Source organism: Lynx rufus, unplaced genomic scaffold (assembly GCF_022079265.1).
Source record: "Lynx rufus isolate CCGP_SWC_20201006 ecotype Redwood Valley unplaced genomic scaffold, mLynRuf1.p SCAF_1, whole genome shotgun sequence".
In the NCBI taxonomy this organism is placed as follows: domain Eukaryota; kingdom Metazoa; phylum Chordata; class Mammalia; order Carnivora; family Felidae; genus Lynx; species Lynx rufus.
Genome location: NW_025814823.1, coordinates 150853307 through 150997485, shown reverse-complemented (window position 1 = coordinate 150997485; position 144179 = coordinate 150853307). Strand labels below are relative to the sequence as shown.

At 35.6% G+C, this 144179-nt stretch overlaps 1 protein-coding gene and 1 non-coding gene across 3 annotated transcripts; one reads left to right on the top strand and one right to left on the bottom strand.

The window, feature by feature from the left end:
- Window positions 1-60315: 60315 nt before the first annotated feature.
- On the top strand, window positions 60316-131171 carry TMEM161B (transmembrane protein 161B). Of its 2 annotated transcripts, XM_047088798.1 has the most exons (12): window positions 60316-60408; window positions 82822-82925; window positions 94286-94369; window positions 96457-96554; window positions 100567-100723; window positions 119834-119985; window positions 120503-120563; window positions 121052-121192; window positions 123887-124000; window positions 126060-126234; window positions 127305-127401; window positions 128597-131171. In XM_047088798.1, exons 1-12 carry the CDS (start codon window positions 60406-60408, stop codon window positions 128872-128874), a joined length of 1464 nt encoding a protein of 487 aa, XP_046944754.1. In that variant the 5' UTR covers window positions 60316-60405; the 3' UTR covers window positions 128875-131171. The 2 variants fall into 2 exon arrangements, with proteins under 2 accessions (XP_046944754.1, XP_046944755.1); XM_047088799.1 differs by lacking the exons at window positions 60316-60408; window positions 82822-82925 and adding an exon at window positions 91594-91601.
- Window positions 131172-137951: 6780 nt separating this feature from the next.
- On the bottom strand, window positions 137952-138024 carry TRNAK-CUU (transfer RNA lysine (anticodon CUU)). Its single transcript has one exon. It is a non-coding gene; the product is annotated as a tRNA-Lys (tRNA).
- Window positions 138025-144179: the final 6155 nt, after the last annotated feature.

The following is a 144179-nucleotide window of genomic DNA, read 5'->3' as shown; positions in this document are numbered from 1 at the left end:
CAATCAGTGGAATGGGAAAAGATATTTGCAAATGGCAAATCAGATAAAGGGTTAGTATCCAAAATCTATAAAGAACTTACCAAACTCAACACCCAAAAAGAAATAATCTAGTGAAGAAATGGGCAGAAGACATGAATAGACACTTTTCCAAAGACATCCAGATGGCCAACAGACACATGAAAAGATGCTCAACATCATCAGCATCATGAAAAGATGCTCATCATCAGGAAATACAAATCAAAACCACCATGAGATACCACCTCACACTGGTCAGAGTGGCTAACATTAACAACTCAGGCAACAACAGATGCTGGCGAGGATGTGGAGAAACAGGAAAACTCTTGCACTGTTGGTGGGAATGCAAACTGGTGCAGCTGCTCTGGAAAACAGTATGGAGATTCCTCAAAAAATTAAAAATAGAACTACCCTATGACCCAGCAATAACACTACTAGGAATTTATCCAGAAGACACAGGAGTGTTGATTCATAGGGACACTTGTACCCCAATGTTTATAGCAGCACTTCAACAATAGCCAAATTATGGAAAAAGCCTGAATGTCTATCAACTGATGAATGGATAAAGAAGATATGGTTTATATATACAATGGAATACTACTTCGCAATGAGAAAGAATGAAATCCTGCCATTTGCAGCAACATGGATGGAATTGGAGGTATTATGCTAAGTGAAATAAGTCTTAAGTGAAACATATCATAAGTGATATCATATGTTTTCACTCATATGTGGAACTTGAGAAACTTAACAGAAGTCCATGGGGGAAGAGAAGGGGAAAAAATAGTTACAAACAGAGAGGGAGGGAGGCAAACTTTAAGGGTGTCTTAACAACTGAGAACAAACTGAGGGTTGTTGGCGGGGGGGAGGGCAGGGGAAAATGGGTGATGGGCATTGAGGAGGGCACTTGTTGGGATGAGCACTGGGTGTTGTATGGAAGCAATGAATCACAGGAGTCTACCCCCAAAGCCAAGAGCACAGTGTATAGACTGTATGCTAGCCAACTTGACAATAAATTATATTTTTAAAAATAATAAAATAAAATTAAAATTAATAAACATAAAACAAATAGTGGAAAAAAATGTCAGCTTTTCCTAAGTACACTTTTCTCTTTTTCCAATCTGTGAAGATTGATAAAAGGCATTTAATAAAGGTTTTTTTTTAAAATTTTCAAAAAATTATTATTGAGATAGAATTAACAAACAAGTTTCTTTCTTTTCTATTTTGGGAGAGGAACTTGGTAGACACACATATAGTTAACTATCCTATTCTCAAGTTACTTTAATTGTTAGGATAAAAAATGTTAATTCCTAGAAGCAGTAGTACTTTAACAGCTTATTGAACTTAACTAGAGGGAAAACACTTCTAAGGATATGGTTCATTGGGTCTGTGTTCTCAACCATTGAATTTAGACATTTATTTAGAAATTAGATAAATAGCACAGAGCAAAAAAACTTTAAAGTGGGAAATTTAACATGTCCATGATTAATTTTCATTTTATTGGTGTTATTAGTAAAAGCCTAATAAATCCTGAATGAGCCTTGTAAACTAAATTTTTAAAGTCATATAGTCTTTGAAAACTGATTTTTGGTTACAAGATTTAAGATGGCCATATCTCTCAATTCTCAAAAGATATTCTTGAACTCTCTTACTACCACTTAAAAATGTTAATTATATAATGAAGTCGTTTGGTTGACATAAGAAGGAAAAGAAAAGCAAGGTGAAAAAAGGAAATGAAGTGGTAACTGCTAAAGAAATTTGAATAAAAGGGGGCGCCTGGGTGGCACAGTCAGTTAAGTGTCTCACTCTTGATCTCGGCTCAGGTCATGGTCTCATGGTTAATGAGTTCGAGACCCACATCAGGCTTCTGCACCGATAGCATGGAGACTGCTTGGCCTTCTGTCTCTCCTTCTCTCTGCTCCTCCCCTGCTTGTGCTCTCTGTCTGTCTCTGTCTCTGTGTCTCAAAATAAATAAATAAACTTAAAAATAAATTTGAGAAGAAGGCAAAAGTTATAAAATATTTGGGAGCTGGATTTTAACACTGACCAACTCAAGGAACAGATATGAGACTGGAAGCCCTCCTGAAAAATATTTATTTACCTAAATCACTAGTGGTAACAATGTGCCATTTTGAATTGAGAGAGCGCTCTTAAAATTCTGCTGTAGTTTTATCATTTATTCTCACATCTAAAAATAAAAAAGTCAAGTTGTTCTGATCTTTTGAATATAACATTTAAATCCTGAATTCCCACCAAAGGATACATGTTCTTCCAAGTAGTATAGTCCTAAAGGTTTACAATTTAATTTCTATCTAAAAGAGCTCCAGCATTTTTCTTCCTGCTTAATCCCTCTCCTCCATGACAGGGTAGTCTGCAATGATGTGCTGAGTGACAAATCATATACAACCTTAATTAACTGCATGAGCCTTTTTAATGTTGACTTTTAACTCACACTCTCATACAAGAGGATTATACCACCAGACTTCAAATAACCACATGAATAACTCACTGTATCAAAGTATATAAGTGGTTCGAATGGCCACATACTCTCGAGGTTTGTATACCTTGTGAGCATAAATTAGTTAAAAATAAATCTCCAAGGTTCTAACAGGAGAGATCTTCCAAACTATTTCAAAACACACAATTTCTCCAGGTAGTATCCACCATGAAAGTAGTTCTCATCATGACAAATGCCAAGGTTTACATATTCTAAGCAAAGAGAGCAGAATGAGAGAGTACTCAAACTTAGGTCATTCTCACAATGTAAGTAGTTTTCTAAACTTTATTATGAAAATCTTCAAGCCATAGAAAAACTTAAAGAACAGCATATTTATATGTATGTTTATATTATATGTAGTTATATATATATAATATATATAATATACATATATGTATTTTTAAGTGTTTTATAATTATATTTTTATATTCTTTTAATCCAGTAATCATAGCATTTTATATATTCAAGTATTTGAGTATTTGTTTAAACTTGTTATTAATTTTACACTTTATTGCTTTATAATAAAAGAATAAGGTCTATTTAATTTTCACTTTTTAAAAAATTATCAGTGTTTTCTCTGTGGTCTAATATATGATCATTTTTTACACAGTTCTGGGATTTAGCTTCTATTCATGGGGTACTAAGTTAAAGAGATATATAGTAAAACCTTGGTTTGCGAGCTTGCAGAAACATGCATGTAATCCAAAGCATTTGTATATAAAAACAAATTTCAAGAAACATTTGGCTTAGTTGTGAGCATGTGACATTTGGCGTCATGTACTATTTGTATTGCAAGACATTACTCATTTATGAAGCTAAAATTAGAAATGTTTGCTTGTCGTGCAGAACACTCGCAGAATAAATTACTCGCAATGCAAGGTTGATTTATCTAACAATTAGGCCTTAAAAATTATGCTGTTCAGATACCATGTAAACTTTTTGATGTTTTGCCAACTTAATATTTCAAATACTAGTATAATTGTTACTGTTACTTTTATACTTTTGTTCTATACATTTTTGGTGAGACATGACATACGTAATCATTTATGTTATAAAATTATCTTTACAAAATTAAAAAAAAAATCATCATCTTTGTCCTGTTTAGTACTCTTTCCTTGCCTTGGGTTCTACTCTGACCAGCATTAGCATTAATAATATAATATGTGCTTTTTCCCTTTTGTCCTCTTTTTTTTTCTTTGCTTGAAATAGTTTATTTTAATTTAAAATATTCTTATTTTGTTTGGCAGTGTGTCTCTTTGTAAAGAAAACATAATTGACTTCGTATTTTGACTTAGTCTGAGAGTATTTATGTATTTTAATTGAAAATTTTAACCTATTGATAGTTATTGTCGTAGCTGACAACTTAGCACATATTAACATGTGTCATTTTTATTTTTATGCTTCCTGGATAATTCTATAGATTTCTAGTTTTGTTGTAAGAAAACTGAAATTTAACTACTTATTCTAGTGATGTGGTAATACCTGTTTTTATCATTCTATTAAAGATTACCATCATATTACATAAATAAATCCATGTTTCTTTAATGATTAATGTATCAAATAAAATAAAACAAAATATGTAATACAAAGAAATTAGCACCCTCTGCACCCAACATCCAGATTATTATTAAATGTTAAATGTTTTTCTATTGTCTTTTTAAAGTGATCTTTGCCTCATTTTGAAATCATTCAAAAAATATTTTTCTTAATTTAATTATACATTTCATTGTCTCCAGTGTTTACAACTAATCCTTTAATGAGTTTTCTATTTGCTTTGTTTCTCATTTACATAAAATAGGTGTTTACATTGTATTTAAGAATACATAAGTGGTATGTGTTCTAAAACCTTCTATACCTGAGACTTATTTCTGCTGCCTTTACACATAAATGACACATTTGTTTTTGGTTGAAATTCTTGAGTCTCAATCTTTTTTCCCCTCAAAACTGTAGATGTTGCTCTATTTTCTTCTGTTTATTATGAGATACTTTTGTTTGTTATAAGTTGTCTAAGACAAGCTCAATTCTTATTCTAAGATAGAAACTCTGTTTTTTTTTTTCTAATGCTTTAAGGATCTTTTCTTTCACTTGTAATTCCCTAAAGTCATGGGGGTGTATTTAAATAGGAGCCTCTCTTCATAGTGATGTCTTTTCATTAATTTGCCACCTACAAGATGAGCCTCTTCCATCACTATAGACCCATCTTTCTTCAGACCAGAAACTTTGTTCTGTTCAGTCTAAAGTATCACTTAACTTTTATTTGTTGGCTCTCTGTTCTCTGCATTCTATTTCTATGATCTTCTTTTTCAAAATTTCCTTCTGTTCCTTATTTAGATTATAATAGAGTTACCTAAGTGTAGTATCCTCATTGCCAAAATATTTTTCTGTATCTTCAATTTATTACATATGGTAGTGTTTTCAGTTCTGCAGATGCATTTTTTTTGTTTTTTTTTTCTTTCTGATCTTTCTTTGTATAATTGAGTGTATCTGGTTTTTAGCCAACCCTCTTTTATCCAAGTCTTTTACCTCATCTTATACTTCCTGATTCATAGAATCTAAATTTTCCTGGATTTGGGGGAATATACAGAAAAACTTTCTGAAGTTTCTTATGGTAAATGTTCTTTGAAACTGTGGTATTCATTCTCATAAAAAATAAATAGTTCAATTTGACACTGAAGAATATTTTCACAGGTTTCATAGTCGTGTGTTTTTTTTCTATACAGTTAGGCTTTAAGAAAAATCTATCTAGTTCAGTCTTCCCTGCATTGCCTATTTGGTTGTTGTTGGATCCATTGTCTTAGATATTAGGTTGGAGGGCTGGTTGAGATGTATTGTTTGTATCCAATTTTCTTGATTTTTAAAACTGGAAGCAACCCAGGTGTCCTTCAGCAGGTTTATGATGAAACAAACTGGATACCCATATCATGGACTACTACTCAGCAATAAAAAAGGAACAAACTAGGGGCACCTGGGTGGCTCAGTTGGTTGAGCGTCTGACTTCAGCTCGGGTCATAGTCTCACAGTTCATGAGTTCAAACCCCGTATCAGGCTCTGTGCTGACAGCTCAGAGCCTGGACCCTGCTTGGATTCTGTGTCTCCCTCCCACTTATGCTCTGTCTTTCTCTCTCTCTCTCTCTCTCTCTCAAAAATAAATAAACATTAAATAACATTTTTTAAAGGAACAAACTATATGATAGACACAATATCCTGGGGAGATATCACCAGAGAATTATGCTGAGTGAGAAAAGGCCAATGACAAAAGCTTACATATTATATGATCTTATTTACATAACATTCTTGAAATGAAAAAATTCTAAAAATAGAAAACAGATTAGTCATTACCAGGACTCTAGGAGCAGGGGAATGAGTGTGGATAAAGGCACTTGTAAAAGGGCAAAAGAGGGATCTTTGTGGTGATGGAAATGTTCTGTATCTTGACTGTATCAATGTCAAAATTCTGGTGGTGATGCTGTAATATACTGTACTATATATTAAAAACATTTTTTTTACATTTATTTATTTTTGAGAGACAGAGAGGGACAGAGTGTGAGCAGGGGAGGAGCAGAGAGAGAGGGAGACACAGAATCAGAGGCAGGCTCCAGACTCCAAGCTGTCAGCACAGAGCCCGGCACGGGGCTCGAACCCACGAACCGTGAGATCGTGACCTGAGCCGAAGTTGGACGTTTAACCAACTGAGCCACCCAGGCACCCCAATATCATACTAAATTTTAACAGTACCATGTTACTATTGGGGGATATCCTGGGTAAAGTGTACTCTATATTATTACTTATAACTACATGCCAATCTACAATTATGTCAAAGCAAAAAGTTTAATTTTAAAAGGATTTTTTATAAAAAGGATATTTGGGCATTTACTAAGAAACCACAAAAGTGATAAAATGGAAAGATGATTTGACTGGAGTGGGGACAGAGGAACAAAAGATGGAGAAGTGAACCTTCCAAAGTAAATACCCTTGGGCAATCTTCATGCTTACACTGTATATAAATAAAGTACAGTTGCTGAGGTGAAATAAACTCACTCAGGTCCTCTGACTATAACCTACTAAAGGATTTTGTCCAGAGAGAAGGAAGGATGGAAAGTGAATCTCAAATTGATAAGTATTCTTTCTCAATATGAGACCTTTGGAGTAAGACCCCATGTGAATCTTCTAGGATTTTACTTGACTATAATGCCATCTGATTTGCACAGAGGTCATTTATTTTGTAGTTCTAAACATATAAGCTGAAAATTGCTGTGATTTGGGAATCCTGCCCTTTTCACCTCTTATTTGGTTGGTGCTAAATAACTGTAACAAAGCGGAATTTTCTGCAATTATTCGTATAGCTTAATGGACAAATCGATGGCGTTTTCCCCTCTGGCCTCTGCTGCTGCCTGTCTATATTTCACGTTATTTAATGCCCACACTGTCACTAAATTGCTACAGTCCTAATATGATTGTTCTAATATGATAATAATGGATAATCCTCACTGAGTACTTACTACATGCCAGGCACATGCCAGGCACTATTTAAACAGTTTACCTTTAAACTCATTTAATCTAAGTAACAATCCTATGGGTTGGCTTTTGTTATTATCACCATTTTCCAGCAGAGGTACAGAGAGTTGAATTAATTCAGCCTGTGCTTCAAATAGCGAAGCCAAGAAACAAATCCAAGTGATATTAACTCTAGAGCTCATACTTTTAACCACTGTACTTTATTGTCTTGCATGAGACTGCACTATATAGTGAAGTACAAGAAAGCCCTCTAAAACTGTGTGATACAAACATAAGGAATGACAGATTCTGACTAGTTGTACTTTACATTTTGATGCAGCTGGATGACTGAATTTTGGCTACTGATATGCGGGCAGTAGTCACACATCACTTCTGGCACTGACCCATAAAACCTCCTTGCCATGATTTTCCATCTGCTTTCTCCATCCTTTCATTGAACAGGATAGAATTTAAGAACTTGGAGGAATCTGAATCCTGCACTGCTGCTGATAGAAGAGCTGGCTAATAGGAATCCACGTTTTGCTCTTGCAGGAGTGAGAAATAAACTTTTATTGTTTTAAACAACTTAAATTTGGTGTTGGTTATTGTTAGCCAATCTTGGGTGAATACAAGATGTTATCAATAGTATTGCTATGCACGTTCTCTTCTTTCACTGTTTTTCTTTCCTTTTTTTTTTAATTTTATTTTTTTAATTTACATCCAAATTAGTTAGCATGTAGTGCAACAATGATTTCAGGAGTAGATGCCTTAATGGCCCTTACCCATTTAGCCCATCCACCCTCCCACAACCCCTCCAGTAACCCTCTGTTTGTTCTCCATATTTAAGAGTCTCTTATGTTTTGTCCCTGTCCCTATTTTTATATTATGTTTGCTTCCCTTCCCTTATGTTCATCTCTTCTGTGTCTTAAAGTCCTCATATGAGTGAAGTCATAGGATATTTGTCTTTCTCTGACTAATTTCGCTTAGCATAATACCCTCTAGTTCTATCTATGTAGTTGCAAATGGCAAGATTTCATCTTTTTGATTGCTAATACTCCATTTGTGTGTGTGTGTGTGTGTGTGTGTGTGTGTGTGTGTGTGTATGACATCTTCTTTATCCATTCATCTGTTGATGGACATTTGAGCTCTTTCCATACTTTGGCTATTGTTGATAGTGCTACTACGAATATGGGGGTGCATGTGCCTCTTTGAAACAGCATACCTGTATCCCTTGGAAAAATATGTAGTAATACAATTGCTGGGTCATGGGGTAGTTCTATTTTTAATTTTTTGAGGAACCTCCACACTGTTTTCCAGAGTGGCTGCACCAGCCTGCATTCCCACCAGCAGTGCCAAAGAGATCCTCTTTCTCCACATCCTTGCCAACATCTGTTGTCGCCTGAGTTGTTAATGTTAGCTACTCTGACCAGTGTGAGGTGATAGCTTGTTGTGGTTTTGATTTGTATTTCCCAGATGATGAGTGATAGTGAGCATTTTTTCATGTGTCGGTTGGCCATCTGGAAGTCTTCTTTGGAATGGAAGTGTCAATTCATGTCTTTTGCCCGTTTCTTCACTGGATGATTTGTTTTTTGGGTGTTGAGTTTGGTAAGTTCTTTATAGATTTTGGATACTAACCCTTTATCTGATACGTCATTTGCAAATATCTTCTCCCATTCCATCGGTTGCCTTTTAGTTTTGGTGATTGTTTCTTTCACCATGCAGAAGTTTTTATTTTGATGAGGTCCCAATAGTTCATTTTTGCTTTTGTTTCCCTTGCCTCCAGAGACGTGTTGAGTAAGAAGTTGCTATGGCCAAGGTCAAAGAGGTTTTTGCCTGCTTTCTCCTTGAGGATTTGGATGGCTTCCTGTCTTACGTTTAAGTCTTTCATCCATTTTGAGTTTATTTTTGTGTATGGTGTAAGAAAGTGATCCACGTTCATTCTTCTGCATGTCACCATCCAGTTTTCCTAGCGCCACTTGCTGACGAGACTGTCCATTGGATAGTCTTTGGATATCCCATTGGATATTCTTTCCTGCTTTGTCAAAAATTCGTGGACCATACATTTGTGGGTCCATTTCTGTGTTCTCTATTCTGTTCCATTGATCTGAGTGTCTGTTTTTGTGCCAGTACCATACTGTCTTGATGATTACAGTTCTGTAATACCGCTTGAAGTCCAGGATTGTGATGCCTCCTGCTTTGGTTTTCTTTTTCAAGGTAGCTTTTGCTATTCGGGGTCTTTTCTGGTTCCATACAAATTTTATGATTGCTCTAGCTCTGTAAGGAATTCTGGTGTTGGGGCGCCTGGGTGGCTCAGTTCATTGAGCGTCCGACTTTGGCTCAGGTCATGATCTTGTGGTTCATGGGTTCGAGCCCCACGTCAGGCTCTATGCTTACAGCCTGCTTCAAATTCTGTGTCTCCCTCTCTCTCTGCTCCTCCCCCCGCTCATGCTCTCTCTTTCCTTCAAAAATAAACAAAAAAAAACATTAAAAAAAGAATGCTGGTGTTATTTTGATAGGTATTGCATTGAATATGTAGATTGCTTTGGGTAGTATTGACATGTTAACAATATCTGTTCTTCCTATCCAGGAGCATGGAATATTTTTCCATTTTTTTTTGTGTCTTCTTCAATTTCTTTCATAAGCTTTCTACAGTTTTCAGTGTATAAGTTTTTCACCTCTTTGGTTAGATTTATTCCTAAGTATTTTATGGTTTTGGTGCAGTTGTAAATGGGATAGATTCCTTGATTTCTCTTTCTGTTGCTTCATTATTGGTGTATAGGAATGCAACCGATTTCTGTGCATTGATTTATATCCTGTGACTTTGCTGACTTCAGGGATCAGTTCTAGCCATTTTTTGGTGGAATCTTTCGGGTTTTCCATATAGAGTATCATGTCATCTGCAAAGAGTGAAAGTGTGACCTTCTGGCTCATTTGGATGCCTTTTATTTCTTTGTGTTGTATGATTGCTGAGGCTAAGACTTCCAATTCTATGTTGAATAACAGTGGCAAGTGTGAACATCCCTGCTTTGTTCCTGACCTTAGGGGAAAAGCTCTCACTTTTTCCCAATGAAAATGATGTTAACGTTGGGTCTTTCATATATGGCTTTTATGATCTCGAGGTATGATCCTTCTATCCCTACTTTCTTGAGGGTTTTTATCAAGAAAAAATGCTCCATTTTATCAAATGCTTTTTCTGTATCTATTGAGAGGATCATGTGGTTCTTGTCCTTTCTTTTATTGATGTGATGAATCACATTGATTGTTTTGCAGATTTTGAACCACCCTGCATCCCAGGTATAAAATCCACTTGGTTGTGGTGAATGATATTTTTAATATAGTGTTGGATCCGGTTGGCTGATATCTTGTTGAGGATTTTTGTATCCGTGTTCATCAGGGAAATTGGTCTATAGTTCTCCTTTTTAACGGGGTCTTTTTCTGGTTTTGGAATGAAGGTAATGCTGGCTTCATAGAAAGAGTTTGGAAGTTTTCCTTCCATTTCTATTTTTTGGAAGAGCATCAAGAAATAGGTGTTAGAAATAGGTGTTAACTCTTCCTTAAATGTTTTGTAGAATTCCCCTGAAAGCCATCTGGCCCTGGACTCTTATTTTTTGGAAGATTTTTGATTACTAATTAGATTTCTTTACTGCTTATGGGTCTGTTCACATCTTCTGTTTCTTCCTGTTTCAGTTATGGTAGTTTATATGTTTCTAGGAATTTGTCTGTTTCTTCCAGATTGCCCATTTTATTGGCATATAATTGCTCATAATATTCTCTTGTTATTGGCTTTATTTCTGCTTTGTTGGTTGTGATCTCTCCTCTTTCATTCTTGATTTTATTTATTTGGGTCCTTTCCTTTTTTCTTTTTGATCAAACTGGCTAGTGCTTCATCAATTTGTTAATTCTTTCAAAGAACCAGCTTCTGGTTTCATTGATCTGTTCTACTGTTTTTTTGGTTTCGATAGCATTGATTTCTGCTCTTATGTTTATTATTTCCTATCTTCTGCTGGTTTGGGATTTTACTTGCGATTCTTTTTCCAGCTCTTTAAGGTGTAAGGTTCAGTTGTGTATCTGAGACCCTTCTTCCTTCTTTTTTTTTTTTTTTTTTTAAACACAAAACTAATTTATTGGTGTTATTTTATTTTATTTTATTTTATTTTTATATATATGAAATTTATTGACAAATTGGTTTCCATACAACACCCAGTGCTCATCCCAAAAGGTGCCCTCCTCAATACCCATCACCCACCTCCCCCTCCCTCCCACCCCCCATCAACCCTCAGTTTGTTCTCAGTTTTTAACAGTCTCTTATGCTTTGGCTCTCTCCCACTCTAACCTCTCTTTTTTTTTTTTTTTTCTTCCCCTCCTCCATGGGTTCCTGTTAAGTTTCTCAGGATCCACATAAGAGTGAAACCATATGGTATCTGTCTTTCTCTGTATGGCTTATTTCACTTAGCATCACACTCTCCAGTTCCATCCACGTTGCTACAAAAGGCCATATTTCATTTTTTCTCATTGCCACGTAGTATCCCATTGTGTATATAAACCACAATTTCTTTATCCATTCATCAGTTGATGGACATTTAGGCTCTTTCCATAATTTGGCTATTGTTGAGAGTGCTGCTATGAACATTGGGGTACAAGTGCCCCTATGCATCAGTACTCCTGTATCCCTTGGATAAATTCCTAGCAGTGCTATTGCTGGGTCATAGGGTAGGTCTATTTTTAATTTTCTGAGGAACCTCCACACTGCTTTCCAGAGCGGCTGCACCAATTTGCATTCCCACCAACAGTGCAAGAGGGTTCCCGTTTCTCCACATCCTCGCCAGCATCTATAGTCTCCTGATTTGTTCATTTTGGCCACTCTGACTGGCGTGAGGTGATACCTGAGTGTGGTTTTGATTTGTATTTCCCTGATAAGGAGTGACGCTGAACATCTTTTCATGTGCCTGTTGGCCATCTGAATGTCTTCTTTAGAGAAGTGTCTATTCATGTTTTCTGCCCATTTCTTCACTGGGTTATTTGTTTTTCGGGTGTGGAGTTTGGTGAGTTCTTTATAGATTTTGGATACTAGCCCTTTGTCTGATATGTCATTTGCAAATATCTTTTCCCATTCCGTTGGTTGCCTTTTAGTTTTGTTGGTTGTTTCCTTTGCTGTGCAGAAGCTTTTTATCTTCATAAAGTCCCAGTAATTCACTTTTGCTTTTAATTCCCTTGCCTTTGGGGATGTGTCGAGTAAGAGATTGCTACGGCTGAGGTCAGAGAGGTCTTTTCCTGCTTTCTCCTTAAGGTTTTGATGGTTTCCTGTCTCACATTTAGGTCCTTTATCCATTTTGAGTTTATTTTTGTGAATGGTGTGAGAAAGTGGTCTAGTTTCAACCTTCTGCATGTTGCTGTCCAGTTCTCCCAGCACCATTTGTTAAAAAGGCTGTCTTTTTTCCATTGGATGTTCTTTCCTGCTTTGTCAAAGATGAGTTGGCCATATGTTTGTGGGTCTAGTTCTGGGGTTTCTATTCTATTCCATTGGTCTATGTGTCTGTTTTTGTGCCAATACCATGCTGTCTTGATGATTACAGCTTTGTAGTAGAGGCTAAAGTCTGGGATTGTGATGCCTCCTGCTTTGGTCTTCTTCTTCAAAATTCCTTTGGCTATTCGGGGCCTTTTGTGGTTCCATATGAATTTTAGGAGTGCTTGTTCTAGTTTCGAGAAGAATGCTGGTGCAATTTTGATTGGGATTGCAGTGAATGTGTAGATAGCTTTGGGTAGTATTGACATTTTGACAATATTTATTTTTCCAATCCATGAGCAGGGAATGTCTTTCCATTTCTTTAAATCTTCTTCAATTACCTTCATAAGCTTTCTATAGTTTTCAGCATACAGATCCTTTACATCTTTGGTTAGATTTACTCCTAGGTATTTTATGCTTCTTGGTGCAATTGTGAATGGGATCAGTTTATTTGTCTTTCTGTTGCTTCATTGTTAGTGTATAAGAATGCAACTGATTTCTGTACATTGATTTTGTATCCTGCAACTTTGCTGAATTCCTGTATCAGTTCTAGCAGACTTTTGGTGGAGTCTATCGGATTTTCCATGTATAATATCATGTCATCGGCAAAAAGTGAAAGCTTGACTTCATCTTTGCCAATTTTGATGCCTTTGATTTCCTTTTGTTGTCTGATTGCTGATGCTAGAACTTCCAGGACTATGTTAAACAACAGCGGTGAGAGTGGGCATCCCTGTCGTGTTCCTGATCTCAGGGAAAAAGCTCTCAGTTTTTCCCCGTTGAGGATGATGTTAACTGTGGGCTTTTCATAAATGGCTTTTATGATCTTTAAGTATGTTCCTTCTATCCCGACTTTCTCAAGGGTTTTTATTAAGAAAGGGTGCTGGATTTTGTCAAAGGCCTTTTCTGCATCGATTGACAGGATCATATGGTTCTTCTCTTTTTTGTTGTTAATGTGATGTATCACGTTGATTGATTTGCGAATGTTGAACCAGCCCTGCATCCCAGGAATGAATCCCACTTGATCATGGTGAATCATTCTTTTTATATGCTGTTGAATTCGATTTGCTAGTATCTTATTGAGAATTTTTGCATCCATATTCATCAGGGATATTGGCCTGTAGTTCTCTTTTTTTACTGGGTCTCTGTCTGGTTTAGGAATCAAAGTCATACTGGCTTCATAGAATGAGTCTGGAAGTTTTCCTTCCCTTTCTATTTCTTGGAATAGCTTGAGAAGGATAGGTATTATCTCTGCTTTAAACGTCTGGTAGAACTCCCCTGGGAAGCCATCTGGTCCTGGACTCTTATTTGTTGGAAGATTTTTGATAACCGATTCAATTTCTTCGCTGGTTATGGGTCTGTTCAAGCTTTCTATTTCCTCCTGATTGAGTTTTGGAAGAGTGTGGGTGTTCAGGAATTTGTCCATTTCTTCCAGGTTGTCCAATTTGTTGGCATATAATTTTTCATAGTATTCCCTGATAATTGTTTGTATCTCTGAGGGATTGGTTGTAATAATTCCATTTTCATTCATGATTTTATCTATTTGGGTCATCTCCCTTTTCTTTTTGAGAAGCCTGGCTAGAGGTTTGTCAATTTTGTTTATTTTTTCAAAAAACCAACTCTTGGTTTCGTTGATCTGTTCTACAGTTTTTTTAGATTCTATATTGTTTATTTCTGCTCTGATCTTTATTATTTCTCTTCTTCTGCTGGGTTTAGGCTGCCTTTGCTGTTCTGCTTCTATTTCCTTTAGGTGTGCTGTTAGATTTTGTATTTGGGATTTTTCTGGTTTCTTGAGATAGGCCTGGATTGCAATGTATTTTCCTCTCAGGACTGCCTTCGCTGCGTCCCAAAGCGTTTGGATTGTTGTATTTTCATTTTCGTTTGTTTCCATATATTTTTTGATTTCTTCTCTAATTGCCTGGTTGACCCACTCATTCGTTAGTAGGGTGTTCTTTAACCTCCATGCTTTTGGAGGTTTTCCAGACTTTTTCCTGTGGTTGATTTCAAGCTTCATAGCATTGTGGTCTGAAAGTATGCATGGTATGATTTCAATTCTTGTAAACTTATGAAGGGCTGTTTTGTGACCCAGTATGTGATCTGTCTTGGAGAATGTTCCATGTGCACCCGAGAAGAAAGTATATTCTGTTGCTTTGGGATGCAGAGTTCTAAATATATCTGTCAAGTCCATCTGATCTAATGTCTCATTCAGGGCCCTTGTTTCTTTATTGACCGTGTGTCTAGATGATCTATCCATTTCTGTAAGTGGGGTGTTAAAGTCCCCTGCAATTACCACATTCTTATCGATAAGTTTGCTTATGTTTATGAGTAATTGTTTTATATATTTGGGGGCTCCAATATTCAGCGCATAGACATTTATAATTGTTAGCTCTTCCTGATGGATAGACCCTGTAACTATTATATAATGTCCTTCTTCATCTCTTGTTACAGCCTTTAATTTAAAGTCTAGTTTGTCTGATATAAGTATGGCTACTCCAGCTTTCTTTTGGCTTCCAGTAGCATGATAAATAGTTCTCCATCCCCTCACTCTCAATCTAAAGGTGTCCTCAGGTCTAAAATGAGTCTCTTGTAGACAGCAAATAGATGGGTCTTGTTTTTTTATCCATTCTGATACCTTATGTCTTTTGGTTGGCGCATTTAATCCATTTACATTCAGTGTTATTATAGAAAGATACGGGTTTAGAGTCATTGTGATGTCTGTATGTTTTATGCTTGTAGTGATGTCTCTGGTACTTTGTCTCACAGGGTCCCCCTTAGGATCTCTTGTAGGGCTGGTTTAGTGGTGACAAATTCCTTCAGTTTTTGTTTGGGAAGACCTTTATCTCTCCTTGTATTCTAAATGACAGACTTGCTGGATAAAGGATTCTCGGCTGCATATTTTTTCTGTCTAGCACCCTGAAAATCTCGTGCCAATTCTTTCTGGCCTGCCAAGTTTCAAAAGAGAGATCAGTCACGAGTCTTATAGGTCTCCCTTTATATGTGAGGGCACGTTTACCCCTTGCTGCTTTCAGAATTTTCTCTTTATCCTTGTATTTTGCCAGTTTCACTATGATATGTCGTGCAGCAGATCGATTCAAGTTACGTCTGAAGGGAGTTCTCTGTGCCTCTTGGATTTCAATGCCTTCTTCCTTCCCCAGTTCAGGGAAGTTCTCAGCTATTATTTCTTCAAGTACCCCTTCAGCACCTTTCCCTCTCTCTTCCTCCTCTGGGATACCAATTATGCGTATATTATTTCTTTTTAGTGTATCACTTAGTTCTCTAATTTTCCCCTCATACTCCTGGATTTTTTTATCTCTCTTTTTCTCAGCTTCCTCTTTTTTCCATAACTTTATCTTCTAGTTCACCTATTCTCTCCTCTGCCTCTTCCATCCGAGCCGTGGTGGTTTCCATTTTGTTTTGCATTTCCTTTAAAGCGTTTTTCAGCTCCTCGTGACTGTTCCTTAGTCCCTTGATCTCTGTAGCAAGAGATTCTCTGCTGTCCTGTATACTGTTTTCAAGCCCAGCGATTAATTTTATGACTATTATTCTAAATTCACTTTCTGTTATATTATTTAAATCCTTTTTGATCAGCTCATTAGCTGTTGTTATTTCCTGGAGATTCTTCTGAGGGGAATTCTTCCGCTTGGTCATTTTGGGTAGTCCCTGGTGTGGTGAGGACCTGCAGGGCACTTCCCCTGTGCTGTGGTGTATAACTGGAGTTGGTGGGCGGGGCCGCAGTCCGACCTGATGTCTGCCCCCAGCCCACCTCTGGGGCCACAGTCAGACTGGTGTGTGCCTTCTCTTCCCCTCTCCTAGGGGCGGGATTCACTGTGGGGTGGTGTGGCCCGTCTGGGCTACTTGCACACTGCCAGGCTTGTGGTGCTGGGGATCTGGCGTATTAGCTGGAGTGGGTAGGCAAGGTGCATGGCGGCAGGGGGGGCAGGCTTAGCTCGCTTCTCCTTAGGTGATCCACTTCAGGAGGGGCCCTGTGGCCGTGGGAGGGAGTCAGATCCGCTGCCGGAGGTTTGGCTCTGCAGAAGCACAGAGTTGGGTGTTTGCTCGGAGCGAGCAAGTTCCCTGGCAGGAACCGGTTCCCTTTGGGATTTTGGCTGGGGGATGGGCGGGGGAGATGGCGCTGGCGAGCGCCTTTGTTCCCACCAAACTGAGCTCTGTCGCCCGGGGCGGCTCAGCAGCTCTCCCTCCCTTTGTCCTACAGCCTTCCCGCTTTCCGAGCAGAGCTGTTAACTTATGACCTCCCAGACGCTAAGTCGCGCTTGCTGTCGGAACACAGTCCGTCAGGCCCCTCCGCTTTTGCAAGCCAGACTCAGGGACTCTGCTTTGCCGGTGAGCCGCCCCTTTGCCCCGGCTCCCTCCCGCCAGTCCGTGGAGCGCGCACCGCCTCGCCGTCCTTCCTACCCTCTTCCGTGAGCCTCTCGTCTGCGCTTGGCTCCGGCGACTCCGTTCTGCTAATCCTCTGGCGGTTTTCTCCCTTCTTCCTTCTTTAGGAAGGCCTGAATTGCTATATACTTCCCTCTTATGACCACCTTTGCTGTGTCCCAGAGGTTTTGAGCTGTTTTGTTATCATTTTCATTGGCTTCCGTGTACTTTTTAATTTCCTCTTTAACTTCTTGGTTAGCCCATTCATTCTTTAATAGGATGAATCTTTAGTCTCAAAGTATTTGTTATCTTTCCACATTTGTTCTTGTGGTTGATTTCAAGTTTCATAGTGTTGTGGTCTGAAAATATGCACAGTATCGTCTCAATCTTTTTGTACTTGTTGAGAGCTGATTTGTGTCCTAGTATGTGATCTATTCTGGAGAATGTTCCATGTGCACTAGAAAAGAATGTATATTCTGCTGTGTTAGGATGAAATGTTCTGAATGTATCTGTTAAGTCCATCTGGTCCAGTGTGTCATTCAAAGCCATTGTTTCCTTGTTAATTTTCTGATTAGATGATCTGTCCATTGTTGTAAGTGGGGTGTTGAAGTCCCCTACTATTATGGTATTATCATCACTGAATTTCTTTTTGTTTGTGATTAATTGATTTATATATTTGGGTTTACCCATATTTGAAGCATAAATGTTTACAATTGTTAGGTCTTCATGGATAGAGCCCTTAATTATGATATAATGCCCTTCTTCATTTCTTGATACGGTCGTTATTTTGAAGTCTAGATTGTCTGATATAAGTATGGCTACTCCGGCTTTCTTTTGTTGACCATTAGCATGATAGATGGTTCTCTGTCCCTACTTTCAAACTGATGGTGTCTTTAGGTCTAAAGTGAGTCTCTTGTAAACAGCATATAGATGGATTTTGTTTTCTTATCCATTCTGTTATTCTCTGTCTTTTGATTGGAGTATTCAGTCCATTGACGTTTAGAGTGAGAACTAAAAGGTATGAATTTAGGGGTGCCTGGGTGGCTCAGTTGGTTAAGCATCTGACTTCGGCTCAGGTCATGATCTCATGGTCCATGAGTTCGAGCCCTGCGTCGGGCTCTGTGCTAACAGCTCAGAGCCTGGAGCCTGCTTCAGATTCTGTGTCTCCCTCTCTCTCTGCCCCTCCCCTGCTCATTCTCTGTCTCTCTCTGTCTCAAAAATAAATAAACATTAAAACAATAAAATAAAATAAAAGGTATGAATTTATTGCCATTATGTTTCTTGCAGAGTTGGAATGTCTGGTGGTATTCTCTGGTCCTTTCTAGTCTTTGTTACTTTTGTATTTATTTATTTTTTCTTTCTTTCTTTCTTTCTTTCTTTCTTTCTTTCTTTCTTTCTTTCCTCTTTTCTCCTCCTCAGAGACTCCCCCTTAATATTTCTTGCACAGCTGGTTTAGTGGTCATGAACTCCTTTAATTTTTGTTTGCCTGGGAAACATTTAAAAAAATTTTTTTTAATGTTTTTATTTATTTTTGAGACAGAGAGAGACAGAGCATGAGCAGGGGAGGGGCAGAGAGAGAGGGAGACACAGAATCTGAAGCAGGCTCCAGGCTCTGAGCTGTCACCACAGAGCCCAATGTGGGGCTCAAACTCACAGACTATGTGATCATGACCTGAGCTGAAGTCAGACGTCCAACTGACTGAGCTACCCAGGCGCCCCTGTCTGGGAAACTTTTAAACTCTCCTTCTGTTTTGAATGACAGCCTTCTTGGACAAAGAATTCTTGGCTGCATATTTTTCTGATTCAGTACATTGAATATATCTTGCCACTCATTTCTAGCCTGCCAAGTTTTTGTGGATAGGTCTGCTGCAAACCTCATCTGTCTTGCCTTCTAGGTTAAGAACTTTTTTTTTCCCTTGCTGCTTTTCATGATTCTCTCCTTGCCTGAGTATTTTGTGAATTTGACTATGATATGCCTTGTTGATGGTTGGTTTCTGTTGAATCTTAGGGGAGTTCTCTTTGCTTCTTGGATTTTGCTGTCTGTGTCTTTCCCCAGGTTAGGAAAATTTTCCGCTATGATTTGCTCACATAACCCTTATCCTTTTTCTCTCTCTTCATCTTCTGGGTCCCCCTATGATTCTGATGTTCCTTTTTATTGAGTCACTGATTTCTCTAATTCTTAAATCATGATCTTTTGCCTTAGTCTCCCTCTTTCTTTCTGCTTCATTATTCTCCATAAGTTTGTTCTCTGTATTGCTGATTCGCTGCCCTGCCTCATTCATTCTTGCCACCATGGCATCCACTCAAGATTGCAGCTCAGTTATAGCATTTTTTATTTCATCCTGACTAGCTTTTACTTCTTTTATCTCTGCAGAAAAGGATTCTAATCTATTTTAGACCCCAGCTAGTATTCTTATTATTGTGGTTCTAAATTCTGGTTCACACATCTTGCTTGTATCTGTGTTGATTAAGTCCCTGGATGTTGTTTCTTCCTGCTCTTTCTTTTGGGGTGAATGCCTTCGTTTCATCATTTTGAAGGAAGAAAAGGAATTAGTAAAGTTAAAAAAATTAAAATTAAAAAATTAGAAACAACACACACAAACACACACAAATCAAATAAATGATGCTAGATCCTAGGTGTATTTTGGTCTGGTTGTTGAAAGGAGCTTAATAGATTAGGGAAAAAAAGAAAAAAAAAAAAAGAAAACATTTGAAAATTTGAAAAAATGAATGCAATGAAATAGAATAAAATGAAATGATGGAAGTAAAATAGAATTTGGAAAATTTACACAAAAGTAAAGAACATAGTACAAAAATATTAAAGAAAAATATTTTTAATAAAAATTGAAAATAAAAATAAATATTTTCTCTTTTGGATTCAAGAAAAAGAAAAGAAACAAAAAAGAAAAAAGAAAAGAAAATTGAATAGATGGACCAGCAAAACGTTTGAAATGATTGAAATGATTGAAATTACATCATTTTCCCCCAGAAGTCAAACTCTGAAGCACTTTATAGTCCACAAATTAAGCAGGTGGAGAGATTTGTGGTGTTCCTGAAGAATGAGATTGGCCCTTTTGGGAAGGGCTTAGTGTAACAGCTCCATTCTCCCCTAGATGGCACTGCTTAGCTTACTGGGGTGGATTGTTGTGGCACTTGTAGGTGTGTATGCACAATAATGGCAGGAGTTAAAATGGCATCACCCAGCTACCCAGTCTCTAGTATTGGAACTCTGTTCTCCTCAGTCAGCAGTCACACACCTGTACTTTGTCTCCAGCTTCCGTCCACTCCCGGCTTTTATACTGTCTGTGACCAAGCTGTCAGGTTGCCAGGCAGCACCTCCCTCCTGAGTTTTATCTCAGGTAAATCTGTCTTTCCCAACCCCTCACTTCTGAGGGACTATGGCTTTGGCTTGCTTAGACCCTCTGGGGAGGGTCTCACTGAGCAATGGCCAGGTGCCAACTGCATCTAGGAATGTTCATGGGACCATGCTGCTGCCGATGCGTAGAGACTGACTGGGTGCCAGCCTGCCCCAGAAAAAGTTCACGTGGTCGTATAGCAGTAGTGTTTCAGGGATTATGGAAAATCACAACACACATCTGGCACCAGGCATCACCCTTAATGACCTTGTTCTAGCACCAGTGAATATGGTTGTTCTCTGGGGTCTGCTGGGACCAGGTTGCCACACAGCCTCTACCAAATGTCCTTCCAGCAGGGGAACCGCCTCTCCGCAGGTGGCCTGAGCATACCCGGACCTCACTCTGCTCCTGCGGATTCGTCCTTCCCACCAGAGCACCACCAGGTATTGGTGTTTCAGACTCCACACTCCCCCTGTTTATAGAGTCTTAATGTAATTTAAACCCTCTCCTTTCTCCTTTCTCCCTTTTTAGTTCAGTCCCTGCAACTCTTCCCACTTTTCCACTTTCTCTCCAGCTGCTTTTCCGGGGGGTGCTTTTCCTGTACTCTCCCCCAGTCTCCATCCTCTCTCCACAAGCAAAAACAGTTCTCTGCTCTCCGCAGTTTCTCTCTCCCCTGGTTCACCCCTCTCTGCCATGTACCTGCTGAGTTCTGTGGTTCAGATCGTGCAGATTGTTGTGTTAATCCTCAAATCCATTTTCTAGATGTGCAGGACGGTTTAGTGTTAATGTGGCTGTATATCATGGATGCAAGTCGCAGAAAAATACTTCCATGCTGTTCTGCCATCTTGGCTCCTCCCCTGCCACCCCTGCTTCTGTGCACCCAAACTGGAAACAAAATCTTTGACCTTCTCTGTCCTCTCTCTTTCTCTTCATAGTTCAAGCAGTTGTCCTAGTATTCTCCCTGTTCCCTGGTCTTTCTGTTCCATATCTACTATTGCTGCTCTTTTCTGGATTGCCTCTTTTGAACTTTGTAATGTCTTTCTAACTGGAATTTGGACTCAGATCTGCTTCATTCCAGTCTTTCTCTTTCTCTCATAATCAAAGATTTAATAAGATCATGCTAAAGTTGGGCACCTGGTCATTAAGCATCTAGCTTCAGATCAGGTCATGATCTTACAGTTTACTAGTTTGAATCCCGCATCAGGCGAACTTGAGCCTCACTTCAGGTGAGCCATGCTTCTCAATCTCCCTCTCTTCCTTTCTCTGCCCCTCTTGGGATCCTCTCTCTCTTCTCTCTCTCTGCCCCTCACTCACTTGCACACCTCTCTCTCAAAAAAAAATCATGCTAAAGTCACCAATGGCTATTAACAGCTGTAATAATTTTAATTGTCACAATTTAATATTCATAGTCATTAACACAATAATAATAAAAACAGTTTTTAGTTTTATCACATTTCCCTACTTTATGTTCTAACTAAGTAGTATAGTTGTGAATCTAAATAGTCCCAGGCTTTCCAACTACATGTCTGGATCTTGCTGTTTCTACCGTCAATTCTTGGTTTGTCAAAATAGTGCTCTTTGGTCAAGGTCTGTCTTAAATGCCACTTTATTCATGAAGCCCTTTTTAAGAAGCCCTTTTTATTATGAAAAAATTAAATGGACAAAAAAAAAGGACAAAATAATGTAATGAACCTTCATGTATCCCTGATGAAGCTTCAATAGTTACCAATTTATGCCCAGGCTAGTTTTATCTGTACCCCAATGTACTACCCTCCCTTTTATCAAGTTTCAAGCTACATGTAATCACTTCCTCCTTTTTGCACCTGTCTGGTAACACTAACAGTGCTGTGAGCATTTTATAACTTTTGTGACACATTTTATACTCTTTCCTAGATTTAAAGTCCCTTGAAGGTAAAATGTGTGTGTTGCTGCTCTTCAACACCTATCCAGCACAACCTAGTGCCCTAAATCTAATTGGAAAAACAATAAAAATTTTTAATTTGAATTGAAATACCTAATGTTATTTGAAAAGAAGTTATCTTCTCCAGAGTTAATAATTGTTCCTTTTTAAAAAATAATTGTATCTCTTGACAAAATTATTTCTGTACAAAGCCAACATGAGTACCAATCCTATTTTTATATTTTCTGAGAAGAGATCCATGTGCTTCTTTAGTAATCCAATGTCCTGTTTAGATTGTCTTAATAATCACTCACTTCTATGCTGAACCTTAGCTCAGGGTGACATTGGATAAATCATTTGGAATTAGCATAGTGAATATATTCTCTTTGCCTGTTTCCTTATTAGCAAATTGCATCTTCCAATTCTAGCTCACAAGAGAATTACAAGATTAAATAGGGTAGCCACCTATTTATTATACAAGTTATGAACCATTCAGAATTTCTTTTTTTGTGCTTTCTAGATCTGTTGTCCAATTTTGTGTTTTTATTATTCATTAGCTCTCCCTTAAAGGATGATGCAGAGGGAGAAAGAGGATTTTAGGCTTAAATTATTTAGCAGTGGGGTCAGTAAAAAATTTGGCAGGGTGGAAAATTAAAGCCATTAACTAAAATGAAGATCATCTGCCTTTCATTAACATGAATGATAAAGAATCATTTGTGAAGCATTTTGAATTCCTTAGAGAAAGTCTTTATGTTTGTTTATCTGATTGTGTGTGTTTTTATCATGGACAGCCTTAATTTCTTCAATTCTGATACTTCATCAATTCAAGAATGTCATCATGACTTAAGAGTATATAATAGAATTGAAACAGAAACCACACAAAATAATTCACTACGTTTCTATAATAATTTCTAATGTTGAGAATGAGATTGTGGGTTGTATTTAGTTTCTGTTATGCTTATGCACACTTAGAGTGAAATACTAAATTCAACAGTAAACCAAAAAAATGGGATTATTTAAAAGGCTATGTAAAAAGTTCTACCTGAAGTTACATCATTATGCAAGGTTGATATACGGAAACAAGTCATGTAGGTAACAAGTGAGCCTGAGAATTACCCAGCCTATCATTTTAGGACTTTCTGTAGTTTCCTATGTATTGTATGTGTGGTTACTCTGATAAAATTATGCCCTATTGGGGAAGGAGGGGATAATTATATACTTTAGTGGTATTAATTTGGAGATTGGCAAAAATCTAAGGATGCATCTTTATAAAGGCCAGGCTGTTGTATCATTGATAAAGGAATGTAGAGGACCTGGGGAAGTAATCAGGTCCTCTTTACTTATTGGGTAGTGCCTTAAAATTGTGCAGAGAAGTGTCCGGACCATGCTGAGATGTACTGAGTGTCATTATCTCCATGCCCGTCCCGTCAACCACCTTTGTTTTCATTGGTCTTAATGAAATGTTGTGTATTGTTGCTTCATTTTTATTTTCAAATTTAAGTGCTCACTATTAAAAATGTTTGAAAACCACTCATCAGATTTACCACCATCCCAACTCACCTCTACATAAGATTTTACTTGCACTTAGAGAATCTGACATATCCGTTAAGATCCCATTTTTGAAGTCCACTTAAACATTATATGATTAATCAGTCTTTGCCTGAGTTAGACACTATCTTTTGAAATCTTCATTTCAAATTATTTTAGTTATCAGATCTCTACATTAGGTAAATTAGTGAGTTCTTTCCTTAAGAATTTATGTTCCTTTTTTTAAGTTTATTTATTTATTTTGAGAGAGAGAAAGCATGAGTGGGGGAGGTGCAGAGAGAAAGAAGAGAGTCAAAATCCTAAGCAGGCTCCACACTGCCAGTGCTGAGCCCAACACGGGGCTTGAACCCACAAATGGTGAGATCATGACCTAAGCTGAACTCAGATGCTTAACTGACTGAGCTACCCAGGTGCCCGAAGTATTTATGTTTTTAAATCTAACCTTCCTCTCCCCCTTACCTCTTAATCTCCAGCTGTTCTTTACTGCTTACCAAATTACGGGCAATCTCAGTATGCTGGCATTTGTAGTCCTCAATCACAGGGCATCGGAACTCTCTCCCACTGCACACCTCCATGTGCCTTGAAATACAGTAGAGCTGAGGGGCCAGAGCGAGGTCCCACACATGCTGGGTTGAATTCAGTCTCATAGCAACAATATCAAGCAACCAAATTTCTGCTGTTTTCTGTTCTGCTTCTCATTGTTAGCCCAAAGTAACTAATTTTTTAAAAACTCTAAGGAAGAAAAATATTTTATTTTTCTTCTCTCTCTATGGAGACTGCTGCTTAAACTTTATGGCAAGTGAACATGCATTTTTCTTAATTCTGTGTTTCCTCTGTCTTTCAAGAGCCTATTTCCTCCTCGTTTCGAAAAATATTTTTTAGTACACACAAGCAATATATTTAATAGTCTGAGTCATGGTTATAAGGTTAACAAATGCTTAATAAAACCACCAGTTTGCTTACTTTCTGAAATGACATAAGAAAAGAAAAATATGATAACTTTTTGTGTGTGTGTGTGTGTGTAAATTCAGTACTTCTGAAAGATGCCAAATGAAAGATTGAAATCCTTCATTTATGGCACAAATAAAGTAATAAAACACAAAGCTCTATCACAGTTATTTATTAAGTATTCTGTTTTATTTTAGGAATACTTTAGAGGAGGAATTCTTCATATTTAAAACCAAGAAATTTGAAATCAATAGTTTAAAAACTACGTGGTACATTTTAATTTAACATGGACTACTTCTATTCCTGGAAGATTCCTAATATAGTCTTAGTGACCAATTTTCTACACATTGTTTGCAGCTTGTCAGTTTGCTTCCATTCATTAATCATTAGGGCATTTGGATGCATTAAATAGAAATATGATATATGACAGATTTGAATAATGCATATAACTTACCTTAAATACTTTGTGTGATTGCCTAGTAACTATATTTATGTATATTACATCTATATTTGTATATGTTGTATATAAATACATATACAGACATTAGAAACTACATTATAGATAGAGTGTTACATGTCTTCAGATGCAGTATATGCTTTTCTTTTTTCTTAAATGGCTCTTTTCAGTTCATTCTATGAATTAGCTATACTAATCACAGGTAAAAACTGCCATCGCTTTTACATTGCTTATAAAGATTGGATTGGAGTAAGTGGCAGAAGGGAGGAAGGTGCAGAGGTTTGGGGAGCACTGAGGATGGTGAGGAAGTTCAGTGGCTGGGTCCAGTAGTTTCTTTACAAATTGTAATCCAATGCAGTTGTTAGCTTTGTATTTGCGATTAATTTCAGGTTATGAAAATATTTTCATTTGTTTAACATAGTAACTTGCCTTTCCCATGCTCACGTTTTTATATGAAGATGTTGAGATTTTATATATATATATATACACACATACATATGTGTGTGTGTGTGTGTGTGTGTGTATGTATAGAATTGATGGATATAGATACATACATATACATACAGCTAAAATTTGCTGTTGCTGCTTTCCCTGGGGTATATACCTAGAGTTGCCTATGTGATTGTAAATCAGCTGCCACTTGGAGTCCCTGCCCCTTAGAATCCATTGTCTATTTACTGCCTCTGTTGCATCTTGTTGCCTGTGGCATGCCTCTCCCAGATGAGTAGTCACATGGGCTCCTTATTGTGCCTTAGTTTCAGCTGCCCTGGGGGATTATTGAGTTTTCAAATCTTTAGTTTCTGTCATAGTATCCCAAACATAACCTCAAATTTAGTGAATATCAGTCCTGAACTTTTCACATAATGTGATAACAGACAAATAGAATACATTCTAACAGCATGTCTTCCAAAACAGTCCTAAAGGTATATGATAGAAGAAGACAGTAGACATGTTTTATTTCAACATTAGCACACTTAGCTGCTGTGTTATTTGTCACAAAATGGAAATATTTTATTTATGTTATTTCATTCACTTTATTTATTCCTTAATACAACTCCATGAGGAAGGTTTCTTATTATTCCCATTTTACATGCGAATAAACTGAAGCTTAGGGAGGTTAATAATTTGCTCAAGGACACACAGATAAGAAAGAATAGGAATCTCACCAGCTCTATCAACCTCCAGAGTTTAAGCTTTTAAGCAGTGAGTGATATTTATCCAACCCTTGAGTTACTGAAAATCTAATTAAGAGATAAACAAAAAATGAGAGAACATAGAACAGTTAGTGAGCAATTATACCCCATTGCATAAAACTGTTGCATGGTAATAACTAGCTTTCTAGTTTATAATCCAGACTATTATTTTTTAAAATTATATATATCAGAGAAGTAGAGCCCATCTAACTACACTTCTAAGAGAAGAAAAGTAATTGCAGCCTCAAAATGTGGGTGTGCTCTATAACTGGAAGGCTGAATGTTACCTAAAGATCATTTTTAAACGTTATTGATGAGTTTACTCCCCTTTGTCCATTGTTTCTTATTCTCTCTGTCCTGCAGGAGATTGTCTTTCTCCTCCTAGCCTCAACACTCTGAGGACCCTCACCCCCACCCCTCACACCTCAGCACCTGGTATCTTTCAGTTCTGCAGGTAGCTTATCCATTCAGCACTCCTGCTGTGCAGATGATCTTACTGTTAGACTCAGTGTGACTGTCTGTCTTCAAGAGGGAACAAGAGTTCTTTCTTAAATCAGATATTGAAATTATTTTCAATAATTTCCTGTATTTCAGAGTTTTTCTTCTCTTTCTGTTTCATCTTAAACTAACCCTTGATAAATACTGTCTCACTGAACTTTGATATCCTATACTTTAGAGAAGGCTTATCTAGAGAGAATCTGAGCCCAATGCAAGACTCCATAACCTACACTTTTAGATCTGACATAGTCCACTTTCCCTGATTCCATTCAGCCAGTTCCTGAACTTGACTTGGAATGCTGTTCCTTGACCATTCAGATTATCCCACCAGACTGCTGCTAGGAGGCCATTAAGTTCTGTGCCATCTATCTTTCTTCAGTTTATCAGTATAGTCTTCCTGTGTACATCTGTATTATTTGCCTAGTTACCTTTTAAGTCAAATAAAGAGCCATGTCCCATTTCACTTATGTTCAGAACTTTGCGCTGTGTTGCAGATAGTTGTATCGACTTCTAGCTAATGAGACTCTTCCTGGGAAATTACAGTCTCCCAACAGAAATTCTTCTCAATTGTGGCATCAGTTTCATAGCTTTGTGTAGGTTTAACCACTGAAGAGAAAAGGATAGAGGTATTTTGAAGCAGTGATCCCATATTTTACAAGACAATTTATTTTAGAATTTCCTGCATGGGCAAAGTTACTTAAATAAAGTTAAGAATTGAAGACTAGATACCAAGTATTCTGCTTTTCTCTTGCTTTCAGGAAAATACCCCTAACACCGGATTCATTGTGATATCACATCTGTGGAATAAGTATTTATTGTACATACTGAACATGAAGTAGTGTCTATGATTAAAACAGGCTTTTTTTTTTTACCTTAAACTGTACAATTTGCAGCAAAAGTAATGGGAAAGAAAACATTTATAGGTATTAGAGTCCAGCTGTGCTGCTCTATATGTATAGATATATATACATACATATAGATATATATATGTATCTATATATATACATATAGATATAGATACGCTCAAAATTGCTATTCTAAGAAAGACCAATTAAAGTAAGATACAATCAAAAGTGAAAAGATAGTAGGACCTCCCTTTTAAGTGAAAAAAAAGTCCCTGGTCCAAGTAGGGAGTGCTGACTTGGAAAAATTGGTAGTTTGACACTGTGAAAGAAATAAAATTGTCATGAACAAAGGTGAAAAGGGATTATATTTGTCAAGAAGGAACTCCTACTGGATGAACTGTCTGAGGGCTGTGGCATGTCACATCTTGTCTTGGAGAGTTAATGACTGGTAATGTTGAAGGAATAGGTCTTTTGTCAGATCATTACGGCAGTCCCAGTTACATCTGCCTCAAGAGGAATGACTGGTTCAGATAAGGGGCCCAAATACTTCACGTGAAACATGACTCAATCCAATCACCTCATCCCTGATTAGGAGAGGGAAGCCAAGGCAGTTTTATCTAGAAAGCACTAGGGTAAGCCCTAGGGTGAGAACACAAAAGCTGCTTATGGTCCTTAGGAACTGAGGGCTGAAGAGTTTGCATGGCCTCCAATTCTGTGCATGTAGTAGATTATACTTTGCTCAGCCTTTCTCTACTATAGAATATATTCTTCGTAAGCATTCTGAAAAAGTGAAAATTGAAAATTAAAACTGGTGAATTAAGCGGGGCTAGATAAAAGATGGCATTGCTCCTTAGAAGAAAGGATAAGACCCTACACAGTTTAGGTACCTCAAGAATATCAGGAAAACAATGAGGGAAATTGTCTCTTTCTAAGAGTGCCAGAGGTCAAATTTAATGCGTGGGTATAATGAAGGAACATTGATATTTCTCAACTCTTACTACATCCCAGATATTGATCTGTTTCTAGAATTCATCTACTAATCTTAACATGAGGAGGACACAGAAAGACTCCTAATGAGAAAAACACCAAAGCATATCATTAGCATGGAAAATAAATATTCCTCTAAACTGCACCTTAACAGTTAATTTAAAAGATATTTTCGTATGGTTTTAAAAAAATGATAAAAGTTTAAAATGGAACAGTGCCTAGTTCACTACACAACTCATGGTAGGTGATCAGCAGATGTTAGTGTCATCTTACTCCCTTAATCAAAAAGAATTAATAACCTTCATCCCAATTATAAAGTAGGTCAATTATAGAAATTTGGAAAGTTCTAAAAAGCATGAAAGAGAAAAAAATCACCTTATAATTCCACTATTCAAAGGTAAACACTTGAGATAGTGCTTATTCATTTTCTTACCAACATTCTAAATACTTCACACACACACACAAATCATTGAGCAAACTTCTTTTTGTGATTCCTCCAATAGTTAGATTTCAGGGCTAACAGTGATCCTTTAAAGAAACATAGTGAGATTCATCACACTGTATAAGTGAAGGGGATTGTAACAGAGGTGATAAGAGCTTTAAAAATTAGGCTCCACAAGACAGGGATGTCCGCTCTCGCCACTGTTATTCAACATAGAATTGGAAGTCTTAGCCTCAGCAATCATACAACACAAAGAAATAAAAGGCATCCAAATCGGCAAGGAGAAGATCACACTTTCACTCTTTGCAGATGACATGATACTCTATATGGAAAACCCGAAAGATTCCACCAAAAAATGGCTAGAACTGATCCCTGAAGTCAGCAAAGTCACAGGATATAAATCAATGCACAGAAATCGGTTGCATTCCTATACACCAATAATGAAGCAACAGAAAGAGAAATCAAGGAATCTATCCCATTTACAACTGCACCAGAACCATAAAATACTTAGGAATAAATCTAACCAAAGAGGTGAAAAACTTGTACACTGAAAACTCTAGAAAGCTTACGAAAGAAATTGAAGAAGACACAAAAAAATGGAAAAATATTCCATGCTCCTGGATAGGAAGAACAAATATTGTTAACATGTCAATACTACCCAAAGCAATCTACATATTCAATGCAATACCTATCAAAATAATACCAGCATTCTTCACAGAGTTAGAACAAACAATCCTAAAATTTGTATGGAACCAGAAAAGACCCCAAATAGCCAAAGCAACCTTGAAAAAGAAAACCAAAGGAGGAAGCATCACAATCCTGGACTTCAAGTGGTATTACAGAACTGTAATCATCAAGACAGTATGGTACTGGCACAAAAACAGACACTCAGATCAATGGAACAGAATAGAGAACACAGAAATGGACCCACAAATGTATGGCCCACGAATTTTTGACAAAGCAGGAAAGAATATCCAAAGACTATCCAATGGGATAGTCCAAAAGACTAGGATATCCAAAAGACGGGATATCCAAAGACTATCCAATGGACAGTCTCGTCAGCAAGTGGTGCTGGGAAAACTGGATGGTGACATGCAGAAGAATGAACATGGATCACTTTCTTACACCATACACAAAAATAAACTCAAAATGGATGAAAGACTTAAACGTAAGACAGGAAGCCATCCAAATCCTCAAGGAGAAAGCAGGCAAAAACCTCTTTGACCTTGGCCATAGCAACTTCTTACTCAACACGTCTCTGGAGGCAAGGGAAACAAAAGCAAAAATGAACTATTGGGACCTCATCAAAATAAAAACTTCTGCACGGTGAAGGAAACAATCAGCAAAACTAAAAGGCAGCCGATGGAATGGGAGAAGATATTTGCAAACGACATATCAGATAAAGGGTTAGTATCCAAAATCTATAAAGAACTTACCAAACTCAACACCCAAAAAAAACAAATCATCCAGTGAAGAAACAGGCAAAAGACATGAATTGACACTTCCATTCCAAAGAAGACATCCAGATGGCCAACCGACACATGAAAAAATGCTCACTATCACTCATCATCCGGGAAATACAAATCAAAACCACAACGAGCTATCACCTCACACTGGTCAGAGTAGCTAACATTAACAACTCAGGCGACAACAGATGTTGGCAAGGATGTGGAGAAAGAGGATCTCTTTGGCACTGCTGGTGGGAATGCAGGCTGGTGCAGCCACTCTGGAAAACAGTGTGGAGGTTCCTCAAAAAATTAAAAATAGAACTACCCCATGACCCAGCAATTGTATTACTACATATTTTTCCAAGGGATACAGGTATGCTGTTTCAAAGAGGCACATGCACCCCCATATTCGTAGTAGCACTATCAACAATAGCCAAAGTATGGAAAGAGCTCAAATGTCCATCAACAGATGAATGGATAAAGAAGATGTTGTGTATACACACACACACACACACACACACACACACACACAATGGAGTATTACTCAGCAATCAAAAAGAATGAAATCTTGTCATTTGCAACTATGTGGATGGAACTAGAGGGTATTATGCTAAGCAAAATTAGTCAGAGAAAGACAAATATCCTATGACTTCACTCATATGAGGACTTTAAGACACAGAAGAGATGAACATAAGGGAAGGGAAGCAAAAATAATATAAAAACAGGGACAAGGACAAAACATAAGAGACTCTTAAATATGGAGAACAAACAGAGGGTTACTGGAGGGGTTGTGGGAGGGTGGATGGGCTAAATGGGTAAGGGCCATTAAGGCATCTACTCCTGAAATCATTGTTGCATTACATGCTAACTAATTTGCATGCAAATTAAAAAATAAATAAATTATTTTTAAAAATTAGTTTCCATCCTTGGCAAAGGGAGAAGAGCTCCTATTTAAGCCAACTGTTCCACAAATAACAAAAATACATATGGAGAAAATATGAAAAACAATTATCTGAAGACATGGGAATATGACCAAAAGCAATAAAAACTGGAAGGGAGTGGAAAAAATTAATTGATAGAGTTAATGACACTAAGCTTCCTGTTTTTGTGGTATTTTTGGCCAGCTGGTGTCATACTTGGTAACTAAAAACTAGATAGAAACCTGCTGTCTTACTGCCTTAAATAACTAATATTCAATTAGGCTAAAAATTTTGAGTAAGTAGACACAGAGGAACAAAAAAAAAACTGATGGAAAAAAAACAAATAGAAAATAAGTAATAAAGTCATAAAATTAAATACCACCAGATAATAGTTATATTAAGTATAAATTGGTTAAAAACTCCAGCTAAAAAGCAGGAAACAAAAAACCAAAAAAAACTCTTTGAAAGGATTAACAAAAGTGATAAACAGCTAGCTGAATGATCAACAGAAAATAAAAAGAAAACACAAGTTTTCAGTGTCAAGAATAAAGGGTGTATCACTACAGATTTTAAAGACAGTAAATGGATACTAAAGAAATATGTAAATATCTTTATGCCAATAAACATAACAGTTTAAATGACATAGACAAATTTTTTAAAATATTACTTTCTTTAAAGGGATGCCTGGGTGGCTCAGTCAGCTAAGCATCCTACTTTGGCTCAGGTCATGATCTCAAGGTTCATGGGTCGAGCCCCATGTCGGGCTCTGAGCTCACAGCTCAAGAGCCTGGAGCCTGCTTTGGATTCTGTGTCTGCATCTGTCTCTGCCCTTCCCCTGCTTGCTCTTTCTCTCTCTCAAAAATAAACATTAAAAATTTTTTAATAATAAAATATAACTTACTCTAAAGACAAAAAGATGAAAAAGAAAATCTGAATAGCCCTTCAACTGAAGAAACTGAATTTTTTTGTGAAAAACCTTCCCATAAAGAAAGCTCTAGGCTTAGATAATTTCATTGGTGAATCCTATTAAACATTTAAAGAAGAAATAACACCTGCCATATATAAACTCTTTTAGGAAAGGTAGCAGGAGGGAGCACTTCTCAAATAAGTAAAATGTAGGTATTTTAAAAGCAGTGCAATATAATTTTAACAGAGAAAACATTAGACATTTGAGCCTTTAACAAAGTAAGAAAGTTAACTGTCTTAGTTCATTTGGGCTGCTATAACAAGGTACCACAGAATGAGTAACATAAACAACAGAAATTCCTTACAGTTCTAGGGGCTTGGGGAGTCCAAGATCAAGGCACCAGGATGGTTGCATTCTGATGAAGGTACCTTCCTGATTCAGAGCCCGTGCCTTCTCGCTGTGCCCTCACAAGGTAGAAGGGGCAAGGGATTGCTGTGGGATTTTTTATAAGAACACTAATTTCATTCATAAGGACTCCATGTGACCTAAGCACCTCCCCAAAACCCCATCTCCTAATGCCATTACCTTTGGAGGTTAGGGTTTGAACGTATGAATTTGGAGAGGAAACAAAAAATTCGGATCATAGCACTATCGTTTCTAGTATATAAACAACAGCAAAAGGGATAAGAAGAGTTCTCTACATGGCTTAATAGTTTACATTTTCCTTTTGTATTTTAAAAGGTAGCTTTAGGGGCACCTGGGTGGCTTGGTCGGTTAAGTGTCTGACTTCGGCTCAGGTCATGATCTCACGGTCCGTGAGTTCGAGCCCCGCGTCGGGCTCTGTGCTGACAGCTCAGAGCCTGGAGCCTGTTTCAGATTCTGTGTCTCCCACTCTCTCTCTCTGACCCTCCCCCGTTCATGCTCTGTCTCTCTCTGTCTCAAAAATAAATAAACGTTAAAAAAATTAAAATAAAATAAAAAAATAAAAGGTAGCTTTATTATTGTTTCTTTGCTCATAAGTTGAATAAGTTATAAATATAAAGAGTAAAGAAAACAAACAAAATAATAATACAAGCTTTAACAGTTACAAGAATGTAGGCAATGAAAGGGAAAATCTTCTCCTTCACTTGCCATCCTCTAGTCTCCATTTCCTTTCCCCAGAGGCAACCAGTTTTTAATTTCTTTTTAGTTTTTATGTTGATATCCTCTGCATGCATAAGTATATATGTATGTATTAATATATATATATATATAATTTTTAAGAGACTTCCTTAAAATATAAAATAGTGGAGGGGCGTCTGGGTGGCTCATTCGGCTAAGCGTCCGACTTCAGCTCAGGTCACGATCTTGCAGTTCGTGGGTTTGAGCCCCCGCATCGGGCGCTGTGCTGACACCTCAGAACCTGGAGCCTGTTTCAGATTCTGTGTCTCCCTCTCTCTCTGACCTTTCCCCGTTCATGCTCTATCTCTCTCTGTCTCAAAAATAAATAAACGTTAAAAAATTAAATAAAAAAATATAAAATAGTGGAACATTTTAAAATAATTTTATTTAAGTAATCATTTGACCACTTTATTTTCTGTCTGTATTCTCTGTTATACTTCTCAAGACAGGGGGAATTGGATAGTCATGGGTACTTTTGGGAACTTGTGAGGGGGCAATTGAATTAAGGAAATCATTTAATTTGTATTTAGGGGAATACATTTGGATGGTTCATAGTCAATTTGTGAAGTTAACTTTTCTTACCAACACTCCCTCATGTAGGAAAAGCCTTAGGAATTTTTTGACTGTGCTGACTCATCCAGGAAAACTGTGGAGCCTGGAGTTGTGATGTGAGTGTCTCATCTACCTAGCGCTAGAGGTTATATAGATGGCGTGAGGTGGTGGAAGATGAATAAGGTTGATATATACACAGCTAGAAGACAGTTTGTAGATTAGTCTTCCAATAATCAGAAATGCAAAATTATAGGGATGCTTGGGTGGCTCGGTTGGTTAAGCATCCAACTCTTGATTTCGGCTCAGGTCATGGTCTCAAGGTTCATGGGTTAGATAGAGCTTTGCATGGGGCTCTGCACTTACAGTTTGAAGCCTGTTTGGGATTCTGTCTCCCTCTCGGCCCTTCCCCCGCTTGCTTGCTCTCTTATCTCTCGCTCAAAATCAAAATAATAATAATAAAAAAAGAAATGCAAAATTTTAAGGAAAGTAAATGAAGAGTAAAAAGTACTATAGAAATTCCAGGCACCTGGGTGGTTCAGTTGGTTAAGCATCCAGCTTCCACTCACGTCATGATCTCAGGGTTCATGGGTTCAGCCTGACTCGGTGTCAGGAGCCTGCTTTGGCTTCTGTGCCTCCCTCTCTCTCTGCCCCTCCTCCACTTGTGCACGCTCTCTCTTTCTCTCTCTGTCTCAAAAGTAAATAAATAAACATTAAAAAAAAAGAGAAATTCCAAACAATTATTATTTATTTTTTCTGAATTATTTTACATTTGTAAACCTATCTTTATTTAAGATTTATAAACTTGTGGGGTGCCTGGCTGTCTAAGTATGTAGAGCAGGTGACTTTTGATCTCAGGGTTGTGAGTTTGAGCCCCACATTGAGTATAGAGATCTCCTTAAAAAAAAAGTTTAAAGATGTATAAATTTGTAAAATGTTACAGTTTGTTCTGATTTCTTTTTCTCATTCTAAATATTCACTTTTTATCCAACTTTTAATTTTTGAATTTCAAATTGTTTTAACGAGAAACCCCAAAGTTGTATAAGCTTCAGACTGTACAAAAATTAGATCTTCCCTGTTTAAGTTGTAGGAGAAACTAGGGAAGAAAGACGTGAAATTGATCAAGGGCAGGATACAGATGCCCCTTAATTCTATACTTTAAGCGAAAAAGAAGAAATATACATACATATTTATAATGGAAGTTAAAATTTAAATGTCTAAAAGCAGAATACAGTAAGATACATAATTTCTAAGCCACTAAAACAAGAATGCAAGCTTGACTAATTCCACGGAAAGAAAAAAAAAGTAAATAATATAAAATAAAATGGCAGGAAGAAATATAATCACAATAAATATAAATAAGTTAAATCCTCCTTATTAAATAAAACCCATGTCTCTTGGGCTTTCAAAAATCTAGCTATATACTTTTGAAAAGAGTAAAGGAAAATGGGCTTTTGAATTACATTGGAATACACTTCTATCAGAATCACTTAGGAACTTAATACTAGAATCACATAGGAAAGTCATTACATTAGAATCAGGGGGTAGACTTTGGGATAAAAGGATTTCCTTTTTCAGGACTGTAGAAATTAAGTAGTATGTTTGGTATATCTGGCACTGACACTATGACTGCTTCTGGAGAACGAAATGGGGTACTGATGAACAGGGTAGAAGGTCCATTTACTTCCACTCTTCACCATATGCTTTTTGGGGCCCTTTTGAACTTAGTCTCATCTTTTCTTTAATTTGTTTTTTTTTTTACCAGTTGAAAAATTGTTCACCAATTGAATAATTGTAATGTTTACTCAAATAATTAATAGGTTTAATAGAATATTTGGGAGAGGTCATCACCCATATGCAATTATGTGATTTATGACAAAGGTTCAAGTCACGGGAGGAGAGGGTGATTTTTTAATTAAATGATTCTGGATCAAATGGAGTTCTATATGAAAAAAAGAACTCTGACCCCTTCCTCACACTATATATAAAATTAACTTAAAATGGATAAAGATCTAATGTGAAGAGTAAAACAAAGGAACTTCTAAAAGAAAACGTAAGAGTATAGCTTCATACCTTTAAGGTAGCCAATGTTTTCTTAAATGCAAAAAGCACTAACTATGAAGGAAGAGACTAATAAAACAGACTTCATTAAAATTAAGATCTTTTGGTAAATAAACCTATCTTAATAAAAGGGTAGGGAGATTGTTGCTCTGGAAGGTCCGTAGTTCTGGCATTTGCAGAGGCCCTACCTATAAGAACTACTAAGTGTAATTTGTGGTCCTTTTGGAAAGGACGTGGCTTTGGGGAAAAAATCTCTTTAAAAGACAATTGGGACAATTATGGGTGTTTGAGTATAGATGAGCTATTAAAGAATGTACTTGGTTTTAGAGACACATGCTGAAGTTTTAAGGAGTGAACTATATCTAATTAATTTTAAAATGTTTCAGCAAACATAAGATAAAGCAAATATGGCAAAATGTGAAATTTGTCCAATATAGACAATGGCATGTGGGTGCTCACTTTTCTTTATTATTCTGTGATTGGAAATAGGAACTTTAATAAAAGAAGGGAGGGTCGCCTGGGTGGCGCAGTCGGTTAAGCGTCCGACTTCAGCCAGGTCACGATCTCGCGGTCCGGGAGTTCGAGCCCCGCGTCGGGCTCTGGGCTGATGGCTCAGAGCCTGGAGCCTGTTTCCGATTCTGTGTCTCCCTCTCTCTCTGCCCCTCGCCCGTTCATGCTCTGTCTCTCTCTGTCCCAAAAATAAATAAACGTTGAAAAAAAAAATTAAAAAAAAAAAATAAAAGAAGGGAAAAAATTAAGACCTTTTGTTTATCAAAAGACACCTTTAATAGCATCAGAAAACAATCCACTGAGTGGAAGAAAAACCTAAAACAACTATTGACAAAGGACTTACATCCAAAATGTATAAATCACTATTATAAATTAAAAAAAAAAGAGACAACTCAATGTTTTAAAAAATGGGTAAGACTTGAATAGCCACTTCAAAAATGTAGATATCTAAATGGTCAACAAGTAGATGAAGAAGGATTCAATATCATTCTTTATGAGGGAAATACAAATTAAAACCATAATCAGTTACCAGTATATGAAAGCTTTTAAAATCAGATTTCAAAAATCAGATACCACAACTCTTGTACATTGCTGGTAAGGTGTAAATCCATGCGACTCCTCTGCTCCTATCATTTTTATTTCCCCTACTCTCACTAGCAAGTTCTTATCATGCCACAGAATCCCTTTACTCATCGTAAGGTGATAACTTTTCCTTTGTAGTTCAACTACCGACATCGAGCACATAATAATAGTTAAGTGTATAAATCTGTATTCCCTCCTTTCTTATTTATTCGTCCTACCTTTACTTTCTGTATGCTCCTTAGTTCCTTATTATAAATCAAAGGGGCCTGTGTTTCCTCACTTATTAATGAAGGGATTCTCAACCTATCATATTCAGCTTAACAGGTAAATGGTTTTGCATTGATGTTACTAGCAGAGACATCATTTGGATAGCTCCTTAAAGACAGAAAACTTAACATTTTGTATTACCCTTCAGGGGCTCTGTATGTACTAATCACTCTATAAGGAAGTAATAAATTTAACATGATTATGGTCAGAAAAAAATGACCAAGATATTATGGAAGTGAAGTTGCTCTCATAGTCTTGGCATGACAGGGGAATGACCGTCCTATTTTGTCTTGGTGTCACTTTCATTCTTTTTTTTTTTTTTAATTGTTTTTAACATTTATTTATTTTTGAGAGAGAGAGAGAGAGAGAGAGAGAGAGCGCGAGCGAGCAGGGGAGGGCAGAGAGAGAGGGAGACACAGAATCCGAAGCGGTCACTAATGAGGCTCCTCATACGGGATACACTAACTTATGGTGGGAATTACTAAATGCTCATTAGCAAAGCATTTCTGCAGTGGGGTATATAGTAAAAAGCACTTATGTTGATTTTTATTTTCGAAGATTAATCATTTAAATCTATATTATAGAGTCATTTTGAGAATTATGTGAGTTAATAATTTCAAACACTTAGGACAAGTGCCTGGCACATGGTAAAGCTGTCAGTAAATGTCATGGTGATGATGATGATGATGAATATCATCATCATCTAAAAATTTCAGATAGATTCATTCTTCTATGATTATCATTTGTCCTGGACACTGAGGCAGATTCCACTGATACCAGATTCCTCTTCAGAGCTAAAGGTCTTGTTTCTCCAACTGCTGGGAATGCTGTTGGCTCACAGCTCTCAAGATGTGAGCTTTATGCAGGAACTGCCTATCCAAGGTCACATGCACTCGCTGGGGGCAGTCTTTATCTAATGACTGGTTATTGATGAGTATAAATACGTCCGGCTCCCTACCTCAACTTGGAATACCTCTGAAGGGCCACCCTGGCTTCAGAGCCATCCAGAAGGTTGGCTTAGGCTTTGTTATAACTCTATCACAGCCCAAATTCTCTCTCTACCCAATCCGGCATTTTACCTGCATTAAAATTCCCTAATAAGTTTTCCTGAAATGCAAATCTCTGTCTCAGGTTCTGCTTTCCAGGGCACATAACTAGAAACATCAATTGTTACTTAGTGGATTAAAAGACTCCATTAACAAATGTATCCTTTTTTATTCACTGGTAATTATTAACACAAGGTTCAACTTTGATATATATATATATATTTAAAAGATTAGACATTTGATATCTTAAGTTGGTGGCAGAGACTAACAGAATAAATTATTAAATGAAATGTTTATCCTATTAAATATGTCTATTTTTAAGTTTAATTATTTTGAGAGAGAGAGCATGAGAGAGCATGATCAGGGGAGAGGCAGAGAAAGAGGGAGAGAGAGAATCCCAAGTTGGTGGGGGAGAGGTGCTCGATCCCACCAACCCTGAGATCATGACCTGAACTGAAACCAAAAGTTGGATGCTTAACCAGGTGCTGCCTAAATATATTCTTATTGGAAAAGCTGGCAACATATTCAGCTATTTATCTGATGTATAGAAAGCATGAAAGGCCATGTAAAGTTTTGTTTTGCTTTTTGAAAACTTTTATTTAAAAATTTTTTTTTCAATACTTTTTAAAAAGTTTCTATATGTATTTTGAGAGAGAGAGAGCATGCACCGGAGGGTCAGAGAGAGGGAGAGAGAGAATCCCAAGCAGCTCTGAGCTGTCAGCACAGAGCCTGGTGCGGAACTCGATCCCACCAACTGTGCTTAACCAACTGAGCCAGCCAAGCGCCCCTGTTTTTTGAAAACCTTGAACACAGGCAAAGTTAGTATACATATTCTATTTGTCATGACAGGTTAGGTGATGCTGCAGTAATAAGCTGTAACAAAATCTTAGAGTCTTACACATAAAAGTTCTTATTCAGGCAAATCTACTAAAAGTCCAGGAACTTCTCCAGGGCAGCCCTTCATGTGGTGGCTCAACACTCAAGACCCACTTTGTTTTTTTGGTATCTCCATCTCATTGTGCTGCTTCAGGATTCTTTGTTCCAGGAAGGACAGCATGGTGAATAGTGCACTAGAAGTGACACAATGCCTCTGGCCATTGTCTATCTTTAGACCTAGTAACAGGACCCCATCTAATTTGGAGAACTAAGAAATGCATATAACCATTTACATATCCAGGAAAAGGAAGAGAATTGAAAATATTGGTAAACATTGGTAATGTCAGTCACAAGGACAGTCTTAGACACTAAGAGAGGCTAATATTTTAGTGTCCATAAGGGTCATCTTATAAGACATTTCACTCTTGAAACAAACTCTCAGTATAGATCTTATGCTAGCACTGGAATTAATTTTAAGCTCTTGTGTTTATCATGAAATTTGAACAATAGTAAGTTTAGTTAACTCTAAACAAAGACAACAGCTAAAGTAGAACCTGACAAGACATGGATAGTCTCTTCAGTCATAAGATAAATAGTAAAAAACAGATCACAATTGAGTGAGCTGTGAAAATTTATGTAAAAATCTCTTCCAGAGGCTTCCTTGAAAATGTGATGTAAAATTTAAAAACAAGAACAAAATATAAATAAAAATGCGATGTGCCTGAATTTATTTCACATTTGACCATTTACACCTCTAAAGAAAAGGAGTAAAATTACCATCAAGTAAGTATACCTTACACCCTTCTTTCTATGCCATTCTTCAACAAGAAAAAATGTTTCATATGAGAAACATTTCACATTATTGATTACAAGACAGTTCAGAGCTAAACATAAAAAAGTCAATGAAAACAAAAATTGAATATAGATACAAATTTCCTTGCTTTCCAGAAACTCGAAGAAAAACATAAATTTCTGTGTGTTTGTCTAGTTCTATAAAATTTACCGCATATCAGAGATTAATGTAGTGTTAATCACAATTAGGATATAAAACTATTCCATTACTCCAAAGTAACTCCCTCCTGCTACCCCTTTATAGTCATACCTTCCCTCTAACTCTAACCACTGGCCCAACTGATGTGTTCTCCATCACTCTAATTTTGCTATTTTGAGGCTGTTGTAGAAATGGAATTGTATCATATGTAACCTTTTGATGCTGGCTTTTTTTCAATCAGTATAATGGCCTTGAGACCCATATAAGTTTTTGTGTATATGGTAATAGTTTGTTCCTTTTTTTATTGCTGAGTAGTATTCCATGATATGGATGTACCACAGTTTACTCATTCACCCGTTGGGTGGTCTCCAGTTGGCTGTCATAAAGATTTAATGAAAATCTATACACAGTGGCACCTAGGTGGCTCATTCAGACCTCCAACTCTTGATCTCAGCTCAGTTCATGGTCTCACAGTTCATGATATCGAGCCCCAGGTGGGGCTCTATGCTAACAGCATGGGGCCTGCTTAGGATTCTCTCCCTCTCTCTCTGCCCCTCTCCAGCTTGCATTCTCTTCCTCTCTCTCAAAATAAATAAATAAACTGTAAAAAAATCTGGACACAGATTTTTGTACGAATTTAAATGTTCATTTCTCTAGAGGAAATATCCAGTAGTTGGATTGCTGGGTATTATGGTAAGTTTATGTTTAACTTCAGAAGAAACTGTCAAAGTGTTTTCTAGAGTAGCTATATCATTTAACATTCCCACCAACAAAGAATGAGAGATACAGTTGCTCCATATCTTGGCAGTACTTGGTATCATAAATATTTTTAATGTTAGTTAGCCATTCTAACAAGTGTGTAGTGGTATGTCATTGTGGAGTTAATTTGCATTTTCCTAACGGCCAATGATGTTGGACTGTAATGCTTTACACTTACATAGTGTTTTGCATTTTTGCAAATATTCAATTAATTCTCACAAGTATAGCTATGTATTTCAAGTGATAAAAGGCTGATATTATGTAAATCTGGAAAAGACAGACAAATGTAATTATACCAATGCAGAATCAAAACAATTTAAAACTCAAAAGGAACTGGAGGTAATTTAGTCAAACTTCTCCATTTTACAGAGAATAGAGTCTCAGAGAGGTTAAATGATTTCTCACACGGCAGGAGTCATACAAAAACCACACTTCTGTTGCTCGAATCTCTTCTATAATGTCCAGTCAAGTAGGTGACAATTTATGCTTGAATCCTTCAAGTGACTGGGAATTCACTCTTTTTTTTTTTTTTTTACCCAGTTCTGTTACGAAGTGTTTCTTGACATTGGGCTGAAATGGCCTATAAACAAGTGAACAAGTCTGTAAGTGTTTTGACATTGAGCTAAAATGGCTTACTACAGCTCCTGCCAATGGATCTGGTTTCATCCTCTGAGACTTTCCTGAGGAAATGTGGTCCCTTTCCACATGACAGTACTTCACATATTTGAAGACAGCCATCATGCTCTCTAGGCTAAACATTTACATTTTCCTCTAACCACGTCTTAGATGAGCTCCTTTATCATTCTTCTTGCTTGTATTAAAACCGGTTCTAGATTTCTTACAGGGCAAAATACTGTACAAAATATTTCTAGTAACACAGCCAGAGTGTATGCATTTTCCAATTATACATATTCACTGTAAGAGATAATGAAATTTCCTTGCCTTTCAGTTAGTGTGACTATTTTAAAAATTTAAGCTGAATACTTTATTTTTAAAATTGCATTTTTTGGGGATGTGTTATACGCACATGGCACAAATTCAAAACATCCAAGATGGTTTACAGTGAGAAGTCATGATCGTTAGCCTTCTAGTTATATTAGCCTTCTAATATAATAAAAAATAATATAATATAATAAATATATTGCACACATCCTATTTTTAAGACACATAATACTGATTATGATTATGACATCCCATCATATAGGCTGTACATATCTTTTAAATCATTTAATTCTTAAATTTTTTGCTGATATAAATAATCTGTCATGGACTTCCTTATGTGTACTTTATGGATATATTTTAGATTATTTCTTAAAGCAGGTTCCTAGAAAAAAAAAGCTACATAGTATAGTGTGACTTATATATAATAACTTTCCAGGGGTACCTGGGTGGCTCAGTCGGTTGGGCATCCAACTTCAGCTCAGGTCATGATCTCACAGTTCATAGGTTGGAGCCCTGTATTGGGTTCTGTGCTGACAGCTCAGAGCCTGGAGCCTGCTTCGGATTCTGTGTCTCATTCTCTCTCTGCCCCTCCCCCACTTGTGCTCTGTCTTTCTCTGTCTCTCAAAAATAAATAAATGTAAAAAAAAATTAATTAAAAAAATAACTTTCAAAAAATTACCATTTCATGTTTATTCCAAAGGTATTCCATTTCACCACATCTCTGCATACATGGAATACTATTATTTATTGATTTTCTTTAAATTTGTTGTCTTGATTTGCTTGTAATTGAGAATGAATGCATTTTTAAAATATGTTTTTATATCTTTATTGGCGATTTGTATTCCCCCCTTAGGGTGTTTAAGACCTTGTTAAGTTTTAGAAAATCAATTTGTGTGAGCTAGAATATCAGCCCATGATCATATTCTTGAAAACTATTTTCTTTCCAGTTTATTAAACTCCTAAAGGTGTTTTACACACACACTAGGGTCTGTCCATCCCGCTACTATATGTAGTTAATTTTTAAAGAATTTTTACCAAATATGAGGCTTTACAATGAACACTTATGTTGTAATACAATTTATCTCTTTATAAGTCTGTTTCAGTCAACAGATTTTAAACTGCTGCAATCCAAGGGCAATACTTTAATCATCTTTCGAAAGCCTAATATAGAGTTTTGTACAAAGTAAATGTTCCATAAATTTGTGACATCTAAATGAGGGAATAAACTTAAAAATCCCTACTAGTTTGTTAGATTCTGCATGCATGGTTACAGACTTCCCCAATTTTATAAATTCTAATCATGACTATCTAGAATTTAGCCCAGAGTCAACATTAAGCTGTTCAAAGGCTTGCAAAATATTCTACCCTTTCCAACTTTAAACTGGGTAAAAACCTGATAAATATGTGTTCTGTATCCTCTCTCAAGTCAATGAAATGCAGTGTTGACCCAGATAGGGTTTGCGATTCTATACTAAAAAACCTCTGGAGATGCTGACTGCCATCTAGAATTCAGTACCCTTCGGGTGTTAAGTCATTCCCTGAAGGTACTATCATGTAGCTCCTCCCATCCCCCTACCCCTGGCCCCAGTTACTCATAAGTATAGACAAAAAATGTCAGTAATGCCTGTTGGGCACAGATAAATATTGTCTACTGTATATTTTATTGGTGTACTAGTCTAGTAACCCTCGGAAAAAAACATACAATTAGACAAATGAATTCTGATTTGTAAACCCACACTATATTTGGTTGATTACTGCTTTCTTTTATAGATATTTACAGAGCATTTTTGTAGCAAAACCTTTTAGATTCTTCCCTAGGTCAGTGTGGTCCTGGCAGATAATTAGAGATGTGAGGAACTCTAAGTTGAATGAATAAAGTCCGGGTCAAGACAAGATTGAAGGTAATGTTTCCAAGTGATTGGATCTCCATTATTTATCACTGGAACCTCTTTACTTGTCCATAATCCTTTCTATTTATGAAAGTTTGTGACTTCCAGGTAATATCAAAAAAAAAAAAAAAACTTTTTCCTAGGGAAGTTTAGACAGGATTGAGTAAAATATTGGCATAAGGACAGCTATTACTACAGCGATTACTACTGCAAGAGGTGGGGTAGTAAAAAAAACATTTGTCAATCAAACAGAAGCTCTCTCAGATGACATGAAATACTCTTTGGGGAAACGCTGAATATTGGCTTGGCTTCCTGGTTCTGTCAATGCATGGGGTAACCCTGTCAGGTCTCTGAATTTGTGACAATCTCTGTCCAAGCAGAGACTGTATGGTCAGTATTTTGCTAACTCCAGTGTGGTTCACATATTACCTCCACAGTGTCCCTCAGACTTTCTCCACCCTCCACTATCCATTTCACAACCACCTCCCCAGCCCCACCCATTCCTTCCACCCCAGCAAAACCTAATCTACTAGGGACATTACTAGATTCTCTTTAAACTCTGTGCAGTAGCTTTGTAGGGCTGCCATAACAAACTGCCACAGACTGGTGACTTAAAACAACCGAAATTTATTATTTTATAGTTCCAAGGCCAGAAGTCTGAAGTCAAGATGTTAGCAGGGCTGTACTTCTACTGAAGGTCTAGGATAAAACCTGGTTTTTGCTTCTTCTAGCTTCTGCTGGCTGTCACCATTCCTTCACTTGTGGCCACACTACTCCAACCTTAGCCTCCGTGGTCACATGGCCACCTCTTCTCTGTGTCTTCTCCTCTGTCTGTCACATAAGGATACTTGTCATTGAACTTATGGCCGGGCAGATAATCCAGGGTGATTTACCTCCTCATCTCAAGATCTTTAACTTTGTTATGTCTGCAAAAGTCCCTTTTCCCAAAGAAGGTAACATTCACAGCTTCCACAGATGTACGACGTGGACATCTTTTTGGGTGCCACCATTCAACCTACTATATCTTGCTTAAGGATACATTTTTTTCCCCTTTGTCTTTCAAGCTGTACCTCTTGAAGCTTTGAAGAAATTCAAGAGGCCTGTTCTTTTTTTTTTTTTTTTTTTTTATCACCTTAGCTTTTAAGACTTATGTCTTCACTTTAAGCACTTCTTTGGAAAATTCAATCTATTCCTTTGTTTCAGTGGCTTTCTTTTGGGATTCCCCCTTCCCTGGGCACTAATGGGAGGGAGTATCACCAAGTCAAAAAGCAAATCATTCCAGGTTTTAAATTTCTACTTCTTACCCTGAAGGCAGATATTTGTCCATGTTTCGAATAGGAATAATATTAATAAGTTGCTATTTATTGTCACTGCTCTAAGCCTAGCTTAGTTGTGTTTTGAATGTGTTACTTCCATTATTCAGAATAATGCTATGAAAAAGATATGGTTTTCTTCATTTTATAGAAAATGGAGGGGAAAAGGGGGAAAAGGAGACCCAGGTTCACATAACTACAAAGTGTTGAAACAGAGAATTAAACTCAGATTTGTCTGACCCCACAAACACACATAATTCTTTCTACTGTGTCCACCTACTTCTCATGTTTCCTTTGTAGAGAATGAAGCAAAATATTATTAGGGAGTTATGCTTTCTGTCAGCTGTAACCTTACACCAGAAGCTGCAAGTGGGCTTTTCCCTTCCTTGATCATCTTTTGGCTCTGAATAGAATTTTAAAAAGCCCATTCTTTGTCCTTTCTTAGCATTTTTTTGCAAGTCTCACCTCATTTGGGGGCTTCAGTTTCCTTGACACTATTCTTTTGGGCCCATGTTACCTTCTTATAATTATCCTTGGTATGTGGTTGCTTTCTCCCAAGGTTTCTGTCACTTCCAATTAGCCAGGCAATTCCTCCTTGTTGGTCAGAATTAGGTTCCCCAGTTGCTCTGCTGGGACATCAAATCATGAGAAAGGCAAATCAAAAACTTGTCAGATGTTTTGCTTTTAGCTCAATGAAACTTTTAAAAGGTATCCAGTTATTTAAACTTTCTTTTTTGATTGGTGCACTGCTACAGGTATTGACAAATAGTATACTGTAGGGCACTGAGGTATCAATAATGAATTCTTTTATAAATAATTACATGTGGCAGTACATATTTGGAACCAGTTTTAAACCTCTGAAATAAAACATTCTAAAGCAGTTCCAAGCTCCCCATATACACCTGATTATACTAACACATTCCTGTTTCTAATCCCCCGCTCAGGTTCACCACATGGAGAAATGTATACATATATATTTTTATTTCTAATAAACTAATGCTTTGTGTATCTTATTTTTCATGTAATCCCAAACCAGAAAGTGGGAGGTGGGGTGAAGAATATGAACTTTCTGCAGTAAAATATATGTCAGGAAGTCTATGAACTAAAGTGATAACACAGAGGGCTGTGAATTTCAATGAAAAAATAGTATACCTTAAGTTTTGCTAACCTTTAAGTGAAATTTAGAATTTCTTCCAATTGTAACATAGGCAATAAACCATAGTGTTATTAGAAGCAATGGTGGCTTTTTCACCAATAAAATCACAGATATTTTCCTATCATGTTACTATAGTCAGATAGGATAGTTATAGTTGCATACTGTAGTAGAAATCTCAAGATACTATTGGTGTTTCCTATTTTTATTATTACTATTATTATTATTATTATTTTTGGTGTTCACTTATTTTAAATTACAGACATTATTAGACCCTCTGCTAGGATTTGTTCTTAGGTGCATTAATAAAGAAGTACAGGTACAGTACACTTCTGTTGAATATCTTGATTAGTGTATTTTTGTATAATTTATTTCATTAATGATTGTATGCATATATTTTTAAAAATTTTTTTTTAACATTTATTTATTTTTGAGACAGAGACAGAGCATGAACAGGGGAGGGGCAGAGAGAGAGGGAGACACAGAATCTGAAACAGGATCCAGGCTCCAAGCTGTCAGCACAGAGCCTGACACGGGGCTCAAACTCACAGACCGTGAGATCATGACCTGAGCCGAAGTCAGACGCTTAACCGACCAATCCACCCAGGCACCCCATATATGATATGTTTAAAAACATGATTCTAAAAAGGGCTTTATAGGCTTCACCAGACTGCCAAAGGGATCCATGGCACAAAAAAAGTTAAGAATATCTGTTATGGACTCTGGCATTGTGGTTAAGAGCGTGTAGTTTGGTATCAAATTGCTTGGGTTCAAATTTTGCTGTGACTTACAGTATAAATTTGGCTAAGTTAGATATACTTTTTTTTTGCCTCAGACTCTTCATGTGTAAGATAGAGGTAATACTTACCTAAAAGTCTTGTTATAAAAATGAAGTAATATCTACAAAGCCCTTAACATGATGCCAGGCACACAGTATGTTCTTTATCTCCATATCCATCCAGATAATAAGGTTTCATTCAAATCCTATTTATATTTATCCTGTATACAGGTATTGTTTTTTTTTTTTTTTTACTGTGTTGTCACTGGCTAAAATTTAAAATTATATTATTAAATATTGACAAGTTTCAAATGAATAGTTATAAAATACATGTATGACATTAGGAAGAAGGATATAATGAGGATCCATATGCCCTCCATCCAGATTAAAGGGGAAAAAGTTGCTTTAGAAAGGATGAATATATAATTTATGATCTAAACCAGAACATGATCTAAACCAGAACTCTCAAATATGAGAGTAAGAGTGCTATTAATTATAACACCAAGAAAATAGGTAAACCAGGTCTGTTCTGGCTAAACTGAAATGTAAAATCAAACTATTCTTGTATGCCCCTTTCTTATCCCAATCCCTCCTTCTGCAGCTAGAAAAAAAAATCACTATTTTGATTTTGTGGTTATCATTCACTTTATTTATAGATTTATGTCATGTGTTTGTACTCTTAAACAATATATTGTTTACTTTTATTGGTTCTTTAATTTATAGAAATGGAATCCTACTTTAATATTGTTTTGTGAATTGCTTTTTTGCTCAACATTGTTAGAGATTCTTCCATGTCTATGGATTTGTAATGCATTTTTTCCCACTGTTATATTCTACTGAATGAATCTACACAATGTATTTAACCATTCTATTGTTGATGGACAGGTGGACTGTTTCCAGTTTTTACTTTATAAATAATACTGTTAAGAATTTTCTTGCTCATATATCCTAGAACACCTCTCCTGGACCACAAAAGATACACATCTTCAAGTTTACTAGTTAATGCCAAATTGTTTTCCAAATTGATTATATCAACTTATACTCCAGCCAGCAATGTGTAAGTGTTCTGGGATATTGTCAGACTTTAAAATTTTTGCTTATGTGGCAGGTGTGAAATTGTATTTCCTTGTGTCTGAGCATCTCTTCAGGTTTCCTGTTCTATGAATTGCCTATTTGGGGCGGTGGGGTGTGGTGTACAGTATTATTTTTTAACTAAGTTGTGTTGGTTCTTTATACAATCTGAATAGTAATCCTTTTGTTAGTAATATGGGTTGTACAGATTTTCTCCCAGTTTATGGCTTGTCTTCTGCTCTCCTTCTGATGTCTGTTTTTTTGTTTTTTGTTTTTTGGCTTATTATAGAAAATGTTAAAACATATAGGAGTATGCAGAATAGAATAATAAGCTTCCTTTTACCTATTATCCAGCTTCAACTACTATCAACTCATAACCAATCTTGTTTCATTCATACCACTGTCCACTTTCCCCGTTTCTCATTATTTTGAAGCATATCCCACACATTATATCATTATATCTCTAAATATTGTATATCTAAATATGTATCTCTAAAAGATAAAATGTCTTTAAAAATACTACTAGAACATACCAAATTCTTTTTAATTCCATAATATCATAAAATATTTAGTAAGCATTCAAATTTCTAATTACCACAAAAATTTTTTTAAGTTTGTTTGAATCATGATCCAGGCAAAGTTCTGTGGTAGGTAGACTCCAAAATAACATGCAATGACTCCCATTCCCTGGTCTGCACACCCTTGCATAATTCCCTCTCACACTGTATCTTGGTTTTATGTGGGAACAACCTGTTGGTCACATATATGTATGATGGTATGTCACTTTTGAGGCTGGCTCAAAAGAGACATAAAAGCCATGGTAGTCTCTGCCTCTCTGTCTTGAATTACTTGCTTTAGGGGAAACCAGACAGCTCTTTGGTGTGGTGAGGCACAAGCAATAAGCAAAAGAACTGAGGCAATTTGTCAAAAGCCACAAGAGTAAGCCATCTTGGAAGTGAATTCTCTAGCACCAGGTAAACCATCAGATGATTGTAGCCCCTGCTGACAGCTTGATTGCTGCTTTACAAGACACCCTGAGCTAAAACCATTCTGCTAAGTTGCTTCTGGATTTCTGACCCTCAGATGCTGCATGAGATAAGAAATATTTGTTGCTTTAATTATTATGTTTTGAGGTAGTTTTTTTTTTATGAAGCAATGAAAATTAATAAAGATTTTTGTGAAATGAGGTACTGACATAACAAATACCTAAAACAGGAGAGTGACGTTGGAAGCGGTGGTGGGCAGGACGTGGAAGAACTTGGAGGAGAGTGTTAGTGAAAGTTTGAAAAGTCTCGAAGAAATTTATTTACGGATAATTGGTAACTTTGAGGAGGTGGCAGATGAGGTCTTAACAGATTAGAAAAGTCTTATTAAAATTGGAGTAAAGTGGCAGAAAGTTTAGCAAGTTTGCCAGCTACAGTTATATGCAAAGTAAAAAAATATGCCTAATGAACTGGAGATTTCCAGCCAGAATGTTAAAGATGTCACCTAGTTTCCTTTTGTTTACTGTAAAATGAGAGACAGGGGAGGTAAGTTAGAGGAAGGACAGAACTTGCAGATTTGAGGATTCTCAGCCTCTCCAGGTGATGAGTGATGTTAAAAGTAGAAAATGGCTGTGAACAAAGAACAATTCCAGGGACTAACAGGAAAATATGAAGTTGAGGGTGTAGAGGGTAGAGCCCTTTAGATGTCAGAAAGATATTAATGTGGTACCTCAGAGTAATTTCATACAGACCCAAAGGATGTGCCTCACAGAACTTCTCAATCAAATTACAGGGCTTCTAAGTTTAAGGGTATGGTATATCAAAAATAGAGAAGGGTTTATATAGAGTTATGGGTGTCACTTTGTCTAATGGCATGAACTCAACTAAAATTCACAGGATGCCCACAGAGTTTATAGGAGAATTATTAGCAAAATATACTTTTATAAAGAGACTTAAAAAAATATCTATTTATTTTGAGGGAGGAGGGGCAGAGAGAGAGAGACAGAGACAGAGACAGAGACAGAGACAGAGTCCTAAGCAGGCTCCATGCTGTCAGCCAGGGACCTGAATGCAGGGCTTGAACTCATAAGCCGAAAGATCATGACCTGAACCTAAATCAAGAGTCAGAGGCTTAACCAACTGAGCTCCCCAGGCATCCCTACAAGAAACTTTTCAGGGGGAATTATATTACCAGGCTATTTGCCAGCCTGGACTGAAAGGAAGAGAATACCAAATGAAAAGAGGTTTTTGGACATCCAACTTTTTACAGGCAGAAAGCAAGCAGACAACTACTATAGAGCTAGAAACATGGGAAAGGAAGGATAACTTAGCAAGTGGATCCAAGAGATCAGAAGGCAGAGTGAAGATCCACAGAAAAATTACTCTCAGGCTGTGAATCTTAATCAAGAAACTGCCAACCTGTTCCCAGGTGGAGGATTTTAGGATTTCTGTCAACCTGTATGCTCATTTCCCCCCTTTTAAATACACACATCTATAATGGTTATCCTATCTATTTTACATTAGGTTGTGGAGGCAGACACTGTATGTGTCTCTAGTTTACAGGTCCTCAGATCAAGAGGAACTCCATTTAAGGAGTTGTGCTTGAGGAAGTATACCTGAAAAGCCTCATCCACACCTGAACTTGATTTATATTTCTAAGATTTGAGCAACTGCTGTAAAAGGATGAAAGTTTTCAGGAGTTTTGGGAGAGGATGAGTGTATTTTGAATATTGGAAGAATGAATCTTTGGAGCCCAAATTATGTTAGTTCCCTCCAACACTGCAGCAGGGATCATCACCTATAGAATATAGGAGAAATAATGATATATCATTTGGATTTGGATCACATGCTCTGGGAAAAGCCAGGTGCCATGTTGTGAGGACACTCAGGCAGCCCTGTGGGTGAGGACACTCTTGGAAGTGAGTCTTCTATCACCAGTCAAGGCTTCAGAAGATGACAGTTCGTGGGTGTCTGGGGGGCTCAGTCAGTTAACCATCCAACTTCAGCTCAGGTCATGCAAGTCCCACAATGAGCTCCACACTGACAGTTTGGAGCCTGTTTGGGATTCTCGGTCTCTCCCTCTCTCTCTGCCCCTCCCTTTCTTGTGCTCTCTCTCCCTCTCTCTCTCTTACACAATGAATAAATAAGAACTTTAAATAAAAGGAACCTCAAAATGGCAATTTTCTAATTCTATCATTCTTCATTCATTAATATATGTATATAGAGAAACTTCACCTCACTTACTATTTGGTTACCTGTGGTACAATCCACATAGAAAAGGCAGGACAGATCCTTGATTAATTTTATACACACGCTTTTTCTTTTTTTTAATTGGTTTTCAGAACAATGAATTGATTTGAGAGCATCCTCCAATGTTGACGAAGTGGATGTTTTTTGTTAGTTTAGCTATCATCATGAACTTGTGAATTTAAAGACATTTGATAATTTGCTGTTCCAATCGATTGCATTTGATATGTTCCAACCTGTGCTCAGGGGCATTTCAGAATTTCTGTAATCCTGTGTGTCCTTATTGACAGTCAAATTGTCCATTTTTGGCCAGTGGGATGCTTTTTAGTATCTCCTGAATCCATTTGACATGATTCAAGGAGAGCTTACTTGCTATCTTGCAAAACAAAATATTCCAGGCTCATCTTCTACATTTCCTGTGCCTAACTAAAATCACCTGCTACTCCAAGAGCTTATAGTGTCTTTTAAACAGAGGTGTTTTTTTTTTAATGCTTTTGAATATAACTTTTTTCTTTATTGAGTATGCATTTCCCTACCATAAGATCATAAAGATAATCTTGCTATCTTATCTTCTGAAGGTTTAATGGTTTTCCTTTCACATTTAAATTTTAATTCACCTTGAACTGATTTTTCTGTTTGGTGTTAAATAAGGAGTTCCAATTTCATTTTCCTCCATATAGATATCCAGCACCATTCACTGAATTGATCTTGCTTTTCCTGCTGGCCCACAATGCCATCTGTCTTAAATCCAGATTCCTTATAAGAGTGCATGTATTTCTAGACTTGTGTTCCAATATAAATCATTATTTCCATCCCTAAGGATCACACTGTCCTAATTACTATAACTTTAACAGATTTATTGAGATATAATTCACATACCATACAATTCACCCATTTAAAGTAGAAGATGGGATGCTTTTTAGGATATTCACAGATGTGTGCAACTATCGCCATAGTCAATTTTAGAACATTTTCATTACCTCAAAAAGAAACCCCATTTCCTTTAGCTCTTACTACCTTGTGCTCCCATCTCCCTAAACCTCACCATGCCTAAGCAACTACTAATCTACTGTCTCTATAGATTTCCTATTGCAGAATGTAATATGAATAGAATCATATAATGTGGTCTCTTGTGACTGGCTTCTTTCACTTAACATATTTGCAATGTTCATCCTTGTTATAGCAGGTATCACTACTTCATTTCTTTTTCATAGTCAAATAATATTCCACTGTATGGATATACCACATTTTGTTTATCCTTTGGTTAGCTGATAGACATTTGTGTTGTTTCTACCTTTTGGCTTTTATGAACACTTAATTGGTATAATCTTACAATTCTTCCTGTCCGACAAGTTAACTCTCTCCATCTTAAATCTTTCGCTCCTGGAGTATCTTGAAATTCATGATCCCTTGCTCTTTCACAAAAACTTCAGAATTAGCTTGTCAAGTTTCTGGAAAAACTAAGCTGGGATTTTTATTGCAATTGCTTTCTTTGCAGGGGAGATTTGCCATCTTAACTCTAGGCTCTAAATACTTGAATGTAATTTTTTTCTTATCAGACATTCTTTAATGTCTTTCAGTAATCTTTTGTGATTTTTTTTCTCTTAAAGGAAAAATAATCTTAATTTACTCCTATATAACTTGTATTTTCAAAATGATATGGTAAATGGTATTTTTAAAAATAATTTCTAACAGTTTATGTCTGCTAGATAGGAATGCAGTTCACTTTTGTATATTAATATTATATACAGAATCATTGTAAAACTCTTAAAATTTTTCTGTAAATTGTTTCTTCAATCTTTTATTTTTTATTTGTTTTAACTGTCATACAATGCTAGCTGGGATCTCTAATATGGTACTTATTCCTGACTCTAAGGGACTGTTTAAAAATTTTCATTGTTAAATATATATGTTGTAGGTTTTATTGACTTAAGGAAGTTCTGGGGTGCCTGAGTGGCTCAGTTGGTTAAGTGTCTGACTTCATCTCAGGTCATGATCTCATGGCTCATGAGTTCGAGCCCCACATTGGGCTCTAGGCTCTGTGCTGACAGCTCGGAGCCTGAAGTCTTCTTTGGATTCTAAAAAATTAAAAAATTCTGCAAAACTCCAATTTGGCAAAAGGTTTTATCCATGTCTGTGTTAATTTTTTCAAAGGCTTTTTCTGGGCAACATGTTTTCTTTTTTGAAAAATTTCTACTGATTCAATCTCTTACATAGTAATCAGAGCATTCATATTTTCTATTTCTTCTTGAATAACTTTTGAGAAGTTACATTTTTCTAGAAAATATCTACTTATATTTTCCCACTTGTTATAATAAAATTGTTCATGATATCTCCTCAATCTCTATAGCATAATGTCCTCATTTTTGTTTCTAATATTCTTTGTGTCTGCTTTCTTTCTTAGGTAATCTTGTCAAAGATTTGTCAATATTATTATTAAAAGGTGAAACTTCTGACTTTGTTGCCTCTCTATATTATTTGCTTTTTGTTTAATTCATTAATTTTATTTCCATTATTCTTTCCCTAATCTCTCAGGTTTAGGACAGATTATTAGATCTCTAATTTTCAGTTTTACTTTAATATTTAAAATTACCAATTTCCTTGTAAGTACTGTTTTAGCTGCATTCTGTAAGTGTTGATATGCAGTATTCCTGTCATTGTTCAGTTCTGAATATGTATTTTCTATTTTACATTTCATTTTCTATCGTTTGTTCTTTATTTGAATGATTCATCTTACATGGAAATGAATTTATTTTCCAAATATGTTTCCTAAATTTCTATTAATTTCTATAAAATTAATTATACTGATTAGAAACTGTTATCTAATAATACCAATTCTTTGAAAATTTAAAAGACTTTTTATGATTACATTTTGTAAATTGTTCATGTGTACTTAAAGTATTTTTTATTTCTCTTTTTCTGCAATGATGGACTTGGTAATTTAGAATAGCCCTTCTTGTGAAAATAACTAGAAAAACTGGACAAAATAGAAAACAAACACCTGAAGTCATTAGAGAACTAATGGAAAAATCCAGTGGAAATTTCAGAAGAAAAAAAGAGTTGTTGAATCAAGCATTAATGACAGCTTTTCCCCTGGGATATCTGCTGATCCTAGAGAAGATGGCTAAGAAGCTCGAACAGAACTTCTGACTAAATTATGGAGTTAAGAAGACAAAAATTGGAGTTCATGGCCTGCTCTGGTAAACTCTACAGGCTTCAAGTTGAGACCTCAAAGGTCTATACCCTGGGGAAAAGTATGAACTAGAAGGAGATATGCTCAGAGTCCAATCATCTCAATCACTCACTCAAGTGATTTTAGCTAACTAGTGCTCAAAACCCCTGCCAGGAGACATAAATCCTTTCTGCAAAAAATATCATTTCAGGGCTAAAAGTATAATTTCTTCACACAGTAGTTCTGGTATTCAATCAAAAAATAACAACATAACTTAACAAAATATTATAAATAAAAATAAGCACAAATAAAAAAAATAGTATAAGTAATATAAAATAAAAAAATGTAAGAGATGGGCGCCTGGCTGGCTCAATTGGAAGAGCATGAGACTCTTGCTCTTGGGTTATGAGTTCAAGCCCCAGGTTAGGTGTACAGATTACTTAAGTAAATAAATACTTAAACTTAAAAAAAAAATGTAAGAAACCTATAGGTAAATAAGATAAATTTGGTAAAAAACCACAAGAAAAAACAAAGGAGCTTCAGATAATAGCAGACCCCAAAATTACTAGACACAGGTTTTAAAATGATTTATGCTTCATGTGTTTGAGAAAATAAAAGATCCAATTGAGGTAGATAACTAGACAGATAACTAGAAACCATAAAACCATAAAACAGAAACAAACAGAAATGACCAAGATGACAACCAAAAAAGTAACAATAAATGCTTCAACAGGTATGTCTGACAGGAGATTAGAGACTTCAAAAGAAAACCATGAACTCAAAGAAAGGTAAGAATTATCTAGAATGAACCATCAGAGACAAATGAATGGATACATAAAGGATAATATAAAATGATCTATTATACATTTGAGTGCCAGAAGGAGAGAAGGGGGACAGGATGGAGGAGAAGCAGTATCTGATAAAAGCTGAGAATTTTCCGAAAGAGAATAAGAACATCATATCCCAGATTCGAGAAGCATTACAAACTTCAAAAAGAAAACCAACAAAACCCAAAACATTTAGTTACATCGTAATCAAACTGCTTCAAATTTAAGACAAACATCTTAAAAGCAGCCAGAGAAAAAAGATTACTTTTAAAGGGACAAAAATAAAACTGACATTATTTCTCAAAAAAAATTATGGGAGCCAAAAGCAATGGAATATATCTTCAAAATGATAAAATAGCTGTTAATTCAGTGAAAATATTCTTTGAAAATGAAGGTGAAGTAAATGGTTTAAGGATACAAAAATTGAATTTATCACCAGCAGACATTTACAAAAGGAAATACCAAAGCATGTTCTTCAGGAATAAGAAATATGATCCCAGACAGAAGCTCAGAAATTCAAGGAGTCATAAAGCACATAGACAAAGTAAATGTTTGAGTAAATATAAAAGCACAGTAACTGTATAAAAATGTTGTCTTGAGGAATTTAGGACATTAAGTATACACAATGTATATAACATGAAGTGGGGTGGTAAGTAAAGCTGATGTGTTCTCAGGTCCTTGTATCATCCAGGAAGAGGTATAATACAACCTAATAAAAGAATATATAGCTCTCAAGTTCATGGGGCAGGAGAAACAGAATAATTAAAAAATAATCAGAAAGAATGCAAAAAAAGGCAAAACCAACATAGGACAAATAAAGAACAAATAATATCATAATAGATTCAAATCAAGCATATTAGTAACTATGTTACACATAAATGGATTAAACACTTCAATTAACAAAATATTATCAAAATAGATTTAAAAAATCTATTCTTTCATACCACTCCTCAGAGTAAAATGCCTTTCCCATCATACTCAGAATAAAATCCAAACCCTTTCCTGGCTTTCAATGCTAATACAATTTAACCCTTTTATACCCCCCAAACTTATTCTTTTCTTAGTCACTATACTCCAAAAAGGTAGGCTTCTTTGATTCCTGGAACATTCCAAATTAGTTCCTGCCTTAAGGTTTGGCGTTATTGCCCTAGCTGCAAGCATGGTTTCCTCAATTTTTGCAAAAGTGGATATTCCCGTCAAATAGGAGCTTAAGTGGCATTTTCTTAGAAGCTTTCCTTCCTTCCTCACGTGATCTAAAATAGTCATCTATTTTAATTTCCTGACTACCACTGTTAACTATCTTATATTCTTATTTAAGGTCAATTATCACTAAAATGTAAATTCTTTCATAGTAGGAACTATGAGAGAGAGAAAGAGAGTGTGAGTGGGGCAAGGGCAGAGAGAGAGGGAGACACAAAATCTGAAGCAGACTCCAGGCTCTGAACTGTCAGCACACAGCCCAGCTCGGGGCTCGAACTCATGAAACACGAGATCACGACCTAAGCCGAAGTCAGATGCTTAACTGACTGAGCCACCCAGGTGCCCTGCAGTATGCTTCTGAAGAGCATGTTGTTTTGTTTTTCCCAAATGAGGAAGATGAGAATTATATGGAGGTTACAAAGCATACTTTTGAGAAAGAAATAAGCCCCTTTCATCCATTCTTAAATAAAGGAAAATAAAATTTTAAAAATTACCTCCTTACAGAAAGGTTTTAAGGGTAATTCCAGGAATGGTGATTGATATACTTTGGTTACTTTTTTACTCTTTGTTCTATGTTTAGGATTTTCTTTTTCACATCAAAGCAATCTTACTGGTCATAATTTTGCAGCCTGCTTTTAACTTGGAAAAGAAACACTTCCCATTAGAAAGACTAGTCTAGGGGACCCTGGGTGGCTCAGTTGGTTAAGCCTCCGACTTTGGCTCACATCATGATCTCCCAGTTTGTGAGGTAGAGCCCTGCGTTGGGCTCTACGCTGACAGCTCAGTGCCTGGCGCCTGCTTCAGATTCTGTGTCTGGCTCTGCCCCTCCCCCGCTCACACTTGCTCTCTCTCTTTCTCTAAAAAAAAAAAAAAAAAAAAAAAAAAGATTAAATAAACATTAGAAAGACTAATCTACTTTTAAAAAATAGCTATATTTCACTAAGTATACATGATAGCATTTGACTCATCTCTAATTGCTAACTACTGTTTCTAATTTTTTATCATTATAAGTATTGCTACCACGAATACTTTTGTTCATAAAGCATTTTAAGAGTAATGTAACTAAAGTGATTTTTGTCCACAACATTCATTTAAATGGTATTTCTTAAGGAGAAGGAGGTGGTCAACACAAAAAGGTCTCAGCTTTCTAGGTATTTATGTGTAATTAGGAAAACAATATACTATAGTAATTTGGGGGGAAATTACAAAGGCACCTTGTAAGAAAGGACATAATAATCCTATTTATTAAAGCAAAGAAAAAGCAATTTTAATTTCTCAGAAGAGGAGCTAATCAGGAAAACATTTTGTGAACAATATGGAGCTGGTCTTTGAAACAGTGATAGGTCTTTAATGGTTGAAAATGTTCCAGGTCATTGTGGGTGTTGAAGGAGGAAGTAACTTTTCTGCTGTTCTTAAGTTATTTGAGAACAGTTCTCACTCAGGACATTGCAACTTTTAATAAAACAAACAAACAAATAAGCCTTAACAATAAGCAACCAAGACTTGGATCAAAGATTAGACTAATTCCCTTGCCAAGAGTACTGAATTTCTTCCTAATCTCCCTTATCCACGTCTTTTATTTCCTTTCATAATTTTCCCTTCTTTTTATCTGTCAAAGACTCTCATCTATTTTAAAGAATGGAAATAGGTAAATCCCTCTACTTCAACACATGTAACCAATACAAAACACTGTAATTATTTGTGGGATAAAAAAGACAGGGAGATGCTGCCTTTAAACATATATGGTATGCATTTTAATCTTTAGAAAACATTACGTATGACAGATTTTTCACACTGTAAAAGAAATTAGAATATTAAAGGATATTAATCAAGGGTTATTTACCAAATTGTCAAATACCAAATAAGGAACATAGAACTCCATGATCTATTAAAAATGATAAGCAGATAACGAATACTGACTGTGATTTCCTCTCGTGGTTTTACTCTGGCAGGAATAGATTCCATCCTGATAATAATTCCAGTCTTACTGTCACATAGGAGGAGATGCTCTGTGAACCTCAATGAGGCTGCCAGGTTTAGGACGGATGTAAGAACCAAAGTGTCAGAAATGAAAGAGTAAGACTTCACAGGATGTGTTGTTACTGACAGACTGATAGCCAGTTTCCTTCTCCACCTTTTCTTCCTCAAGGATAGCAGCTGCTTCCCACAGATACACAAGCAGAACGACTCCAATCCTTCTCTACCACACTTATCATCTGCAGATGCCCTGGGGCTTGTCTATTTACAACCTTGTCCCTATAGAGCAGAGGTGGAACCCTCAGGGAAGTTCTGGATCCGTTAGCAGCCGGTCTGTTTCACAAACTATTTCTCAGCCCCACCCCACCTCCAGCTACTTCCAACGTTGGTACTTACAATTCCTGTATCTTTATCACATTATTCATCCCCCTTCCACCCCCACCAAAAAAAGAAAATTTAAAGTGAAAACAACTCATACACTCTGTCTCTAGGCCCCTTTTTCATATAAAGCATGCTTCTTTTGGGTGGCTCAGAAGTGGTTCCCATGGTCTTTCGACCATTTATAGCTTGGGTATCATGCTCTCCAGGTACATGTATAGCCACTCCTGCCTGCCCAACCTTCTTAAATTTCTTGTTAAGCTTCCTAGTTTACCTCCCAAGACCAGCTTTGTAACAAAACTAGATACTGGCAAAAAGAGATCCTGTAAGTGAAATTGTAGATACAGTCACGTCTTAAACAAGGATCCCAAGTTGTGAGATTAATTTCTGGGTTAAAGGTGCTCTGTATATCCACTTCAAGCCTGCCTCCAGTACCGTGGCTTACAGCCAAATAAAAAAGGCACAGAGTTGCTGGGTAAAGATTTTGGAAAAAAGCACAAATTAAGAGGTACACGGGAGTTTCACTTTTTCCCCAGCTGATGATATATATTTTTTAAAATAAAAGGAAACCGTCCACATTGGAATGTATTAAATAGGCAGAATTCTCCTCCTGGTTTCTCTGCTCTTGGTAGATGTTCTTCTGGCTTCAACTGGTATATATGAATAGTGAAGAAACATCTGAGGATCAAATTCCACTGCCCCGAGGAAGAGGAGCGCTGCAGGACGCACTAAAGCAGGTAGAAGAGATGACGGAGGGACAAACAGGTCTGTGGAGATCCGGAAAGTCTCCAGGAAGGGGCAGCCTGGAAAAGGAGAAGGTAAAAGAAAGCGCGTGGCTGAGTTCAGGCAATTACTGTTGTCTCAGCACGACCACGGCCTGTGATTTTTCTCCCTCACTAAATCCTCTGGGGTCAGTCCCCACCCCGTTCATCAACCTGCGCCTCCATCGCCTCCCCGGGCGAGGATGCGCTCCGGCCCAAACCACCCAACGTACCTCCGAGGCTCACGGTCGCAGCAACACCCCCCGCCCGCCCACCTACCTGTGCTGCGCCTGCGCCTCCCCCCCGCGCACTCTCAAGGTCAGCACCGCCCCCAGCCTCTAACCTAGCACCCACGGAAGTGGCATTAGAGGACGTCCTGCGTATGCTCACCTCTGCGTGGCGTGGGGTCGCAGGCGTTCAAGGAAGGGAGGGACTTCCTGTCCCGCGCGGGCAGAACTTCCGCCAGAGCCGGAAAACTCTCTCCCTCGCGTTGTTTAAGAGGCTCCCGTCTGCAGGGTGGGGAGGGAAGGTCCAGGACGGTCCCGGGGATTCCAGGGCGTCCGGTCTACGACCTGTCCTTGGCGCCATGGTGAGTCCTCGTTTGAAGACTGGAGTAACAACAGGGGGAAGGAAGGGGCCATGAGGTCAGTCCTGTGAAGGTAGCCAGTCGGATTCCCGGCTGAGGATGCAGCAGGCGAGAGCAGTGGGATGATTCGTGGGGGCAGGACCCCGCACCTGTCCCGGAGTGCTGAAGCTCCGGGGCCCCTGAGGAAGCGGCATCCAACCTGCCCAAAGGCGAGGTTTGTCCGGGAGTACCTAGTAGGTAGCCAGAATGTTCGTGGTCCATTCACTGTGTATGGCGTGTGGCGCCAGGTGGTCCCTAGAGCTGACCTTGCCGGGTTGATCATTTCCGCCCCTCCCTCCTCCTCTGCTGCTTGGCAGTGGCCAAGAACTTAAGATCTTAGAAATTCCTTTAGCTTTTCCAAGTTGACACAAAGAAACCCTTTCTTGTAGAGGATCAATACTTGTCACCTAAGATAAAGGGCAAAGTCAGCTTATCTTTCAGACTCAGCCCATTTGAGATTGGGAAGGGTGTCATAAAAAATTCAGACTCGGTAAAGAGGGATTTTATTCGAAAGGAATATTGCAAAGGTCTGGGGAATGGGACTATTGCATAGGAGAATGCTCTAACCATAAGATCGGCAAGAGTCTCAAAGGTTAAGCAAAAAGGTTTTTCTTTTATAGGGAGGAGTAAAATAATGGTAGGAAGAACCATATGTGGGGAGGTGAGGTGAAAGCATAGTACATTGAACAGTTAATCAGATTGTTTTACTCTCAGGCCAGTCTGTTCTGAGGAAGAGCTGTCAAAAAGGAGTTGTATGCTGCTTCAGACTGAACCGGGGGAAAGAGGATCTTAACCAGAATTTCAGTAACAAATGTTTTGTTTCAGTTGATCTGTGGGCACATGCAGTTCAGCCAATCACTTGTGAAACAACGAATGGGAATTTGTGGGCTCTGTCTCTGAGCTTGTCATAGGTAAACACGTGGGGCATCTGTGAGTCTTACCTAAGTCATGTGGGTACCAGTGGTTCATTGCAGTAAGCCCTTGACAAAACACAAAAGGGTGTAGGGGGTATTTCTGAACCTTTGCTCATTTTTTTTTTTAATTTTTTTTTTCAATGTTTATTTATTTTTGGGACAGAGAGAGACAGAGCATGAACGGGGGAGGGGCAGAGAGAGAGGGAGACACAGAATTGGAAACAGGCTCCAGGCTCTGAGCCATCAGCCCCAGAGCCTGACGCGGGGCTCGAACTCACAGACCGCGAGATCGTGACCTGGCTGAAGTCGGAAGCTTAACCGACTATGCCACCCAGGCGCTCCCCTTTGCTCTTTTCCAAGATCACAGGGATCTGGTAAAGTTCAACATTGTCAATTATTTGACTATATAAAAGATTTCAAGTTCTCATCTGGAAGGGAGTGTGTCTTGGCATTTAGTTTCAGTGTACCATGTTTATCCAGGACCAAATGTCGACCTTGTTCAGCTGTTGTGTACAATGTTGGACTTTCGAATGACTTAGAAACTTCAATGAATGTGAAAGAAAAGAACTTCAAAGTAATGTGGTTTCTGGTGTACTCTACCAGCTAATGTAACATATGATTCTTTTTGGCACTCTGTGTGTTTTTAACTTCAGTGAATAATACAGTTTTTGTTCATTAAGAGTTTTTTTTTTCTTTTCTTCTCTTTTATATCAGTGAAATTAAGACAAAGATAGGGTATAGTAGAATGAGAAGGAGCCAAAGACAATAATTAGCCTAACCACCTCCACTCCACTCTCTCCCTAATTTGACATAAGGAAGAGTCTGAGGTCTGGAAATAAGCACTGGTTTCCCTAAGATAACACTAGTTTGGCATAGTCAGACTACTACTGACTTAAAAACTCAGTAAAAAATCTCCACTTCTAAATTTAAGCTCAGTTTTTGCTTATTGGTCTGAAAAGCAGAGGATGAAAATACAATAAAAATCCTTAAATGTACAATAGTCACAAAGAAGCTGAATGTGAACTTACGCCCAGTATTCTGTAATACTAGAAGGAGAACTCCTCCTCCTGCCATCTCAAAAAATATAGTTTTATTTTAGGTTGAGGTAAACTCATGCTGTTTCTCAAAATGTCACGTAAGAGAATGTCACCTGGAGAAGGTCACCAGGGGCCAACTAATTGACTCTCCATTCTGGTATTGCTATTATTTTTGTGTTAACTTAACTTAACTCCACTTAAGTGTTCCCAGTCATGAAGTTGATAACGTCTGTATATGAAAGTTTAGGCAATGTATGGAATCCTTCAAAAGAAAAGGTTTAGACATTAAATGAAGTGAGGGGTTGAATTTATTTTGAATACAGCTTGGTTAAATTGAGAACTTTTTCACAGCTTGGGCCTAATGCTATGCAAAACAGGCTGTACTTGAACTCAGAAGACCCAGATTCTGCCCATTATTAGTTCCATGAATTTGGAAAAAGGAGTCAACTTAGGTAAGGGTTCCAGTTTCCTCTTAGATAAGAGAAGTGGGGCTTGATGGAGATTAAAACATCTTTTTTTTTTTAAGTTTACTTATTTTGAGAGAGAGAGAGAGAGAACGAGCAAGCTAAGGAGGGGTGGAGAGAGAGAGAATCCCAAGAATCTGCACCGTTGCAGAGCCTGATGTGTGGCTTGAACTCACGAACTGTGATATCTTGACCTCAGCCTAAACCAAGAGTTCTTAACTGACTGAGCCACCCAGGCACCCCAAGATTAAAATACTTTCTAATTCTCACATTTCTGATTCTTTAACTTTCAGGACTTTTTTCAGAAGAGGTACATGTTTCTCATTCAAAAAATTTTAGTCTTGGGGCACCTGAGTGGCTCAGTCGGTTGAGCGTCCCACTTCAGCTCAGGTCATTATCTCATGGTTCGTGAGTTCGAGTGGGTTCGAGCCCTGCGTTGGGCTCTGTGCTGACAGCTCAGAGCCTGGAGCCTGCTTCAGATTCTGTGTCTCCCTCTCTCTCATCCCCTCCTCTGCTCATGCTGTCTCTGTCTCTCAAAAATAAATAAATGCAAAAAAAAAAAAATTTAGTCTGACTTCCACTTTTTTCCTTACCCACTTTTTTCCTTACCCTTTTGATTTTTCAAATTTGATTTTTTTTCATTCTCCTTGTGTTTTTTTTTTTATACATCATGTAGGTAATACTTGGAATCTTTGTACATATGTTTGGCCAGGTATTTCACTATTGTCCTAAGTACTATTACAGAATGGAAAGCAAAGCGTTGGGACACCTTGATTTTACTTGTTTTAATTGATAAAAATTCACTCTGTTCTTTTATTCCCTGGTACATTAAGTAGACCCAAACTCAGTAAATGCCTGTGCATGTAATAAGGTTCTTCTGTTGTGAGCAGATGAGAGTAGGATTATGGTCCAGACTAAAAATACTTAGTATTCACTCTTAAGTTTTTCTTTCATGTTGTAAAAATTGTTAGTCTATAGACAGTTTACTAAAGGAATGATGAAACTATTTCTTCTCTTATACTTTTCTTTTTGAAAATTACAAATCAGCTGTAATCAAATAGATCTTTTTACCATTTAAGCTTATTTGCAGGACAAAGTATGTAGAATAGAGCTAGTTCCTGGAATTGGAGGTATCTCATGGCTTGTTTTATTTATGTAGCATTCTGTGGTAATTTTTATTGCTGGGATTGAGCTATGTTGTCTGCTGGCAAAAAAAAAGGGCTGTCAACTTCTGCCTTACTCATTTAGAGTTAATGAGAAAGATTAGGGGGCCGAAAGGGGTATTGAGAAGAGAATGGTAAATGTTATAAGAGGTATGTATAACGTGCTCAAAGAATAGAAGAAAGAAATTCTAACAGTAGGTGTCACGTAGTAGGTGAGTTAACTGAGGACACTAGTTCTTAAATTTGAGTTTGTGTAGAATTCACCTGTGATGTTTGATAAAAATGCTTATCTGGGCCCCATTAATGGGAGGTAGAGTTTCAGAATCTTACTTTTAATGAAGAGTTTTACAGTTAAATCTGAAATTGGCAGTCCTTAAACCATACTTTGAGAGAACTCTAATGCAGACCTTACAGACTTTAGTGGAGATATTGGAGAGATTTGTGCTGGGTGATGATCAAACTCTGCAGTTTATTGATATGGTGGATTCTTTTAATTTGAATATTGCACTAGCCTTGCATCCCTGGAATAAATTCCGTTTGGCTGGGATATATAATTCTTTTCATATGTTGCTGGGTTTGATTTGCTAAAAGTTTAGGATTTTTGCATTTATGTTTATAAGAGATAAAGATGATCTGTAGTTTTCTGGGCTGAGTGCTTTCTGTTAAGGAAGGTTATTAATTGTTGATTCAGTTTCTTTAATAGATACAGGCCTGTTCAGATTGTCCATTTCTTATGTCAGTTTTGGCAAATTGTATCTTTCAAGGAATCAGTCCATTTCATCTAGGTTATAAAATCTGTGGGCATGGAGTTGTTCGTAGTGCTTCTTTATTATTTTAATGTCCGTGGAGTCTGTAGTGATGTCACCTGTTTTGTTTCTGGTATTAGTAATTTGTGTCCTCCTTTTTCTTAGCCTGACTAGGCTTATTGATTTTATTGATCTTTTCAGAGAACCAGTTTTTGGTTTCATTGATTTTTCTCTATTGATTTCTTCTTTCCAGTTTTACTGATTTCTGCTCTAATTATTATTATTTATTTTCCTTCTGCTTAGTTTGGATTCAATCTGCTCTTTTTGTAGTTTCCTAAGGTGGAATTTTAGGTGTTTGATTTTAGATCTTTTCTAGTATTTACATTCAATGGTATAGATTTCTGTTTAAGCACTGCTTTTGCTACATACCATAAATTTTGATAAGTTATGTTTTAATTTAATTAAAAATATCTTGAATTTGTCTTGGTTTTTCCTTTTTGACCCATGTGTTATTTAAAAATGTATTGTTTAGTCTTGACATATTTTGGGATTTTCCACTTTTCTTTCTGTTTACTGATTTCTAGTTTAATTCCATTGCAGTCTGAGGGCAGACATTGTATGATTTCTGTTTTTTTTAAGTTTAAGGTGTGTTTTATGACCCAGAATGTGGTCTTTCTTGGTGAATGGACATGTGTAGCTTCACGGATGAATTCTCAGGTTTTATCAATTAGCCATATAGTGGCAGAGATTTGGGTTTCTTCCCACATCTCTGATTTTTCCTGTGACTTCTCTCCTTCACTACTTTCCTAAAGAGGCTTAGTTCAAATAATAGTAGAGACTGTTCTCATGGGTAGAATTTGGTTTATTTAAGATCGATTCTTAAGACTAGCTTATACTCTGGTTTTGTTCCACTTTTTAAATTTAGTTTTTTTGTTTGCTCTGGAGTAAAAGCGTAAAGCAAATTTGGTTGATTTTAGAAAATCAGAAGATAATTGAAAGTGTTCGTTTCTAAGAGAGAACTTATTTTCTTAATGTTGTACTGTGGTTTTGCCCTTGTTACTAAGTCGAGCAAACACAACTTGCCCCAAAGAAACTTTGAAGAATTTTGTCTGTAAAGTGTCTCTTTACTCTTTATCTACCACCTACAAAAAAAAATCTTTGAAGGTCTGGTAGAATGAACATTCGCTTGGTTTTGATTGAAATGATTATACCTTTTCCTTCCCCAAACATTTAAAAATCATGGTCTCTTCTCACAAGTACTGTTTAATCGATTATTCACTATTTATTAAGCACCATCTGTATGTCAGGTATATCTGTATTCTTGGCCATAGGGATATAACTATATTAAACAGGGATAATACTGCCTTTGTGGAGCTTATGTTTTACTGGGAGATTCTGATGATAATGAAATGAGACATAATATGTGTTGGTTGTGATAAACGCAACTAAGAAAGATAAAAGCAGGGTGAGGGATAGAAAATGGTTAGGGTGGTTGTTTTATTAGTTAAGTTATTCAGAGAAAACCTAAATGAGGTGACAGTGGAACAAGTATGATTTAATATACATATGTATATATCTTCAACATATATGCGTGTTATCTGTGAGTACATATTTGGGAGCTATACCCTAAACAATTACTATAATGTCAGGCACAAAGCTCATATTGTCTGTAGCTATATAATTCTTTCAATAAAGTTAAACATTATCATTTTTCCAAACAGTGAACAGGTAAATAATTTAAGTATTTTTTTTTTTTAGTTTTTTATTTTTTTCAAGTTTATTTATTTATTTTGAAAGAGAAAAAGAATGAGGGAAGGGGCAGAGAGAGAGGGAGAAAGAAGGAGAGAAATTCCTAAGCAGGGCTCCACACCAGCAGCATGGAGCCCAACGTGGGGCGTGAACTCACAAACCAGGAGATCATGACCAGAGTCAAAACCAAGGTTCAGACATCCAAACTACTGAACCACCCAGGCGCCCCTTAAGTATATTTTGTGTTTTTTTCCTTAAAGAAACCTCTATAATAGTAAGTGATGTTTTATTTAATAGATTGGTTTGTGCCACATATTTTTAGTCTTTTAGTATATTTTTTGTGAGAATACAACTCATTAACTCACAATATACTGATTTTACATTCATATCTTTCACTTACATAAAACAGACTTAGTTATTCCATTGTTAAAGTAGACTAAAATATCTTTGTGATTTGCCCATAATCAAAAGATTTAGAAAAACCAGGTATCATTTCAGCTTTTGATTCTTTGATGTTGAGACTCAGGGTCTTAAGTTGTATTTATTTTTAAAAAATCTTTAGGTAGTATGAAAAGCCAATCTGCTCATACATGCTCATAAGGATGATTTTGGGGAAAGTACAATAAATATATGGCATGGAAAGTATGCTTGAACTAGAACTAGATGACCTCTGGGGTTTGACTCAAGTTTTTGTGATTCTGAATATGTGAAACTGAATATCACTGATATTCACTGATGCACATTTAGTTGAATGTATATTGAAGTGACTGACAGTGGAGGGAATATTCAATTTGTCTTTCAAGAAGAGTTTCACAGAGGATTGATTGGACTAGGTCTTTTAAGGGTAAGTAGAAGTATGTTAGGTGGGTAAGAAATTTAATTTTACTTTTCCTCATTTTATTTAAGTAAAAGTATTTATGTATCCTACTTACATTAACTCATTTAAATCTTCATGAAGTATTTAATCTTGGATTTTTTTTTTCCGCCTCCACTTTTTTACCTGCTTTTTTTTTTTTTTTTTAACCTCTATTCCACAGAGGTAGAAATGGAGACACAGCAAGATTAGAGTAACTCTTCCAAAATTAAACAGTTATTGGTGGTGGAATTTGACTTGAACGCAGGCAGTTTGGCCATTGTATTGTTGTGCCAGTCTTACTGTTTACATTTGATAGGTTTCAACTTATGAGAGGAGTCATTTCCAGAACAGTTTCCTATAGAAACAACATTAGGGTGTTATATTTCTAGAAAGTCTTTCCCAATCTAGTTAATAACTTCTATTACATCTCATATACTATTAAAGAAATCAATCATTACTGTCATGCATAGCACTAATGATTAGCCTAATTCAAGTGCCAAACAGGTCTGACATTGCTGCATTCACTCAAAATAAGAATTCAGTCCTTCATATTCTCTCCACCTTAATTGCATCCAGTTAAGGCACTCCTTCTGTACAGTATTAATTTCCATTGTGCCTCTAGTATAGACTTGTAGTAACATTGATGAGGTGAAGAGCAATTAGAGAACTGGAGATGAATTGGAATTTCTTGTCATTGTTAAGTATCTAGTGTGCTAAAAGCCTGTCTCAGCCCATTTCTTTTCCTGAGGGCTTCTAAGGATTGGCTTGCTCATATCCTTTCACTTGGACTACCTGTTGCTTATAGCTAGAACTTAGTTTCCTCCCTGAGTTGCAAATAACATAGTATCATAGGGTACCTTGCATTCCCTACCATATGGTCAACGCACATGATAAAGGTTATTACTACCAGTAGATTTTTTTAAAAGTCACCTTGCCATGTTACTTACTTCCAGCTGATCATAACTGTTTACTTATCATAAAGGTCTTTTAGGGAAAAAAGTTGAAGCTCTGGATGATATTGATGAGTCTTTGCAATACATTCTTGGAAATAGAGAGGTTTGGATTGTGAAGAAGAGATGAGATGGAAAATAATAAGGGACACTAGAGAGAGAAAGGGAGACCTTTCTCCTCCAGAAATTATGAAGAAAGAACTTCAACAAGCTGTTCTTCTCTGTATTATAAATATATGAGTATAGATTGCCATCATATGATGTCACAAATAAGGCACTATAAGGCTATGGTAGGCTATGGCTTTTTTTTTTTAAATAAACATGATACTTTTATCTTTTTGATAAGTAGTAGACGCCTTTTGAAATACTAATCTGATTGCTTATTTTTTTTATGTAGTTATCTGTGTCTGCCCTTTACACAGTGCTTAGCTGATTTTTGTTATCTTTCACCATTTGATTGCCACTGTTTGCCCAAATACAATGATTTACCTAGCAAAGCAATGCCACACTTTCCTGCTTTTTTTTTCCTAAAAGAAAAAGTCAGATTGGAGGATTCTGCTCCATCATGACTTCATTAAGTTCATTATGTTTGTTAAGTATTTTTATCATTTCAGAAGATTTTAGTCATTTTTATGATCAGTATAAATGATTGATTAAAAATGTTTCCAATTCTTTGTGATTTATGGGCATATGTATTCAAATATGAATGTTTATGTCTTTTGTTTCTGAATATAGTCTTGCTCAGAAGAGAAGCCATGACTTTTTTTCCTGAAAAGTTTTACATTATTAATAGTTACATTTATTAGTAGAATTTTCTTAAGTTTAAATTCTTGCTTATTGTCTTCTCCCTTCCTTGTATTAGGTTAATTAATATTAGGACAGTGAAGCTTCACTTTATCATTTATTACCAGACAGCTTTGTTGGTTGGGTGGGTCAGATGCTAACTAGAATTAGAATTAATTGTAAACTAAGTCTGTTTTCTAATCAGGAGGGACAGATAAGAAAGCTTTGGTAACATTCATTATAATGTTAAATCATAACTAACTGAAACATTAGTTGGTTAAGACTAACACTATTTTTGGGGCACCTCAGTGGCTCAGTTGGTTAAGTATCTGACTCTTGATTTCAGCTCAGGTCGTGATCTAATGGCTTGTGAGATCGAGTCCTTCATTGGGCCCTGAACTGGCAGCATGGAGCCTGCTTGGGATTCATTCTCTCCCTCTCTCTCTCTCTCTCTCTCTCTCTCTCTCTCTCTCTCTCTCTCTCCCCCTCCCCTGGTCGGTCTCTCTCTCTCTCTCTCTCTCTCTCTGTAAATAAATTAAGTAAATAAGTAAACTTTAAACAACTGTTTTCTAACTTGATTCTGTTATTTATTGAGTACTTTTGATTTTGATAGAGAGCTTCTCAATCATATTAGAAGTATTGAAGGTCATCATAGTTCTTTCTCTTCATAGTCACTGAAAAAGAACATTTCAGATCATCAAGAAAAGGAATCCTTTAATAGGTAGAATTGGCCAAGTATCTGAGATAAACTTAAAAAACAAAACAAAATAATATTGTAAAACTCTTGGTATTCACAAGTCTCCTGAGAGAAATTCCTGCAAACCACTAACAGAGGGGAGAATGCTGGACAGTGGGCTAGGTATACTCCTTTACATCAGAGCTTGGAGCTCTGATTTACTTTCAGGTCTCCTATAAATGTTAGCTCATTTAATCCTTATGAAGAAGGGATAATTGTTCCTATCAACAGTAACTACACTTCACAGGCTTTGACGATGGTTTAGAAATGGTAGGTGTGTGAATGCCAGTAATCCATTGTGTTTATTTAAAATAACTGCAATCATCAACAATAAGATCTTTTAAGAACTTGGAGAGCATTTGCCAACTCCTATCTTTTGTAGGTAAGAGTGAGTCCCAGAGAGAGCTAGCTCCTCTGTTATTAGTGACAGAGAAGTTCTTTGATTCTAGTATGGTTAATTATTCAGTACATTAAAATATTTACAGTAAGTGCATCTTTCCAACAGTTACCATTAGGAGTACACCTTAAATTTTCTTGGCTTTTGTGTGTGGCTTAAAATTTAGAGTTAAGCTAAAATTTTTATTTTAAATTTGTTTTGATGACGTTTTATTAGTGTACTTACCAAAGTTGTCGTTCTTAGTTTGTTTAAAAGAAAGTATTTGTAACACAGACTTAAATTGCATTAAATTGAGAGTATTATCTTATAGAAACAGACTACTTTCTCTGAGATACAGTGTATTGTCTTTTGATCTTAAAGTGAATAATTTTCTTTTTTATGCTAAAGTTTAGTGCTTGGCACATAGGAATTGAATGTAGTGAAGGACAGTAGGCACATTTATGCTTTATCCTTTTATTTCATCTAAAAGGTAGTATTCAATATATATTGAAAACCTGCCATGTTAGGCACTTTCCGGGGAGTTCGGTTAGGGCTCAAGAAATGAGATGAGTAGTTTCATTGGAGGAGAGATCCATAAATTGTTGGTCATGGTTGAGCATGATAAAGACTGTTTTGGAGTGATGTATATGGTTTTTTTTTTTTTTTTTTTTTTTTTTTTTAACAAGGAAGGTTTTATAAGGGAAGTGAATATTGAGGGATGGGTAGGAATTGGTTTGAAGTTGATGATCTATAAATGCTAAATACAAATTTATTAGTTGTAACTAATAGCTTCTTTGGATATAGATCTATAGGGGTATTTTCTGTAATGTCAGAAAATACAGTTAAGGAAGAGTACTACATTTAAGAATGCCATCTTCCATTGAACCTTTTATTTGTTACTTATTAGTACTATAATGGAACATTTATGAATGTCTTAGAAAAAGGTGAAGTGGCTTGTTACCATCTTTAAAAATACTACATTCTTCACCAACATTTTTTTAAAGATTTTTAAAAAATAAGTGTTTATTCCACACTGTATGTTAGCCAATTTGACAATAAATTATACTTTAGAAAATTAAATAAATGTTTATTCATTTTTGAGAGAGCATGAGCATGAGAGGGGTAGGGGCAGAGAGAGAGGGGGCCAGACGATCCGAGGCTGGCTCTGCACTGATAGTAGCGAGCCCAATGTGGGGTTGGAACTCAGGAACCATGAGATGATGGATGACCTGAGCAAAAGTCAGACACTGAGTCACCCAGGCACCCCTAAAGAGAATTTTTTATTTTTATTTACTTATCTTTTATTTATTTATTTTTATTTATTTTATTTTTATTTATTTATTTGAGAGAGAGAGAGAGAGAGAGAGAGAGAGTGCACACAAGTGGGGGAGAGGGACTGAGGGAGAGAGAGAATCTTAATCAGGCTCCATGCTCAGTGTGGAGCCCGACACCAGGCTCAATCCCACGACGCTTGGATCATGACCTGAGCTGAAATCAAGAGTTGGACACTCAACCTCAACCAACTGAGCCACCCAGGCACCCCTCTTCATCAACTTTTTAACAACTGAACAGTTATTGCTTTATATAAGATCTTGCATAATTCATTCAAAGTAACTGGAAAACTATCTTTTAAAATAAACAGCTGTTAATTTCAACACTAATGTTGAGATAGTTAATGAATTGTATTTAATTAGAATGCCCTCTGTTTGTTTTTTTTTTCCCCTCTGTTCTTTTGAAAATGTCTATTTTTGCCCTATGTTGGTTGGTCTTCCACTTTGCCTTACCAATTTATGTCAAGAAACATGTCTTCTCAAGTTTATTTATAAATTTAATGAAATTCCAGGGAATGGTTTTATATCGTCATCTTAAGCAATAAGTCTGGAGTTGTTTTTGAATATAGTTATATCAAATTCATGCATGCTCCTATGTTGTATGTGTTATTAAGATATTAAGGATGTACCAAGGTATTTTATTGAGAATTTTTGATTTTTGGCCTTAAAGTACATTAAATTTCTTACTCTCAGTTGGAAAATAGCAAAAATTTCTGCTCATACTTTTTACTTTAAAGAATTAAAAGCACATTTTGTGCTGTGAAGCACGATGCTGGCAAATCAAACAAATTCTGTAAGCAATTAAATTCGAAAACCCATGTGCTTAAATTCAAATCAGAGCAGTTGGTAATTATGTTTTACAGTTTTCTTTCTCTGATTTTACCTTCTTATTTATATAATTCTATTGGTAGTATTATTTTGAGGTATATGAAGTTGCTGTTTGGTAGGTCAGAACAGTTAAGTATCTGTGATTTCATTAGATTCATTTAATAAATCTATATTAAATCAGTAGGTGACCTTATTCTTTAGCTGGTTTTCTATCAAACCCTTTGATTATTTTCATTTTGTTTATTCAGCAAAGTTTTCCTTTTCTTATTTTCAGACCTGTTTAACTGTCTGTAAGGGCTGGGGCTAAGTAAGGACTAGTGTAGCTCACATAATGAACCCTAAGATTCTAGAAATAGTCTATTGGCAAGAATTCTCCTTGCTTGTTAATGATTGTTTAAGGCTGCTTTTACCTGCTTTGGCATTATATGGAAGAGTTTCTCATCTTGATTAAATCTATACAGCCCTTAAACCTATTAGAAGTAATCTTTATTATTATTATTTTTTTTAACCAGCTTGAGTCTGTCAGTCATCCACATGTATATCACACCTTTCTTCCTGAGTTTCTAGACCTCTTCTCAGTCACATTGCCAAGATCCTGAGCTTGGTTTGTTTATTCTTCAAAGTCTCTCAAACTTTGTCCATTCAGGTTTTAAATTTAATACATCTCTACACTACTTGTACTTCTCTTCAGTAGGACACGTCTCATAAAGTTTTTTTCAGCTTGCACCTTTGGTCTCATCTATTTCTGAATCTTAAGTGATTAAATTCCCACAAACCCGTCTCTAGAACATTCAGCACCCATCCAACATTGGTTCCTTCCCTTTTGCCTTAAGCATGTTTTATTTTCCTCCTTATGAGGGTATATTTTAAATATATTTTCTTTGTCAACCATTCTAGTATCCATCAGATTTTCCTGTTATTGCTCAGTTTCTTCAAAGAATAATTTTGTCCATTATTTCCACCTAATCTTTACATAATTGCTTAAGTTTTATTCTTATCTGCTGATACTTCCCTTACAGAGATAATTAATAATTTTATGCCTAATTCCCTTTTTTCTCTAAAAATTTTAATTTTTTGGTTTTTTTCTTTCTTTCTTTCTTTCTTTCTTTCTTTCTTTCTTTCTTTCTTTCTTTCTTTCTTTCTTTCTTTCTGTATGTCTGTCTATCTTTCTTGTAAGCTCTGTGCCCAGTGGGGGACTGAACTCACAACTCTGAGATCTGGAGTTGTACACTCCACTGACTGAGCCAGCCAGGTGCTCCTGGTTTTGCTTTTGTTTTTGAAGCTGTCTTAGTTCAGGCTTTTTGGTGTTCATTGGATTATTTCAGAGGGCTTCTATTTTACCGCTTTGCTTCCAATTACTTTTCACTTTAATTTTCTACTTGGTGGCATAGTTATCTTTCCAAAATATATATATCTTTCCAAAATATATATAATGGATTTGGTTCATTCCAGTCTTAAGATCCTGAACTTATTTCCGAGTACCTGAAGAAAAGTCCATTATGTGCAACCCCTATCAAAGTCTAAAGCATGTGGAATTGCTCAAGGTTTTGGATCTTGCCATTTACTCTCTGTACAGGTGGGTGTATCTGTCTAAACTTTTTTCTTTTTCTGTGTGAGAGTGGGATACTTCTTTAACCTTTTAACACTAATTCACATGTCACCTCTGTGAACCAGTCTTTCCCAGCTCTCCCACTTGGATTTAATCACTGCCTTTCTTGGGGTGCTCCCATAACACTGGCACTGACCTCTACCATACCACTTATCACATATTATTTGTAGGTGGAAGTCAGGAGTGGTTAACACTGTAAGAGTTTGATACAAACACCTGATGCAAGATATGAGTTATTCTCTAACCTTGAACTTAGATATGGATTGGTTCCAAGACCTAAGATAGACTAGATTGTAGCCAAAGCAGTGGTATTTACATATTGAAAGATAGAATAGTTTTTATCTAGGTTTTTGTCTTTGGGAAGAGTATATCAATTGGAATCCAGTTTTATCAGTTGAAAGTCTAGAAGTTTAGCCAGATTTAAACATATTTATCCATATCTATTTAGGGTTGAGAGTATTGTACCCCCTAGCTATTCTGTATATTCAAACTTCAGCACTGAATGAATGAGCTATCCCTCAGTGCTGCCTTTTGGTCTCAATCACTACTCACCAAGCAGCCTACTTATTATTTGACCTCCATAGGATCATTAAGACAGTGATTGAATGGAACACTTAGTGTACTTTAACATCTGATCTACTTGATAGTTTATGTTTCACTGTAAATTAGTTGATAAAATTCTTACAACCTGATTATTGCCAGTCTGTTTCATGAAGATTGGTTGTACCAGTGAAGCATTTTTTGTGTGTGTTCTGAAAAGCTGAGAATGTAGCTAAGTTGCTGTCCTTGGGAGGCCTGCCTGAGGCTTGATGTTCCTGTAGTTTTCATGCACATTGTCTCTAGGATTCTACAATCACCCAAACCAAAATGTCCTGAAAATATCTTTGAGATCGTCTTCATTTTTATTCTACAGTTGTTTTCCTTCATGTTCATTCACAAAGTTTGATTGGTTTTCTTCTGACATACTTTATCTTTTTTTTTTCTTAGTTTGAACTGCTTCTACCTTAGTCTTAGGTTTTCTTTTTAATTAATATATTTCTATGTCTCATTTTTCTTATATGTTACTGGCATTATTTCATCTTCCTATCCTGTTTGCTTAAAAGTCTTCCAAGGTGATCTTATGTGTCCTCTTGGTTTTGAAGACTCAACAATGTTAGATTCTGTCTTCATTTTATTTCCTCCAATTCTTTGCCCTATAATACAAAAAGCCTGCTTTGGTTGAGCTAAGATTTTCACTGTTGCATGGTTACTCTCTGTTCACATTTTCGTTTAGCCTCGAATTCCCTTTTACTCTTTATCTCTGTGATATTAGTTTCCATGTTAGGTTTCACTCTGTGAAACTTTTCTTTCTTCCTCTTCTTCTTTTTTTTTTTTTTTTTGTTGCTGTTTTATTATTTTTGAGAGAGACAGAGTGTGAGTGGGGGGAGGGCCAGAGAGAGAGAGGGAGACACAGAACCTGAAGCAGGCTCCAGGCTCTGAGCTCTCAGCACAGAGTTCATTGTGGGGCTCGAATCCACAAACCATGAGATCATGACCTGAGCTGAAGTCGGGGGCTTAACCGACTGAGCCACCCAGGTACCCCATCTATGAAACTTTCATATGCAGTTTGTTCAGTTTCTCTAGCTTTTGTTCATAGTACTGTCCAATTTTGTCCTGCAATACTGTCTTAATTTTTTGGTACCTAGTATGATAATCTTGGATTTTAAGTTCTGTTAAGACATTCTTTTGCAGTGTTGCCATTCATTTAGTTGTTCAACAAATTTCAAATGCCCTATTATATGCCTTGAACTATTCTAAATGTCATTGTGCTAAGTATTTGGGATTTAAGTCTGTGAAACACAAAGTTCCTTTGCCAACTTCTTGATAACAGCCAGCAAGATATTGGATATATGTTAGGCAGATAGCCTGTACTTGTAAATTAAATTTTTATTTGCTTTTCCTGTTTATAGATATAAATAATTTCTACAGTGATATAATTTGGATTTGTATCATTTTTCACATTGTTTGACCGAGACCCTAACCAATTTGTCACATAATATATGGTGATATACAGTTCTTATCACCAAAGTAAGAGAGATTATACCTGCAGTACTGCTACTGACTTTAGCACAGTTCTTCCTGTCATACCTGAGCTTAGCTATCTTAGTGCTGCGGGGTTAGCAATTTTTGTTGAATAGTGATCTGATCATACTACTTCTCATGGGTTTCCTGTTGCCTTTAGGTTACATTCTAAACCCTTTAGTTTTAAAGCAGATACCACTGATGGCTCATTCACTCAAGCTGAGTTCATTGGATTTTGACTCATGCTTTAACATCCAAAATGCCCTTTCATAGGTTTTTACCCTTAATAATTTCTTTCTCTCTCTCATTTTACTGTGTTCTCAGAATCTTCTGCCTATCCTCTCATCACTTTGTATCGTAATGGTCCCTTTACTCTCCTAGTTCCCTGGCTGCTCATTGGTGACTGGGACTCTGCTGTTTCTCCCTATTGCATTTGAGTGATCTAATGCTCAGCGCATGTACTTTGTTGCTCATTAAATGTTCATCGAATGGGCTGAATTGATTTAGTGGAAAAAACTTTAGGTTGGAAATTAAGGGTCTGGGTTTTGGATAAGTCTAACTTTGATCTTTGTTGTTTGAACCCTGATTTCCTCATTTGTAAATTGCTCAGAGATAGTTTAAGTGCTCAAAGTGTGAATTTGAAGTTTTATGTAAATCTAGGTTGAAATAACAAAATGTGTACCTTTAAATTATTTGAGCATCTCTTAAGTCTATCTCAACATGTCTAGCTATCAGTAAAAGATGTAAACAGTCAAGAGACAAAAATTAGGAAGGTTATTGGGTGCTCTGATCAGATGAGGGGCCACCAAATGTGGGGTGTCCCAATTGGATGGGGACCGGTGGCAAGGCAGTGAAGAATTCATCCAAGGCATGAGGAGATAGAAGTTTACTGAATACACTCAAGGGAGTGGCTGGCAGGACAATAGAGCAGAGGCTGCCACAGGCATTGGTGAGGGGCCACATTATAGGGTGGAGTGAGGGAATGTGGGGACTTTGGAATTTCCCCTTTTTTGGTAATCTTAGGAATTGTGCCTGGTTGTAATTGGTCAGTTAGGGCCTATACTTATTTTGAGGTGGGTTGCTTAATGAGCTTATTTGCAGTCAGCTGGGTGGTCTGTCTGGTTGCTGTGGGCCCTTTTGCTTTACTCAGGTTAGCTTTGCTCAAGCCTATTGCCTAAAAACAGCCTCTATAGGTAATATCCTCTTTCCTTTTTCTCCCTTCTAATTTATTCAGGGAGATTATACTTGAAATCGTTTGGGGGTGTCTGAGTCCCAAGTATATATGCAAATATGCCTTCTAATGTTAAACAGCATGTGCTTTGTTTCAGTTGGTTAGCAGGAGAGCTAGTTTAATGAAACAAAACAAAATGTCAACTCTACTAAGTCTGACACAGTTTTCTGAGTTTTATTTTCTGTATTGACAAGCAAGATAAAATGTTGATATTTGATATATTTTATTTCTTGGAGAGTTGTTTAATTTTCCTTGGTAAGAACTTTTTAAACCTACCCAGAAATGATTACTGACAAAACTTGAAATGATTATTCTTCTAGAGACTAAAGGCAAATAACTTTGTCTTGCTCTTCATGGCTTCAGGTTAATAGATAATAGAAAGTTATCTTAAGTTGAAACCTAAGTTGCCGTAGTATTTCACCCATCTTGGGTCATATGAGCTATTTCACGAACAACTTTTCCCACTTTTAGTTATCAAGAGAATCAGGGCCTACTGGCAATGAATCTAGACAGAAACCATCACTTTGGTTAAATTTTGATGCATTAATAAAAGCATTAGGGCTACTTGAGTCATTGATTCCAGTGGTTGTGTTTGAGACTTGAGCCATGATGGACTTTGTAGCCTCACTGTATCTCTCCCCAGTTTAACAGTTTTCTGTTGTGAAATATTTGATTGTTTATGGCTAAATGTATTTAATCATTGTCTTTAATTAAAAATGAGAAATATTCAGGGATTTTTATTTTTAAGTTAAACAATTCAGTAATCATGCTTTTGTATAAACTTAGGTGTACATAGATAGGCACACCTGAGTGGCTTAGTCGGTTGAGCGTCCAACTTTGGCTCAGGTCAGGATCTCATGGTTCATGAGTTGGAGCCTGGAGCCTACTTTGGATTCTGTCTCCCTCTTTCTCTCTCTCTCTCTCTCTCTCTCTCTGCCCCTTCCCCGCTTGTGCTCTGTCTGGTTCTCTTTCAAAAATAAACATTAAAAGAAAAAACTTAGGCATACTTAGATACTAAGTTGGGCAGTGAAGGCAGGTTATTAGAATCATTTTTATTTATTTATTTTTAGAATGGTTTGTTTCTAAATTTCAAATTGTTGTGTCCCTTAGTTAATGAGTTGAATATTTTTTATACTTTAACACATTAATCCCTAGAATGTACACTATAATTGCTAATTTCATAGTAATGTCTCAAAAGTTTTAGTATTAATCTATTAAATTGATAATATATAACTGGTAACATACAATGTAATAATTTTGGTGAAATCATTTCCACATAATCTTACCTCCCTAAAAATTAGATAACATTCTAGGAAAGATTCATTGACTTCTATTAGAAAGTCAGAAGAAGACTGACTTATATAATAATACATTTAGGACAGTATATAGATGAGCTTTTGGGAAAATATTTCTAGCTTCGTTTAAAAAGGTAGAAGTGGCAGGGTGCTTTGGTGGCTCCCTGAGCCACTGGACACTGTTAAGTGTCCCGACTCTTGATTTCAGCTCAGGTCATGAACTCACGTTTCATGAGATCGAACCCCACATTGGGTTCTGCACTTGACCGTGGGGAGCCTGCTTGAGGTTCTCTCTCTCTCTGCCCCCATCCCACGTGTGCACTCTCTCTGTCCCAAAATAAATAAGTAAATTTAAAAAAGAAATCTATTTGAAAGAAAAAGTGGACGTGGCATAATGAATAGTGTTCAGGTTACATTTTTGCCTTGAACATTTTTTAGTCAAACATTAGCTACTACATTGAGAGCGGTGTTTGCCTTTCTTGGGGTTCTCTTTAATTCTTCCTTTGCCTCTATATTTGATAAACTTTTGAGTTCTGCACAAAGATATCAGAATGCATTTCTCTTCTCAGTACCAGAGATACCACTGTGATTTAAAGCTTCATTATTTCTGGTCTGGGCCATTGTAGAAACCCAGTTCATATTTCTAATTATCCTCAATCCAGTTTGCTGATACTTGTTTTTGCCTTTGCATGGTTTACATCTTCACTTCTGCATCTATCAGCAATATCATGCTTAGTGATTTGAAGCAAAAGGAGAGAGTTGAGCTAAAATACCTCTCTTTCACTGTTCATCACATTCCATCATATATATTTTCCGTATCAGTCTTTCTGAAATGCCATTTAATACCTGTAACACTTACTAGATATGACTAAAATATGATTTCTGCTATTAAGGAGTTTACACTCTAATAAATTGGTATATGTATATTTGTGAGAGATTGTACTAGATGACCTTGAAGATTCTGTGATACTATCACTTATTTCTTTAAAGACTAGATTGAGGTTCACTTGGTCCACAAAACTTTCCCTGACTAAAAACTTATCTTCTGCTTTTAAGTCTATAATCTCAAATAGACCAACCTTCTGACATACTTGCTAATATATTTCTTGGCCTTGTTCTGCCTGAAAGAATTCTTTGTAATGGCATTCATTGTATGGAGATTGCAGAACTTCTATCACAAACTACACAGAAAATAGGGTAGTAAATTCAAGTGATAGGAAATGTGAAAGTAGAAAGGTAAAAATGTAACCTTTGATGTTAGGTGAATATAAAAGTGGTCTGAACCTTAACCCAGTTGGTAAAATTTAAGGCAGTAAAATATCCACAGTAAGACGAGAGTTGAGGCAGGTTTAAAAAGCATTTTAAAAGCCGTCCTGTTTAAGAACCACTTTTACTTCCTTTTTTTGGAGAACTGTCTGTACATATTTTTCCTCTTTTTTTTTTTTTAATTAGGCATTTGGTCTGTTAGTACACTAGTTATTCCTCCTCATCCCCACCATCCACTGTTTCACTTCCCATGATTTCAGTTACCCAAGGTCAATTATGGTCTGGAAGCAGATGATCCTCCTTCTGAGATACGGTCATGTCAGTAGGAACCAAATGCTATGTCACAGTGCCTGCGACATTCGCCTCACTTCATCTAATCACGTAGGCATTTTATCATTTCACATCATTACAGGAAGGAGGGTGACTGTAGTACAGTAAGATATTTTGAGAGAGAGAGACCACATTCAGGTACCTTTTATTACAGTATATTGTTGTAATTGTTCTGTTTTGTTATTAACTATTGTTAATCTCTTACTGTGCCTAATTTATAAATTAAACTTTATTGTAGGTATGTACATACAGAAAAAACATTGTGGATATAGGATTCGATACTATCCAAGGTTTTGGGCATTTACAGGGGGTCTTGGAACATACCTCCCACTGATTTGGTGGAGGGACTACTGTAGTTGATTTGTAAGAACTCCGTTTATAATATCTAATAAGGAAATGATCCCTCTGTCATGTGAATTACAGATGTCTTTTCCCAGTCATTTGACATTGTTTATATCATTCTCTATTGCAGAAATTTGATTTTTCTTAATTCATAAAGTTTACTTTTTAGAGTAGTTTTAGGTTCACAGCAAAATTAATTGAAATGTATAGAGTTCCTGTGTACCCTTTGCTTGCACATGTTCACCCTCCCCCTCTATCACCGTTCCACCCCACAGTACTACATTTCTTACAGTGATGAACTGTTGGTGGCACAGTTTGTTATAATAAATGAAATTTGATTTTTTTCAACTTAGTTTTTAGGTTTTTTTTTTTCAATCAGGAGACTTGTCAGTTTAAAAAAAATTTTTTTTAAATGTTTATTTGTTTTTGAGAGAGACAGAGATCATGAGAGGCAGAGGGGCAGAGAGAGGAGACACAGAATTTGAAGCAGGCTCCAGGCTCTGAACTGTCAGCACAGAGCCTGACGTGGGGCTCAAACTCATGGAGTGCAAGATCATGACCTGAGCCAAAGTCAGAGGCTTAACCAACTGAGCCACCCAGGGGCCCTGAGACTTGTCATTTCTTGAAAACCTTCTCTCTTCTTGAAATTTAAAAAGTTTTCTTACAGAATTAAAATAAAAACTTCAAAAGAGTTATAATAGAGGTAATAACAATGACAATAACAACAAATAGTATTCATACATATGGAACTTTCTCTGTATCAGGCATAATTTATAACCACAGCTTGATTAGGTAGGTTAAGTGAATAGCTTTATTTTATAGGACAGATAATAAAGGTACATACTGTTTAAATGGCCTTTGCAAAGTCATGCAACTAGTAGTTAGTTGGCTGATTTTATCCCAGGCAGGTTAGGTCTAGAATCCATGCTCTTAAACCTGTACACTATACTGCTTCTTTTAAACATTTTTATATTTTTATGTTCTTATTTGGTGTATTATGTTTGAGGTAGGAATTCAGCCTTATTTTTGGACTGCTTGGATAGAGGGAGGAGCTAGCAAAGAGGAGTATGAAGAATTGATTGTCATGGTGTGAGTAAAGGAAGGCCTGTGGTAGGCCTTGTGGGATCCTGCTGAGATTTAAAATAAGGAAAGATAATTTGTTAAGATGAGGTGATCTTGATGGTAGATCTTTCAATGGAATGGGCTGAAGCAGAACGTCAAATGGGAACTGTGTGGGGATGTAAGAACATAGAAGTAACTGGAAATAAGTCTTTTGTCAAGTAGCTATGAATATTAGGGAGGAGGGCTGTGTAATGAGGGAAAATCATTGTTATGTTTGTTTCAGAAAGATGAAAGAGACTTACAGATGTTACAAAGTGGGTAGGAAGGATTCAGATACAGAAGAGATTTTAGAAGATATAGTAAGTAAACTATTCAGAGGTTGACGTTCCTGAAAATCAAAAGGAGGATGGGCTCCTAAGCACATTTGAAGGGATTTGTGTAGAAGATGCTCTTTATTTCCAGAGGGTAGAGGAAAAGATGGGTGCAGATACAAATGATTATGAGCTTCTTGGTGAAAAGGGAGGGTTTTCATTTAATGGTGTTTATTTTCTTTGTGAGTACAAGATGAGGGAGGTTGGAAGTGTGGAGATGGGGAAGGTTTTGACTTCGTTATAGTAGAGAATAGGGAGGGACTGATGAGAGTATAAACTAAGGAGGCTTTTGGACATTTTTGAAGGCCCACCCACTGGAAATTGGTGATGACAGCACGAGTTAATTTTTTTTCTAGTGGTGACTTTTAGGCCAGTTCTGTCATCACACTTAATATGGTTAATGCTCTTTAATCATTCACTTAATCATTTAATTGTTCACTATCACCTTAGAAGTAAAAGGTAGGCATACTCCTTTTAAAGCTTGCCAAGCTCGTGTTTTAAGTGTATTGAATAGAGTAAGTTTGGAGAAAGATGGAAAAAACGACTACTTTTTACTTCATTTGGATACCCGTAAATAATGGAGAACGTTTCTTGGGAATTGATTTTAAATGTGCATGCTAACCCATTTAACTTTTATTAACATGGATGTTACCCTTGGGGAATTTTGTAGAGGATTATGAGATGAGATTAAATGTTTTAAGTTTAAACATGTGGTCTTGAATGCTTAAATGCCAGAATAATAATGTATTTTAATTGTAAACTCATCTTTTTTAAAGTCTAATTTTTGGAATGTATACAAAGTTTTCCACCACTGTCCTCAAATCTAAATTTATTCATTGTTAAACTTGTTTGTTTGTTTGTTTGTTTTTTTATACAGGGTGTGATAGGTATACAGCTGGTCGTTACCATGGTGATGGCCAGTGTCATGCAGAAGATTATACCTCACTATTCTCTTGCTCGATGGCTACTCTGTAATGGCAGGTAAGGCAAAGTTAGGCTGACTGTGTCTGGTACTTTGAAATCTCTCTTTAGTTCAAGTCTCAGACTGATGGACTTACCAGAAGTTAAGCGTGAATTCCTGTTTTCTAAAAACATGACAAAGGGAAGTTATGAGAAAAATCTAGCTTCCTTATTTTTCTTACTTTAGACATTAGTAGTTTATTTTTTTTAGTACAAAGGTAATGGGATCATGGTGAACAATTCAGTCCTCCCCCTTTCATGTCCCTTTTTGTCCATTGCCATTGAAAATACCACATCACTTTTCCCATAGTTACCTCCTTAAACAGTTGGTCAACACAGGGAGGAGACTATAAATTGAAGTGATTAAATATTTTTACCATTGTTGGGAAAATGACTGAGAGCATATATTTGATTATTGATGACTCATTTGAGAGTTTATTATGAGAATTAGGGATTCTTTGTTCTACTGCAAAGAATTTTAAACTTTAACTTAACAAGGAGAGGTCAAAGTTATTTTGCTGGTTTTAATTTTGTCTACTGTGCTGTAAGCTTACTACTATTCCCAATCCTTCCACAAAAGAGCTCAGTTGCCTTGCTGATATGTGTACAATAAAATAATGTCACAAGTAAGGAAGTTGAATATAGGGGATATGAGACAATTGCAGGAAAATGCCCTATAGAAATACATGCCAAAATCTTGTGTAATTATGAAAGGTAAGTTATAGATATGGTACCACAACTATAGTTTTATTCTAACTGTTCATCTCTAGTAAATAACTGCATTCTCTTAATTTGTAGGTCTAGTTTCTTTTGTTTAGACCTTTTGGAGTTAGAAAACAATGGATAGATCCTATCCTCCTAATGATTTCATACACTGCAAGACAAATAATAAGCTTTTATGATTAGATCAAGGTCATTCTATCCACAAAGCTTAAATCTCCTTTATTGAATTTATTTTCTATGCTTCTTTTCATATCATTTAAATACAGAAAAATATTATTCAGACTGCTTAAAATTTTTTTTGACCGCTGGCGCATGCACGTGTGCACACCCACACAGAATGTGTGAGAGAACGGCTATTTAAAAACATATGTTTTATTAGCAAAGTAAATAATAACTAAAGTTTTAGTAAACTTTAAAACCTCTGTCAGCGTTATTTATAAAAGTCAGTCATCTGTAGCTAGTTTTTAAATGTGTAGTCTTGTTTACTTTTTTGCTTATCAAAACCCTTTTCCATAGATCATGAAAGGATAAACATCAGCTGGGCAAATTACCATTCATTCTAAATAAATGGAATCTGATTTAATGAACTAGATAAAAGTATGTTAAGGTAGCTCGTTTCTACTGAGAATTCATATTTATAGATTCTGTTTATGATGAATCTCCAGTGAGACTCCAGATCTCTTTTTGGCTCCAAAGATCTTCGCAGTCTTGTCTCATTTTAGGGTATAGGCAATTTCCTGTTCTTACATAATCTGCTTTCCATTTGTTTCTGTGAAACTTACATTTACTAGTAAAAACTAAAACTTCAGAGATTGAAAACCAAATTCTTTTCTCTTAATATTGGAATTATGTATTATAATTAAAATGGGTTTTTTTTCGACAAATATTAGCATGGATGTAAATATACATACTACATGTTTTGTAAATACACATACTGCAGATTTGAGGGAGAGTTCAGCATTTAAAAATAAATATGAAGTTGATAATTTTTTGTAATCTTGATTTGCTTTTGTAAACCGATTAACTGTAGTGTTAATTAACACTGTCTCTAATTCTAAATCAGGTTCCAACTATAGCAATCAGAATTTTCTAGAAATAGTTACTCCTTGTTTCATTTCCTCCGTTGTTTTTTTTTGTTTTTTTTTTTTTTTTGGTGTGTGTGTGTGTGTGTGTGTGTGTGTGTGTGTGTGTAAGATTTATCTTTTTTTAATGTTAATCCTGGAATTTTTAGGTCATGAAGTTAAATCGCTTAATGTTGTTGCCTAACTGTGTTCAATAAGATCATTGATTTTATCCTTTTGGGATAATTAGTGTTTCACCAACCTTTAATGATATGAAATTATGCTGTTTTAATATTGGTAAAATGTAAAATCCCTTGTGAATTGCTTATGTAGAAATATTGATCAGAAATGACAGTTTGCATTTTAAACCATATGATGCTGTTGAGTTAAAGAGAAAGATCTGAGGGCATTCTTTATCATCTGTAACATGCTTAAAAGAATTTGAGGGGAAAGGCTCATGAAGACTCTTAAAATTATGAATAGTGTAGGAAGGCTTGGGAGTGACTGTACTGAATGGAACAACTGAATAGAACTATTCAAATGAATAGCTGTGTAGATACCATGAAAGGTTAATCGTGAGTCTGACAGAAGAGAGTTGTTTTTAGGTTCTGTATATATCGTTCTAATATTTGTCCCACTAGTATTGTATCTTCATATTGTAAATAAATATTCATATTTGCCTTAAAAGTTATGGCCTGTCTTTTTGTATCATATAACTTAATTTATGTCCATCTCTCATCAATCTGTGTCTTTTTGGAATGGAGGGTTTAAAGTGCCATTGGATTTTATTATGTTGATTTAAAGAGTAAGCCTCCCATTTACTTAAAGAAGTAAATAAACAATTGAAGCAATAAACAATTTTTACTTTATAAATTACTGGCCTGTTGATTTTTAATATTAGAAAAACACTAATTTTCTAGCTCTTGTTAAATAACATATATTGCTGTTAGTATTGTAGATCTCTAGTTTTTTAAAAAATAACTGCGTAGTCTTTAGCCTTGTTTAATGCCATTAAATTACCTTTACAATGTTATAAAACTTCATACTGATCAAAAGTTTTATTTCTCTTATGCTGTTTGGATCTGTACACTGTGAATTAGTTAGGAGAGGAGATGCACTGGGGTATGTTATGACCTCAGAATCTCATTGTCTGAACCTAATGAAAGTTTCTGATTCTGTTTCCTCAGGCAGGAATCAGGGTCTTATGGGAGAGTTAGAAAGGGTTTGTTGGGCAGCTCTTAAGGTAGATTCTTGACAAAATGGTATTTAAAGATTCAGCTGTCTTTCCAGTGGTGACTTAGGGACTCTAGGCTTCTTCTGTCTTGTGGCCCTTGTATTCCTCCTGATACCTTGGAATCTTCTGTTCGATGTTGTATCTGTTGGCAAATAAAGGGAATAGGCTATGGATCTTTCAGGAGATGCAAGAGGTCACACTTAGAAGTCGATATATCATTTCTGTCCACATTCCATAGGCTGGGGCCCTGTGACTAATTAAGGCCAAAGGGCAAGTGTGTCTGGGAATGTAGTTTTCATTGTACCTAGGAAGTAAAAGCAAGATTGGTGAGGGTCTAGTCCTTCTCTGCAGTAGGTGATAATGTGTTTACGAATGAGAAAACTCATTTAACTACTCACAGTCACATACTGAAAAATGAAACAGATCTAAGCTTCTTATCCTGAAGTTCAGTTCAGTTCACAATATAGTCTTTATTTGATTTATGGCGCTCATCAACTCCAGACCTTGTCCTGGAACTGACATACTTGAACAGAGTTGGAATTTGGTGGAGGTGAACTTTTCTACAATTGTTGTGACTTCTTTTGGCAGTTTACAGAGTAATTTTTTAAGATTTTTTTTCTACCTTTTGTTCCTAGTGATACTTAGCCTTTTATAAGCTAATCCTACAGGTTATATGTAGTTAGTGTATGGTTTCTCTTCACTTAGTGTATTCTTCTGGCTTTTCTGTGACTGCGTAGCCACCTTTTATTCTAAATTAAAAGGTATCTCACCATTGATTTTGATTACCACAGACATGCTAAGTACAAAGTAGAGTTTAAGAAATATCATCTATTCAAATTATACTTCTTACCTCATTATTTGAAATTAAATTTGTCCCACATTACTAAATTATAAATATTTTGTATTCCATTCTTCCAGGGTTTTTTAATAGAAAAAATATTTTTCTTCTGAGAAATGTTTTTCTCCTTTTTTTTTTACATGCCTTTTTATATGACTATCAGATTTTGTTGAAGGGATTCTGCTTTAACAAGAACTTAAGTAATAAAATCTCTTCTGCCTGTAACCTGTGAGCATGTATTATTAACTTTGAAAACCCGACGGTGAACAGTCTAGTGCTCTCAGACTGCTCTATTACCCCCTCTCTTCACAAAGGGAGGAAAAATCATCGGAAGTTGGTTTGTCTGAGCTGCTTTTCCCTAACATAAGGAACACTTTTAACCGTCCTTCAGATCATTTGAAGATGTTCTTTATCGTGTCCAGCATACCACTGTATTGTAGCCATAGTATTCTCTACTTTCTATTGTAATTAAAGTTCCTTTCTGTTTTGAAGTTTGCTTGGCCCCTCTTTTCTTGGAGAGGTAAGTGATAGGTTACATTCTTTGTACATTTGAATAGTGGGTTTTGCATGAGGAAGTAGGATTTTGCTTTTTTTTTTTTTTTTCCCTGCAATAGCTTCCTTGCTGAATCTGCTTTCCATTTCCCTGATTGTTTAGCTCAAACCTTATGCATTCTTCTACCTCTTTATCTCCGGAGGCTCTCACTTTGGTTTGCTACTTCCTGTCATGTGTCCCTCATTGAAAATACATTATGGTTGGATTTACTCTGATTTTGTCTGATCCTGTATTGGGTAAAGAGCACAGTGTACCAACACCTTCATATTCAGTTGCTCTAATTCTTTTTGCCTGTTCTCTTTTGCATGTTGCCTGATCCAAGAATCTACAAGTTCCCTTTGGTGAGAGAAACCTACTATTCAAATGCACAGTAGGTGGGACCTATGACCTAAGGGAAAGGTGTAAACAGTCAGCTACTACCCTTGTGGAATGCCTGAGCCCTTGCTCTCTCCTTGCCTTAGTCATCTTAACTTCCAGTTCCAGAATGCCATGCTGTCCTATTAAAATTTCCAGTAAATAACAAGATAATGTGTGTGTGTGTGTGTGTGTGTGTGTGTATGACAAACGATATTTTAGCTACTTGTGCTGAAAGGTCTTCTAGGTTTTAAGCAGTATTTGTTTTCTCTTAAGTTTGTTTTTTCTCACTTGTCGAAATTATTGGGATTTAGAATGAAGACTGAAAGTGTCTATATGACCTGTGTTTTGAAATAGAGTTTTGTATTGATTATGTATTAAAACTTTTTTAGCTTGCTCTCAGTACTAAGTTTTTCTGTATTCTTGTTTAGATTTTCATTTCAAATTTCTGAAATTTTTACTTCTGAAAAATTTTGAAGTGGTTTGCTTTAAATTACATTGCTGTTTAAAATTTTTAAGGAGTCTACATCAATATATTTTATACATATATAAATGTATATATACATACATTTTCTGATACATATTTTTTCAGTGCTGTTGAACTTCAGTAAGAAAGATAATGGCCTGTTAGTATGTTATGTAAGAGATTTACAAGAAAATTATTAAAAAATATTTCAGTGATTCAGTGGAGTGTAACCCTAGGTTGGCTTTAATTTCTGAGACACTACTGACAATTTGAATGACACGCAGATTTGTGAAGTGAACGTAAGTGAAAAAAAAGCCACTCAGTAGCCAAGGTAAATGTCATAAAATACAGTGAGATTAATACATTTAACTTAAATGTAAGAAGTTCAGTTTTTAGTGAGATCCTCTTAATACCTTTTATTTTTTAAAGTTTTTCCTCGTCTTTCAAACACAGTAATGCGTGTGATATAGAAAAAGGTAATAAATTGATAAAAAGGGAAAATAAGAGGTAATGGACTGTATTCTCATCAGCTAAAGACAATCACTGTGTACATTTTGTTGTATTTCCTTCTAATCTTTTCTATTCATATTTTCCTCTCATGGTTGTGATTATATTGTATGTGCAATTTTAGAACATTAACGCAAAGCATTTTTCTCTAATTGTATTTTTGTAACCATTCTTATTAACTGCTACATAGAATCTAAAGCTAATTAGCTTTTATATCTGTCTTCCAAGCCCATATTAGAAAGGCATGGTGCAGCAGTTACAAGCAGATTGCGAGTCATTTTGCTGAGATAGACATACCAACTAATAGCAAAAGACAAGACTAAAAACTGAGACCAGAGCTAAAGTATAGTACAAGGGAACCATATGGTATGGAATCCAACTGTGTACGAAGCACTGACTGTTGAGGAAAACTGTGCAGCTGTACTTCTAGATTTTACTTGGAATTTTCAGATCTTAGGTGGCTACTCCATGCTGCCTGGCTGTCTTTGTATGCTCCACTTCTCTGACAGCTTTTCAACCCACATCCTCACTCCTCAAATAGTATGCATGCCTGCCTCAGCTTCAGCTCTTGAAGCCAGAGCTCTGCACTCATTTTCTCATCACCAAACCCACAACCCTAGTTACCTGTGCAGCCCCTCTATATTTGTAAAGAATGTTTGTATATTTTAATTTTGGCCCATGGAAGAGGTGTCCTGTCTGTCAGGCCCCAATTCCTACATTTGTGCTCTGTACCCCTTTCCGTCTTTTACCTAGACTGCTCCTTTGGCCATTTCCTTTCTTCCCTGTCGTAAATTGCTTCACTTCCATTGGGAATTATTCCTGTTAGCACACACACCCATACACATGCTTCTTTTTTTTTTTTTTTAAAGATCTCTTATTAAAAGTAACAGCAACTACAAATAAAGAAGAGTTACAGCCCTGCCTCTGTCTTCTGTCTTAAAAAACAAAGCCTTTCCCGTGTCCATTTCTTAGTTTTGGCCTATTTCCCTGTTTTCTGTTATAGCCAAATTTGTTACATGCATTGTCTTCATGAACTCTACTTCTCACTTCCTTAATAACTGTTTAGTTTTCTGCCATGTGTTATCTTCCCCTTAGGTGATATTATTGATTCCATAAATACCACAATTGTGTAATGACCCCAGGTTATCTCTGAGCTCTAGATTCGAAAGTACAGTTTTCCTCTTGATGTTTTCACTTGATATTTCATAGGTACTTAAAAACTCAAGCATGTTCAGATTCATAATTCTTCCTGTTCTACTCCATCTGAGAAAATGTACCACCATCTTCCTTAAATCAGAAAGGTAGATATCCTTCATTGTTTTTTTTTCCACTTCCTACTTTTAGTCTATCACTGTTGATTCAGTGTCCAAAATATATTTCCTTCTCTCCTTGCCTCCATATAATTCACAGAGCAGCAAAAAAGATCTTAAAATGTAAATGAAGTTATTTCTCTATCCTGTTTTGAGACTATTATTTTAGCATAAAATCTAAACTCCATACTGTGGCCCAGGAGGATGTGCATGATCTGATCCCTTTTTATCTCTTCCGCCTCCCTCATATGTTTCTCCTTGCATGTGGTGTAGCCGTCTCTTTGGCCTTTTGGTTACTGCAGCCTTCTGTGTTCTTTCATGCCTTTGTGCTTTTGGACATGCTCTTCTCTTCCTCAGTGCCATTCCCCTCCATTCTTCTCATCCTTTAGGTTGCTGGGTAAATGTCATCTCAGAGAGATCTTTGTAACCTACAACCTAAGGCTTTTCTCTCTCATTCTCACCATTTGTTAGGTTGTTTTATATAGTATCCAACTTGTGGCGGGTTTTTTTGGTCATTTTTTACTTGGTTAAATTCTGCCCCAACTAGAATACAAGCACCAAGAAAGCAGGGACTTTATTGTATGTGATTACATCTCCATTGCTCAGCAGAGTACTTGACCATAGGGGACTCCATAAGTGTCTGATGGATGGATGGATGGATGGATAGATACATACAGAAGTGGCCCTAAGAGCACCCAGCAGCCTAAGGTTCCAGCTTTGAACAATAATTTTTACTGATGAAGATGACCCATTTGTCCAGTAATGAGATTAAACAAGCTTGAGTATATTTAAAAAGAAAATGAGTCCTAGAAAATGTTAAGGATCTTAAAATATTTCATTATTATAGCATTCTGAAAGTAATTTAAGTTTTCCTATACTAAGAGTTCTTTTACAGATTAGTAATAATTAGCAATTATTCCTCAGTGCCAAACAACTAATTTCAGTCTTTATAAATGAATTATTGCATAAGTGATCTTCTCAATGTTATGCACTCAATCTTTATCATTCATGGATTGTGTATTTGTTATTTGCTTACTTGCTGAAGTTCATTTGTAACCCCCCAAATTCATACTGGTGGTGCTTTCAAGATCATTCATAGACATATCCAGATTGGCAAAATATTTGAGTGGCCCAATGCCCACGTTCCCAGTTGAGGCCTTGTTTCACTTTTCATATTATAAACAAGTGTGCTTTTTGTGGTCTGTTTAATACCATGTTGTTCACATTTTAGCTTTAGCTTTTTGTTAATTTCACTATTTAAAATAGCCTCCAAACATGGTGTTGAGGGGTTGTCTAGTGTTTCGAGGCATAAGAGGGCTATGATGGGCCTTATGGAGAAAATGCATTAGAAATATTCACAGAACTCAGGAAAATACTATACTTATGATTATAGTTATTAAATAAGCTTTGTTCAGGTGTGAATTACAGTGCTATTGGCTGTGAATTTAATGTTAATGAATCAACAGTATATATTAAATAAGGTGTCTTTAAACTTAAACACACATAAAACAAGGTTTTGTATTTATTGGTTGATGAAAATGTTGTGACCAGAGGCTCGCAGGAACCTAACCCTGTATTTCCCCTAGGAGCAATGTTCAGTGTTCGCGGCGACTTTATAGAACATAACTACCGCGAATAACGAGAATCGACTGTAAGTTAAAATTCTGGACTTAAATCGAAATTTCAGGAAGTGCCTCCTCACCCATGTTAATTAGAGTTTAGTGACTTTTTGGTTGGGATATATTTTATTTTAAAACCTTTAAGGGGAGAACTGAATTAATTTTGGTTCAGTGATCCTTTTTGAGCACTTACTATATGCCAGTAACTGTACTAGTTTTGAAGTATACAATAACAAGTAAGTCTTAAAATCTTTACTCTAAGGATCTTTCAGTTAGGGGAGTATTTCATTTTAATGCAACTGGTCTGTTACCAACTGCAGTTTAATTTTGACACTACCTGGAGTTAATACAGACTCCATGGGTTAAAGACCAATTTCTCTGTAAGAATGCCTAGGTTTCCAGATGCCAGCTGCACGTTCTTGGAATCAGCAGGCCACCCGTATTTCTGTATACTGGCTACTGGCTACAGATTGGGGCATTTTTATGACCCCTCTCAGGTTCATTAATTTGCTAGAACAGTTAGAACTCAGGAAAGTGCTATACTTATGATTACAGTTTTATTATAGAGATGATATAGGAAGAGATTTCGGAAGAAGTGCAGTTTACATTCCCTCCCTGTGGAGTCAGGGCATGTCACCCTCCAGGCACATCATTGTGTTGACCAACCAGGATGCTCCTCTCAGCTCTAGTGTCCAGAGGTGTTTTGGAATTCCATTTTACATAGGTATGACTTTAAATAATTGGCCACAGGATTGAACTTAATCTCTAGCCCCCTTCCCCTTCTTGGAGATCAGATGGCTGAGGATCCCCACTCTAATCATATAGTTGGTATTTCTGGTGACCAGTCACCATCCTGAGGCTATCTGGAGGTCCACCTGGAGTCCTCTAATTAACATACCAAAGATATTCCCTATCACTAAGGAAGTTCCAAAGACTTTTGAAGCTCTTTGCCAAGAATGGGGGACAATGACCAGATACATTCTTTTTTTACACCATAGGGCAACTTGCCTTATAAATAGTAAAAGGTAAACTAGAAGTTTGCCAGATAGGGGCATTGATATTTATAAGCAGATACAAGAATATATGCAGAAACATCAAGGGATGAAAGAATTTGTAGAGTAAAATGTCACTTAGTCTAGCTAGAATGTCATGTTCCAAGGGGGAGTTGTTGAAGGTGAATCTGGTAAAGTAGATAGTAGTCAGATCATCAAAGTCTGTGGAAATAGGAGGTCACAAATCCTATGCGCATATGAGCCTTACAGTGTGTATTCTAACTTTAATGGAAAATTTCAAACATATACAAAGAGTAGACAGACTAATACAGTGAATATGTAATGATTTTTATGATCTCCTATGTACATATCACAATTAACAGCTGGTGGTTAACATGTTTCATCTGTTTTCCCCTTCATCTCTCCTCCCCCTAACATATTACTTTGTAGCAAATATTATTTCATTCATAGATATTTCTGTGTATATCTTTAAAGTATATAAGCTTTTAAAATAACTATAATCCTATCTTTACAGCTAAAAAAATCTAACAGTAATTTCTTAACGTCATCAACTATCCAGTCATTATTCAAATTGCCAGTTTTGCAGTGTTTTTAAAAAACAGCAAATCACTTGCTAACTTTTTAAATTGAGACATTTTACTTTAAAAATGTAGATTTTTTTGTAAGTGAAAAATTGGAAGGTTTAGCAATACTAGGTGTATGTTTCTCCTTTATAAAAACAGGGCCTTGATCAAAGTCTTTGCCTAGCTGGCACTTACTGTTTTACCTTGAGAAGACTCTTATAAAGGATTTAAACAGTCATTTACCTTAATAAGATTTGCATTATGGAAAGATAACTAAAGTTGGGACCAAAATGCACTGAGGAGAGTGTCCTGTCAAGACAAAGAGACCAGTTAGAGAGTGTTGCCAATAGAGCTAGAGAGGGACGTGTGCTGAACTTAAAGTTCTTACAGGGAGCAGAGAAGTTAAAATTTTAAGAGTTAAAGAACAGAATTAATGATAATATGTGGTGAGGGCACATTGAAGATGAAACTAGAATATCAAATTTAAGTAGTGGGTAGGAAATTCAGGTGAGATAGGAAATTGAGAATGAACAGGTGGTTGCTTGGGAGGGAGTAGGTGATTTGTTTGGGTGTTCTAACTACATGGTGGAGGTGAATACACCCTGTTGTTGGTTAGTTAAACCCTAACTTAAAGGGTTTTGTAAATACAACTTTTTACTCTAATTCTTCAACACATAAAGTTTCAGAATTCTCCAGGTAAAGGAGGGGAGGATAGGAAAGTAAAGACTACTTGTAGTTTTGGGGACAAAGGATTCTTTTTAAGACAACTGTCAATTACTTCTATGTAAATGAGGGGTGGGTGGAAATTCTAATGTGCTCTTACCTGCAAAGTTCACTCCGTTTACTTTTAATAGTAAGCCTGTATAACCTTAATATATATTAATACAATGTCAGTTTTAAGAAATATATCTACAAACAGCATTGCAGGGTCTGGCATCTAGTAAGTGCTTGGTAAGTGCTGGGTTTGAATCAAAACCCTTTTAAGGCTTAAGCAGTAGTATTTAATTCAGATGAGAGTTTTTCACCTGATAATTCCCTTCAGTGTCTTCACACGTAGGAAACTCAATAAGTATTTGTACCATAAATGAATAATTCTGGTGATTTTAATTTCTTTATTTAAAAGGATTCTTTTTTTCTTAGTTTGAGATGGTATCAACATCCTACAGAAGAAGAATTAAGAATTCTTGCAGGGAAGCAGCAAAAAGGGAAAAGCAGAAAAGATAGGTAAGTTATATTGTTGAGTTTGTAAAGTGTTAATATTTGACACATTTGATATAAACATATTTTTTTACTTTGGTTAAATGAACATTTACTGCTTATGCCATGTGCAGTTAATACATTTGAGATCAAAATCCATGATCTAACATAATTTTAAATTACCCTTTAAAAAAACCCAATATGTAGTAATTTAATATATAAGCACAGAAGCGAATATTTTACTCAAGAATGGTTAACTTTATTCTTCTTTGTGTTTAAATTATGAAAACAGTACAGCCATCATATTAAAACTTGGTGGGGGTTGACTGGGGAGAAAACCATAGCCCGTGTCTTTACCCTGTAACTCATTTACAGATACCTGTGGTTTGTTTTTTTCCCCAGGTTTTGCTTTTATTCAGTATTAGTTTTTAAATAAAAGGGGTAGACAGTACAACTTCTTAGGTCCCATTCAGTTGCTGCATATTATATTGACATTTAAAGTTTATGAAGAAAACTGCCTGCTAATAAACCTCACTGAATGGACGACCAAACTTATCTGTGAAATGGAAGGACCAAACTTAGTAATTTTCTAGGATCTCTCCAGCTTTAAAATTTTATATCTCTATTTAAATTGAATTCTCAAGAAAAGTACGTGATAATTATCCTCTCTATATGGACCTTAGTGTCCTCAACTGAGGAGGATTTTAGGACCTGAAACTATGATTCTAATATATTACAGAATGTCATTGACAACAACTTGTCACCAAATTTCTCATGTGTATCATAAAAATTATATTAACCTGGGCTAATGCATTTGTAGGTGCTAGAGTTTTTAAAGCATTAATGATTATTTGGCATGAAATTGAAAATTTTAAAAAGGACCTTTTTTTTCTGATCTTACTGCCATTCTTTTTTGTGCTTATTACAAATACACCTTGAAGATCATTGAATATTTAAGTGTAAGCCCTCCTTCTCTTTATTATTATTCTGAAAAGGCTTGATTTATTGACATAATTAATATTTTTACTGAGGTTTTCCCACAATAATTGAAAAATGTGTCTTGGTATTGTAATTAATGCTATTGAAAATTTATTATTTTCTGTATACATGTGATTGTCTTTAAAAATTAAATTTAGGAATGATCACATGTGTACCTGAAGAATTCTTTTATTTCTCCCATTTGTGATTCTCAGAGCAACTCCAGATTAGGTGTTCACATTATTGAATTTCTCATGCACATAAATCTTAGTATATTTCTTCAACTCTGACTTGTTTATAGCTACAGGTTTCTTTATGTGTAGACATGTATAATTTCAAAGAGAAGTGCGTTTTGTCTTCATTTGTTTTTACTCTTATACCTAAAGAAATAGTTGAATAGTTTCAAAGTGAAATACAAGAAAAGATTACAGTTTTTATGTGTCATGTCATAGTAGAGCTACTTTTGGGGCACCTAGGTGGCTCAGTCAGTTGAGCTTCCGACTTCAGCTGAGGTCATGATCTCCTGGTTCATGAGTTCAAACCCCACATTGGGCTCTGTGCTGACAGCTCAGAACCTGGAGCCTGCTTCAGATTCTGTGTCTCCTCTCTCTCTGCCTCTCTCCTGCTCGTGCTCTGTCTCTCTCTCTCGAAAATAAATAACAAATGTTTAAAACAGAAAAAGAAAAAGAGCCACTTAACCTTATTTTAGGTTTTCTGAGATTTTCTTCCCTTTGTTTAAATATTATGTGATAATGGTATTTCTTTAATTTTAGATTTGCTTTTACTCTTATACCTAAAGAAAGAGATGTTATATTGTCTTTAAATGTATAGAAGAGAGAATAAGAGAAATAGAGTGAAATGCTAAGCTAGCAATCAAGATTTTGTCACTAATTTAGTACCTCTTACCCTGGTAATCTGTATGATTCACGTAATAATTTACATCTACGTTTCGTAGTCCCCCACCCCTTTAAAAACTGCTTTTGGGTATTCTACCTCCTTTTTTGATGAAATATTAGAAATTCTGCTTTTTTTTTTATACTGTGAAATTTAAAACCTCTTTTGTGATTAGTTGATACAAGCACTTGGATAACAGTGTAGGTAACTTGTTTTTTGTGTCACTTGTCTGATTTTTATAGGAAATATAATGGTCACATTGAAAGTAAGCCATTAACCATTCCAAAGGATATTGACCTCCATCTAGAAACAAAGTCAGTTACAGAAGTGGATACTTTAGGTAAGGGGAATCTTGGTAAAGTGTTTTGTAAATCTCATTTTATACTATGCTAGTGAAAGTGCTTCCATTTTATCTATTGTGGCTAGATTTTTTTGGTTAGTTTTTAATCATTAAGTCCATTTTACAGAATACGAAATCTTTTTCAGAACTTAGAAGCTCAAAATGACTTCATTTAAATTCCTTTGTCTATTCACCTAACTTGTACTAAGAATTATTTTTCCCATTTTTCAGAAGAGGCTGACTTACATGTTTGTTATGCAGTTTCTGTTTTAGTCGAGATCACAGTCAGTTTTCATTATTTTGAATTCTAGACTTCTTACCATATGTGCCATTCTGCTCCTTTTATGATGTGGCTTACAGAAATGCATTTGTGTGTTTGTATTTAATTACCTGTACTAGAATGATTCAGCTTTATGCTCATGTTTAGTAGAAAGGAAAGTGGTTTTAGAATAACAAAGTGGGGAGCACCTGGGTGGCTCAGTTGGTTAAGCATCCGACTTTGGCTTAGGTCATGAATGATCTCATCGGTTGTGGATTTGAGCCCTGCGTCAGGCTCTGTGCTGACAGCTCAGAGCTTGGAACCTGCTTCAGATTCTGTGCCTCCCTTTCTCTCTGTGCCCCTCCCCTGCTTGTGCTCTGTTTTTCAAAAATAAGTAATGTTAAAACATTGGATTAGGACTGGATTAGGAATCAAAAAACTTGAATTCAATATTTGCTTTTACCCACTGTGTATCTCTAATAAGTCATTTGGTTTTTTTTTTCCTGTATATCAGTGTTTATAATTGCATAGTAACTATGATGATTTTAAATTTAAAGTGAAATTTATGTGAAATTATTTGAATCGTATAAGAGAATGATATCTAAGGTGAACTGTATTAAACACTGATTTTCAAATGGGGCTGTACATCAGAATCATTTGAACAGCTCTTAAAAATAAAGATTCTTGGGGCGCCTGCGTGGCTCAGTCGGTTGAGCTTCCGACTTCGGCTCAGGTCATGATCTCACGGTCTGTGGGTTCGAGCCCCGCATCGGGCTCTGTGCTGACAGCTCAGAGCCTGGAGCCTGCTTCAGACTCTGTGTCTCCCTCTCTCTCTGACCCTCCCCCGTTCGTGCTCTGTCTCTCTCTGTCTCAAAAATAAATAAACATTAAAAAAATAAATTAAAAAAAATAAAATAAAGATTCTTCATATCTACCTCCGGAGATCCAGTAAATCTAGAGTGAGTTCTGGGAATTGAATTTGTATTTGTTAAAATGCTCTTAGTGACTCTTGTTTTTGACCAGTTTTGAGAACTAATGGTTTACATGATAACTGAGGGATAAAAATAACATATTAAAAGGAATAATTTTGGTAATGTATAAATCATAACCACCCCAGAAAAGCCTTAAGAGATTCATGTAGCATCTCATATAGAATTATTTATTGATACAGAATGACTTCAAGATATTTGAAAGTTGATTCTATATTTACAAATATTTTACATACACACACACACACACATATATATATTTATATACACACACACATATATATATACACACACCATAATATATATATATTTTACATACACACACATATATATGTATATGTATATGTGTATATATATATATATATATATATATATATATATATGTATGTATATATATATATATATATCTGGGAAGAGTGTCCTAGAACCCAAAAAATGTCCGTGAGGAACGGTATAAATCAGTTGTCATACTGGTTTTCGACTGGTTATGTCATCCACTTTTTTTCTTTTTAATTATTTTTCATGCAAAATTTAAAACATTTAAAAGCACTTTGACTTTTTGATTGGTTGTCGCATTTCTTTTACTAATTTTATATGTGTGCTTGTATAAAATGTTCACAGATGTGTAAATACAAGAATATATATATATATATTTATACATTCTCCCTGATTTCTAGTACATATTTTTGTAATTTTTACTAATAACTAATATTAAATGAGTAATTATCAACTTACTAACTTTAATAATAGCTTCAACTGAGGACTTGTCAGGCATTGTTGTAAGTGCTTTCCTTGTATTAACATTCTTGTAATTCTATAGGGTATGTAACGATTATCGACCTTTTTTTGGGGGGAGGTGCAAGGACTCGAACTCAAATAATTTGGCCAGGGTTACACACCAAATGTGGTAGAGACAGTCAGTGAGAACTAGGCTATTTTAACGAACTTACAAAGATTTAAATTATGTCTTTAGAACATAGCTTATTCAATATTTTGTTTCATTTGTACAGTTTTGAAACTAACTGCAAATGATATTAGTTTAACAAGTGGTCACATAATTTCAAGAGCAAAATAATGGAGAGAGATTTTACTTATGTTTATATTTACGTAATCATTTGTGAATGCATGCTGTGTATGTGTGTTTAGGTAAAAGTAGAGAATTTTCTGCCTGTATTTAAGGTATATTCACAAGCTTAACACAAACTACTAGGCTTGATGAACTATAAATTTTCTTTTGATTCTAATAGCCTATTAAAAGACACATATGTATATTATTGAATACAAAACAAATATAATACTTGGGTTAAATATGTAGCCAAGCATGTGTATAATTTGTACTTTTTTTTGAATGTATATATTATTGGTATCCCAGTAAGTATCCTGAATGTCTGTCTCAATTTGTATTAGCTCTATTACAAGAACCTCTTAAAGCGTATAAGAGTATTTGAAAAGTCACTTGGCTGTTTGCTGTGAGAGTTCTCTGGAGGAAGCTTCTGTGAATGTGAGCGGGCATGAAGATGTGGAACACTTACTTCACCTGTTATTAATAAAAATTGAAAGCCTTTAAATAAATGGATATTTGTCTATCTGTTCTACCCATTTCCCTGTCCTCCTTCTGGAAGGTTATTCAAAAGGATGATTGTAGTGGGGAAGAGAGGTGGCTAGAGGGTAAGAATCCCTCAACTGCTTGAGGGTAAATCAGACTGTTGTTCCTAGGCTATTACATCTTTCACACACAAAAAAGCTAACACACCCATAATAACTTGAAGCAAATAAAAAATTGACCCAGTCGTAGAAGGATTTGGAATTTTTGCTGTCTCACAGAGATGTAAGTCTGGTTGGTTTGTTTTGATATTGTAAATAAGTCTTACTTTGAGTCTGGTATTTTATTTTCAAAATACTTTTTCTGTGAGTGTGTGATTTTAAAATATCCTCAGATATTACAGTTTATAACTAAAATTTTTCTAAAGCAGCGTAGATCATTTTATTATGTACCAGTGGGAACGTAGGAATTGATGTTTATGTATATGATTTATTTGCACATTTTCAGGAGGGCTTCTACAAAATGATGTTGATATTTTGGACTCTACTCTGGCAGAAGTAAACAAGAATATCTGAGATGAAAAAGATAAAATCATTTATTATTAGAGAATGCTAATTTTAATGTAAACCCTTTGTTGAAGGGGTATGGTGTTAGGGAAAATTGACAGGCATTTCATCAGCTTTTCTTGCAGGAGCACAAGAGGGAATAAAAAGTATATTATTTCAATCTGTAGTAACTCAAAATTATTAATCCTCCTTTAGTACAGTTAATAACTGTAACAAAGTTTACCTCTTCCTTCATAGAAATGAAAAATGTACATAAGTCTGTAGGACTGTATACCAAGTTAAATCCTGAATTTAAAGTATCATCCTTGAGATTCTTTAAAAAAAAAAAAAGCTTTTTAATTTCTGTAAAAAAACAGCTACTCAGCTAAGAAAATACCAGCTCATTTTGCAATCATGTTTTTAATAGTTTAAATCATTTTTGATAATCATTTTAGGTTTTAAAAATTATTTAATTTATGAGGTATTAAAATTTAATTTTGGATGTCAGCATTCTTGGTCTGTTTTCTGCATTTTTAGATTCTCCTTTTTGCAAACCTTAACATTGCATATCAACAGATTGAATAAAGTTTAGCATGATTAAAGTTATTATAGATAAATCCTCCTTAGCTACTTACGAAAGTTTAAGTAAACTTTTTTTTTAACTTTTATTTTTCAGCATTGCATTACTTTCCAGAATACCAGTGGCTGGTGGACTTCACAGTGGCTGCTACACTTGTGTATCTAGTAACTGAAGTCTACTACAACTTTATGAAGCCCACACAGGAAATGAATATCAGCTTAGTCTGGTGCCTGCTTGTTTTATCTTTTGCAATGTATCCTTCAAAACATCACTAATATTTACTTATATATTTGTTCGTCTTGTGCAGCTAACACAATTAGACCTCATCTCTAATTTGAAAAAACTTTTAGATTATTAGAGAATTTTTCTTTGTTGAAATCCTCTATATTTAATAGAAAAAATTTTCCAAAGTAGAGGTAGTTTAAAAAGTGAAATATAAGAAAAGATGCCAGTACCTTTCCTTTGCTTTCTCATGTGAATCTTATGGCACAGAGGAGCCACTTTACCCTGTTTTAGATATTCTGATATTTTCTTCCATATGTTTAAATATTATGGGATAATGGTGTTTTTCTAATTTTAGATTATTGTATCATTCTCCCCCTTCCTTCTCCCAAAACAGTAAGGAAGTAACTGTTCTATCAAATCAGTAGTCAGTTTTAGTGATGCCCCTGAAAATATTATTTATAGGGGTGCCTGGGTGGCTCAGTTGGTTAAGCCTCTCAATTTCAGCTCAGGTCATGAGCTCACAGTTTATGGGTTTGAGCCCCACATCGGGCCCCGCGCTGATGGCATAGAGCCTACTCGGGATTCTTTGTCTCCCTTTGTCTCTCTGCCCTCACGTGCATGTGTTCTCTCTCTTTCAAAAACAAATAAGTTTTTTTTTTTTAATACTATTACAGCAAAGCATTATAGTGTCTTATTACCTTCCTTGAACAATTTTTTTATTCTCATTACATAGAAGCTAAGTTTTTTTTACAAAATTCTAAAATTTGGTAGTTCAAATAAGTCATTTCTGTTTTGTTTTCCCATGTAAGTATCTTTCTGGAGCTCTCAATTCTGTAAACTGACTGCATAGCTGTTAACCTGGGATTTTCTTCATTGACTTTCTAAGAATTCCCTGTGCCTGTTTTTGGATCACATCATCTGCCCTTCCTTGGCTTACTGTTTTGCCAGTATAATGTCCTTGATTATAATGTCCTTTTGCCTCCTATAATGTCCGTGAAAGGGGTGCTACATTTTTTTATTGATATAATCTTGCATGCCTGAAATTATTTTTTCCTCATACTCAGTTGATGGTTTGACTCTGTACAAATGCTAATTGTTGGGAAACTGGATGTCTTCTTGCTCTTGGAATATGCCTCCCTTTCCCATTGCATACACCCTCCAGATGCTTTTTCTCTTTTGGTATTATGAAGTTTTCATCGCTGATTGGGTTAAGTTCTTGGTTTAGCTTTTATATCTCGGAAGTCATCCTTTATTATTGGGCAATTTTTTCCCCTTTTATTAAAATTAAATATTTTCTCCTCCATTTCTACCTCTCCAGAGATAATTTCTTCCAGCTCCTTTCTGTTTGAGGTTTCCTTCCATATTTCCATGTGCATACAAAGCTACTGCTTGTTTTTAGTGTTAGGCTATAACTGTTACTATTACCATTTCATTCTGGAAATGAGGACTTGGCACATTTGTCATCTATTACTGAACATTTCCCATTCACCTCATCTTTTAGAGATAGTAATGTCATTTTTTAGAGGAATATTTAATGTTTATGTTGTAACTATATAAATACTATTCACAGATAAATATTTGCCTTAATTTTTCATTTGCATTGTTTTTTTCTTTTTAATACATGATCTTAATTCAACCCAAACTCTTCTGGTTGTATAAATCTCTCAATATATCAGATATATCAGGTAGTATGTTAGTTTCATCTTTGAGAAGGTTCTTGTGGAGTCCTTGGACCCAGTTTCAATTGGTTAATCTTTCCACTTGATGCACAGCTATCCCATTGGGATCACCAGTTTTCACTGTCTTAGGGATTGTCTTTATTTCTCTTGACTTGGAGCTATTTTTCCTATATTCCATGTCTCTTCCTTGGTTTACTTTCTCATTTGGGTGGAGCATATGCTCTAGTATTAAGAAAGGTTGCATGAGAAGTGCATTTTTTGTGATCTTGCATTCCTGAAAATATTTTTATTCTGGCTGAAAATTACTTGATCTGTTGATTGAGAACAGAATTCCGGGTTTAAAGTTATTCTTTTGGTAATTTTGAAGGCATTGTTTTATTGTCTTCCTTTTCATTCTTTTAATGAATTCTAGTTGCCATTCCATTTTCTGATTTGTTTATATATTCTCTTTTTTTCTCTGGAATTTTTACCATCTTTTCTTTGGCTACGTAAGGTGTTGAAATTTTATGGTGATGTACCCTTTTGTGGATCTGTTTTCATCCATTTTGCTGAGACTTTACTCTCTGGAAATGCATGTTCTTAACTTCTAGAATATTTTTTTGAATTATTTGTGATTTTCTTTTCTCCATTTTCATTATTTCTGGAATGTTTATTGTTGAGATACTGGATCTCTTATACTGGCTAAGATTCTGTTCTTTCTCTCATATGTGTTCATATTTTGATAGTTTTTAATTTTGTGGGAGGTTTTTCTCAATATTCCCAACCCTTTGAGTCTCTGTTTCTAATTTCTGCTGCAATTTTTAAATTTTTTTTTTAATGTTTATTCATTTTTGAAAGAGAGACAAAGCATGAGCATGGGAGGGGCAGAGAGAGGGGGAGACACAGAATCTGAAGCAGGCTCCAGGCTCCAAGCTGTCAGCACAGAGCCCGATGCAGGGCTCGAACTCAAAAACCGTGAGATCATGACCTGAGCTGAAGTAGGATGCTTTTTACTGACTGAGCCACCCAGGCACCCCACTGCTGTAATTTTTGATTACTTTCAAGAGCTCTTCTTCTTTTGTTTTCCCGTCCCACCTTAAGGAAATCTGCTTGCTTTAGATTAGGTTATCTTCTTGTGTCTATTTGAGATGTTGATTTTGTTCAGAGTTGTCTTTCTGCCAAGTATGATTTTTATTGTAGGTTGCTTTTGTTTGCTTGGTTTGGTTGCAGTCTTTCATGTTAAGGACTTTTCTTAGCTCTGGTGATTGTTTTTGCCTGTGTGAAGTCTAAGCCACTAAAAAGCTGAATGAAAGTTTTAAGCAGATGGTGAGGCAAGTTGTTGAAACATCTAGATGGGCCAGGGATCATCTTTTTTACCTTCTCCAAAGCATAAATCTCCAGACCTGTTTGAGTTGGGGGCAGTTTTAAAGTGCTGCTTTTTAGTAGTGCTTCTTTTTACTAGTCCTTCTTTTTAATATCTCTTGCCACCCCTAATAAGCACATTTGCACTTTAGCCCATTGTAGAGAATTACATGGCATCTGACCACTTCTTATCCTACCTGGGAGCTCTGCAGTAACATCAGGTTTTATCTTAGCTTTCCATTTGAGTTTCCTCGTGCTGTTTAGTCAGTTACCATTTACCTGCCTGCTTTCTGGCTTCTGGAGTTTTACTGCTTTTATTCTTCTCATTCATTGTATTTATGTACCCTAAAACAAGTTTTCTTTATACTGTCATTTTGGTGGAGGTTAGGGAGAGACCAAAAGTCAGTGCAAGTGCTCAATCTGTTATTTTTATCCACAAGTTTTATATTGACTGTTTAATAAGATTCTGTTTTTTTGTCTTCTTTTTCAGGGACTCTTGGTAATGGCATATTCTTCCTTTGAATGGTTCTTTAATATATCTCCCTTTTTCCACTTATTCTATACTATTTTCTTAATTTTTCTATGAATTTTCTCTTTTAACCCTTTTGTTGAATTTTTTATATCAACTTTTTAAAAACATTTATTTATTTTTGGGAGAGATGGGGAGAGAGGGAGGCAGAGAATCCCAAGCAGGCTTCACGCTGTCAGTGCATAGCCCAACTCATGGCTCCATCCCATGAACCCTGAGATGATGACCTGAGCTGAAACCAGGAGTCAGCCACTTAACTGACTGAGCCACCTGGGCACTCCCTTGTTATTTTGTTGTTGTTGTTTTTTTTTTTAATTTTAAAAACTTGGAATGTTCTCATAGCATTCTTGTGTCATGGATACATAATATCTTTATATTTCTAAGGATATTACTATCTTTTAATTTTTAATTTGCACCTTGTATTGTTTATTTTCTGAGTATCCCTCCCCTTTTGCTTTAATCATTGTCATGTTCGAGATTGTTCTTAAATGTCTCATGTCCTTTGATTTTCTGTTTATATTTAATAAGGAAGAATTTAAAAATTAGAAGTTTTGTGCAAGTGGTTGCAACTTGTTGATTGGTGGCCTTTTTTGTGCATGATTAAGTGGGGACTTTATATTATCCTGGGGGAGACCTCTTAATATCAGTGTCTGCAGATTGTTTGGGTCTGTCATTTTCTCCAACAAGAGTTGTCCATTTTCTCATCTTTGGGGTATAAGTGTAACAGCCAGTGTTACAGATACTGATTGGGGAAGAAAACTCAGAGACTCAGCATTCAGTGTATAGGCATTAATTTAAATGCATGTCTGTGTCCCCCTTGTGCCCCTTGTTTTCAGGTCTTCATTGCCACCCTAAGTTTTGCATAAATATTCCCAAGCCCAGTCTTTTCTGGTTTAACATTTTCTCATGGTATTTCTTCTAAGGTTCTGCCAGAGTTAAGGGATGACCATCACCTAATCTGTATGATTAGGCAAGAGAAGTTGTAAGAAGTCTAATTATTGCTAACACAGACATACAGCCTATCCTGTTTTCATTAATTCTGTAACCCTGCCTTCAAAGGTGCCCACTTATCTCTAATTCCTGACTTTTCCAGAAGCTTTTTATGAATGAGTTGGCTTTTTTTCCACTGGATTTTTTTTCCCTCTCTAGACCCAGTGTAACAGAGAAAGCTGAAACCTAAATCAGTTTTTGCTTGTCCCATCTACTTAGATGGTCTTCCAACTTTTGCTGATATTTCTTTTCTAGAAACTGTTATCTCTTCCTGTTTTTTGTTTCTTATGGCTTTTAGTTTCTTTCCTATATGGTTTAGTCAAATTTTGGAAGTAAGAATAAGTGCATGTCCTACATCTTCTATATTCAGCTAGAGACTGCTGAACTATCTTTTAATACTATAAGTGGATACTGTTTTAAATATATGGTATGACTTGGCATTCAACACCAGTATGTTCTTTGTTGACTCTTCTGGATTGAGTTAGGTATAACGTAGACCAGAAGAGCCAGAACAAAATCTTAAGAGTTGACATCTTTACTAGGTATATATTCTGTTGGATAGAAATACTGATCACGTGTGTCAGTTGAGAAACATCCCCAGATGTCTAGTGCTATACTCATTTCAACAGGAGATTAAGTTGAAGCATTTAGAATATTACTATTTAATTCTATAGTATTAAATATGTGAAAGTACTATGCAGTCAGAATAAAGACCCATCTCTAGACATCAGGTTATATAAACACCAAAAATATCTTAACTTGGAAATTAGCACTAGTTCCCATGTTAGTTTTTTCATACTTGAGTTCTCATGTTCTCTGAAACATCGCTTCTTTTGGAGTATGCTTGTCTTCATTTTCTTCATGGTTGATAGCATGATGTCAAATAACGTTTGTGATATTTATGTTGAAATGCATAAATAGTGCATTGATAACCAGTTTGATTTAATGTGATACAACCGTTAGTACCTATTTACCAGAGAAATTAGAAAAATGTACCTCTTAAGAGCTACTCAGACTACTGTTTATGTGAATAAATTTCATCTTTCATTTCACTCAGTAATGCCTAATAATGTGAGAGCAAAGGTCCCACACAGTCTTCAGCACTGAACTGGCTCTGCTTAGTTTTGAGTAGTGCACTCGTGAAATGCACCAAACAATAGCATCTCTGCGGGAATCTAGTAGCTGGCTGTCTCCACCATCCTAGAGAAGACAGGAAGTGCTGAAGGGCTTTAGAATCCAAGCTATTTTCTGCCAACTTTGACCCTTCACAAAAGGGATAGGGAAGAAGGAAAGTAGAATTGTGTATATGTTGAGGTATGTGATTTTCCTTCAAACTTGCATCGTGTGAGAAAATGATCGACTGCCTTCAGTAGTATGCAGGAAACCAGAATTTGAATGACATATCCAGATTAGCACTAGGGAGGAGTCTGTTTATAGCCTATCTTTTATCTTAGTTATAACATATCTGGTATGCCTTTCACATCGTATGAACAGAGTATAACTGCTGTGACCTCTGTTTGGCTTCTCTTTTTTTTCTTATTGTATGTGCCTACTTATTAGTCAAACACATGTCTCCATTGATTACATAGGACAATAGCTCCACTTAATTCCAGAGTCACACACACATCAGTTAATTCAGAAATTCTCTGCAGTTGTTACTGATAAAATGTCCTTTGTTAAAGTGGTCCCAAATTTAGACACGTATAATAACTTAAATAATTGGTTCATTTAAAAGCAAGGAAGAAAACTTTTATTTCTGCGGTCATTTTGTTTTTGTCTCCCCATGAGTTTTGTTTTACATACTTGTAGGGCAACAATTAGAACTTATTCAGAATCTTGGAAGTTCTAAAAGCATAGGAATGAGTTTTTTAAACTTGTGACACTAAAATCTTGAACCTGCTACCTAAAACTAGGCTGTCTTTTATCATCAGCTCTACTTGCTATGTTTCAGCAGAGTTGTGCATGCATCTCAGCTGTCACACCTTCCAGTCTCACTCCTAAACCCAAACTAACTCTCAGCTTTTCTCCCTTGCCCATTTGTAATTGTAACCACCTTATTTGGTCAAGTGTGTGTGTTCCAATTCCATTTATGCTGAGTTACATGGTATGGGGAAGGTAAAAGGTAAAGAAAGCCTTACAGTGAGGATGGAACAGTTGTGTTAATTGTCTTTCCTGCATGATGGTCCATGAAGGCTTAGAGTCACTGGAGAAATGTCTACTGATTTTATAATATGAAGTATATCATTTTTATTTATGAGTAAAGGAAGACAGAAAGGTAAAAATGATGCTTTCAAAAAATCCAGTAGTCCTTGGGTGGAAGTAAAACTTTTAAAAATTAAAACTCTACTATCTATGGATTTTTTTTTCAAAGAATCTTTCCTTATGAATAAGCTATATCACGGAGTAATATTGAGTCAATTACGTGAATTTGAGTGAGAAGAAAGCTATTCTACAAAGAATGATAAAGCTTCTCAGTAGTCCTATTATATTTGGTTAAAGGACTGGATCATTAGTCACATTTCCACACTGCTTGTATTTTACAATGTGGATGGTTTAAGGTACAAAACCCTATTATGTATGTTTTTAAGGCTATGTTTTAAATTTTTAATTTGCCTTGGTTGCCAGCCATGCAAATTTTACACAACGACAAAAGTTGGGAATGGTTTAAATTGAAATAAATTCTAAGGTTTTCTGTGTTAAATATTTCAGGTTTTTTTGTGTAGATTTGTAAATTAAATGTTTGTAAATTGAATGCTGCACTTGTTTGCTATAGGAAATAGACAGCTATAGCAAATTATCACAACTTGTCACCTTTTCTAAATTCCTTAAGGATTCTAAATTGCTGTATTCTTACTTTACAAAATGTTCTGTTTTATATTAACAAGAGAAATGAAGCACTAAACCCTAAAGTGAACTGCATAAGCTATCACGTCTCCTAGTGAGAAAGGGACAGAGTAAAAGCTTTTGAATCTAAGCCAAAGTACTTGTTTGAAAATTTGTACATAGCATGGTGTGTCACAGATTGTTTTATAAACTTTTAAAGGTCTTCTGTGATACCAATGTTGCCAAATTTTTTACCTTTCAGGTTGGAAACCTAGAGCTATATAGAGAACTTACTTTGAGAGATAAAATCAGTATTTCTGATTTATTAATTTATAATTGAGATTTTTTTTCCCCTTTTAGCTAGGAAGTGAGAATTTTTCTCCTGCACCTAAAAATTTAAGGATAGTCTTCATTGTTCTGCTGTATTTTTTTGCTTGCTTTTGTTTTGAAATAAAACCTGTGTTTTATGCTTTCAGAAATCCATGACCATTATTTCCTTCCACAATTGGGCTAGGTTGAGGCTGTGTCTGTAAGCTTTTGTGGGACAGATTTTAAACATGCAAAAGTTTTTGCTTAAATCTGAGAGATAAAATTTAGGTTCTGTTTCTTTTCTCTTTAAAATAATTGAACCTTCTTCTCCTAGAAAATAGGAAAAACTTCTTTAAATTATCCAAGTTGGTTGTTTTGTTTTTTAAGTTGGAAGACAGGATCAATTCTTTTTAAAAGGATTTTACTGGATAGGTCATTAAGGATTAATGTACTTGTTAGTTTTCATTGTACACACTGTAGCAGAATCTTGGTATAGTTTTTAGGTTTCTTTGCAGTGAGAATGCAAAGTATAATGTGTTTTGAGTATTTTGGTTGCTTTTTATATAAAAATAGGTGTTAAGAGGTTTAGCCATTTGAATAGAAAACAACTTTATTGTTAGTGGTCACCAAAACAAGACCATAATCTTTCACAGAGTAGAGAACTTTCACTTTAGATGAAAATGACTGACTTGAGTGGAAACATGATTTTAAAAAGATAACCATAAATTTTGGGAAAAATTTTTTGAGAATCCTCTGTTATTAGGATAGTATCCATTATATTTGTTTATTGGCAACAAAATACTTGTTCTCAGAATATGATCTCCTTCTATTTCCTTCTCAAAAAAAAACATTGATAAATATCTTTGAATAATTTCAAGATGTTAGGATGTAGAAGACATTTTCTTAATAGGAGAATTGGGTCTTTAAAACAATGTAAGTACAAACTAAACTGAAACAGTGTCTCCATAAGTATATGTTCTTTAAGTTGTTATCCGAGATCTGAGAGAAATTTGCCATTTTAGATCTAAAAATTAAGCTTTCTCATTATTTAAAAGCTCTTTTCTCTGGCTCAAAGATAAATATATTTAAAATGTTTCCTACTGATTGAATCTTTCCACTTGTCCTTGATTTTTCTTTCCTGTTGTAACTTTTATATTTGCATCTATAATGGCCTAATTTCGGTTGCAAAAAATGTTGATATTGAATTAGAACTTTAAAAATGTCAGCCATGTGGCAGAAAAAAATTTATCCCACCCCTAATGTTTTTCTTTAGCTCAAAGGTTGAAATTTTATGATCTAAAATAAATTAGCCCTTAAAGTATGTGATCCATTCAGCTAAGAACTGAGGGTTAAAAGGGAAAAGAAAAAAAATTATTAAAAGAAAAATTTTGAAAATGACCATTTGCATCAGTAGTTTTGCATATACAATTTTGAATATTTACTAATATAATATTCACTATGAAAGTCTAATTAACAGTTATCAATGAAAATAATAAAGGTAGCAGGAAGAACTTATAGAGAAAGCATTTGACCATTATTTTCATTAAATCGTAAATCAGGAACTGTCTTGTCTTTTACATAGTGTTTTTTGTTATGCATGTCTATAAATACAGAAGCATAATTTTTTTGGTCTAATGTTATTTACATTATCAGGTTGTATTTATTTATGAAAGGACAAAAGTAAGTATATCTTATTCGGAAATTGTGGAAGAAAGAACAGACTTAAAGTGTTTTAGAGAAATTTCATTTTTAAATTATTTAAATTTAAGTTATTTTACATATAAGAAATTTTATTTTGAAAGTCATTCAGATACCTGAAAGTATTTCAGGTGTGGTTTATTATTTGTTTTTTTATATGAGTAATTTATGTTTAATAAGCATATTCATGAGATTGGAGCATAAAAGGATTTTTCCATATTTCAAAATCATTTGTTACATAGGTATTAGAGAAATTTGATAAGTAGCTCAATAAGAAACTTTGTTACTATCTCAGCTAGTACAGAAAGTTTCTGTAAGTGATCTCAAAGTTACCAAAGTTGTCAGTGAGGAAATCTGATTTATATTCTCTTACATCAAATGCTAACAAAAGTCTCTCTCCTTCTCAGGAAGTTTTTTAGTCTATTATCATATACTACTGTTTGGTCTTATTATATATTAACTGAATAAAATACACATTGCTCTAAAAGTTTGGTAAAACAAGCAGTTGAGTTTTGAGTTGAAACATGGTGAAGATTCTACAAAATATAATCCCAGGATAGATGTCAGTTGGTTCAGCAATAAACTGGCCAGGAATAAACCGTTAGGCACGGGGGTTATTGCCGGAAAATACACAGATTTTTTTATTTTGGAGAAAGAATAGAGCTCTTGGAAAAATGCCTGTTTAGTTCTTTATAAAATAGGTTAAATATTTGTTCTGTTCTGGGTTGTTTATACATCAGGTCTTTGTCAGTGGATGGATGATTAGATTGTTTTGAAATCATAAGGATTTATGATGATACTGTTCCACAGCATTGAAACATTTCTAACAGTTGGTTAGTATTAATTACCATTAACATTTCGGTATATTTTAATAGGATGTGGAAAAAAATTTCAGTGCACGTGATTTAAAAGGTAGTAAAACATATACATGTGCTTTACACTGTGAATTCATAAGTAGTTTTGGTTCTGTTAAACTCCAGGACACAATGTACTTTTTTCTGGAGTTGAGGGGTATGTTGTAGACTTTATTAAAATCTAGATTGAATTTCTTAAAATGTTAACTTTTATCAAATAATATGTACACATAGGTTATATAGACAAGTTCTTAATGCGTTAAAAACCAAGAATCCCCTTCTTGACCCTCCTTGCCACTTCTTATGTTTTTAGCTGATTATTTTGGTTTTTAAAAATCTTTGTATTTCTAAATATAATGCTTACACTATTAATTCAGTTCTGATAGGTGAGGATTTTTTTTCTTAAATTATGCCATCCTCTGTGCTTCTTCCTCTCTTTTATGTTGTTAGTTTAATTATTTTATAATTTTACTGAAAATTGTCAATATCCAGTGATAATTAAACCTATATAAATATTATTCATATGTGAGCATTATAAGGTATTATAGCTTCTGTAATTTTTTCATTTTTAAAAATTTATTTATTTTTTCCTTGTATTTATTATTAATTCCATTACCTTTCCACAAGGTTGCTTATAACTTTTTTAGTTGTGTCCTGTCCCCAAGTCCCCCTGACTCCCCTTCCCCACTGGTCCCTGTGGAGATGCTCTTCCTGGAGACCCTCCATTCTCTAGCTTTTATCTGGAAGGGTTGCCCTTCAGGCCTGCTAGATAATCATCCTTTTGTTGTTATCTAGGAATTCTCTTTGCCTTTTTCCCAAGTTTCATTTCCCATTTCCAGAATTCACTATTTTTCTCTTTTTTGGTTTGTTCATATATTTTGCTGGAGCTTTCTGCCAAAGTGTGCATGCAGAGTAACTAGTTTTAGACTGCTGTCTTATCTGTACTCTCATTAACCTGGATATAGAATTCCAGGTCATCAGTATTTTCCTTCATAATTCCGAAGACATCACACCCAATGTCAGACTTTGCTGTTAAGGAGTACAGTGTCATGATGTGTAGTCTTTTTCATATGATTTGTTTTTCTTTATTTTTCTTTTCAGGAAGTTTTACTGTTTTCATTTGTCTTGTTTTTGAAGATTTGTGATCTTGTAGTACCATGTTGGAAATCTTTATTTCATTCTTTGTGCTGGGCTTTTGGTGGTCTACTTTAATTTTGAAACTTCGAGTTTGGAAATTTATTTTATGATGCCTTTGATAACTTCTTCCCTTTTGTAATCCCCCCCACCCCCTGTTCTTTTTCTGTCTCTTTTGTTAGTCAGATATTGTACCCCCTAGATTGATTCTCTTATTTTGTTACCCTTTACTGCTTGACGGAACTGTTCTTCAACTTTATCTTTTAAACCTATTTTAAAATGGATTTTGCCTGTCCTATTCAAATTTTTTCTGAGCTTATTTTTGATATCTAACCATGCCTTCATAGCATCCTGCTCTTGTTCCCAAGATGTATTGATCTTTGTTTAGCCTTATGAAATACAGGTATATCTCATGTATAGATATCTTTGTATAAAAACATGTGTGTATCTATTTGTATATATATAATTTTTTTTATTCTGCCGGTATCATCTTTCTTTTCTCCAACAAGTTATTTTCCCCTTTGCTCATTTTTTCTCTTTTATGTAAGATGCTACGCTCTAATGCAAGGATTGATAAACTGACTTGCTTTCGGTTTTTGTATAGCTCTCGAGTGTGGGTTTCAACATTTTTAAAAGGTTGTTTAAAAAAAAATTAAGAGGGGCGCCTGGGTGGCGCAGTCGGTTAAGCGTCTGACTTCAGCCAGGTCACGATCTCGCGGTCCGTGAGTTCGAGCCCCGCGTCAGGCTCTGGGCTGATGGCTCAGAGCCTGGAGCCTGTTTCCGATTCTGTGTCTCCCTCTCTCTCTGCCCCTCGCCCGTTCATGCTCTGTCTCTCTCTGTCCCCCAAAAAATAAATAAACGTTGAAAAAAAATTTTTTTTTAAATAAAAAAAAAAAATTAAGAAGCATACAGAAGAATATGGTACAGAGACTGTTGATGGCCCACAAAGCCTAAAATATTTACTGTCTGTTCCTTAACGGAAAAAGTTTTCTGATCCCTGCTCTAATGTCTGGAGATTCCTGGCTTTCCTTTTATGTTCGAGAGTCAGGCACTTTAAGCAAATTGGAAACTATATGTAAGTAGGGCTTGGTTAGCTTCACTGGAGATTATAGCTTGGTAATTCTGAAGCTAGTTTTGTTACAGGTAGATCATAAGGTCATTTTCTATTGGTCTTTTGGACCTTTTGATTTCTCTAGGAGAGTCTAATCTCCTTGCCTGAGTATATGAGCCTGTTGCACATGTTTTGAAGGTGAGAAAACCTTTGAGTAGGTTTTCATTTATTCTAATTTCAATACAGTTGCCTTAATCTAAATTGTGTACTTCAATTTTAATTTTTTAACTTAATTTTTTAATGTATTTTGAGAGAGTGGGAGAGAACACCAGTGTGACCAGGGGAGGGGCAGAGAGAGTGGGAGAGAGAGAATCCGAATAGCTACCAGAGAGAATCTCTGATAGTGCAGAGCCCGGAGTGGGACTCCATCCCGGGAACCATGGGATCATGACCTGAGAGCCAAAATCAAGAGTCGGACGCTTAACTGACTAAACCACCCAGGTGCCCACCCAGGTGCCCGTAAATTTTGTACTTCAGATTCACTTTCTTCAGAGGCTAAATCTTCATTTTCTGCTGGAGTCAGAGTGAAGTTTGTTACTTGGCTGCACAGGGGGTGGAGAGTTGGGCATCCATTTTCTACTTATACAGAGGTCAACTCATACCTATGTTTTCAGCCTGACACAACACTGTTGTGTTTTATAGAGAATTGTACCTTCTACATTAGCTTTTCATGGAAAAGCTTAAAAGATTTAAGCGTAGTTGGGAATTGTATCTGAAGTAAAAATAACTTAATTTTTTATTATATAATCTATTTGTCCTAGTATACATTCCCATACTACTTTTTTGGTATTGGAAGTTTAGTATTTTATTTCATTATATAGAAAACAAGTTATTGCCAAGAACTACAAAGAAATCTGTAATATTCAAAAAAGCCCTCTGAGGTGGTAAAAGTATTAGTTGCATTTTACAAGTGAAGACATTGGAGGCACAGAGAAATTATACATGGATGATCACATAATAGCAGTAGAACCAAGATTCATCCAGGCAGTCTAGATCTAGAGAATGCTTTCTTTCCATTTGTGTTACACTGTAGTTCAAGATAGCACATGATATACATAGCAAATGAATTACAGTAGTGAGCGCTTTGAGTTCAGAAGATGATGAGAATGGTCTCGGCTGGAGAATTAATGGTAAGCTTCATAAAGCATATGGAGCTGAGTTGAGTCTTTGACTAGGTAGAGGGAGGGGAATAAGGTAGTTCAGGTAGTGGGTTATGATTTACGACAATATAGCTGTGAAGTTTAGGAGATGGTAAATACAGCATTCTGATTTAAGTGGAAGCTTGAACATACGGGTATAGCCAGATCATAATACATTTCAGAATACTCTGGATATTTTACACTGTGGGTTATGGGAACATTTCTAATCTGGGACTCAATGGATACATGGTTTTAAGATTCATCCTAGTATTCAATTTGAATTGAGGATGCAGAAATTATAACATTTTAGGTGCTTGTGGTTAAATGGATTAAAGTAGTAGTGATATAAGAAAGATTATGCCTCATGCCTGGATTAGATTGCCTCTAATTTTTTTTTTCTTTCCTTTAGTGTTGACATATTTTGTAATTTAATTATTCTTTGGTAACAGAGTTTTACGGTGGGTGTAAATCTATGAGAAATTTCATTTTGGTCATTTGATACCAATTGGCTAAAATGTTTTCTTCTTCATTGTAAAAGGAGTTGGAAATTATCTCCAGATTCTTGTATCCATTTTCAGTAAAAATGAAGCAGTGTTTTTCCAGTCTGGGCTTAGGTCCCTCAGGCAATGAGAGAGATCATAGCTAGTTCTCAAAAGCAGTTCAGTTGTGATTGCAGGGGGTGGGGGTGTATTTTCTTTTTTAATCTTACTCCTCTTTCCTTTTTCTCCCCCAACGTGTAAGCTCTTATTATTATGCCAAGGAAGAGGTAGACCTGTAGTGTTTGATACTAGTAAAATGAACCACCAGCTTTGTTTGTTTTATTTTTAAGTAATGGAGAAGAGTTAAATGAGTAAGGAACACAGATTCAGAATATCCTAGAGGGAAAAATTTGAGCATCTGTGTTCTAGAATTTCACCATCACTCTTAAGCAGTGTTTTGTGTTTCACTCCTTAAAAGCTGAAAGTTAAGGGGAAGTTTAAAAGACTTGTAAAGTTGTTCCTAACTTGCTTTCTTGGTGCTCAGAGATAGATTCTCTACTTCATTATAAGACACACTACCATATACATGGCGAAAAGCTTCAGTAGTCCTATTTATTTGAGAAATCAGATTTTTGTTGTTGTTATTTGCTTTCATAAATTTCACACTTAACCTGGCTTTAGCTCTTACCGAAGTGATGAATATCACTTAATCATAGATATAATGAGGTTATGCCTTTAAAATTGCATAATTTAAAAAAATAATGGTATAATAGAATGTTACATGTATAATACTTTGTTTTCTTCTCTGAGAAGTTAGGAAGTTTTAAGCAGAGAAGTCTTAACTTTGTATTTTTTAGTAATTGAACCACTAAAAAATAAATCATAATGTAAATTTAAATTACAGTGTGTTTACTTTGGTTAATTAGAAAACTATCCCACAAGGTAGTTTAGATTAATGCTTTGTAACTTTTTTTCTGCATGCACACACAGCTGGCTCCTCTCAGAAGCATCTTTCATTGCAAACAATGTGTTTTCACCCAGGTTAATGGAAGAAGTTTGCACTGATGGCGTTGCAGACCTTGCCTTTATTTCTGTTCACTGGAGACTCTTGATTACTGTCAGGGTCCTGTCTTGGGTATATAATCTTACTATTTTTTTTCCCCTTGGAAAGACTTTTATTTTAAGCAACTATGGACTACCAGTGTTTGTCTTTGATGTGAGAGCATTATAGAAATGGAGAAAAAAATAGTGGTAAGATATATGTAGTGATTAAGTTGTAGAAAAGTTAAAAATAATTCACATTACATCTTAAAATGATGCGGAACCTAAATGTGCTTTGTTAAACCCTCGTTAGTCATTTTAATTGAAATTGACATCCTATCAATTTGACAGTTCTACTTAAGCTGACTATTATTACAAAGTCGTGCCAACTTCTGCAAGGATGCAGTATACTCTTATTGTTTATAAATGATTTAGTAGCTTTTAGTAGCCAATATAGAAAGAGGGTTGACAAATATGTTTAGGGAAAATTTGTACAGTAATGTTAGATGATTTTAGAAAGAATTATGAAGGAATAGCACATGGAATATCACAAAATACTGCATTGCAGAATAACAAGTGCAAAGTAAATATCACTTTTGAAATTCTTACTCTAATTTGCAGAGATTATTGGTTTTGCAGATTTATAAGACTTGAAGGTTTGTAAAAATAATTTAGCTTCCCCTTTCTCCCTTATGCTCAATATCATAGAAAACTGATATCTATTCTTGCATGGGTTAGCTTTTTTCTTCAGTAGAGTTTCAGATTTCTCTATATTTCTATAACCAGAGTACTACAAACTTAAATTGAGCAAGATAATTTTCTGTTAGGGTGCTGAATATTTGCTGTGGGTAATAATTATAAACTAATGGCATTTGCTTGTTTATTAGTCTTATTTTTTTACACTAAAGAAGTAATTTGTTCAAATACCTAACCAAGTGTATGTTTAACGTGAGTTATAGTGGATATCAGAAGACATTTAGAATGCCTGATAAATGTCTTCAGAAGGTGTATGCTAAAGTTGTATAATTGTATTCTGGTTATATGTATCCTAAAGCAAGTATTCATTATAGCAAACATGAAAACATACAGAGGTGTTTTTAATAAAAAAGTTTAGAGATTATCATCGAGCTTTCCATTACCTGGTTTTGTCTGGTCTTTAGAAGCAAATCAGGTGCTTTATTTATAGAATGTAGCATTGTAAATATAGTCTATGAAGAAATAGGTTAAAAAGTTGAAATTAATTTCTAGTACAGCACTTTGTAGGTAGTCAGTACCCAACTTAACATGTAGATTGTATTCTTAAATGTTTAGGCACCTGGGTGGCTCAGTCTGTTGACCATCTGACTTCAGCTGAGATCATGATCTCACGGTTCTTGGGTTTGAGGCCCGCATCTGGCTCTCTGCTGTCAGTGCAGAGCCCACTTTGAATTCTCTGTCCTCCCCACCCCCTCCCTCTCTCTCTCTTTCAAAATAAGCATTTTTAAAAATTTATTTAAAAAATGCTTAGAAATAAAATATTTTTCTAGAGAAATAATGCTATAAGTGGCATCTCCACCTGTAATATTAGCCCATGAACATTCATTTGATCTATAAAGTAGCATACAAAACTATATTTTTTTCAAAGAAAATAACACTAATACTAATACGTGATTAGGAAAATAGATCACAGAAGTATTTATCTGGCATCATGGCATTTAAGAAAAAGATTTGTGTGAAAGAGAGATGAGCTATGGTGCAAATAACCAAGATGAGGTCAGTGAAAGGCAGGAAGGGGATGATACTGAAAAAATGAGCTTAGTAAAGGGTGTTAACAAAATACCCACACACTGTTCTGGGGGACTGGCTGAGCCCCTGTACTTTTTTTTTTTTTTTTTTTTTTTTTTTGACATTTTAAAGGGGGAACTATAAGCTAAATAAGCCTTAGGAAAACAAAGTCATAGCCTTTATAAAACCCAGGCAATCCTTTAAATTCGTAACCATGGGTGGTAAATAATTTATATTGTTGTTATTACCAATGAAAAAAACAGATCGTTAGATTAAAACTTCTTAAGTTTTTAATGTTTATTTTAGAGAGAGGAAGAGAGAGTGGGGGAGGGGCAGAGGGAGAAGCAGGCTCCAGGCTATGAGCTATCAGCACAGAACCCAACATGGGGCTCGAATTCATGAACTGCAAGATCTTGACCTGAGTTGAAGTCGGAAGCTGAACTGACTGAGTCACCCAAGTGCCCCAGACTAAAACTTTTTCTGCGTTGTTTTTTACTTTGAGTATATTATTCCGGGGAAACAGTGTTGTTTTTGATACCATTCTTCAAAAAATCTATTTTACCCTGAAAGCATAGACTCATTACTATTTCAGCTTACCTAAACTACCTTGTAAAAACATTATTTCTATGGCAAAATTCATTCACTAATTGTTTGAGTACTTACTATATGCCAGACATTTTTCTTGGCATTCTAACTACAGAAATGAACAAGGGATAAGAATCTTTGATATAATTAACTTTGCATTCTAGTGGAGGTTTATTTCAAGTTCCTTTTGAAAAATGCCAAAGAGTCGTCTATCTTTATTACTTTAAATTGTCTTACTTTATGATAAGTGACCTTAACTAGTGTAGCTGTGATGCTCCATTTATACCCAGTATCCTAGGGAATATCCAAAAGAAATAGAGAATGGGTAATAAGTATATTAACCATTTTTAAATAGGGCAGAAAGGAATACCTTTTTAAGAAACATGGAAGAGAGTTCTTACCCTTTCTTAACTTTTCATGAAGAAGGATTCTTCTGATTATGAGAATGTTTTGAACTATTCACATCTATCATGCATGGCACCTCTATTTTTAGAAGGTTTCAAGTGGTACCACTCAACTACCATATAACTTAGGTGCTGTTTACAGTTTAGAAGAGGCAGTATAATAAGTTAAGTGAATACTCCCTGGATTCAGATCACCTAGATTTAAATCCCTGCTTCCTCTAATTTAGCTGTGTGATCTTGGGCAAGTTACTTAACCCTTTTGTGCCAGTAAAATTTTAAATATATAAAGTAATGGTAATGGTTGGTTAAGTTGAGAGTGAAATGAGTTAATTGGTAAGGCCTAGCACTTATAAATACTAAGTTACAGCTGTTACTATTTGTCATGCTTGACACATAGTTGATGTAAAAGTTGCTTTTCTAGATTTTTTTTTTTTTTTTTTTTTGCCAAGCACTTTATTATTTTGTTTGGCAGGTTTATGCTTTCAAGGAGAACAATTTGATATAATGGAAACCTGGGTTCTAGCTTTAGATCATCCACTGGTTTGGTCAGTTAGTTGTGGGAAGGGCTCAGATAAAATAATCTCTTTAATATTTTTGTATAAGATTAAACCATTTTAATTTTTTTTTGATAGGTGAGCATGTTGAACCTTTGGCTGTTTTTGAATGCTCAACTAGAATTTATTTTCTCTGGAGTTTTTTGTTTAATGGTACTGTGAAATGATGATCCCAGATAACACAGTTTACCAGTGGCTATTAGTAATTCTCAAATTTTGAATTATTGGATGGTTTGCAGATTTCTGTGATGTGTGTTTGTGTGTTTAATTCTAAATTACTTGAAAAACATGCCCAATAAAAGATAGCTCCCTAAAATAACCTCTACCTTGGTGTTTCATGTCACTGGGAACCTATTTCATAAAACTGTTGTAATACTCTCCCAGTAAAATTTGAGTCAGATAAAATAGAAATAGATTTTTTCCCTAGTTACACAGTTTAATGTGTGTATGCACTTTTCATTAATTTAAAAATGTTATAAGCTTTGCTAAAATTTGCTTGTTTTTATGTCCTGTTTCCTGGAAGACTAATCAGATTTTCATTACTTTGTCACTTCCTTCCAAAGGGTACCTTATAGATAATGATGTTGTGGAATTAAAATAAATGTTGTAGTCAGATTTTACTGGAGTTCAAATCCTGTAAAGATGGTTGTGTTTAACTCCCCACAAAGTTACTTGTGGTTTTTCCTGAACTTTTCCTTCTGCAGCAAAGTTCTATTTTCATTAACTACACACTATTTTAAAGTCGAAGATGGTGGTGAAAGATCAGTCTGTGTTACTTTTGGATTTTTTTTCTTTGTGAAAGCAATGGCAGTCTTGATTGTAACCGAAAACTATCTGGAATTTGGACTCGAAACAGGTAATCATTTCAAATTACTTTAAAAATCAATTTTGCTTTATCAAATGTTAATATTTTTTACTTCATTATTTAATTTTTATATCTGATACATTTTTAAAATTAGGGTTGAGGTGTTTATTCTGTAATGTCCTAAATAATTAACTTTTATTATTCTTAAATAAGATCTTTTTTGTAGTTGTTTTAGCTGAATTTTTTGTTACCTTTTTTCAAAAATGCACCCCTTCCCCCTTTTTTCCTTACAGTTAAGTAAGTTTCTACAGTGCTAAAGTTTACTCACATAGATAAAGATGCAAATTTTAATGCAAATTTTATGCACACTTATGGAATGTACAAATATCAAAGGGATGTTTTCAAAGACTGTTCCTGCTAATAACCAAATTTTATTGCATTATGGCATACTAATTAGCACATGAAAGAGCTAAGCTAGTCACTTCAACATTTAAGATGTTCTGTTTTCTAACATTTTATTTCCAAAGAAAGATTCTGTATTAAGAATTTTTTTTTTCTCTCCCTGCAGGGTTTACAAATTTTTCAGATAGTGCGATGCAGTTTCTTGAAAAGCAAGGTTTAGAATCTCAGTAAGTTTTTAAAAATACTAAGTATCACTTAAATTTTAATTTTTCCATTTTTTTGTACAACAGCATTTTGTGGCTTTTTGTTTTTAATCTGTGAGGATTTCTTTTTAAGTAGATTGTCCCTTTTAGAAATATCCTTGCTCGTAATTTTTACATGTGTATAAAGTTAGTATGTTTCATAGAATTCTTATTTGTATTCTTATTTGGTTTAATTCCTTAAATAACTTTATGCTGAGTTGTATATCAAATTCTATGTTGAATTTATAGGTTGGGTTGTTACCAATGTGGCTAGAGAGGCCTGATTTAGTTTATAGTTCACCCAAATATGGCTCATTATAATTGAGTAAGAGAACTCTTTTTGTAAAAGTTTACTTAGTTTTTATTAGTTATTGTGGTTTGTAAAGTAATGGATTAGAAGAAAGGCAATTCCTAGAAAGTTAACTTAGAGAACTTCTTACTTTTTTAATTTATTTTTATTTTTTTATTTATAGGGGTCCTGTTTCAAAACTTACCTTCAAATTTTTCCTGGCTATTTTCTGTTCACTCATTGGGGCTTTTTTGACATTTCCTGGATTACGACTGGCTCAAATGCATCTGGATGCCCTGAATTTGGCAACAGAAAAAATTACACAGTAAGCGGAAAATGTACATAAGCACATGCAGATAAATATATGTTTTCCATCTTAATGAAGGTATATTATTGTAATGAAATAATAAATTATTGTATTAAAAATTAATAAATAACCATTTGATGTCATACTACTTCCTCTTCTAGAAGCAGGTTTCTTTTATTCACTTCTAAATTTTAAGTCCTATGTTTAAAAACATGTATCATTTACTCAGTTTCCTTTTCACTTGTTAAAATGGAAATGTCAGTACTTCTGTTAGTTCTTTCTAAGTCAGAAGTCAGTGTTTATGAAATACTCCCTATAATTGAACTAAGGATCTGTGGAAATTTTCTTTAATCAGAACATTTTAATTAAAATATTTTATTTAAATTTTATGTAAATAATTTTATGCAAATATTTTTTTACTTAAAATGTTTTTATTGTTTTGAAAGTTAAAACTTTGTACATAAGGAATAAGTTTTGTTTTTTCTTTTTTAATTATTGATCTGTTTATGAGACCCTTGTTAAAATAATACATTATTTTATTTGGAGATTGCTGATACTGTACAGTGTTAAATATCATAGATTGCTTTTAACTGCCAAATCCTATTTTAGTTCTCAAATGGAGAAATAATATTTGAATCTCCACATATAGTTCAAAACCCATTTACCATATTCTTTGTGGTTGTTACAGATGTTTTTTGTTGACTGTTAGACACCTTGGCAGAACGACAGGTTTATATCTCTCTGAATTCATATCCAGACCAAATTTCCGTCTTGTCTTCATGTTTTGCAGTAGAAGCCCAAGTTGAGAATATTCCATTTTGATATTTGTGTATATAATCTTTGAGTTTCTCTGAGTGATCATTTTTCCCAACATTTCTGTTCTTTAAAACCCTGTATTTAATGAAATTGTTTCTCTAGTCTTTTCACAGTATCTCTCTTACCTATGTCATTTTCCTTTATTTTAATTTTGCAGTCTTTTTGGTTTTCTCCTTACCTCTATTTTTCGGCATATGCTCTATGTGTGTGTTTACTTATTCTCACTTCCCAGTAACCACTTCTTCCTCCCTCTTTTTTCCCTTCCTTTTTACTCAGCATGCTCTTGGCTACATCCTGCTTTTCTCCCAACATCCATCCATCTCTCTAATGGCTTCTTTTAAAACAAAACCTGGTTCTCCCCCTCCTCTCTACACACACACTTCAGTCCACTAACCCCAGTGTTAGGATTTAAATAAGCTGAAAGGGTGGGTGGAGGGGAGCCCTTCACCAGCTACTGAAACCGCTGTGGGCTGCTCCTTGATACTAGAGTGTTCCCTAGCAACACTGCATACCTAATACTGCTGCTTTCTTCCCCCGCACCCGGTGGTTTACCCAGGCTGGGGGATGAAAGAATCACTTTATAAAAACATTTAAAGCATTTGGTGGTAGTTTAGGGTTGGGAGGGAGCCTATCTTCGTTTCCTTTTCAGTAAAATGTAGCTTCTTTTTAAAAAAATTTTCCCTTTGGGGTTGGGAGCTTTATTTTCAGTTCATTGCAGCCCCAATCGTGTTTTAGCACTCTGCCATGATACAGGAGTGTGGGCAAGCTTGTTCTGTTGTGAGAATAGCAGGACTGGCACAAAGCGCGGCATTCTCCTCACCCCCACCACCAGGCACTAGTATGTGTTTTCATGCCAGAGCTTAGAACCAGAGTTCCACCTTTTTCAGTCAGGTTTTCATGGGTTTCTGACCCAGGCCTGTTTCCTCACACAGGTCACTGTCATTTGCATTGTAGTGATGATTTTCAAATGTTGCATGTATGTATTTAAAACTGTCCAGTTAAGCCCTTCACTGTGGTTAATCATGAAGCAATGTATGGTAATAAAGCAGAAGAATTTGTCTTTTTCTAAAATAAGAACTGTCTTTAGTAGTCATCTGCCTTTGTGGGATACAAACTTAGAACATTAATTAACAATGAATTATAATTCAGACCTAAAACCTTTTAGTGTATCAGGTATTTTGGTTTTCTGGAGTAATGTAAATTTCCTTGGTACATACAGGATAGGGAAATTAATTTCAGGCATGTTCATAATATGTCATGAGGAAATAAAAATATTTGAATCATGATTTTAATAGTCTTATTCAAACATTATGCATGATCATTGCATTTTGAAAGTTTCCTTATGTGTAAATTGTTGCAGTAGGTTCCATGTGCCCTATGCCTGCTAGTATTTGGACCTTGCTAACACTGTTTCTTTCTTATACATAGTAAGGAGGCACTTTGTTTTAGCTGCACTGAAAAAGTATCAAAAGATGATGCCTGTATACTGAAAATCCATTGGATTCGTTGACTGTGGAAAGTTAGGGAATCATTTAAGTACCTGTGTATTAAATCAGGGATATCGTGGGAGATTGTTAAAGAACACTAGAACAGAACTGAACAGATTTTGATTTTAGTGCTAGGTCTGCCTTTAACCTGTGATACTCCCATGAGCAAGTCACTTAGCTTTCCTGAATCTAAATGTTCTCATCTGAAAAATTCAGATAATGAGGTAGTTTTGCAGGGGCTCAGATCAGTGTCCTGTAATAAGGATAAAAAAAAATAATGATGTCAGTCATACCTTATTACAGAATACTGAAAATAAGTTTCTACCTCATTTTTTAAGTTCCAAGTTCCTGTAGTTTATTAGTGTATTTTATTCCTGGATTTTTATGTTTTTTTCTTACATACTTTCAGAACATTACTTCATATCAACTTCTTGGCTCCTTTATTTATGGTTCTGCTCTGGGTTAAACCAATCACCAAAGACTACATTATGAACCCACCACTGGGTAAAGAAAGTGTCCCTTTGTAAGTATGGGTATTTGGTGGCTATTTTTTGTTTCCTTATTGAATCATAACTTTTTCAAAATGGTATTTCCTGTATTTAAGTTTTTTAATGATAATATTAGGACACTGTACTTTTAAAACATAAATAGAAATGGTAAAAGATGTGTTCTAAAACTGAAGCTACTGGCAAATCATCATTTAACCTTTTTATGAATGTGAACAATTATTAATCCACACCAATATTGTCTTGCACACTTGTAAGTTTTTCTGCTTCCTCACATCATGTCTAGTTGTTACCTGACATTTTTCTGGTTTGGGGCCTGTTTTTAAGATACTTTCTGCAGTTCTTTTTTTTTCCCCCTTAATTGTGAAAATTATGGAGGAAATAATGAGTAGTACAAATGGAAACTCATGTTCAGCCATTATAAGAGTTGTTGATATTTTCCATATTTGCTTCCCCTTTTTTTGGTTTGTTTTTTGATGCAGTAGTTTTTCAAGTGAATTAGAAGTCTAATATTTTTATCCCTAAGAGCTTTAGTATGCACCTCTAAGAAATAAGGGCATTTTCCGACATAATATTATCATTATACCTATCAAATTTTAAAAATAATGCCTTAACATTATTAACTAATATTGGGTTATATTTCCCCTTTTAACAGAACTACACAGTAAGGAAACATAGAAACAATTTATTAAAAGGTGCTAATAACTGCATTTGATATATTAACTCATTAACCTTGTGGAACCATGTTAGAGTAATAGAAAGAATCAGACAAAGCTGGTTCAAACCCCAGTTGTGATCTTCACTGAAACTGTCACTTGAGGGAGATTATTTAACTTCACTGAGCCTCTGTTTCCCCATCTGGAAAATGAAGATAATAGTATCTACCTCACAAAGTTGTCATTGGAATTAAATGAAAGAATACATGTAATGCAACCAGCTGGAAGTAAGTGCTTAATAAATGTTTCCTTTACTGCTCTGCCTCACCAGAATTAAAGTGGAAAACCTTGACTAGTCATTGACTACACAGTATACATTTTATATTAATGTATTTCTTTTAGATCCTGGTACATATTTGTCTTGGAGTACTCAGTGATGACCATGATTTTTTTTTTAAGAGTTAATCTTAATGAACTAGGGAAGTATCTTTTGAAGTTGTAATGTTTTTCCCCCATACAAGTAAGTCTCAATGGCAGTTTTAACTTGAAAGATTCACAAAGTTTTTAAAAAGTAATTTCACATAGTTCACTGTCCTATATTAAGCACCTGATATGTGCTAGAGATTAAAAGAGATGCTGAGCATGGTCTAGGTGTTACTTTCCAATTACTCACAGTGTTACCTTTTATCGAAGCAGAAACCATGGTCTTTTAAAAACATTAAACCACAAAAGGACATCAGAAGTTACTCTTCTTTTTAAAATCCTCTGAAAAAGCATCATAAGGGTACATCTTCTCACCTGGAACCCTCATCTTAGTCTTGAGGAATTGCTCACAGCTGAGCCAGCTTGAGCACATAGGTTAAATGACTTGATAGAGCGGATTCTGAGCCATCTGATTTCTTCATAATATATCAGAATTACTGGTTTTCCAATGATCCCAGTCAGGAGCTCAGCAGAGAGGTCATATTGAAATATCTGTATAATCAGACAAAACTCTAGGCATGGGTTGTTGACTTGGTAGTTCCACATGCAGTCCCCTATAGTTTCCTTTTTTCTTAAACTCTCCAGTTTAAGAGCACTCCACTTCTCTTCATTTCACAACCAATTTTTTTTCACAGACAAGGGTAGATAGAGAAGAGGATCCCATGTACTTTCTGCTTTTTTCTTGTAGATATATGTTACTACTTTACTTTCATGATCCATTTATCTGTCTAGTTCTATTGTGCAAGTCAAAGTATTCTATAGTAAGGCTGTAGTATAGTGGGATACTTCTGTTTTATATCTCCAACTGTAGCTACATATAGATATCCTGTGTTTTATATGGTGAAAATTGACATATTTAACTACATGCTGACATATTTAACTACATGCTGACATATTTTGGTTTTTGAGAGCACCATATCAACTTTTTGACCTGTAGAATGACAGAAGCTACATTTGATACTTTGCGACTCTGGCTAATAATCCTGCTGTGTGCTTTGCGGTTGGCCATGATGCGCAGTCACCTGCAAGCTTACTTAAACTTAGCCCAGAAATGTGTGGATCAGATGAAGAAAGAAGCAGGGCGAATAAGTACAGTCGAGCTACAGAAAATGGTAAGTTTCATACTCTAGTCACAATGAAAAATAACAAACACTGTAAGGAAACAAAGCCTTTGATTTCCTTTAATAGTAATTTCATCCCATCATACTCTTAACGAAAATAAATGGTATAATCCTAAGTTGATACATATTAAGAGACCTCAATCTGATTGTGGGGCGAAGTGAAGAAAGAATCTCAAGTCCTCTTCCTGCCTTAGTACTTTAAGTATCATACAGTTTGGGTTGCAAAGCTATAGTATGTCTACTATTGCTAATGGGACCCCAATTGATTTGGAAAATACTACAATATATTATGTGCTATATTTCTTTAAGACTTGCGAGGTAGGAAACACTAGTTTTAGTGACTAAATTAATTCCATTTAACATTCTTCCAAGTATTTGAACATGAAATGTAAACATTTAACTTAATGTGAATTCCAGAGAAGGAAAGTGCTAGGAATCCATGCACCATTATAGTTAACTGGATCTATACAACCTGATCTTGTCTTTTTTAGAATTTTGATGTTGGGTCCCCTATTTTTCACTCTTCTTTCATAGTCAGGGACATTTATCAAGATTCAAACACTTTTCTTTTGTTTTACTGTACAAATTTTCACACTCTCTATAGTTTTACCTCAAATTTTAGTTGAATATGTTCATATAGAATGGGGATTTAATGTTTTTATTTATGAGGGGTTAATGACTCGGCATGTTATTTTTATTTGATGTTTTTGGTGTCTGTCTAGAGATTTTAGCATTTTATTTTATATTTGAAATGTAACTGAATATGCCATTTGAATTTAAGTGATTATTTTCTCCAATTTATATTAATCGCTTAAGAAGAACTATTTTTAAGGAATTTATTTTAATATTTTCACATTTTAAAAAACTCATTTTCAAACTAAGCCTTTCTGAAGTCCATTTGGGGGCATTTATAATGAAGTGTAGACTTATTAGCATTTAGCTTCCTTCCCAAGATGGAATTACTTATCTCTTAAGCAATTCATTTTGATAATTACATGAAAGTTAAATTCACCCATAACACATTCACCGTATTAGACACTTAAGGATGTTGTTGTTTGCAGGTGGCTCGAGTCTTCTATTACCTTTGTGTCATTGCACTGCAGTACGTGGCCCCTCTGGTAATGCTGCTTCACACGACTCTGCTTTTGAAAACACTAGGTAGGCATGCCCTGGTGACGAGAAAGGGTGTCGGTTTCCTTTCTGCCTATAATTAATAATGCTTTTTGTTACCTACAAAGAAATAGGCCTCTTAAAATTGTTTTCTGTAAAAGTTTTAAGAAGAAACATGGAAAACTTTGAGCTGTAGAAGTTGATTCATCATCTTGGATTTGAAAACTCAAGTCCATATAGTTTTATAGTATTATGCTCTATTTGTTTGTAAGAATTGTTTGCTGAAGGTTAATTCCAAAATTTACTGAGAAACTCGAATGAGCACTCTTGGTCTTAGTTATTTTGTGTTGTAAGAGGATGATATAAGATTTTTGTTAGTGCCTAACATTTAAATTATTGTAAGGTCCTTGTATATTTATATGAATTGCAAGATCCTGTAGTGAGGTCTACTTTAGATATTGACAGGATAAAGATTTCTCAGCGGAAGAACAAAGTTCTCCCATAAGTCTGTTCACTAAACTATCAAGTTCCTGTGTGGTGTTATTTGAGAGCTATCCATTATTGTATTGACCATTTCCCTTTGCTTAGATCAGGCAATCAGCCAGTGTGGGGGTTTAAGAAGCCCAAAGGAACTAGCAGTATTAGTTGGGTGTGCTTAGTAGATACTATAGAGCTGATGACAGATGTAAATGGCCTTTAGGAATCTATGGAACCTAAAGAAGTAGCTCAGTTATAAATTATGTGACTCATATCCTATCCAACATAGTAAAATATAAGATGAAAAAGTTTCTGGAAGCTAGCTATTAATAGTGTCTCACATTGAAATCGTAGATAGTTTCTGAGAAAGAAATTTATTCTGATATTGTAGAGGTAGAAAAGATTTCTAAGAAGTTACTGAGTCTGTCCCTGTCACTGCAGTAGAGGTAGTTGATTAATGTATTATACAAGGAAAAAAATGTTTTTATTATTTTACCAGATTTTACTGCAGTTAATTAAAAGTAAATTAGACTTTTTATGTGTACTTTTACTGATAAGGCCAGACTGTAGTCTAGTCAAGTTAAATGAATTTTTACCAGGTATGTAGAAAGGTTATTTTACTTTATTTTCAACGTGAAATAATTTGTTGTACCACTAAACTTGTTCTCAATTTCAAGTATAAGTTGAAAAAATTATTTTATTTTTTTAATTAGAAGCTTTGAAATTAGTCATTGTTCAAGTTTTACTTGTGTCTTGAATTTTCTAGGTAATCATTCCTGGGGGATTTATCCAGAATCTATCTCTACCTTGCCAGTGGATAATAGTCTACCCTCCAATTCTGTTTACTCTGAATTGCCATCTACTGATGGGAAGATGAAGGTAACTGTTACACAAATAACAGTGGCACTGAGCAGCTTAAAAAACATTTTCACTCCTCTGCTTTTTCGGGGACTTCTGTCTTTTCTGACCTGGTGGATTGCTGCTTGTCTCTTTTCTACAAGCCTTTTTGGGCTTTTCTATCACCAGTATCTGACTGTGGCATGAATCTCCGTTAACAGAAAAGGATATCCAAGCCACACTTTGAATTGAAATATCTGTGCCCTTGAAGGGCTATCGGAAACTAGAAGAAAGCAAATACAAAGGAAAAAGACATATCAGCATATCTTGTTTTAAATGCTTCCTCTGTATCCTCAGGGTGAATCAATGGTATAATATTTAAAATTACAGAGTAGATTATTAACTACTATACTGTGGCATTGGAATTTTAACTCCTTGTATTAACTGATGGTGAGAGGGCTATCTACAGAGGTAATACTTATGATTACCTTGGTTTACAGAAACCTCCAGCAGTCTTTGAAACTTCTCATATGACTCTAGTTCTTGATCGATTGCTCTTAATGGTATAACGGTACTGTTAATATTCATAGTGGCTGCCTATAGAACAATCTTCAAACTGAGCCATGCTTTGGAGGAGGGAAAGGAGCTAAAGTCACCTCTGTTGGTAATATATTAGTCACTCTTCAAATAACAACAATAGCAAAATCCAACAGAAAGGAAGAAATAGCTACTGTATATTACAGTAAAGAAAGCTGCATAGTAATTTTACATTTAATGGAGATGTACATGGTTAATATCTACAAGTATTGCTGCTTGAGAGTAGCAAGAGTATTGTTTTAAAATGTATTTTATCCAACTTGAGGGATCTTTTAAAATGATTGGCTATATGAACATTTGCTGTTAGGCTTGGAACTCCCATATTTTATTTTATTCTTTGATCCTAAATATAGTCCTTTTAATAGTCTAAAAATATTTATCAATATTGATCTGACTTTTAAAAAATTACGTTAATCCTGCTGACTACCTGTATGTATTGTATATATATTATATATTAAATATATAATATATTGAAATTATAAAAGATGAAAATATTGAATCCTTAAATATTTTAAGTTGCTGAATGTATATTAAATGTGACTGAATGAGATGTCTTTGTATCTAGAAATTTTCTTTCTTTTTGGAATGAGATTAAAATACATTTTGAAAGTTCATCAGATTAAGCAATTTATTTGCGTTGCCTATGTGTGAGACTGCTTAAAATTATATAAGTACTTAGGTGATTTCTCCCAAATAAAAATCTTTTTTTTATCACTTTTCAAAACTCAGAAACTTTCCCACTAACCAAATCTACAGGAATCATTTAAGCATTGTTAAGTAGGATTTGTTTTAAGTTCATAGTGTTTAGAATTAGAAATGTTAATATTTTATTTGATAGGATGAAATTCAGGTAATTTGAATGATAAATTCATATGAAATGAAAAGAAAAAGTAAATTTTTTTTGATGCTTTTTACATGTAAAACCTAAAATTAAGGGTTTCAGTTATAAAGGGAATGAATGTAAGAGATAAATAAGGTTTGTGTGTGTGTTGTTTTTGTTTTGTTTTGTTTTTTAACAGAATTTATAGGTAAATGTTCTTCCATGTTAAGGTCTTGAGATTACATATTAGTGTTATTGTTTCAGTGCTATTATCACTGTTGAAAGCACTTTTGAAGCTCTTTTGGAATTCCTTCCAAGGCTTGTGGTTCACATTCATTCAAATAATGGAATACAGCAAATTCCTATCTTTTGTTACAGACTAAATATTTTGTAATTAGCTGATACTTTAAATATGACTGAGTAATAAGTGCTTAAATTGGATAAGATTCTTTGGTTGAAATGAATTGTTAATATAGCCTAATGATAGTTCATGCGTATTTCCAAAAGAAACATTCCAAATACATCTTAAGATAACAGAATCCATGAAAATAAGGATCTTCTAACAGGATGACAGCATTTATAACAAGATTATGACATTTATTTTGTATGTGAAAGTTCTGATATGTTGGACTTGAAAAGAACCTCACCTGATATTTATAACCATTTTTATTAAAGAGCTACATTTTAAAAATTAGAATTAAAGTTACTGTTTTGAGTTTCAAAGATTGTACTGTGGTAGAGTAATATGGAGGGAAAAAGGCATAGAATTTATTATTGGATGAAATAACATGCATTTCTGAAATACTATTGATTCACTCTTTTTAAACTTGAATTCTCCCTAAGTATACTGTGAACGTGTGCAAACTGCACATTAATTTAAGTAATGGGTTTGGTTTTTTTTTTTTTTTTTTTATTCTTTCCAAACAAATTTAAAGAGAATGATTGTTACAACTACTAACTGGTTTATTTAAGCATCTTGTCTTTGTACACAAATTCTGTTCCTAAGTGTAAAGGGTTTGTACTTTATGTAAAAGAAACAATATTTTTAATTGAGATATAATTGACGTATAGCATTTTATTTGTTTTAGGTGTACAACATAATTATTTATATATACGTATGATTCCAAATAATATTTTAATATTGTTAATTAGGCCAGTAGAATTCTTTTATTTTTTATGTTGGATTCTGGTCAATATAAGTGCTTCATAGGTCAGTTACTTTACATTTCTGTTAAAGTAACTAGGAATCCTTATAATCTTGCTTCATATAATTTGTGGAATTGTATTTGATAATTTGTTGACTCCTGCCCCCCTATTCCCTGCCCATTGCACTATAAAAATCAGAGCTCTATTCTCTCTCCTACCCCCATTGAAATGTCTGAAATGAAAAGCATATAATTTTATCTTAATATCCGTATGCAGTTTGATTATCTTTGGCATTTTCCCCAGAATTCCAATTGCTATGCATAAATGACCAACGCATCCAAGCAGAATGGGCTCATTGTCTTATTGTTTCTGATATAAATATCATTGGTAAAATAGTGACATTTCTTCTTGAGTTATGATTCAGAAGAGATATTCATCCATTAATGGAATTGATAGGTCCAGGAAGCAATAAGTAGAATTCATTATGAAATCTATAATTGGAACTTCACTGGATAGATTTTATTCTTTCAAATGAAAGATTAAATTCTCAGTACTGAAAAGCATAGGGTCTCAACATTCTCTGAATTCAAACACACTTTCTGAGCCGTCTCATAATTGAAAATGGTCTATCATGGTATATGGCTCTATTCAGCAAAATAAAACTAAGTGATTTTTGAATGTGGATCATCCTGCATCTTCACAGAGCTTTAGGTGGCTTAAAGAATCAGATTTAAACACATTTATGATCCTAGACCATGAACCCAGTATCTCAGATATTTCTACAGTATCATCTTTTAACTCCTACTCCTCTCATTATGTCTGTACTCTGGGTTTCTAACTCAGCTGGCTATATGCCATGAAAACTCTGACCTGGACACTAAGGATGATCACAAAGCTAATGTCAACCTCTCGCTTCTTTAAAGTGGTAAACATTTTACTTATTTTATTTCTTCCTAAGAAAAAGAAAAACCAGATTGAGCCTGTCCTTATGCTTGTCTTTTGTTAGTTGAACTTCTTTCTTTTTAGCTGCGAACTGTTAATGTTGGATGGGCCTATCTTTAATGATTCAGACGGCGTGTCTTTTTCTATTTCATTGTTCTTTCCTTTTTTTCCCCCTCAGAATCCCTTTATGTGGTTACTCCTCTCCTTTCTCCCACTTGGCCAAAGACTGTTCATTGTCTTAAATAAGGAGAAGCAGCATAATTTTGTGAAAAGAATATTAATTTAACCACCAGGAAACATCCTGTTTCTGCCTTCAATTAGCTATTTTTTGCACTTCTTACGCATTCAACCTATACTAATTAAATAGAATTGAATTATCGTCACTGTTGACCTCAATTTTATCATAAAATAAAGAATTTACATTAAATGTATGGCTGTGTTTTTCTAAATCTGATAGCAGTTTCTCTTCGTGTTAGCGTGAGAAAGATAAAGAGCAATTTTTGGCTTTAGGAATGGTTACAGATCGTGTTAGAGGACTTTGACTTACTGTTTGTTAAAAACTACTTCACAAAGAGTGTTTTCTCCAGGAACATTTTGCTTTGTGCTCATTTAATTATTCATTCAGAAAATATTTATTGAGTACATTTTATATTCCCTAAACTCCTCTACATACAGCAGTGAACAAAACATCAAAATCCCTCCCCCCCAAGGAACATAGAGTTTGATGTAGGAATGTAGGAAAATGAATATGAGTCAAATGTAGGACATATTAGATAGTGATAAGTTCTTTTTTGTGTGTGTGTGATGTTTATTTTGAGAGAGAGAGAATGCACATGGTTGTGAGCTGGGGAGGGGCACAGAGAGAGAGAGAGAGAGAGAGAGAGAGAGAGAGAGAGAGAGAATTCCAAGCAGTCTCCATGCTGTCAGCACAGAGCCTGGTGTGGGGCTCAAACTCATAACTGTGAGATCATGACATGAGCCATAAACAAAAGTGGGACACTTAACCAAATGAACCACCCAGACTCCCTTAGATAGTGATATGTTCTAATGAGTGGGAAGGAATCCAGGAAGGGAGAATATGAGGTTGGAGCGTAGGGATTGAAAGAAAACCTCACTGAAAAGGTAATTTCTGAGTAATGACCTGCAGGAGATAAGAACCACCATAGTGTTTTTTTCTTATTATTCCTGTAGTTCATTGGTTGACAAAACACCCTGATTGCTCGTACTTTGCTATTTGTGAGCTCCCTAATGAAATTTTAGAAGAGATGGACAATATTGTATAGTCCCCTTTTCAGGTTGGTATATTGTACAGGAAGGATTATAGGCATGGAATTTAAATGCTGCTTGTTTGCTAATGAGTAGTAAAGCATGTAACAAATGTAATCTCCTGAGTCCACTTGTTACAGTTTTTCTGTCAGGTGCTTTTTAACTTAATTCAAACATGTTTACATTTTATTTCAGTAGAACTTTTAAAGACTCATAGGATTTCAAATGAGTTGCAGGACCCTAGAGCAATATGATGTGTCCATTTGGCAGTCAGATTTTAGCCACCAGTTCTTTAATCTGTCAGATAATCTGTTACACAAAGGTAATTTACACAACGGGTAACATGACTGAGGAAAAATTTGAATTAATAACATCTTATCAAAATTTTAAATAGATAACACAATTTGAGTAAATCAAGTGTACCTACTGCTAAAGTACTAAAAATGAAGGAGATGTATTTTTTAAAATAGTGCTCTATAGAAGTTAGGTTTAACATCTGTTTTATTTATTTGGAATGCATTTTTCTTTCTGTAATTCTTGAAAACAATTTATATTTATGAATAGAAAATTCCAGAAGACTAAACAAATGAAACTATGTTAGTAGAATTACTTTAAATAAGTAGCAGTGGTTAACTTGTAGGAATTACTGTGATTGCGTTTATGTGTATATATACTTGTTCTGTTTCCATCATTTCCTTAGAGCATGAAATGCAACTTTTTCCATGTATTTAAATCTCTATCATTATAGTAGATAGTCCATGTACCAGTTTTGGATTAGTGCCTGATGTCTAAAGTTGAGATTCTGTCAACTGAATAGTCTGTTGAAACTGAATATCAGCATCAGAGAAAAAAACAGAACAATAGGAATAAACAAATTTTATTTAACAGATTTTAACCTTAAAAAGTTTTTGTTATGTAAGTAGTGACATTTTAAAGGAGTAGCATTGCTAGCGCCTGGGTGGCTCAGTCGGTTAAGCATCCGACTTCGGCTCAGGTCATGATCTCATAGTTCGTGAGTTCGAGCCCCATGTTGGGCTCTGTGCTGAAAGCTCAGAGCCTGGAACCTGCTTCAGATTCTGTCTCCCTCTCTCTCTGCCCCTCCCCTACTCGCATTCTGTCTCTCTCTCAAAAATAAAATAAAAACATAAAATTTTTTTTTAAAGGAGTAGCATTGCAACAATCGAGAAAGCGGAGTCATTTCAACTGTTGTCACTAAAATAGTCACGGTTCAGAAAATGAACCTCAATCCTTCATTTGTAGTATGTAGTACTTCACACTACACACAAAATTTAATTCAAGAGGGACCATATACCTCATTGTAAAAACTAACACCATACAGGGTGCCTGGGTGGCTCAGTCGGTTAAGCATCTGTTAAGCGTTCGACTATTGGTTTCGGCTTGGGTCGTGATCTCCCAGTTTCGTAGGTTCAAGCCCCATGTAAGGCTCCACATTCACAGTCCGGAGCCTGCTTGGGATTCTCTGTCTCCCCCTCTCTCTACCTCTTCCCCACTCACACTGTCTCTTTCTCTCAAAATAACTAAGTAAACTATAAAAAAATTAAAAAGAAAAATTAAACCATGAAGTTTTTAGAGGAAGTCAGAATAGCTTGGTAATTTTAAGGGTGGACAAAGGTTTGTTAGTATGCAAGCAATAATCAAAGTTTGTTTAAAAATTTTTTTAATGTTTATTTCTGAGAGAGAGAGAAGGAGAGAAAGAGAGACAGTGCTCCAGCCAGGGAGGGGCAGAGAGAGGGAGATACAGAGCCTAACACTGGGCTTGAACTCATGAACCATGAGATCGTGACCTGAGCCAAAGTTGGATGCTTAACTGACTGAGCCACCCAGTTGCCCGAAATTTGTTTATGATAAAAGAAATTTCATAGAGATTTAAAACTTCTCATCAAAAAATTTGTTAAGAAAATAGACATGTCACAACATGAGGTAAAATGAGGTAAAATATTTGCAAACATGAGGCAAAGTACTGGTGTTCAAGACATATAAACAACTACCAAAAAAGAAAAAAAAAAAAGATGAAGGAGTGGGCCAGAAATTTAACTAGACCCTTCACAGTTGACCAAAAAACACATGAAAAAGTACTCAGCCTCTAGGAGTTGTTGTTGTTGTTTTTTAAGTTTATTTATTTTGAGAGAAAGAATCCCAAGCAAGCTTTGTGCTATCAGCACAGGGCTTGACATGGGGCTCAGCTCAGTCTCAGACTGTGAGATCATGACCTGAGCCGAAATCAAGAGTTGGATACTTACCTGGCTGAGTCACCCAGGTGCCCCAAATGCTAGCAGTTTTAATATGATGATCCTTATTATAATTTTGTTATATTTCTTTTACTGAATTTGTTGAGGTTCTTAGATCACCAGGTTTTTATCTCAGGTCAAGTTAAAAGACTGAACATTTTTTCCATCTTAAGGAAATAAGTTCAAATACAATTGCAATGCATTGTTGCATTTTACAGTTTTTTTGACTGCAAGTTGTCTCTTGCAGACAAATGTGTTGAAAGAAAAGAGTGTTTGATTCTTAAAAGTTAGGATGGTTACATAAAATGTTAAGTACTAGCACTATCAAGCATAAAAGGTTTTTCAATTACATGATAAGACATAAGCAATAAATTTGATAATAGTTTTCTTTGCCTCTTTAAGTTCTGATTCTGCTTGAGGGTATTAAAAGTTCTTGGCAGAAGGAGTGGATTTTAATTTCACATTTTAAGTGAGCGAGCACTTTCTGGTCTTGTCACTTCATTTGAGTACCTCTTAGAAGTACCATGTTTGTAGTTATTAAGCTATATTTGTTGCTGGTTGTAAAGCAATTAAAAAAAAAACCTTTTTGTCTGTTACTTTTAAAAAAGTAAATTTGTTCCACAACTCATTGACACTGTTTTCTTTAGATGATTTTTCCTCTCTGTTTATTTTGGATAGTTTTTATGGCTATATGTTGAAGTTCACTAATTTTTTTTTTTTTTTTTTTTTGGCAGTGTCTAGTCTGATGTTTAACTCATCCAGTGTGTTTTTCGTCTCAGACCTTTTTTTAATCTCTAGAAGTTAAATTTGGGTCTTTTATATTTCATACATGTCTCTCCTTAACACGTTTATACTTCACTTTCTTGAACATATAGGGTATAAGTTTATAATAGTTGATTCAATGTCTTGGTCTAGTAATTTTATCAGTTGTGTCACTTTGGAACTTGTGTCTGTTGATTGATTTTTCTTCTCTTTGTGGGTCAATATTTTTTCATTTGTTTGCCTGCCTGGGAATCTGGATGGCAAACACTGAATTTTGCCTTGTTAGGTACTGGATATTTTTGTATTTCTTTAAATTTTTCTGAGCCTTGTTCTGGAATGCAGCTACGTTACTAGGAGACAGTTTTGATTCTTTCGAGGCCTGTTGTTAAGACAAGGGTAATCTTTAAGTTGGTGCTAATTTTTACCCACTAGTGAGGAAATACCCTTGTGAGTACTCCACCAGTGCCCACTTTGACTTGTGGGAGCAGGAACTATCCCAGCCCATTTGAGTCCCAAGGATTGTTCTGCCTGTTCCTTTCTGGGGGTTCTTTCCTTAGCATTGGGTGATTTCCTCAGATGAATCCATTGATCAACACTTAGCTGAAGACATGAAGGGACTTTGCCAATCTCAGAGCTTTCCCTCTGCAGCTCTCATTTCTGATACTCTTCCCTGATTTTTTTTTTTTTTTAATGTTTATTTGTTTCTGAGAGAGAGAGAGAGAGAACGTGAGCAGGGGAGGGGACAGAGAGAGGGAGACACAGAATCCAAAGTAGGCTCCAGGTTCTGGGCTGTCATCAACACAGAGCCCAACCCGGGGTTCGAACTCATGGGCCACAAGATCATGACCTGAGCGAAGTTGGATGCTTAACCAACTGAGCCACCCAGGCGCTCCTCTTCCCTGATTTTTAGTTGCCTTTTCCTCACAAAACTGTCATCTCTGGGAGACCACTGGGCTCCGTTTAGGTTCTTCTTCCCTGTGCTGTGGCTTCAATGCTTTAGTCAGTAAGCTAGAGCAGAGTTCACCTCCTAATTTTCTTCTTTCAGGGATCACCACGGTTCTCTGCTGCCCTTTCAATATCTGAAAAACTGTTGTTTCATGTATTTCGTTCCGTTTTATAGTTCTCTAAGATGAAAGAGTACATCTGATCCCTATTAACTTCACCATGGCCAGAAGTAGAAGGCCCAGCTTCCGAGTTTTAATTTTTTACTGGAGATTTTTTATTCTCCATGAAGAGTCTATTCAGAGACAGCCTTCCATTCACATATATTTTCAAAGATTTGTCACTTAACATTGTTTGTCATCAGGGAAATACATATTTAAATCACAATGAGATAGTGATATATACTCGCTGGAATGGCTAAAATTTAAAAACTGACACTGCTAAATGATGACAAGGATATGAAGCAACTGGAACTCTCATACTCTGTGCTATAACTACATTGGAAATGATACAATCACTTTATTAAAAGCTCTAGTATTTTTGTTTTTAGTTAGGCTCCATGCCCAACATGGGGTTCGAACTCATGACATCATGATCAAGAGTCACATGCTCTACCAACTGAGCCAGCCAGGTGTATTTCTGGTAGTTTTTTTTTTTTTTTTCTTTTAATAAAGCTAAGAATACAGCTGCCCAATAACCCCACAATTCTACCCTTAAATGTTTACCTAAGGTAAGTAAAAATAAATCCACAAAAAGATATAAGATACGCATAGCAACTTTATTCATAAGAGACCCAGACTGAAACAGATAACATGTTCATCAATAGTAGAATAAACAAACATATCGGTACATGTGTTCAGTGGAATACTCAGCATAGTAGTGCATAGTAATACCTGCCTAGTGACTTCCTTACAATGGGTACAGTGTGGAAAGGGGGGGGGAAGCTAATTTTACAGTGGAGAAACCTAATAAACCTCACCTTAACAAAGTGATCAAGTTGTTAACATCAGTAAATTATGTTAGTAGTATGTACCCTTAATAATGTGATATAATGAGAATGATGATTTACTACTATGGTTTCCCTCCCCCAAACCCATAACACCAGTATAATCATGAGAAAAGCACCAGAAAGAGGTCCCAATTGAAGGACATATTATAAAATACCTGACCAGTACTTCTCAGAACTTTTCAAGAATGTCAAAAAGAAGGAAATTCTGAGAAACTCTTAGAGCCAAGAGGAGATTAAGGAGACATAATGACTAAATCTAATGTATCCTAGATAGGATCCTGAAAGAGAAAAAGGGCATTAGGTAAAAACTAAGGAAATCTGAGCCAAGTATGGACTTTAGATAATAACAGTATATTGATATTGGTTCATTAGTTGTGATAAATGTACCATAATAATATTAAGATGTTAATAATAGGAGCAACCAGGTATGAAGTGTATAGAGCTCTCTGTACTCCCTTTGCAGTTTTTCTGTAAATCCGAAGTTGTTCTACAATAAAAAGTTTATTTTAAAATATATGTGAAGTTTATCTACAGTTTTATTAAAGTTACATAAATATTAGACTCCAGGAATACTGAGGAAGAATAGAGGTCATAGGTTTCTAAATGCAATGGAGTGCTTATTCTTAATGCAGCAAGATAAGGAGAATAGGACAATATAATATATTCTTCATGAAGCTAAGTTGATATAATTTAAAGATTTGTTCTTTATCCTAAGTTTGTTTCTAGAGTTTGTGATGTTACAGTATCTTTTGCTTTGAATTGATGCTGATAGCAAATTTGGTCGACTCCTATACAATCTCAGTAAGAGTTCATTATTAGACCCTGAAATTAAAAAAAATCTGAGCCACCGCCCTTTTCAGTTCATTTCCTGAAATCTTTGAGAAAATTTATCTCCCTGCTGTGTAGAGCAAAATACTGTTGCTTTATAGTATTTCTCTTACATCTACCTTTACATATTTGAAGAGTCTAGATACATATCTGATACTTTCTGGCACCCTTGAGTGAAGGAAATAAAAGCAGAAGAACCAATGAAAGAATTCCCACAATCTCATCTCACATCCATGCAGTGGAGAAAGGAAATGCCAGGATCTTCCAAAGTCAGATTATCAACTCATTAGGTAGAAAATGAAGGCCCTGGAAAATAGGGCAGCCCAGGTCAATGGATTCAGAAAGTGGTAGAAATATGCCTATAATGGAACCCAAAAAGGTTAATCATGGGTTTTGTGTTTTAGGGTGGAGTGAGGTAAGTTTTTTTCTTCCTAGGTTACAAGATTTGTAAGCTCCACTGATCTTTTGAAGCTACCTGAAAATAATTTAAACCTTCACCTTCTACAACTGCTATTACCTTGTATGGTAATGCATTTATTTTTTATTTTATTTTATTTCTTTGATTTTTATTTGTATTTATTTTGAGAGAGCACAAGGCGGAGTGGGGGGGGGAGGAACAGAGAGAGAGGGAGGGAGAGAGAATTCTAAGCAGGTTGCGCACTGTCAGCACAGAACCTGATGTGGGGCTCCATCTCACGAACCATGAGATCACAATCTGAGCTGAAATCAAGAGTTGGATGCTTAACCAACCAACCCACCCAGGTGCCCTCCCCTTTTTAACTTAAATACATCTATGTATTTTAAAGTTTGTTTTTGAGAAGGAGAGAGTGCAAATGGGGGAGTGGTAGAGCGAAAGGGAGACCGAGGATCCTGTGCAGACTGCACTGACAGCAGAGAGCCCAAAGCCCAGTGTGGGGCTCGAACTCTCAAACCATGACATGAGATTATGACTTGAGCTGAAGTTGGACCGCTGAACCCACTGAGCCACCTAGGTGCCCCTGGGTAGACATTTGCAGTTAAAAAGCACAGTGAAATTTCAGGTGTTCTCATTGATAGCCATACCTCTGTACCCTAAGTGTATGTTGTAGTGAGTATATCCTCCATTCAAATGTGCGTTAGTTTGCCCAGCAAACGTTTAATGGTTCCTCTCAGCCACTATAATGTGTGCTATGCATATAAATGTGAACAAGACAGTCTTTGCCTTGAAGTGGCTCCTAATCTAGTTGAGAGACATGATTGCCATACAGTATGGTAAGTACTTTGTTAGAGATTAGTGTAAATTTGATTTTTAGGGGAAACTTTATGAAGGACAAAGGCTGCATTGAAAGTTGGAGTTTATGTAGTTGAATTGGCTGAATGTTAAGAAAATCAAGATGTTAAGAGTTATCAATACTCTTAATGTTAAGAGTAATCAAGGCAGAAATTTCAAACTTAATAGTTGGAATAATATTGAAATAAAAGATATATTCACCAATCACTGATATGGTGGCAGCTGTCTGAACCTTATTTAAACCACTGTTTAAGAAGTCTGGGAATTGAATTATAAACTTGCTCTTAGTAGGATTCCGTATTTGTAAGATGAAGAAAAAAGATAGTCTGTCAAGGAAAAAAAGAGATGGTCTGTGTCAGAGTCTACAACTCCTTGTGGTTACTAATGGGACACAAAGTAGAAAACATTAAATGTATAAAGCAGACATTTGTCCAGAGACTGAGACAAAGAGAGGTGGAATTTAGATTAGAGACAGTGATGGGACACCTAGGTAGCTCAGTTCAGTGTCTGACTCTTGATTTCAGCCCAGGTCATGATTCTGGGGTCTTGGGATCGAGCCCTGCATTGGGCTCCACACAGTGTGGAGCCTGCTTGAGATTCCCTCACTCTCCCCCTGCCCCTCTCTCCTTGAGTGCAGTGTCTCTCTCTTTCTCTAAAATAAAAAATAAAAAAAAAATTTTTTTAAAAGATTAGGGACAGTGGAGGAAGGAATGAGTTTTGTACTGCAGAGAGGGGAGAGGTGGTCTAATGGCTGGAATGTGGAATCCTTCCACATTCAGTGCCAAGGCAAAGACCATGTTATCATCTCAAATGAAGATCATTATATGCTACTAGGCAAAATGAAGAAAGTTCTATCAGCTGTTTTCCTGGATCTCTTCAATTTTGACCTTCTCTGAAAAATTTACAGTTTAAGGTGACTGACTCAAACTCACACGAATCCCTGGTTGTGCTGCTTCTGATGTTGGATGGTGTTGAAGTGTAAAGTACATCGAGCTAAGGGGAAGTTGAATTGCCGATATATGTTACTCAAATTTAGTGGGGTATATTTATGTGGTTTTCTGTCACTTCCATGTGTGGTTATTGTTGGCTATCCAAGTAAAAGACTGACTTCTAGAATAGTTCTAACTTCCACTGTGCTAACTGACTCATCCAGCATCCTGTCATGAGATGCCAGGCCAGAAGTATGTCATTTAATAAAAATATATTGGGGATGCCCGCATGGCTTAGTTGGTTAAGCATCTGACTCTTGGTTTTGTCTTGGGTCATGATCTCATGGTTTGTGAGTTCGAGCCTCATGGCGGGCTCTACGCTGACAGCACAGAACCTGCACAGGATTCTGTCTTTCTCAAAATAAATAAACTTAAAAAAAAAACAAAAACACAACGAATATGTTGTTTCACTGTATTTTGTGACATAGTTGTTATTTTCAATGTTAGAATAATTGTGATGTGATTTTTTTCATTGTAAGTAGCTATTCACTTTTTAACCTAATTCTATATACATAATTACATATTTTTCTTCAAGAGAGTTCCCCAAATTGTTTATGCTTCAAAACCCACAAAACCTGAATCTGCCCATGTTTAACTCATCTAATAGGACTTCAGCTCATTCTCCCTTCTGCTCCAATAACCAATCAATCAAACAAACAAGTGACAACAATAATTTGTCCATCTGCCTGCTGATGCATGTAAGTACGAGAAGGTAAAATTTTATTTCCCATTTAGATATACAAATCTTTAAAAAGGACGTGCCTATTTGAGGTAGTATTTCACCTGGTTGAGTTTCGGTTATGTGTAATCGGTTAGTCCAAAATTCTGACTCCCATATAGTTCCTACTTCTTTTAACTGCGAGAAAATGAAGGCACACGATTGATTTCTAGAGATGAGGATACATTATTAATAAAGAGGTAAACAGGCCAGAGGAAGGAGGCTGAGAATTTAGAAAGCCAAGACCAGCCACATCCCTATTTATCCTGGTAGAGTTACAAACAGAAGCTTTGGACAAAGGAACCATTCCTCACTGGGGAACTTTTAAAAAGTTTTCAGTGACCCTAAAAGCTGGACTGTTTTTTAGGAAGCTGCCTCCAGAGACCACTTAGCAAGAGGATAACTATTAAAATAATAATTCTTTAAACCTCCTGAGAGGTTTGGCAGCTTTGGTAGACTTGATTTTTCTCAGGTGAGTGGGAAAATGGTCAAAAGATTTGGCATGTGGAGGAAGCTGATTGGGCAGATAAAGGCTGAATGTAGGACTCTAGATTTAGTTGGGTGAGTTTTTTTTTTTATTTTTTATTTTTTAAACATTTTTTTCAACGTTTATTTATTTTCGGGACAGAGAGAGACAGAGCATGAACGGGGGAGGGGCAGAGAGAGAGGGAGACACAGAATCGGGAACAGGCTCCAGGCTCTGAGCCATCAGCCCAGAGCCCGACGCGGGGCTCGAACTCACGGACCGCAAGATCGTGACCTGGCTGAAGTCGGACGCTTAACCGACTGCACCACCCAGGCGCCCCTAGTTGGGTGAGTTTTAAGCACTATTTTGTAGGTAAGAATATGTAAGTGGAAGATGCAGGGAAAGACCTGGATTCAAATCCTACTTTATACTACTTGATATGGCCTAGTTTCTTCTGCTGTATTTTGAAGATAACAGCAACCCTCCAGGGTATTCAGGGTTGTCATAAAAATAAAAATAAATCAGTAACTGACACATAGGCCAGGGGTTCATAATCTGGGGTATACAAATGGCCTTGAAAAAGGAAAGTAAATCTTAAAATTTCAGCTCCACAAACTCAAAATTTCATTCAAATATTTCTCTGTGTGAACACTTTGAGGAGAAAGTGGTTCATAACTTTCATCAAATTCTCAAAGAGATTTGTGACTAAAAAGATTAAGTGTCATTGAAGTAGGATCTCATTTATGTTTGAGAATGAATTGCAAAGAAAAAGGTTTGAAATTCTCCCGAAGTAGAATAGTCACCAAAAAGTAAAACAGCTGGGACAGAAGAGAAATAGGTTATAGTGAGGAAAATGATCAAGTTGACACTGATTAGATAAAGTAATTCTATATTTGTACTCAGTACTAGTCTTTGTAAGTATATTTCTGTTTCTATAATGAAAAGAATATAAAACATTTTCCTCTTTTTTCTGCCATGAGAACATGGTTGATATATTTTCAATGCAGTAATTTTCAAAGGCATTGGAGTGAGAGTTTAAAAATTAATAATGTAGTCCTGGCCCTACCACCTGAAAAATTATGCGATTTTTGTGCAAGTCATTTGCCTCAGTTTCCCCAAGTGTAAAGTAGTAGTGGGAAACCATTTCTTTTTAACACTATGTCTCAAACATTGACTAATTAATGAAAATATGTTAACTTTTTTTTGAGGAACGAGCTACTTAAAATCAAGATGTTATAACATATTTTTCTTTCAAAATTCAATCTCTTTACAAATTTTAGCAATAATGACATCCCAATTCATTGTAATCATTTGTCGAGGAGCTTTAACTTGGTATCTGCACTTTACAGTCCTATCATATTGATAGTGGATATCATAAATAATCAGTTCCTTTGCATGTGTAGTTTTTACACAGCTAAATCATACCAGTGATATCCTATTGCCAAAGTCCAAAATCGCTATGTCCCACAGCACACAGACTCACACACCCTCATTCACCCATCACCCAA

Coding starts and splice junctions, on each gene's coding strand:
- TMEM161B (XM_047088798.1), top strand. Junction 82,926..94,285: donor TGGCTACTCTGTAATGGCAG/GTAAGGCAAAGT, acceptor TTTTTTTCTTAG/TTTGAGATGGTATCAACATC. Junction 127,402..128,596: donor TCTGCTTTTGAAAACACTAG/GTAGGCATGCCC, acceptor TGAATTTTCTAG/GTAATCATTCCTGGGGGATT.